This window comes from Vipera berus (genome assembly GCF_964194415.1).
Source record: "Vipera berus genome assembly, chromosome: 3".
Classification (NCBI taxonomy): domain Eukaryota; kingdom Metazoa; phylum Chordata; class Lepidosauria; order Squamata; family Viperidae; genus Vipera; species Vipera berus.
Window position 1 is genome coordinate 110,905,209 of NC_138204.1, and position 116,899 is coordinate 111,022,107.

The following is a 116,899-nucleotide window of genomic DNA, read 5'->3' on the forward strand; positions in this document are numbered from 1 at the left end:
TTAAAGTGATCGGGCTCTCCTGGATAGATCAGGCTTGGAGGTTTATCTGCAAGGCTGCTCAGATAAATATGATGGACATCAGTCAGACAGAATTGCTTACATCTGCTCCCAGTTGAATACCAGTTGTGGGGCAGGACCTATAGGATAACTAGAGTATAGTCTTGCTTAGTTATTTGGGAGAAGTTTGAACCGGTTGAATCTGATGAAGTGGCCAGTTCTCACAATTGTGAACTTGGTTATCTGTGTACTAGATCAATGCCTTCTGGCCGACTAAGGCCTCCAGGGAGGTGATATGTGGTTGAGTTTTTGCAGAGGTACATTTTTTTTGAGAGAGGGCCATCCCACCATCCCTTAAAGAGGTGGTGGTTCACCCTCTCCTCAAGTAGCTATTGCTAGACTGAACCAGACTGAACAGCTTTTACCTTTTTACGGAATGTAGTTAAAAAGATTCCAGAATATCTAGAAGAAACAGATTATCTAGACTCTTTCGGCCTGGTTTCAGGCTTTGATATGGGACCAAAACAATATTAGTTGTAGGAGGCCTTTCTGCAACTACTTCTTGTGCACCAGTTGTACCTGTCACTGGACCAAGAGACTCAGCTCATAGCCACTGATACCCTCGTCGCCTCCCATATGGATTATTGTCATGCACTCTACATAGGGCTGCTCTTAAAACAGCACCCAGAAGTTAAGCTGGTTTCAGAATGGTGGCTGTGCAGGCACGTTCTAGTGCTCCTTCTATCAACACACATTCCATCTCTACTCTGTGAGTTGCATTGGCTACCAGAACATTTCCAGGTTCACTTCAAGGTAGTAGTGATTCCCTATAGAACCTTTCATAGCACGGGACTGGGTTATTTGAACGATTGCCCCTCCTCAGTTGCATTTATCCAGCAGGAGAGGCGTAATCTAGGTCCTGTCTACTAGGAAATACTTTCTGCTAGGTTCAGGAAAAAAAGCCTTTTCTGTTGTGGCACCTGTCCTTTGGAATATCCTTTTCTCAAGAGAGCAGATGGGCCCCAACACTATTGGCCTTTTGCAAGGCCTTAAACGTGTGGCTTTGTGACTGGGCTTGGAAAACCGGGTGTGCAGTAGAGCCTTCTGCAGTGCTTATGTTGACTGTTGTTTGATTTTATAACTTGGCTGGGGATTGTGTTATATTGTTTTCTTATGTGGTTTTCTATGCTTTTTATATTATATTAATATTACTTTTAATGGTTGTAAGTAGCCCAGGGCCATGTACAGATAGTCCTTACAGCCATTCATTTAATGGTTACAACAGCGCTGAAAAAGCTGACCTACAACCTGTCCTCACGCTTATGACAATTGCAGCATCCCCATGGTCATAAGATCAAAATTTGGGCACTTTGCGACCAGCATGTATTTACAACAGTTGCAGTGTCCCAGGATCACATAATCACCGTTCACATCCTTCCCAAGGGACTTCCGACAAGGAAAGCCAGTGTGGGAAAGGCAGATTTGCTTAACAACGGCAAAGAGTCTCAGCAAAAAGTTGTAAAATTAGGTGCAACTCACTTAGTGACTACATCATTTAGCGAGGGATGTTCCATTTGTAAGTCAAGGACTTTGAGGTGGCTTTGAGATAAGCAGTGATATCAATTGAAATAATATACAAACACTGGTTTAAAAATCTACTGAAATGTATCTATTAACACTAAAAATACATTTATTTAATTCTCTGTAAATAAATGCCAATATACTTATTTTTGCTTGTTTGCTCCACAATTTTCCTGCATGGGATCAGGACGTCCTGCAGTGAGTATCTCTCTCCTAATCAGTATAGAGGCTAACTGGAGAAAGTTTTGACAGTGCTTCCGGTTGGGGAAAAGAAACATTTCCTTTCAGAGTTTTGGCCCTGCCTTGCTGCAGAGTACACACTTACTCTACCTAGAATTAACAGCCAATATTCTCCCTTCTGTTTTTCTCCCCAGTCCTTTCTTTTTACTGTCCATTTCATGATTCAGTCTTGCCATGGCCACCAAGCAAATAAGGAGCATTTTGCTGTTCAGTGGTATATCAGAAGACCACTCCAATATCTGGGGCTGAGGACTAGCTCTGTTGGTGCTCTAGTGTGCTTTTTTGTTTACTTGACATGTTAACCTCAAAATAGACAATACTGTGGCTACGCAAGCTGCACAATTCTTAGAACTACTAGAACTCCTATTGCTACTCCCTTAGGGACCTAGATGGCCAAGCATCACAAAGGATCGGTTTAGTAGTTCCAGGTCCCCTGTTTTCCTTTCCACCCTGTGCCAACTTCTGATCTCCTCAGTTCAGGAGGAGCTAATTTCTCCGATCAGCTCACATTTTTCCTGCAAGAGGAGCATGGAAATCTTTATAGATTTACCCAATGGAATAGGACAGAGTTCCTCTCTTATTATCAATTGTGACATTTTAATTCACACTGCCCTAGGTTATCTCAACCACCTGTAGTGGGTGGCCTACCTCGATAGCACTGGTTTTGGAGAGCATAATAAAAATAAATCGGAGAAGAACAGTTTAGTATGGGACTCACGTGTCCATAGCTTTGACATAAAGTATGAGGCTGAAGAAGTGGATCATATCGTCAACCTGGAGAATCCAGCAGGCATTCAGATAGCTGAGGCAGTTCCTAATGACTACCTGAGAAGGTGGGGGCTGTTAAACACTCCCCCCCCCCGAATTCTAATAGAACATGACAGCAATTATAAATAGCAGAATAGAATTGGTCACTTCTCAAGAGATGATGGTGGCAGTTCACCTGATTAAGCCACATCAGTAACTGGGTCACATAAGAGTATATTCCAGGCTCTTTCTCCTTTATTCAAAACAACTCTTAAAGCTTTGGATTGTGACATCCTGTTTCAGGTCCTTGCCGCTCATTGCCCTGCATTCAGACCACCACCTTGACTCATGGAAATATGTTAGGAACTCTCTTGTTTTAGCCTTTTTGATTGCTTGGGCCTCTAAATGATTCCTGCTGGCAGATTTATTTTATTTTATTTATTTTAATTCCATTTATATCCCGCCCTTCTCCGAAGACTCAGGGCGGCTTACAAGCTTAGCAGTAGCCTTCATTCTATGTATATGCCTGCAAACTACTCAAGTAAAAGATAGCTAAAAAAATTTCTAACTCCAAGTTTTAATTACCCTCTATTAAAATATTTGTCTTATCGCCACTGGTTATCTTTTCAAGATGGCAATAAAGACTCTTTGAGTTATTGTTCTGTTTTCTCTCTTACCTACCTTGCATAGGACAAATTGTTTCCAAGCCACAAAAATCTTAGAATGTACAATTTCAGTGCCATGAGGTTTTGTTATTAATCTGGTAACTGGCCCAGTAATGAAATGGGCTGCTCCGTTGCCTCTGCTACAAAACTCTTGGCTGGCTCATTTGGATGAATTCATAAGCTATAGTTAAAAATAGTGTTTGAGGATCCTACCAAATTAGCAACCAACAACCCTTGCACCTGACAGTTAGAGCAGGGGTGCCACCTCCAGCTGTGTATGGGAACGACTTCAGGGTGTTGCTCAAGATTCAGAGTGGAATGGAGCCATATCGGTAGGCTTAATTTCAGGAAGGCTTAATTCATGTGAAATACCAGATGATTTGCCTACAGCTATTGTCCGTCTGTGCTGCAAGATCTGATCCAACTTTGCTTGCGGGTTGATAGGAGCCTGGAATGGTGATAAAGTCCTGCTTTGTTCCATCAAGAAACTTTTAGGCCAGAAATGTTGCCTTTGTGAGCCCCTGGAAGAGAAACATTATTGTCTTACGAAGAACCCATGCAGATTCGGAGAGCCTGATTTCATTTGTCTCTGAAGAAAGCTGAACCACAGACAGGTTGTCTATGCCTCTACCTCAGAGGCTAGGTCTCTTGCCTCCACATATTTATTGAAGCAATATTGCCATTCCTCTTGCCTGGGAAGCAGCACTACCCAGTCTAGATGAATTTCCCATGCTAGAAAAGGACATAGTGTCCGGCAAGCCCAAGCTATAGATTAGTTTCCAAGCCAAGACCTTGTAGTAAGTATGACTGCAGGTTTGTGGCCAGAGGAACATTGATTTAGGAGCAATCATCAGTTTCAATGACTTAATTGTACTAGAGCAGACATGTCAAAAACAAGGCCCGGGGTGTGTGTGTGGATCCGGCCCGCAAAGTGGTTTCATGTGGCCCGTGAAGCCATCCTGGAAACAGTGAGGGAACGGCCCCTGCCGCGTCGGCATTGCCCCCTGGGCACACGCTGGGGAAGTATCACCCTTTGTGCGGAATGAAGAAATGCACCATCGCCTGGAAGTGGCCAGCACATGGCCCTGCCTACTTTGGGCAGGTTAGGGGCTGGGCAGCGTTGCACTTCTCTTCAGATTCGTGCCACCTGGCTCAGCATCTCAGCACTGTGAGGAAAGTGCCCTGCTGCCTGCCAAAACCAGGCAGGCTGGGGGCTGGGCAGCATTGCGCAGGTAACATCGACTCTCATGCTGCTCATGGCATCCCCTCCCCCAGAGCCCACCAAGCCGCATATGTGAAGTAGGTGAGGGCCATGTGCTAGCCACTTTCAGGCGATGGTGCATTTCTTCATTCCTCACTAATGATGACAGTTCCCTAGCTTCATTTCTTGCCTCTTTTTCTTCCTCCGTCACCTCAAATATTTTCCCACCATTCTGTACTAAGGAAGGAAAGGAAGGAAGGAGAGGGAGGGTCTGAGGGAACTCCTGCCTTAGTCCTGCCCTGCTGCCCTTTAACCATCCCCTTGCCCCCTCCTGGCCTATCCTGGGGGGGTCTCCCATCCTATTGCTTTGGATACAAAGCCAGGTCTCCTCACATGGAGAGGGATCTTCCCTCTTGACTTTGCCCTCATACCCATCATGAGCAACCTGGCTAAAGAGAACAAGCACAACAGCAGCAGCCTTGAGGAGGAGGTAACTGCAGCTGGGCGCCCCCTTGGGAAAGGGGCTGGGCTTAGTGCTGCGGGTGCTTGATGGTTGGGCTGGGCATTTGACCTCCACGCCACCGTCCGTCTCCCCCCCTCCCGCATGACCTGAGAGGAACAATGAGGCTCCTCCAGTGGACCATGCCTTGGCACTTGCCCTGGTCCATCTCCTTGTGTCAGAGACCCTCAGATCTGTCCCACTCCTGCCCAGGCTCCCATAGGCACCCTTGACACGAACAATGTAAAGCTGGCCATGCCCACCCAGTAGGCCACATGTACTCCAGCCACGCCCACCCAGTAGACCATGCCCACCCTGGCCACCCCCCCCAGGGGCAACCACAATGCTGATGCGGCCCTCAATGAAATTGAGTTTGACACCCCTGGCGTAAAGGCTGGGTGGCAGAATTAATGGGACCCGATAAAAGCTCCTGCCCATCAATGGTCTCTACCCTCAACGGAGGGTCCACCGGAGTCAAGGGAATGCCAAAATGAGCCGCAAAGGCCTGGTCCATAAAATTGGTCGTGGCCCCCGAATCCACCAGCGCATGCGCCTGGATCCTCCCTGGTCAGTCAGACAAAAAGACCCAAGTGTCCAAAATCAGATGGCGAGGGGGTCCAGAGTCCATGTCTGCTGTTCCTGGCGGGGGTGTAGTGCGTACCCGGCCTAGGCCGCTTTCCTTGCCGGAGGTCTTTGATGCATCTGGCTACAGTCTGAGTGCGGATGGGGTCCTCATACATGAGCCTCATGTGTTGCCAGAAGCCCTGGTAATCAGTCAACAAGGGGCTGTTCTGAGTCAATAACGGTGTGGCCCATCGGGCGGCAGAGCCAGAAAGAAAGCTGATTACAACCCCCCCCCCCAGCTCGGTCATCAGGGAAACCCTCCGGCCTCATAGACATAAACAATTGGCACTGTCCCATGAAGGTCGAGAACATCTCAGGCTGTCCAGAAAACTTCTCCGGCACTGCTACCGGGCATTTCCGACGGAGAGGAGGGAGTGCAGGAGCATTCAGCAGAGCAAGTTGTGCAGACAATTGGCCTACCTGCTGTTGTAGGAGTTGATTGCCTGCAGCTGCTGCTGCTGCTGCTGCTGCTGCTGCTGTTGTTGATCCATCTTAGGTAAAAGATGGTTTGTCTGTTGGGGTGACAAACAAGTTGTTCTGTTCCCCCCCTCCCAGAGCACAGACAGACAAGCAGGCATGACTCGCAAGAGTTAATACAGGCTTTAATTAATTGCCTACTGATAAGGTCTTGGCAGCAACATAAGCTTGTTACCTCAAACTTCAGCTGAAATGAGATAACGTCCAAGCAAAGAGTTCATTAGCAGATGTACAGAAGCGTTGCCAAGAATGCAGACCAAGGTTTCAAACAAGAAGCAGAGTTCCCAAAGACGTGACCCAAAGTTGTTGAAACTATTGTTTGTCACAAAGTTCTGAGCGTAGCCACACCCTCTATATACCTTACGGGGTGTGGCTCAGTGGGTGTGGCTCAATGACTCAGCTACTCCCTGAACCCTCCTTCCCAACCTACGTTGCTGCAGACGCTTGGCCCTGCGTCTTTCTTGAGGGTCTAGCCATGACTCATCTTCGCTAGACTGCTGCAGCTGTTCAAGCACCAGCTGCTCCTCTCGGCCTCCCGATGGAGACGGAGGCCTTGCCAGTTCCTCCCCATCATCCTCAGAGTCCTCATCCTCAGTTAAAACAGGCGCAGGTGTCGGGGCCACAACAAACACACAACACTATGTGTGGAGAAAAAAAGGCACAGCACACCAACATCAAAACCTTATCCCCACTGTAAAACATGGCGGAGGGAGCATCATGGTTTGCGGCTGCTTTGCTGCCTCAGGGCTTGGACGGATTGTTGTCATTGATGGGAAAATGAATTCCCATAAAGAGCCTTGGTGGAGCAGTGGGCTAATGCCTCCTTAAGTAACACCAGCTGCCTGCAATTAGTGCAGGTTCGCATCCCACCAGGCTCAAGGTTGACTCAGCCTTCCATCCTTCCGAGGTAGGTAAAATGAGGACCCAGATTGTTGGGGGCAATTAAGCTGACTTTGTAATAATGCCACTTCGGGTGTGTGTGTGAAAGCCCTAATAAGCAGGCATATACATAGAATGAAGGCTACTGCTAAGCTTGTAAGCCGCCCTGAGTCTTCGGAGAAGGGCGGGATATAAATAGAATTAAAAAAAATAAATTCCAGAGTTTATCAGGACATTTTGCAGGAAAACGTACGACCATCTGTCCGCCAACTGAAGCTCCGCAGAGGATGGGTGATGCAACAGGACAATGACCCAAAGCATACAAGTAATTCAACAAAACAATGGCTTCAACAGAACAGAATACGCCTTCTGGAGTGGCCCAGTCAGAGTCCTGACCTCCACCCGATTGAAATGCTGTGGCATGACCTTAAGAGCGATTCACACCAGACATCCCAAGAATATTGCTACACTGAAACAGTTTTGTGAAGAGAAGTGGTCCAAAATTACTCCAGATCGTTGTGCAGGTCTGATCTGCAACTACAGGAAACGTTTGGTTGAGGTTATTGCTGCCAAAGGAGGGTCAACCAGTTATTAAGTCCAAAGGTTCACATACTTTTTCCACCCTGCACTGTGAATGTTTCCATCTTATGTTCAATTAAAACATGACAACAGCTAATGTTTGTGTAGTATTATTTTAAGCAGACTGTGTTTTTCTATTGTTGTGACTTACATGACGTTTAGAGTGCGTTTTATGGCCAATTCATGCAAAACTCCACGTAATCCCAAAGGGTTCACATACTTTTTCTTGCAACTGTAAAAGGCTGAGCACCAAAGAATTGAGGCCTTTGAACTATGGTGCTGGAGAAGACTCCTGTGAGTCCCTTGGACTGCAAGGCGATCAAACCGGTCAACCTAGAGGAGATCAATCCTGACTGCTCTTTAGAAGGCCACATCCTGAAGCTAAAACTCAAATATTTTGGCCACCTAATGAGAAGGAAGGACTCACTGGAGAAGAGCCTAATGCTGGGAAAGATTGAGGGCAATAGAAGAAGGGGACGTCAGAGAATGAGGTGGCTGGATGGAGTCACTGAAGCAGTAGGCATGAGCTTAAATGGACTCCAGAAGATGGTAGAGGACAGGAAGGCATGGAGGAACCTTGTCCATAGGGCCGCGATGGGTCGGACACGACTTCGCAGCTAACAACAAAGCTTCCGTTAGTGGTTCACAAATATATTACTATTTTTTACTAGTTTCATTTTTAACTAAGGTTTTAAAAACCAAAAAAAATTAAAACAAATTTAATTTTTAATATAAAGATTATAAATAACGTTCAGTCCTGGGGCTCTTTCAGTTACCACGCTAATTAAACTGGGCCAGCGTAAAAATCTTTTACCAAGACATTAATGTGGCTAGGAAATTTCTCTGTTGCTCCCAATTCTGTCTAAGTGAACTTATCCCAAACTTGTCATGTTTTTAAAACCCAGAAATGTTATAAATTTGAGAGAAAATCATAAGACTAGAAGTTTTCTACTGGAACCCTCTTCAGAAGAATTTATAATTATCTACCATGATTAACAAAGCTACTCTATCACAGCAAAATTCATTGCAAATAAAAATTAAAAATAGAAAACCACATTCAAGCCTCAGTTGAAAGTGACTAGGTCTCTTAAGTATTTGGTTCAGATGTTTCCTACCATTGTTTCAAAAACTTTAATTGTAGCTGGAAATAAATGAAATTCCACTAGACCCCCCCAACTTCTTTCATCTTTGAAATTTTATTTTTAGCTATTATAATATTGCTAGCACTGATTTGTGTTTGTATGTGTTTCGTTGATGCATTATTAAAAATAAACAGGAAGAAGGAATAGCGTCATACTTTGTCATTACAGGTAGTTCTCATTTAATGAACATAATTGAGATTGACAGCTACAGTGCTAAGCAAAGTGATCACTAAGTGTGCTTTCCAGCTAGAAAGAGACAAAATTTTTGATGTTTAGAAAAACGAACAACTTACTCTCTTGTCTGACAAAGAAGAGATTACCTATAGCAGTGATGGTGAACCTTTTAGAGACCATGTGCCCAAACTGCAACCCAAAACCCACTTACGGTATATGTCGTCGGGTGCCTGATGGGCGTGGCTGGGTGTGGCCCATTGGCTGGGCGTGGCTGCGGTGGTAAGGGCAGACTGGGTGGGACTAAAAAGTTTAATCAATCAATTCCAACTTTGTGCGATCTTTTTTTTCCGGTGAGAAGTTGAAATTGATTGATTGAACCTCTTTTTTTTTTGCACACGGCAGTGGAGGCCGAAATCAAAAAGGTTTTATAAAACTTAGCTGAAGGCCTAGTACTGGGGCGATGGCATGTGTGCCCACAGAGAGGGCTCTGTGTGCCACCTGTGGCATGTGTGGCATAAGTTCGCCACGGGCCTATAGAAATAACTTTTCTCCCTACACTCGCACACACAGCAGACAGAGTACTTGCGCAAATGGAGCCATGCGCACCAGCTGTTTGCGTGAAACCATCCCCTCTCCCCCTCGCCCACCGTTGCCGATGGTCTGCAAAGCCAGAAAGGTTGAAGACCACTGCTCCAGTCCTGAGCTCCTGCATGATTGCATTGGTTTTGATATGTAGAAGAGCAAACATATCTCTTGCAATCTCTTCCTCTCCAATCACTGTAGAAGGGGGGGAAAAACATAAGTCAACCATAGGCACAGGACAATATGTACTGACTATAATAGAGATCATCATGTGACTGAAGTTGAAAATGGTTGTAAATTAGTTGTAAAGTTATTTTTTCAGAAACATCAGAACTTTGAATAGTTGCTAACTAAGTGGTAAGTAAGAAAGCACTACCTGTCCTTTGATTATCGTGTTTCATTGCGATGAGGTAAGAGTATGGAAGTGCAAAACAATTGAAACTGAGTAGAGTCCAAACTTCTGGACAAATGTAGAGTAAAGCATAGAGCAGCATTTTAAATTTAAATATGTCTTTTAAGTTCCAGACACTGCTAAATTTGAAAGCAGTGTTTTGCACACTGGAAACAGTGTTCCCGCTACCACAAACTTCTAGTAGTCACAATATATATAGCATAATAACTTATCTTTTATTGTGTAACTGTCTTGTTTGTAATTTCATGAAAAGTCTCAAATTTGTGCGTGTATTTGTGTATAATTAATGCAGCTCTTTTATCTATTACTTTTCAGTGGGTATTTGCAAGCTTGAAATTATATTGAAAGTCTATCTAATGTTAATTTTTACCATAGTTCTTGACTTCCTATTGAATCCTTAGAGATGCATGAAAGACGTCTTGATTTTTGTTGCAGAGTGCAGGTCTTCCAGTCAAAACAAGGAAAGTTGTTTCTGCAAGCCTCTTCGTGTTACCGCTTTGGATAGCAATGTGAGTCCGAATGGACATGTGGAATTTCGTCAGCCCCTGGCTTCTTTCAGGTGAGTTTGATTAGCTTTGTCATTTTACTATTGCAGGGATTATAGAAGTAAACTGTAAGCATAATTATATACTGTTTTTGAAGAACTTAACACACATTGATAACGATTTCTGTTTCACCTTAATGAGATTTCATGAAGTAGAGCTCTTGCTTGTGTTATTGCTTGCAATTTAGGAGGGAAGACAATGTTTTTACCAAGTTACCATGATACTAGCTGCATTGTAAAGACAGTAATCACCTCCATTCTAAGAGTGAGGGAAAGGCGTTAATGGTTCTTGGGAGAGGAAAAATATACTAAGTGAGGAAATTATCCTACTTGAACCTTTTGATGCTATTTTATCCGGGAGAACAACACAGTTCATGAAATAAGGTTTTTTTTCCTGTATCATATCCCCTGCCTTTCTATAGCAAAGACTAGGGTGCTTTCCCCTCCCCTCTGGTTTGGTGGAAGCAAGTACCATGTATCACATTCCCTCTATGTTCTTATGGGAAAGTGAGGGAGCATTCTTGTTTTAGCTCATTATTTGGGAAAAGAGATGTGCTTAGTAGGTCTACATGAACTGCAATATCATGACTATTAAGGAAGTTACTACGCTGTTTCATACTGTTGACCTAGAAAGGTTACTGAAGGGGACTTTTTGGTTTGGCTTTTTATAGCCAAGATCCTTTGGATATCTGATAGTGAAAATGCCAATCCATGTTTCTGTGTTCGTGAAATCTTGGAACTGGAGAGGAAAAAGGAATTATTATCTTGCTTAGAATTATAGTTTCAAAATGAAAAGGCCTGGATGACAGGACATTCTCAATGACAGGAGAAAAAAAGATTTTCAAATTGCTTATTTCTTTCTCTCAAGTTCAAAGTTGTTTTTTTTTATGACTAACATAGGTTTGTTAGAGTTCTTGTTTTCATTTTAATGTTTAATGTGCTTCTGTTAGAGATTCTCGGTGGTCACCATCTTACAAAACTTCTTGCCAATTGGCCAGACGTCTGAAGTATAAAGAAGCAGGGAATAAAACAGAAGGAATTGGTATGATCTATGATAAAGGAGAACCAGATTTGCATGGCAGAGATTTGAAAAGCTCATCTTCTACAGATGAAACTGTTGTTCGCTATTTGAATGACCATCCAGCAATTAACGCTTTGCAAAGTTCAGATGTGGTGAATCCTACAAAATTAGAAGAAAAACGTGAGGAATCCAAAGGCGATGAGTATACAAAAATATCTCCAAGTTCATTAATCCAAAATGAACTAAAAGAATTACAATTGGTAGAATCTTCTTCTTCTGCCAGTACCTCAAGAGCCCGTAGATTAGATATTTTAAAGCAGCATCAGCATGATGATAAACTGGAAAAACTGAAAGAACGAATTAGAAAGCAATGGAAGTGTCCAGAAGAACTGACTACCAGAGGACATGATCCTGAGTATTCTGATCATCCTATAACTGTTGCAGCTCCTGAAAATATAGTGACTCCTAAAGTCAGAAAAGTGGCAACAGCACCAATGGCTCCCTCCTATAAAGGTGCATAGTTTCTAAAGAAAATGTATATATGGGAAAAAAATCTCTGGGTTGTGTAATAAGATTTCCACTGTTCCCTTCTCGGGATCAATTAAAAACCCAACTAAGATTATTTCAAAATTAAAGTTTTTAATTTTTTTTCTACCTTCCAAACTTTAATCTGTTGTCTAACATCATATATTTTCTCCTCTTTTTTGTCAATAATATATTGTGACAAACTCTTTGTGAATAGTATTTGTTGTTGAATTATATGCAGGTTTTTTTTTAATGTGTACTACTACTTCACCTAGAAAACTTTTTCCGGAATTGGTAGCCGAACATGGAACTGGTAACAAATAATTGGCTACAAATGGACCACAGAGGTATAATATAGTGGTTGTATTCTAATGGTTTTGTAAAGATTTGTTAATTGTGTGCATAAAGATTGGGAATTTATACTTCATTTTGTTTTTTATCTTTGTTTTTAATATTGAATGTTTTTAGACAGAAACTTCTCAGCTACTTTCAGGTAGTAGAGACTTGAAATCTAAATAGCTCTGTATTTGATAACCAATATATCAGATGCGCAAGATAAAACTAACTTCCTCAATAGAACGTCATGAGTATTTTAATCTGCTAAAGTTAAGTGTATTGATCTTTTAGGTTTCAATCCATCAGAAGCCAAAATTCGTACTCCTGATGGAAAGGTATGGTGTGAAGAGGAATTTCTGAACCTCAGTAGAGAGTTATGTCGAGATTTAGAATTCCAGTTGGCAGGTAAATAGCCAGAGTAATTTTGTGAGTATTTACATGAAAAGCAGTGCTTAACCCATGAGCCTGTAATTAATACTTTGAAGCCCTGTTTCTCAGAATTCCTATACATATAAAGAAAAAAAAATCTTTAACTTAATTCATACCTTGTTTCAATGAGTTCTGATTTGAAAATTAATAATAGTTGCTATAATATCCTCCTGTAGTTTTGATGGGAGTTTCCTTGATGCACTAATGGTTCTTCAACACATTTTTCAGAAGAGGATTTGCCTGCAATAAAGATACCTACTGAAAGAAAAGAGAAAAAAGGACACAAACCAGTGCGGAAAACCCAGAAGATTGCCCAACTCTCAAGTCCTGATTTTAAATCAGGTGCATTTTATTGTAATTTTTGGTTTAAATATTGTGAGCTACCAAGAGTCATTGACAGTCAGGTGGCATACAAGTTTTATCATTCATTCATTCATTCATTCATGACTGACTGACAATCATCAGCGTTGGCTTGTTATACTTTTCAAATAATGTACATGAGAGCTGCTTCCACGTGTCTGAGGACTACAGTCATATTCTCTCACTATCCTCATGCTTGCTTACTGTTTCCTCAAATATGACATATTAATAGCATGTGTCATGTTAACCAAGCATTGCAGATACATGACCCTATGCTAAGGTGAAGATCTTAAGTTTCACTGCAAGAGTTCTGTAGATTTTCTACTCTCTGTAGAACACATTGAAGGATATAAAGAGAGACTAAGCAAAGTAAGCAAAGATTAAAGGCAAGGATAGCTTTAATTTAAGAATGCAAGAAATTATTATTGTTATTATTAAATTTAAAATACAAAGATAAAAAAAATAAAGCTAACAAAAAAAATGCCGTGACCTGAAGACCTGGTTGTTCCAACAAGCGGGTCTGGACTGACTACGATTTTTAATTAGGCTTTTTACTGGGTTAAATTGTCTCGTAATTATTGTATCTATTGTTTAATTCTTTTTTAAATTTTTTACTCTATGTTTTTTAATTTTTATTGTTGTGAGGCGCCCTGAGTCCTCAGGGAGAAGGGCGGCATATAAATTTAATCAAATAAAATAAAAACAAAAAAAGGGAGAAGGGGGGAAAAAAGTTACACAAGAAAATATTTCTCCCGATCACTTCTGGTAGCGCTGCCGCGCCGAATGGCGGCGTTTTGAAGCCGCCCGATCCTGGGAAGCGTCACAGCGCTCGGAGGCAGCGAAAATCAGCTGTCCCGCGGCGCTGGAGCTTCTCCCTCAGGAGAAGAGGGAGAGGCGAGCCTGCCTGGGTAGAGGTAGAGCTCCCCTGTGATTCTCCCAAGTAGTTTGGGGGATAACAGGATGAGCCCCCTCGGAGCCCAGGCTTTCTCCGCTCTCAGGACGTTTTCGCTCCAAAAGGAGTCGAACCAGACGCGACAACTGCACCTGCTGCTTAGATGGGACTGTGAGTATTTTGTTTCTTTGAGAAGCAGGCAGAGCAAAGCAGGAAGATCTGAATTTTCAAGTTGGATTTTAACTTTAACTCAGATTCATTATCTTCTTCAAGTTTTAAGTTTGAAATGGAGTAAAAATGGCGCTGGAATGTTTCTTTCCTGTGTGAAGTGACTGCGTTGGAAAACTGTTATATTTTGCTACATAGCAAGAGATACAATTTGCAAATGACTTTACCCAGTACCGGATTTGGTTTATTGATCTTTGGGAGAAATTTTATTTTTTCTTTCCTTTCCCTTCTTTTTTTTTTCTTTTTTTCTCTCCTTTTTTATGAATTTTGATTCTGCTGGGTGAAAGAGGAAATCGAAACCTAAGAGATGGCTGTGAGACGTGGGGGAGGGCCTCCAATTTCTAAGAATGTTATTTCTTCACCTTTACCACAAGCTGTAGGGCAGACTTCGATGAAACCTACAGTACAACCACCGTCCCCCCACCTCCTGCATTTACACTGACAGACATTCAGCGAGTTGTGATGCAGTCAACACAAGTTTTGCAGCAGGAAATAAAGGAAACAAGGGAAGAATTTGTTAACCAAAACAACCAGATGAGGGAAGATATAGTGCTTGCACTCCAGGGTTTGGCTGCACATATAGAACGCCTGGATGTTCGTGTGGACTCAGTTATGGAGTATGTGGAGAATTTGGAAAACAAAATCTTGGATGCTGAACAGAAGATTGACAGAGCAGAGGCTAAGATTGACAGAACAGAGGACGAAGTTACTATATCACAATATAAGAACATGGAGTTTGCTTTGCATATCACAGGCCTTAAAGAGAACCCTAAAGAAGATTTGGAATGGGAAGTAGCACGAGCAGTGGCTCCTGTTTTGAAATGTGAACCTGAAGAACTACTTAAAGAAATGAATAAGACATTTAGGGTTAACTCCTGGATTGCTAGGCAAAAAAAATTTACCTAAAGATGTAGTGATTTATTTTTCCAGGAGATCAACCAGAAATTCTATTATCCAGGCTTTTTATCGGGAAAAATTTCAAATTGCAGGCCAAGACATTATGATTTTAAAGGAGATCCCTCCAAAAATTCTTAGAAAAAGGAAAGATTTTGCCTTTCTGTCTGATGATCTTAAGAAGCGACAAATCCAGTTCAGATGGGAAATACCTAATGGAATTGTGGTAAATTACGCAGGGACCAGATACAGATTGGATACAATTTTAAAAGCAAAAGATTTCTACACTAAGGTCCTGAAAGCAGGCTCACCACCATCTCCTTGTATCAAAAGAACAGAAGCAAGACAAGAAGATAAACAATTGAGTGAAGGGGCAATGTCATTGCCTCTTGAGGAGATGCGGCAGGCGGAGGTTACGGAGCAGAGTTTGGCATTAAAGGAAGACCCAAAAGAACAGAGGATGACAAGAGCTGCATATAAGCGTATGGAAAAAGAGCAAAAACAAAAGCCTGTACCTGGTCCAACTACACAAGATGCGGCTGTCTCAGAGCCTGTGGGAGGAGCACGTCCGAAGAGAGCAACAGCTGATCTTCAGGCCATGTTCCAAAGGCTCATGGTCACCAGAGATGGTGAAGTTTCTGACATGGAATGTTAATGGCTTAAATTCACCACAGAAAAGAAAGAATTTTTTTATCTGAAACAACATAAAAATGTCATTGTTTGCTTGCAAGAGACACATATTGCATTAAAAGACCAAAAGTATCTGATTAATTCCCGATTGGGAACACATTTTGCATCCTTTGCTCCGGACAAGAAGGCTGGAGTGGCCATTTATTTAAGAAGACACTTTTCGGCAAGATTGATTGAATCGGATAAATAAGGGAGATATGTTAGTATTGAATTAATACTACAAGGAAAGAAAGTTCTTCTTATTGGATTATATGCTCCAAATCAACAACAGCAAAAATTCTTCAAATTTTTACATCAGAGACTAATCGAATTGGATTATAAATCTGTTATTATGATGGGGGACTGGAATGGAGTTTTGGTGCCATCTGAAGACAAGAAGGGATCCTCCAAAAACTTTTTTAATTCGAAATTGCCTAAAGCTTTTTTTGATTTGAAGGAAGATCTGGAATTAAGAGATGTATGGCGGGAAAGGAATATGAGAGACAGAGATTTTACTTTTTTTTCAGATAGACATAAATCTTTCTCCAGGATTGACTTTATTTTGATTACTACTGATCTTTTTTCTTTGGTTAAGAACGTTAAGATTTTTCCTAGGACAATGTCTGATCATAGTCCTGTTTGGTTGGAGTTTTTTGCTGAAGATGGTAGTAGAAGATCCTGGAGGCTGAATGAGAATTTATTTACAAATGACTTGTTCTTGCAGAAATGTAGAGAACATATGAAAGAATTTTTTGTTACAAATATGCATAAAGGTACATCGATGGAAATGGTTTGGGATGCTAGTAAAGCTTATATTATTATTATTATTATTATTATTATTATTATTATTATTATTATTATTATTATTATTATTATTAATTTAATTTGTATACCGCCCTTCTCCCTAGGGACTCAGGGCGGTGAACAGGGCAATACATAAAAACTAGATACAAAAATTAAAATTATTAAAACATGATTAAACAATGCCCATAAATTAATACAAATTTAAAATTAAAGTCATTTATAAAAATCCCACCCCGTCCCATCAGGCCAGGCCAGCTTGTTTAAAGAGATAAGTTTTAAGATCGCGCCGGAAGGAGCGGAGATCGGGCGCCATCCGGAGCTCAACCGGAAGATGGTTCCATAAATCCGGTGCACCCACAGAGAACGCTCTCCCCCTGGGGGCCACCAGTCGGCATTCTTTGACCGGTGGCACCCTGAGGAGGCCCTCTCTGTGGGAGCGTACTGGGCGGAGGGAAGTTGACGCCGGCTGCAGGTGCTCCCCAAGGTATTCTGGACCCATGCCATGAAGGGCTTTGTAGGTCATTACCAACACCTTGAACCTCACCCGGAAGACAACTGGTATGAGAGGGGTTTTGATTTATATCAGGGGTGTCAAGCTCAATTTCATCGAGGGCCGCATCAACATTGCGGTAGCCCTTAGGGGGCCGGGTGGGTATGGCCTGGGTGGGCGTGGCCTACTGGGTGGGCGTGGCTAGAGTGCATATGGCCTACTGGATGGGCGTGGCCAGCTCTACATTGTTCTCATCAAGGTTGCCTATGGGGGCCCGGGCAGGAGTGGGACAGATCTGAGGGTCTCTGGCAGAAGGAGGGTCTCTGGGCCAGGGCCAAGGCAGTGCGGGCCGTTCCCTCACTGTTTCCAGGATGGTTTCGCGGGCCGCATGAAACCATTTCGCGGGCCGGATCCGGCCCCCGGGCCTTGTGTTTGACATGTCTGATTTATATGAACAATGCTTATTTATTTTTTATTTATTTTTTATTTTTATTACATTTATATCCCGCCCTTCTCCGAAGACTCAGGGCGGCTTACAAGCTTAGCAGTAGCCTTCATTCTATGTATATGCCTGCTTGTTAGGGCTTTCACACACACCCTAAGCGGCATTATTACACAGTCAGCTTATTGCCCCCAACAATCTGGGTCCTCATTTTACCTACTTCGGAAGGCTGAGTCAGCCTTGAGCCTGGTGGGATGCGAACCTGCACTAATTGCAGGCAGCTGGTGTTACTTAAGGAGGCATCAGCCCACTGCTCCACCAAGGCATAAACAAATGCAAAAACGTTTAGATCTTGAGGAAGAGATTAAATCTAAGGAGAAAAAGCTTATTTTGAATCCATTGGATAATAATTTAAGGATTTCAATACATTTACTGAAAGAACAATTTAATATGCTACTGGCTGATCAAGTAGCAACTAATTTGCGCTATGCTAAACATAATACTTTTTGTAACGCTAATAAGCCTGGTAGATGGTTGGCTTATCAATTAAGGAAGAAACAGAAATCACGTACTATAGATAAAATAGAATATAAAGGAAAAGTAGTCTACCAACAAAATTTGATTAAGAGGAGTTTTTTAGATTTTTATTCGAAATTATATTCTAAAGAAAATATACAAGCTTTAGATATAGACAAGTATTTATAGGGAGCTCATTTTCCGAGACTCTCAAAAGAACAACAACTTGAGATGAATTGCCCAATTACATCAGAAGAAATTTCTTTAGCTATTAAACAGTTGAAATTTGGCAAGGCTCCGGGAACAGATGGATTAACAGCAATTTACTATAAAAAGTTGTTGCTCGAAATGATTGAACCCTTAAAGATTTTGTTTAATGAAATTCAGACTGGAGGTGCAGTTCTTCCATCATGGAGGACAGCTTTTGTATCATTGATTCCAAAGGAGGATCAAGACCTTACTCAACCTAAAAAATATAGACCTATATCGCTTTTGAATACAGATTATAAGATTTTTGCTAAAGTATTGGCTAATAGATTAATGCAAGTTTTGAAACAAATAATTCATAGTGATCAATCGGGATTTATATCTGGAAAAAGTGTCTGGAAAAAGTATTATTATAAGTTAAATTATAAAATACCGATTTGGGGAATTCCTGGACACGCGATAGAGGGCGTATCTATGGGAGTGAGTATGGATATGGTTTCTTATAAGGAACTACTTAGATTGCAAGGGAATGATTGGCAACTTAAATCATTAGAGGAGTTAAGACAAGAAAACATAAGTTACTCTTGGTTTCAATATACCCAATTGAAAGCTAGGTGGAAGTCAGATCAAAAGGTTGGCATCACAATTACAGATCAAAATTTAGTAAAATAAATTAGAGATTTAAATTGTGCACATATAAAGAGGATATATAATGCTTTAATTGAATTGGATTCGGAAATGGAACTGGTTAAAGACTGTATGATAAAGTGGGCACAAAATATTCAGGAACCAATTTCGTTGGACACCTGGGAGATAATTTGAGTCAGAAATGTTAAATTTACTCAAGCTCAAAACTTAAGAGAAAATTTTTATAAAATGTTTTATAGATGGCATCTGGATCCCAAGAGGTTGTCCAACATGTATCCTAATGTACAGTCTAAATGTTGGAGATGTGGTAGTTTAGAAGTTACCTATTTTCACATGTGGTGGACTTGTAGAAATATAAAAGCTTTTTGGATCAAAATTTGGTGGAACATTCAAAAGATTTTTAAGAGAAAGATAAAGTTCTCTCCGCAATTGTTTTTATTGGGTGTTGTTGTAGATTGTGATGTTAAAGAAACTAACTTGATGTTGAACATGATAACAGCAGCACGGTTACTGGTGGGACAATATTGGAAGAAGGATAGTTTGCCCACTATAGAAGAATGGGTGTTTAAAGTTTCGAATCTTGCAGAAATGTCTAAGATTTCTGCTTATTTGAAAGATCATTCACAGGAAAGATATATTTCAGTTTGGAGGAGATGGATAAATTATATTCAGAACAAATATGGGACTAAAAAGTTCCATTTAGCTTATGAGTAGATTTTAGTGGGATTGTTATTGGTACTTTGTTTGTAGTTATGTTAAAGGGGAGTTAAAGCACATTATGAATTTGGTTAATTGTATATTATGCATAATTTTTATTTAGAATATGATTATTGTAACTATAATCCTGTATTTAGCTGTGGGAAGTGGGGGGGGAAGTGGGCGGGTTTGGGGTGGGGGGGATTTGGGGATATATTGTAAAATCATGTTGTAAAACTCTTTAATAAAAAAAAATATTTCTCCCTTCATCAAGACAAGTACAACAATTTCAGCAAGTTATCACCTTTCAGCCAAAGGTTTGCAAACAATTTCAGCCAAAAATCTGTTCATCTCATATCTCCTCTTTTATCATTTGCTAATAAAGCCTTGTTCTGTGGTCTCCTCATGGGGCCCACTGTAAGGAGCTCTTGTTCTAGAGGGGGGTTTGAGGAGCTGATCCATTCACTGGCTTCTCTTTCTGCCACGGTCATCAGCTCTGCTCTCTGTGGAGACGCATTCCGTCCACCACTGCTTCCCCGGAAGTCGGTAACGTTAGTTCAATAGAAACCCATGAAGAAGGAACTCTGGGAGACTAGTAAAAGAGTGCTACTAGCCAAGTAATTTCAGGTGGTGATGTCATTCTGTGAAAGGGTGAGACAGCAGTGCATTTCCTTTTCTTGCCACTTCTATCCATGTATTTGCCTTGAAAGATAGAGTAGTGGTGTGTTTTTCAATAAGAAATGTTAAATGTTTTTTTTTCTTGGTTTAGGTGGTGCCAACACAATAAGTACAACATCCTGGCGAGATGGACAAAGACTAGCAAAGAAAATACTGGGTCCAGTGCCTAAACTAGAGCAGCCAAACACTCAGATATTGTCTAGTGACAGGAGTGAAAAAGATAAATCTATTAAATCTGGTAAGTTAAATCCTCTCTCTCTCTCTCTCTCTCTCTCTCTCTCTCTCTCTCTCTCTCTCTCTCTCTCTCTCTCTCTCTCTCTCTCTCTGTGTGTGTGTGTGTGTGAGAGAGAGAGAGAGAGAGAGAATTTTTCATGCCAATGAATACAGTGAACAAAATGGAACTAATTCTGAACAATTATTCTTTAGATCATATTGCACACAGAATTCTTTAAATCACAAAATAAAAAAGTGGTAGCTTCACTTTAAAGGCTGAATGAATACCGTACGGCAGGGGTCCCCAACCCCCAGAGTGAGGCCCAGTACTGAGCCACAGCCTGTTGGGAACTGGGCCAGACAAATGGAACGCAAGTGCACGCAGCTGCATTTGCGCAAGCAGTGCATGCGAAACCATCCCCTCTCCCTGGAGCAAAAAAGATTGGGGACTATTGTTGTACAGCACAGAATTACTAATTCATTCCTTTTTTAAAAGACACAAAATGGTAAATGTAAATAAAACTTAAGATTTACCATGCTTGAGCACCCAGCAATATTTCGTGAAATATTTTGCTACCAATAAAAGAATCTTCAAGGAAAAAAATGTTAAGATTTTTTATCATTTTTAGACGAAGGCAGTTGTCAAGTATTTTTTCTATTCCTAAAATAAATGATTCCATTGCTGATCACACCCAGTTTTGCAAAATTGTAATTTTGTAAGAGAAGCTGTATTGTAGAGCCTATATACAGTCTGATTATGCTATAAATAATTTCTGTAATATAGCAAAATCTCATGGATGTTCCAGTTGAAAATCTGAGAACATGAAAATTATAGCTATAACTAATTCTCTCATTACCAGTTTCCAAAGTTCTATATATTCTTTTTCAGATAATGGTTAAAAAAATTACATTGCAGTTGCATATTATTTTATTAAAGGTAAAAAGGTAAAGGTAAAGGTTCCCCCGCACATGCGTGCTAGTCGTTTCCGACTCTAGGGGCCGGTGCTCATCTCCATTTCAAAGCCGAAGAGCCAGCGCTTGTCCGAGGACATCTCCGTGGTCATGTGGCCGGCATGACTAGATGCCAAAGGCGCACAGAACGCTGTTACCTTCCCACGGGAGTGGTCCCTATTTTTCTACTTGCATTTTTACGTGCTTTCGAACTGCTAGGTTGGCAGAAGCTGGGACGAGTAACAGGCGCTCACTGTTACGCGGCACTCGGGATTCGACCCGCCAAACTGCCGACCTTCCGATCGACAAGCTCAGCGTCCTAACCCACTGAGCCACCGCGTCCCTTCTATTATTTTATTACCCAACATTAATTCCAACCTTTTAAAAGCAATTTTTCCTTCTGTATTAAAGAATGTAGTTTCTGGATAAAGTGTTCAAATCTCGTAAAATAAGATAGATTAAAAAATAATGCCCATCAAATAATGTCCCACATAGTGGATATTGAGATGAATGTGCTAATTTGAATCTTAGTTACTTGCTAATGTTAAATTCTGATCTTCTCCCTCCGCTTCCCTCTACTATCCTCAGCTCAAGTAAAAGAAACCGACTGCAATGTGCCCGTGGATGTAACACTCCTCACAAAATGTCCTGAGCGTTCATGGAGCAAAATAAGAGCAAAGAACCTGAAGAAAAAAGATGTTGCTCCTCACAATGGGGGACTAGGAAATGATTGTGTAAATAAGGATTTCTTGCCAGTAGAAATCCGTGGGATTCTTGATGATCTGCAACTGGATTCTGTAGTTCAGGATTCAGAGAAGAGGAATGAAGAATGTCAGAATCAGGAATCAGAAGCATCTCCCTTTTCTAGAAGTCACAGTCCAAGCAAAAAAAAATCAGACAAAGTTCCCATCAGTGAAGACACTCAGTTTATCTTAAAGAAACGCCACTATGATGCAGATGAAGTGCGCCAGTATATTGCCAGACAGCGAGAGGCTAGGAAGAGGAGACAAAGTGAAGAAAAGAAAGCACAAAAAGAGGCAACAGAGCAAAAAAATAAAAGACTCAAGGAACTTTACAAGAAACAAAAAGAAGCTGTTGCCAGTAAAACAAAGACAACGTCAACATCTGAAACGGTCACTAAACAGTTACAAGAAACGTATTCTAAATTGTTCTTGGAACAAACATTGCTGGAGAATCCAGCACTCTCTGTGCAAGAAGTTCAGGTATCTTGATAAGAGTTGGAATAGTTTCTGTATGTTTTCCATGTTACTTTTAAAAAAATGCATACAATAAGCAGAAATAGCTGTTATTTATTCATTTGTTGCATTTGTTCATTTGTTGCGTTCATTTGTTGCCCTTTCCTTGATATTAATGCCTGGGTACTTTTTTTGAGATCTGAAGGTGAGTTATATCACATTAGGTAGGGTTTAGGTTTTATCCCCTTAATACTATTAAACTTGTTGAGGTAATTCAAGCTAAAAGAGACTAGTCAGAGTTATCTATTAAATTCCACGGTTGCCTAAAGACGGAATCAGGAACAGGGTAAGTAAGAATAGAATTAGCAAGATGTGTAAGAATTGGCAACAGCTCTTGTAGTCTGCAACTGTAGTATAATATACATTTTTTAGCATAGCGTAAGATGTGAATAGACATTAGCCAGATTAAAGCATTTTTAAAAACGCAGACAGGCACAAAATAGATAAGGGCCCTGTATTCTTCCCTGGTCGTCAACATGTGTTAATCCTAGCTGCTCCTGCTCCTTCCACATTAAGGAAGTGTCTGAAGATTCATTCTAGATATGTTTAGTTGAACACATTTAGAAACCATCATGTCGCTGGAAGCCTTGATTATACAACTGTAATACTCATGGAGTATAAGCCTTGGCTATTTATTCGAGTCATTATATAGTTGTTACTTTATTTAATTATATTGAAAAGATTCATGTTCAAATCCTCAGTCATGAAAGTCATGGGATAGTATAGTTCATAGTCCAATACATTATTGATTCAGTTTGCCCTTATTGTATAAAACATGTCAATTTTTCTTCCCAGTCCAAACCTGGATATCAACCATCTGGAGAATCTGATATTGAGAACAAAGCTCAGGAGCGTCCTGTTAGTGCATCATCCAGTAGCGATATGTCTCTCTCTGAGCCTCCTCATCCTCTTGTAAGGTAAGAAAGTAAGAAGGCATTCAGGGCTAGGAAAGTGGTACACACTAGACATATGATTTTACATATGATTTAGCTGTACAGCTTTTGTAGCAGCTGAGAATTTTGAAATATTTTTCCAAAGCTTTTGAAAATATATTTATTAAAATTCAGTGCTCGTAAAATTCTTAAATATGTCATGAAAAGCAAATGCTTCTTCATGGATCATTACAAGACAAGGATAATTTCTTCTGTATATTCAAGGCTATATCTGTACCAAGATTCTGCAGGAATGAAAAAGGAATAGTACAAGATTATATTGTATGAAGAATTCAGATTCACTTTAAAACATTCAAATTTGGGGCTGGTAATATGTTTGATGTTTATCTATACTGGGTTTTTTCAGATTTTAGTTAACTATTTTTATGTATCTTTTATTAATTTTTACAGTAACAATCTTTAGTATTTAGTAAGCAACACATCTGGGTTTGTATGTTTGACATTAAAAGTAATACAATATCCATTCCTACCCTTTATTCCATTTTTCTAACCATTTATAAATTTTTTCCCATGTTTGAAAGTATTCTGAATCTTGCTTCCCCTTCATTTTCAATGTGAGCCTATCCATTTCTGCACAGTCCAAAATTTTCTTTATTATGCCTTCTACAGATGGTACTTCTCCTTTTTTCCAGTATTGAGCAAATATAATTCTCGCTGCTGTTAATATATGTAATATTAAGTATACACATTTTTCATCATAATTTTCTGAGATTATATCTAAAAGAAATAATTCCGGTTTATGGTTTACATGCTCCTATTGTCTTTTCTAGCCACCTATGTATTTTCGACCAATAGGGGTGTCAAACTGCTGGCCCGCGGGCCGGACACGTCATCCCAAAACCGCTCCCACCCCATTGCTGGCAAAGGAGAAAAAGCTCCAATACATTGCGCAACGTCATGTGACGTCGCAAGTTTGACATGTCTGCTTTAGGGCATGTCCACCAAGATTTTGTCTGCATTTCCAAATATTGCTAGACATATTTTTAAACATTTTTGCTAGTCTTGTAGGTGGTGAATGCCATCTATACAACATTTTATATAAATTTTCTTTATAAGTAGCTGCCCTTGTTATTTTGTAGTTTCTTTCTCAAAGTTTTGTCTTTTTTATAACTTTACATTGTGCCCCAAGCTTTTTGCCCAAGTTATCATTGTTTCTTTAGCTTATTCATCATCCATCTTTAAATTTAACAGGAAGCTGTACAGTTTCATAATCAATTTGTCATCTGATGACAATAGTATCTGGTCTAACGCTTTCTGGTCTTTGTTAAAACCATATATTTTTGCATCTTTCTCATATCTCATTTGCATTTGCAGATGTGGCCACCATGCTAGCTCAATTCTTTTAACCATGTTAGTGTGGTTGCAAGACCCAGTCTGGTAGCCCAAACCGTCCATTTTCTTTTGCTTCTTGTAACATTTTCAGTCTGATTCTAGCTTTTTTCCCTTGCCAGATAAATTTCAATATCGATGTATTTAATTCATTGAAATTTTTTTTTGTCAATTTTTATCGGTATTGTTTGAAATAAAGTAGTTTTGGTAAATGTTCATTTTCACAGTCGCTATTCTTCCCAAGATTGATAGTTGTAGATTTTTCCGTTTTTCCAAGTCTAGTTTTATTTGTTTTAATAATTTTACATAATTATCTTCTTTTATTGTTGCACACCCTGCTGTTAAATATATTTCCAGGTATTTAACTTTCTTAAGTACTTGAAGGTCTGTTTTTTTCTGATAATTTTTTTTTGTTTATCTGTGAGGTTTTAAACTATAACTTTAGTCTTTTCTCTATTGATTTTCAGTCCTGCTAATTCTCCAAATTCTTCAATCTTTGCTAATATTAGGACTTGTCTCTAACAGATCCTCCGATAGTGGGGATAATGGACACCCTTGTCTTGTGCCTTTTTAAATGTTGAAACACTCTCTGTGAAATTCCCATTCACAATTATTTTGGCCATTTGTCTGTGATAAATTGTTTGGATTATACTCATAAAATTTTCTCCAAAGTCCATATAGTTGTTAAACCATAATTGCCAATTGACATTATCAAAGGCTATCTGTCTAAAAAACTCAAAGCCATTTGTTTTCCTGGGTGCATTTCATAATACTCCAATGTGTCTAAAATCATTCTTAAATTATTTGTCTCTGGTAAAATTCATTTTGGTCTGAATGTATAAATTCAATCAAGAATCTCTTTAGTCTTTCTGCTATTATTGAAGCAAAGATTTTATAATCCAGATTTAGTAGAGATATTGGTCTGTAGTTCTTTATCAGGGTCAAGTCTGAGTCTTCTTTGGGTATTAGCATAATATTGGCATCTATCCACATATTTGGTAATTTGGCTTTTAGTAATACCCCGTTACACACTTTTTGCATTGGTAAAATTAATGTATCTTGTAAATATTTGTAGAATTCTGCTGGTAGCCTGTCTGGGCCTGGTGCCTTATCATTTTTTGGTCTTTTTATACTCTACTGTTGTTAAACCTTATTTAAATGTTAAATTCATGTATGGGCTGTTAGTGGTCTTGATGGTGGATGGAGTATTTAGTTACTTGGACAGGAATGCTGAAGAGAATTGGAGGAAAACAAGAACCCAATAATCCACAAATCTATCTGAGAGTCTTTACACGTGGGGGTGGGCTATTTGTGTGTATCAAAACTCTTTTCCAAAGACACCTTAAACTATAGTGCCAAATTTCAGTTTCCCATCATTTTTAGATAAGTGAAAAATAGAGTGTCAATAAAAACCAAATCCAGTTTTAAAAAATCAAGGAACTTCCTGCCCAAAAGAACAACTGATCAACAATCCACATAATTTTCATTGCCCTCTTCACTGAAGCCATTTCTCCAAAATACTTAAACCTTTGGCCACCATCAATTCTTACTACAGGTGATTATTTTATAATTAAATGTCTAAACTTTATTTCTGTAAACTGATGACAATTCAATGGGTTATTTACAGGGATAATACACTGGAGCTTTTAAGGATTCATCCAGAGAAGCTGAATTCAGTAGCACAGGTTCCTTGCTCAAAATCTGTTTTGAATGGAGCTCTTTTCTCTCAGCTTTTATCTTTGGATAACATGGGTATCTTGCAAAAGGATTTTGAATCTGTAACATCAAGCAGGAGGAGCCATAACACAGCTATGGGATCCATGTCTTTGACTCCTCAGCCATTTATGTCATCTACTGTACAAGCCACCATTAATCATTATAAACATAAATTGGACCGTATTGAAGCCCTAAAGGCAACTGCAGCCTCTCTTTCAAACAGAATTGATGTCTTTTCAGCTTGGCTTCAGAAAGTGTTGGCAACCTGCAATTCACACACAACTTTTGATGATAACCTTCCTGGAATGGGAAATCTCAATGAGTTTAAAAAGCTCCCAGAGACTATTAGTTCTCACACAGGTGCTCTCGGTCTTCCAGGCAATAATACATCTGAAGGAATATTGGGAAACCTGTCTCAAAAGCAAACATGCCCTGCTGGGCCTGAAAACAAACCTGCGGTTCTGAATGATAGTGGGAGTTCCTTAAGTGAAGGTCTACTCAGCACTGGCTTTCTCTCTGAGGAAGAAGGTGAAAAATCTAATAATCCATCCTTGAAGATTGCCGAGGCATTAAATGAAAAAGAGTTCCGTGTTGCAGATAAAACTGCTTATGAACCCATAAAAGAATTTCAGAAGGAGGCAGAAAATTATTTACCTATTTTCACACAGATTAGGAATGGTCCAAAACCATGGGAAGAACTTGTCAAGGGAAGTCCACATAGTGTCATCAACATCTTTACAAAATCTTATCAGTTGTGTGGGAAAGGTGAGCAAATGCATATCTTTTGATATTTCTGATTTTTTTGTTAGGTAAACAATTAAATGAATATGTGTTGAAGTCCTGTGTTCTATATGCAATACCTGAGCCTAGTTTTGCTGATATCAGTACCTGCCGATATGTACATTTTTAATTTGTTTTGTAAATGTTGGCTGCTATACTTTTTTGGAATGAAGTCAATCATTTGTTAAAATGTTCCACCTCTTTGCATTGCCAGAGAAAGAATCTTTTTTAGTTCTTTGTGTAGGCGTTTAGAATTTTCCGAGTTGTTTTGTATGATTGGTCTTTCGGTCATGATCATTTTACCTATTTGCATACTCTATGTTAATCTTTTTGTTGAAATGGAAATTCTTCTGAAATATTGGTTGTATTTCATTTTTCACTTTCCTCCTTCTGCCAGAATCTGAAGAACATGCAGGGCAGGGATCATCAACACATCGACCTTTACTTCCTGCCATGAGCCCTCCAGATAATATTGCTTCTTATGAGGATGGGTTCATCTCATCACAAGGATGTGGTACATCGATGGACAAAAAGTCTACCCCTGAGCACAGGTATATATTTTTCAAACGGGTAATGAAGTTATAAAATAAGAGGGGAAAAGTTATTTTCATTGGACAATATGTGGTTTTATATATATATATAAGTGCACAATAGCTAATGTCTCAATACCCTTAGTCTAGTATTCTTTAATGATACAAATTGCTGTCTGAAAATTCTGAATTCTCAGGTTTAAAATTTTGGTATTTCAACATTTTTGTTAGGATGTTTTAAATTGGGACTGCGACAGGTAGACCTTGACTTACAGCCAGCTTTTTAACGACCATTCCACAATAATGACTGCCTTGGAATGGATGCCTTATGACTCATAAAGCACTTCTGGCCATCGAAAAACATTGCACTCCCCCCCCCCGGCCCTTGGTCACATGTTCACATTTTGGGCTGTTGGCAATAAGTTGCCAAGGGCCTGGCAATCCTGTGATCAGCATTTGCAATCTTCTCTTGTCGGTTTCCCGAGAAAGCCAGGGGAGAAGCAGGCTGGGGAGACTTCAGGCGGAGGGGACGTAGGATTTGAGGTCAGTTCCCCGAGTGCACCAAGGGATTTCTCCTCTTTTCTGTGCAAGGAGAGGAAATCTTCCTGCACGCTGGAGGAATGGAGCTCAAATCCAGTGGGAATGGTAGGGAACACAGCGAACGCCTGTGGAGATTCTCAGTCAGCCAGGTGATAGTTGTCTCGAAGGTGCTTTTATCAAAAGGCCATTGGACTGTGTTTTTCTTTCTCCTTGAGGAAGAAGAAGAAAACATTTCACTTCTCATCCAAGAAGCTTCATCAGTTGTGACGATGGAGGGATAGAAGGATAGGTAGTGAACACAGTGGTCTCATGATTGTTCTTGCTGATGGAGTGAGGAGAGGGCCCAGACCTCCTGCATAAGGTGGGAGGCCTGTGCCGTCTCACTGCCTTATCGTGCCCTGGAGGCTGCAGCCCTCTCCCTGATGCTCTGCTTAACAACCGAAATCATCCTTTAATGACCACAACTGAGAAAGCTGAAATTGCAGTCGCTGAGCAAAGCGGTCATATTTAATAACCATTTCACCCAACAACCGAGATTCCAGGCCCAATTCTGGTGGTTAAACGGAAGCCTGTTTGTATACTATTTATATAAATATGGCATTATGAAATTCCAGCATAAAGCCCTTTTTGAGGATTCTGGAGCATGAGAACTCACACTTAAAGAAATAGAAACTAGTGCATGCTTTCTACCAGATTAAAGTATTCAGTATTTTTTTTTATCTTGAAGAGTTCCTGAAATGGTATAAAATTCAGAATTTTTATATTTTAAAAGCAGTTAAAATATTTGGCATGATATAAGAGATTATTAATATAAATTTATAAAAACCTGGAGGCCACAAAGTAATGAATGGCAGATCACCAGAGAGCACTTTTCTCTGAAGTCCGTAAATGGCATCTGCCAGGACTCTCTGTAGAACTGGGGCACAGAATTCTTCCCTCAATGTGACTGTGGGGCTCCCACGTCAAATTGTAGATCAATCGTGACCGCCTGCAAGCTGAGGGCATATACCAATCCATTATCTGATTTTTTAAATATAAACGATGCTGCGCCTCAGTGGTTAGATGGCCTAGACATTGGTATTTGAACATAGATCTTTTTGACATTTATATTTTATTGTGTTTTACTAATCTAGGTGACGTATTAATATATATTGTTAGTCCGTATATGATATGTCATATGCTACATAAATAAATCGAAAGTGCTTTCTAAGCAGGCTTATTAGTTTGAAAATTATACTGAGGGCAAAGCAACTTCTAGGTTCCAGACCCCTGAGTATTCTTTGTTTTTTATCATATTGGGTTTGCTTTTCAAAAAAGGAACGATCATGTTCGGAGAACACAAAGCTTCTCTACAAAATAGATCATCTGACCTGACCCTTACTCTAATAAATATGCAGAGACGAAATGCAGGACTGTGAGGCTATGGTTAGGAGAATATTGTAAGGAAGGGTTTTTATAAACAAAGCAACAGGCTAGAAGGAAAAGAGACGATGGACTGTGATTGCTATTCCAATATAGCCAGGCTAGGAGAAGGAGCTCCAAAAGCAGTTTACAGACTGCTAGTGTTTTGTAAGATGTCACGAAAAGTCAGCAAGGTCATTTTCCTTATTGAAATACTGCTTTTAAATTTTATTGTAAATTTCCATTGTATACAATTAATTCTTTTTTATACACTTTATTGTAAAGTTCATTTGATATATAAGTTAAATTTAACAGATAAAAGTAACTGGTACATTTATTTCTTATTAAACTCTTAACTCCAATTAAGTCATTAGTTTTATTCATGGTGGGGGTTCCATAATACGTTTCCATTTCAAGGGAGCTATGATATCAAAGGGTTTGAAAATCCCTGTGTAAAGGAATTAATTAGCCATAATTATACTTATTCACAAAAATCTAGATGGATTTCACCATGAAAATAAAAATATTAACGATGTGTAATTCTGTGCTTGAATTGGCAGCGGCACAAGTAGTACCAGCCTGAAAGGAGAGCTTGCCAGTAAAAAATTGCCTTATGAACACCAAACTATGGAATTAACCCATCATTCCTCAAGATCGCCATCTTCAGGTTCTTCTCGTGCATCCGCATCTTCTAAAAGAAGAGGAAGAAAAGAAAGTAAGAGCTCTTCAGCTGTTTGTTTATTACAAAGATAAGTTTGCTGACCAGTTCATCACAATATACATACATCAAAAAGGCTTTCAGGCCAGTACCAATTACAAAGATTAATTAATCTAAGTCAAATATTAAGGGACCCGTAAGGTAATTTTAAAGGGATGCGGTGGCTCAGTGGGTTAGGACGCTGAGCTTGTCGATCAGAAGATCGGCAGTTTGGCGGGTCGAATCCCGAGTGCCGCGTAACAGAGTGAGCGCCTGTTACTCGTTCCAGCTTCTGCCAACCTAGCAGTTCGAAAGCAGGTAAAAATGCAAGTAGAAAAACAGGGACCACTACAGTGGGAAGGTAACAGCGTTTCGTGCGCCTTTGGCGTCTAGTCATGCCAGCCTCATGACCACGGAGACGTCCTCGGACAAGCGCTGGCTCTTCGGCTTTGAAACGGAGGTGAGCACTGGCCCCTAGAGTCGGAAACGACTAGCACGCATGTGCGGGGGAACCTTTACCTTTACCTTTAAGGTAATTTTAGTATTTGTGGAGAATCCTACCACATTCCAAACATCCAACTTCACAGATTTTGGGAAAAAATTGGAACGATTACTAAAATCACCACGAGCAATCAGAGGAACACTATCCAGTTACTATTTTTTGTTTCTAATGTTACTACCATTATATAATATCGGGTTTGGTAAAATGTATTGTTAAATTTCACTTTTTGTTTGTTGTTGTATGAAGAGTTTTATCATGATTTGAACCATAATCCAGTACAAATACAGGTAGGCTTCAACGTAGGACAACTTGTTCAGCAATCTTTCAAACGATTATGGTGCTGAACCAAGGGTCCTATGATCCATGCCCAAAGTTATGGCTGTTGTAGCAGCCACATGATCAAAATTCAGCCACTTGACGGCCCACCTGCACTTAGAACTGCAAGGGTGCTGCAATTCCCCCCACTCACCTATCTCCCCCCACTTATGCTTTTTTGGTCCCCTGCCATCCTGCACTTCACAACCCCAGCTGACCTTTTCTGCCATCTTCTTGTCTCTGCTTCTAACAAAGCATGCCTGGTCTGGTTGCTACGCCATATGAGGCTGACTTTGCGCTGTAAAAAAGAGGAGAAAGCACAGAACAGCCCCGCCATGAGGCAGTCACTCCTTTGTGCCTCTTCCTGCACCTTATGGGACTGGCTTTATGATGGGGAAAAAATATGAAAAAACAAAAAGCCATCCCATATGGCTCAGGAGCATGGTGCCAAAAGGATATTTTGGCATGCTCTGGCTTCTTAAAGCTGCTTTGTGGGGGTTTTTTCCCATTGCACAAATCGGCCCCATATTGTGGCTAGGCTGGCACACCTCGCCAGCAGCAAGAGCAAGAAGATGGTAGCAGAGCACAAGGCAGCAGTGGTCTTGGAGTGCAGGGTGGCAAGAGCAACTGGGTCTGTTACGGTTGCAGTTTCCCAGGGCATGGCAAGAAGCCCCAGACCCACGTGGTTCTGAGGCTGTTCGGGACTCTGTAAGGCAGGGTGCAAGATGGCCAGAAGGGCAGAGATTGGAGGAGGTAGGTGGGGGGAGTCCCTTACCTGACTGAGGCTCAGAGTTGGGAGGGATCAAGCCCAGAATGGCTTGGATTGGGGTGGATCTTTGGCTAATGATTGGTAAAGTTTGCTTAATGATGGCCACAGGGATTGCTGTAATAGTGGCCACTAAGCAATATGGTCTTGTGGTATCTTGCTTTACGACTGCACTGCTTAGCAGCTAAAATTCCAGGGTCAATTGTCGTAAGTCAAGGACTACCTGTTAATGTAGACTGTGACATTATTTCTTTCAGACTTTCTCTTTCTTGCCAAATATTGCTTTTCTTTAGCTATTATTAAAATCTAATCTCCTCTTCCTCTCTCTGCTTAATTTTTGTTCTCACACTGAATAAAATAGGTTAGACAGAGAATGATTAGTTCAAGATATTTATTTATTTTATTTTATTTATTTTATTACATTTCTATACTGCCCTTTCCCGAAGGACTCAGGGCGGTTTACATGGTAATTAAAAAACCCAAATACAAAAGTTAAAACAGATTTGAAAAGAAAAAAAAAGTCAAGGAAGTTTTATGAATGGGATTTAATGGGAGAGTGGCATAACTCTCAGATACAAATATATACTGCACCTCTCTAGTTCTGGCTTAGAATCTCGTATTTTTAAAATCTAAAAACATTCACTGTGTTTATCAGTTGGTGGTGGAATTCTTATTTTTTGTATTCACTTTTAAACATGCTTTTCTCAAATACATTACAGAGACAGAATCATTAAATGGATTTCCAAATGCCTCTCTCTGGGAAGAAAGCAAAGTGTCTCCAAAGTGTCCCCAAAGTGACTATGGTTTGGAACAAGCAAAGCACTTACTGTCTAGTAACACAGTGACCAGCAGAGAACAAGAAGCGAACCCAGATTCTGACAATAGTTTAGAGGAACTATCTGGTCACTCATTAATGAGGTAAAATACTATCACCAAACTTTGACTTTAAATCGTATAGCATAGTTTATAATTCAGGTAAGTACTGTAGTAGTACAACAGCATATTATATGGATATATTTAGGGAGTAGGAACCAGTGTTTTTGGAACATTAGACATAATTTATATTTCCTTTGCTTATGCAAGTTTTCAAAATAGTCACGTAAGTTTAATACAGCTTTCACTGATATTTGTGAAAGCAGTGAGTGGCTTAAGGGGCCAAGCTCTGAGTGCAGAATTTTGCATTTATTTGGTTGATTGATCTGGATCTGATTTGATCTGTAATCAAAAACTTTTTGCAGTTTACAACATCCATCAATACAAACGATAAAACATCCACTATAAAATCATAAAATAATAAAAGAGATCTAACATACCCAGTGCTTAAAAGAGAATGTCAGCTCATATATCAAAGACTTTATGAAAATGGTTTAGTTTTAATAGCTTACAGAAACGCATAAGATATGGCAGACTGAATTTCGAAGAGAATAAAGCTATCTCAAATATCCCAAAATTCTGAATTTTGAGTTAGTTTGATTTCTTTGGAATCATTACTTGAAATAAACCCTCATCCTAACTTCCGTTGAGTGATATGACAGACAAAATAATTGTCAATATCAAATCATAACTATTCCCTCCCTTTTTTTATTGAAAAGTTTTACAATACATTTTTGAATACAAAAAACTCCCTCCTCCCCCTCCCCTCTCCCCAACCCTCCCCTCCCCTCCCCCCTGCCCGACTTCCCAGAGCTGAATACAGGGTATAATGATACAAACATAAGCTAAAATATGCTAACAACAAAAATAAAACATTAAATTCTATCGCACTTTAACTCTCCATAATCATAATATTAATGAAATAACAACTAACTAATTATACATCATAAAAATCCACTACTTATTCAAATGCTAAATGAAACTTTTTAGTCCCATATTTATTCTGAATATATTCAATCCATCTTCTCCATTCCACAATATATCTCTGTCGCAATTGGTCTTTCAAATATGCTGAAATCTTTGCCATTTCCGCCAGGTTAGAAACTTTCAAAGTCCACTCTTCTATAGTCCGCAGTTCCTCCTTCTTCCAATATTGCGCTACTAAAAGTCTCGCTGCCGTAATTAGATTCAACATCAACTTAATGTCTATAACAGTAGTATCTGTAATAATACCCAATAAAAACAATTGTGGAGAAAACTTTATTCTTTTCTTAAATATCTTTTGCATATTCCACCAAATTTTAATCCAAAAAGCTTTAACCTTTTTACAAGTCCACCATATATGAAAATACGTTGCATCCTCACAACCACACCTCCAGCATTTGGGCTGGCAGTTCGGATACATACTTGCTAATTTTTTAGGGTCTAAATGCCACCTATAAAACATTTTATAAAAATTCTCTCTTAAATTTTGGGCCTGTGTAAATTTTACATTTCTAACCCAGATCTTTTCCCAAGTATCCATTGTTATAACTTCTTGGAAATTCTGGACCCACTTTATCATACAATCTTTAACAAGTTCCGTTTCTGAGTCAATTTCTATCAATGCATTATATACCCTTTTAATATGTCCTTGACCTTGATCTCTAATTTGTTTTACCAAATTTTCATCAGTCGTCGAAAAGCCAGCTTTCTGATCCTCTTTCCATCTTGCCTGTAATTGCCCATACTGGAACCAAGTTTGTACAATCTTTTCTTCTTTTAAAATATTATATGGCTTTAATTGCCATACATTCCTTTCTAGACTTAAAATTTCCTTATATGTAGTCTCATCCTGTTTGAATCCCACATTTATATTTTCTATTGCATGTTTAGGTATTGTCCAAATTGGTATCTTAGAATTTAACTTATGTCTATACTTTTTCCAAACTCGCAACAGAGCATACCTTAAAATATGTATCTTAAACACATTATCCACCTTCTTATCATACAATAAATATGCATGCCAACCAAATAACAAATCATGACCCTCAAGATTTAATAATCTCCCTTGTGTTAAATTAAACCAGTCACTTATCGATGACAAAGCAGCAGCCTCATAATATAATTTAAAATTAGGCATTTTAAGACCACCTCTTTCACGCGTATCTTGCATTATCTTAAATTTAACTCGTGGCTTTTTCCCTGCGCAGACAAATTTATTAATTCCTTTTTGCCATTCCTCCAAATTTAAATCCTTTTTAAGTATAGGTATAGGTATACTGCTAAGCTTGTAAGCCGCCCTGAGTCTTCGGAGAAGGGCGGGATATAAATGGAATTAAAATAAAATAAATAAATAAATAAATAAATTTGAAATAAAAATAAAAATTTTGGCAAAACATTCATTTTCACTGCTGCAATTCTTCCCAATAAAGATAATTGTAGTTTTTTCCAACTATCTAATTCTTTTTGTATTTTTCCCCATAACATTTCGTAGTTATTTTTATATAACTTCACATTTGAGGCTGACAGATATACCGGTATCCCCAAATATTTAATCTTTTTAACTATTTCAAATCCTGTTAGCTCTTCTAAAACAGCCTTTTGTTCTATGGTCATATTCTTAGACAATATTTTAGTTTTTTGTGTGTTTATCTTAAATCCAGAAACTTTCCCATATAACATTATTATCTCCATCGCTTACCCAGTTGGATTATAAATCTTTTATTTTTATGGGTGACTGGAATGGTGTTTTGGATGTACAGATGGACAAGGCTGGAGCTTTTAAGCGCGTCCCAAGTCATGCTAGACTGCCTAAATCCTTTTTTGAAATGAAGGATGACTTGGAACTGCGAGATATTTGGCGCGAGAGACATTTGCAGGAGAAGGATTATACTTTTTATTCTGACAGACATCAATCTTTTTCTAGGATTGATTTTATTTTGTTGACTAATGATTTTTTTTAAGGACTAAAAAGGTGAAGATTTGTGCAAGAACTATCTCTGATCATAGTCCAGTTTGGCTAGAGATTGATAAGGAGAATAGAGACAGGCGCTCGTGGCGCGTAAATGAGAATTTGTTTAGAAATCAGAGAAATGTGGAAGAATGCAAACAGCGGATGAAGGATTTTTTCGAAATTAATATGAATAAGGGTACCTCTATGGATATGGTTTGGGATGCTAGCAAGGCCTACATGAGAGGGGTGTTGATATATATGAATAATAAACATAGACGTGCTGTGGAAGCTAGGAGGAAAGATCTGGAGAATGAAATAAAGGAAAAAGAAAAGGCTTTGATTTTGAATTCAGAGGATGTGAAGACTAAGGAGGCTATTAAACTGTTAAGAGGACAATTTGATAAATTAATGGCTGACCAAGTGGCAACCAATTTGCGGTTTGCCAGGCATAATACTTTTTGCAACGCTAACAAACCAGGTAGATGGTTAGCTTATAGATTGAGGAAAAAACAAAGGGCTTCTAATATAGACAAAATTGAGTATAAAGGAAGGGTTGTGTTTCAACAGGACCTTATCAAGGGTGCTTTTGTGGATTTTTATTCTAAATTATATGCTAAGGAGAAGATTAATGAAAAAGACATTGATATATATTTGGAGAATACTAGCATCCTGGTTCTTACGCAAGTACAAAAAGAGGAGATTAATCAATTAATTACAGAAGAAGAAATTTTTACAGCAATTAAGGAATTGAAGGTGGATAAAGCACCAGGAACGGATGGTTTGTCTGCGGCTTACTACAAAAATTTACAACTAGAGATGATGAAACCGTTAAAGGAACTGTTCCAGACAATCCAGAGGGGGGGAAAGGTGCCACCGTCTTGGAGAACAGCTTTTATTTCTTTGATTCCGAAGGAAGACCAAGATGCTACTCAAGTTAAAAATTACAGACCAATATCGCTTTTAAATACAGATTACAAGATATTTGCTAAGGTTTTGGCTAATAGATTGATGAGGGTTCTGCAACAGGTGATTCATGGGGACCAAACAGGGTTTATTAGTGGTAGGCAAATGAAAAATAATGTGAGGCATATAGTTGATGTGTTAGAGTTTTTGGAAAGGAACAACCAGATCCCTGCGGCGCTAATTTTTCTAGATGCTGAAAAAGCTTTTGATCAATTGAATTGGCAATTTTTGATGAAAGTTTTAGATAAAATGGATTTTGGGGAAAATTTTCTACAACCGATTAGGGCATTATATCAAAAACAAACTGCCCGAATCATAGTTAATAATAGTCTGACAGAAGTATGTAATATTGAGAAGGGCACAAGGCAAGGGTGTCCGTTATCGCCCTTGTTATTTGTGTTAACATTAGAGATATTATTGGTTAAAATACGGAATTCGGGAAAAATTAAGGGGATACAAATTAGAGATCTGGATTATAGATTGAGAGCATTTGCAGATGATCTGGTTGTTACAGTGACCCAGCCAGAGAACTCTGTTGTGGACCTGATGGAGATAATAACACAATATGGGAAGGTTTCTGGATTTAAAGTTAATATACAGAAAACTAAAATTTTGGCCAAAAATATGACAGTTTCGCAAAAGGCTCTCTTAGAAGGATTAACTGGATTTGAGATTGTTAAAAGGGTTAAATATTTGGGGGTGCTTTTGTCGCCCTCTAATACAAAGTTATATAAAAATAATTATGAAAAATTGTGGGGGAAAATTCAAAAAGAATTGGAGAGTTGGGGAAAATTGCAATTGTCTTTGTTGGGACGGATTGCAGCAGTGAAAATGAATGTCCTGCCTAAATTTTTATTTTTATTTCAAATGATACCGATTCTTAAGAAAGATTCTAATCTGGAGGAATGGCAGCGAGGTATCAATAAATTTGTTTGGGCAGGGAAAAGGCCACGAGTTAAACGTAAGATTATGCAGGATACTCGTGAGAGAGGTGGTCTCAAAATGCCTAATTTTAAACTATATTATGAAGCTGCTGCATTAGTAGGAATAAGTGATTGGATTAATTTGTCACAAGAGAGATTATTAAATCTTGAGGGCCACGATTTGTTGTTTGGCTGGCATGCATATTTGTTGTATGACAAGAAGGTAGACAATGTGTTTAGAGTGCATATTTTAAGACAGGCATTGTTGAGAGTTTGGAAGAAGTATAGACATAAGTTAGACTGCAAGATACCATTGTGGGCAATTCCAAAACACGCAATAGAAAATATACATGCTGGCTTTAAACATGATGTGACTACGTACAAGGAGATCCTAAGCTTGGAAAGAAATGTTTGGTGTTTGAAATCATATAGCCTCTTGCGAGAAGAGAAGGTTGTTCAAAATTGGTTTCAATATACTCAGTTACGGGCCAGGTGGAAAGAAGACCAGAAAAATGGATTTACAATGACTGATGAAAACTTGATAAAGCAAATCAGAAATCAGGGACCAGCACATATTAAACGGATATATCTTGCGTTGATAGAGATTGATTCAGAAACAGAACTTGTTAAGGATTGTATGATAAAATGGGCCCAAAACATCCAGGAAGTTATTACAATGGACACATGGGAAAAGATTTGGGTGAGGAATGTAAAATTTACACAAGCTGAAAATCTAAGAGAGAATTTTTACAAAATGTTTTATAGATGGCATTTAGATCCTAAAAAGCTTGCAAGTATGTATCCGAATTATCAGCCTAAATGTTGGAGGTGCGGTGATGAAGACGCAACATATTTTCACATATGGTGGACTTGTAAAAAGGTTAAGGCCTTTTGGATAAAAGTCTGGTGGAACATGCAGAAGATTTTTAAACAGAGGATAAAGTTTTGTCCGCAACTTTTTTTGTTGGGAATAATTGCAGATGCTACAGTTGTGGACACTAAGTTGATGTTGAATTTAATTACGGCAGCAAGACTTTTGATAGGTCAGTACTGGAAGAAAGAGGAACTGCCGACCATAGAAGAGTGGACTTTAAAGGTTTCCGACCTGGCTGAGATGGCGAAGATTTCGGCCTATTTGAAAGATCACTCGCAAGAACGCTATATTATGGAATGGAGAAAATGGATTGAGTTTATCCAGAACAAGTATAGGGTTAAGAAGTTTCATGTAGCATTTGAATAAGTCTTCTTTCTTTTCTTCTTTTTCTATTTTTGTTTTTCTATATATATTTAATATATATATATATTATCCTATATAAGCTAGAGAGTGATGGATTTTAGAGTTTATGGATGTTAGTATATGGTTGTTTATGATTGTTTTTTTATATACCTTGTATTTAGCTCTGGGAAGTCGGGGGGGAGGGGGGGAGGGGGGAGAGGTAGGGGGGAGGGAGAAGGGAGGGGGAGGGGGGATTTTTAAAGGAAAAATTGTATGTTAAAACTTTTTAATAAAAAAAAACACATTATTATCTCCATCAATTCTACAACTGAATAATCCGGCTGAGTTACTGTAATAACCAGGTCGTCCGCAAACGCCCTCAATCTATAATCCTGATCTCTTATTTGAATTCCCCTAATTTTATTTGAATCTCGTATTTTAATCAGTAATATTTCCAATGTTAAAACAAACAATAAAGGTGACAGCGGACACCCCTGTCTTGTATCCTCTTGTACGCTCTTGTACGCTCTTTCCTCTTGAGGCAGCATTGCTCCCCGGCTCCTAAGGAGTCCTCGGGGATGCTGCCTCAAGAGGGAAGAGCGTCGGGTGGGAGCCGGCAGGGCAGTCCTGCACACGCGCGTACTCCCCGGCTGCTAAGGAGCGCTCCTTAGCAGCCGGGGAGTGCGCGCGTGTGCAGGACTGCCCTGCTGGCTCCTGCCCGACGCTCTTCCCTCTTGAGGCAGCATCGCTCCCCGGCTCCTAAGGAGTCCTCGGGGTTGCTGCCTCAAGAGGGAAGAGCATCGGGCGGGAGCCGGCAGGGCAGTCCTGCACACGCGCGCACTCCCCGGCTGCTAAGGAGTGCTCCTTAATAGCCGGGGAGCGCTCGCGTGCGCAGGACTGACCTGCCGGCTCCCGCCAGACGCCAGCCTGCCCTGCTTCCTCCACAGTGAGAGGGGAGGGCGTGCCTTCCCGGGCTCGCTGATTTTCCGGCATATAAGACAACTGGGCGTATAAGACGACCCCCCAAATTTTGAGATGATTTTCATGGGTTAAAAAGTCGTCTTATGCGCCGGAAAATACGGTAATAGAAAAGCAGATTCAATCACTACCCCACCAGGTAAAGAGGAGACAAATGACTCAAAACATAATTATTTGCATACATTTGATAGCTATTCAGAATCATCAAGATCAAAGGCACATTATCAGAGGTGAGACACAAAATTTATAATCACTATATTAAGTATAAATTCAACCAAGTAAGATTATTTGGTTTACTTAATTCAGGTATTGATAGCTATTATTTATCGCGAATAGTATTTTCAGTAACCTATATCTCTTTTTGTGTATTAAAACTAGCTCAAAGTATTCTTAAACCAATTGCTATATTTATAAATTTATTATTTATAAATATAGCAATTGATTTAATGCTTTGAGTTAGTAAACAATTCATTAAATTTATGGGGTTGTCAAATCAAAAGATTCGAGGTAGTATACAGAGTTTTTAAAAAATAATACATAACTAGAAATGCTAGCTAATTGGGGAATAAGTTTCTAAAAAGTAGTTTGCAGAAATTTTTTTTTTATTTAAAAAGTTTTACAATACATTTTGACTTTAATCCCCCCCTCCCCCACCCCCACCCAACCCTCCCTATCCCTTCCCCCCATTCCCTCCTCCCCCCCCGACTTCCCAGAGCTAAATACAGGGTATAAAATCAAAAAACAAACATAAGCACCCCTATGTTATCAGCAATAAACTATTAGTTCTATCTCCCTCTAGCTCATGTAAAATGAATACAAACAATATTAATATTACAAATAAAGTAAAAAAGAAAAAGAGAAAAACAGAAAGGAGCTTTACTCAGAATAGATTTTCTTAATCCCAGTCCTTATTCATATTAATTTCAAAGAAAAAAAAATAAACAAATTCTCAGTTACGCGCCAAAAGCGCCTATCTATTAGCCTTAATAATCTCCAACCAAACTAAACCATAATCAAAAATAATTATTGCATGTATCGCACCAAATGTCTCGCAGTTCCAAGTCATCCTTGAGTTCAAATAAAAAGAGTAAAAAAAAAAAAGTTTAAGCAGTCTGTAAGACAACTTGTTGTTAATTAGGAGCTTGCATACCCATTCTTAGTTCAACACATACTTTTAGTCCATAACCCTAATATACTTTTCTAACAAGCAAATAACATCCCATCTTAAATTGTGTTAAATATTAAAAAAAAAACTTTCTTTCTCCTCTATGATAAATTTAATCCATTAAGATACTAATTTAAAAATTTAATCAGCAATCTTAACGCCCCAAAACTTTTGGAGCACGTCTGTCATGACCCCCAAAACTTCTTTGGACCGCGCCCCTCCCACATCTTCACTGTAAATACACTTTGGAGATTCCATAACTATCTGCTGGTCTTGCTCTTGCTCTCGTCTCGCTCTTCTTAGGGCGGCACGCGTCTTCTTCTGGCCTCCTGCAACATCCAATGAAACTGTATCTTGATCCCCTCCAACACCATTGTCCTCTATCTGTCTGTCTGCAACATCTTGAAGCTTTCCCTCGCCGTATCCCTTAACAGCTTCCAAAAATGATAGGGGGGTTGCTTTTAACACATTGCTATAAAAATCACGTGCCTGGGCCACAGTAACCAGACGATGTCTTTTACCTTCATGCGTCACCACCAGTCCAACTGGAATCTCCCATCTAAACTTAATATCACATTTCTTAAGTTCCTGTACTAAAAATGCAAAATCTTTCCTTCTCCTTAAAATCTTCGGAGGAATCTCTTTTAAAACCAAGACTTCTTGCTCAGCCACTACCAGTTTAGTATCATAAGCAGCTTGAATAACTTCATCTCTAATTACTCTCTTTGTAAAATAGACCACCACATCTCTGGGTAACTTCCTTTGTCTTGCAATCCATGAATTTACACGAAAAATTTTGTCCATATTTCCCTCAATTTCAGATGCTGGCTGGCCCAATACCCCTTCCAGAGCCTCAGAAATCAGCTGCTTTAAATCTTCTTTACAGTTCTCCTTTAAACCCCTGATTCTAATAGCATACTGCATCTGATGATACTGAGCAAGGCTCAATTCTCCGTCCATTTTATCCCTTATATTTTCATTTTCTAATACCTTTGCTTCTAATATAGAGTTCTTTTGACTGAGATCCTTCACTTTTTCATCCAGCTGTTGCACACATTCAGCTACAGATTCAATCATAGACAACATGTCCACCCTCATTGCTCTAAACTTCTCTTCCATCTTCTTCTCCAGTTTCTCCTCCAACTTTTTCAGCTTTTCATCCATCATGTCAGACATCAATTGTGAATGCTTTCCAAGAGCGTCTTGTAAATCCTTAAGCGTCAATGCCGGAGGAGGTGCAGGAGGAAGCAAAGCTTGCAATGAGGTCTGTTGCACCAGGGAAGACCCCGCACTCCGAAGAGCTTTAGAAGTTTTAGCCGCCATCTTCCCCCACTTTCACTTATTGCGCACTTTCACTTTAAAGCTATAAAATCCATTGAGCTAGAGAGTAAAGATAAGAGTCCACATCACCTTGACCTCCTGTACCGCTCTGCCTGCATCTTGATAATCAAAAGTATTTCCTTTTGGCAGGGGTGGTTGCTAACGCCTGGCTCTGCTCCATAAATCCCGGAGCAGGGGCGCTGCGCAGCTCGGAGCAACCCAGGCTTCGGGGGGGCTCAATCCTTCAGCCGCCCAAACTCTCAGCTCAGGTGGCCCCGGAGAGCTCAACCCCTACCTGGGGCCTCACCCCCTCCTCTTCTCCCGAGGAGGGGGCTTCAAATCTATCTAAACAGCTGATCGGCGCTGTTTACGATGGAAAAACACAGCTGCGGAGCGGGCAGCCCGAAAACGGCTGTCTTCGGCGTCGCGTCGCCACCAGAAGCCGTTTGCAGAAATTTTTGAATATGTAATATTTTGGACTTGAAATACCCCAATTCGGTCTTGAATGGAACAGTTACAAACTGTTGACATCTGTTTGGAGTTAAAATGAGTTTGTTTGAATTTTGAATGGTGAGATTTACAAATGATGTAATTTGAGGAGGATGATCTTGAAAATGAACGAGAGTTCTGGATTCCTAGTACATCTCTGACTCTTCATGTTCTCTCCAGCTGAAATTAATCAGTTTGGACAAATACTTTTAAGAAAGACAAATATCAGTTTTCACTTCTGGGAGATGATTATTTTTGCTGCTTGCACCCCTTACAGGAGCAGTTTTGCAAATGGGCTCCCTTGATAACAGATATTGACATTTTTTTCAAAATTCCTAATACACTTACAAGCCCTAAAATTATGGAAACTCCAGATCCTGAATTTTCAGGCATGAAGTATCAAGAGCAAATGGAAATTATGCAAAAGCAAAACTATGTGCTTGAGGAACTTGTTTCTCAATGGACTTTACAGTTCTTCTTAAAATAGTTTGAGCCACCGGTGTGTACATATTCTACCAGTTGTATTGTTGTTGTATACGTTAGCCTTTATAGCTAGCTCTCCAGGACTGAAAACATTTGCCGTCACTAGGTTATCAAAGACCTTGATTCCGCTTCTTGTAAAAATTTTGGGACCCTGGATTTTAAAAGATTTAATTTTAATGTTATACTCTGTGATGTGAAAGTGAATTCCTAGGGGGAAAGAGTGTAAAGAGTACACAACGCAAGCACATATTTTAGAGTTCATTATTTTATCATATTTATATATAACACTGAATTAGAAATCAATAAGCATACATAAAACAATGACAATTTAAAAATACTACACTAAAAATACAGAGCAGGCGAGGATGATATTAATCACAGTAAGGGAGCCATCACAAAATTTCCCCCGTCCTCTGGAACCCGCAGTCCTGATAACATAGTGAAAGACTTGCAAAATGTTGAAAAAAATGAAGCTGATGTCATTTCCAGAGGGAATAGATTCCATAATGAGCGTACCATAGCAGAGAAGATCTTTTTCTTGGGACCTGCCAAATATAATTCCGTAGCAGTTGGGTTCATAGCATGCCTTCTCTGCAGATCCTATGGGATGGGCAGATATAATTGTGGACAGATGTCCCCTCAGATAACCTGGTCCCATGCCATGAAGAATGTTAAAGGTAAAAAACAGTACCTTGAATTGGAGCCAGAAGCAAACTGGCAACCAGTACAACTTGTGGAGCACAGATGTAATGCATACCACTCTAGGGACACGCACAAAACTGCCCATGCTGCTGCATTCTCCACCAGTTGAAGTTTCTAGTTACTTTTCAAGGACAGACCCATATAGAATACATTGCAGCAGCCCAAAGCAGAGGTAACTAACACCTGAGGGACTGTGAGTAGAGCCCGTGGGTCCAGGAATGGGTACAACTGGCACACAACACCAAGTTGCCCAAATTCATTTTGTGCATTACATCAGTATTCATTCAGAACACCTGTATGTCTTTTTATAATGCAGTAGTAGCAGCAGTCGGCAGGAAAGTCCATCTTCAAAGGAAGCCAAGAAACTTTCTCATCATGAAAAACGAAGCAGCTCCATTGAGAAGGAAGCTCCTACAGCAATGAATGATTCATTGCAGAATAACAGTATCCCATCCGTTCCTGATGAGAGAGGTTAGTTTTCAGATCAGTATTTAATTAAAATAATGCTCATTCAGTTTTTGTTTCATAATGATCTGTATTCTTTCCATTGCTGTGTCAGTGGTTTTGCTGATGGGTTACGTGGTAATAATATAAAAATAATTCCCTACCCCTTCTCACCATTCTGCTTTCTTTATGTTTATTTCTGAGTAACCATCTGTTGGACTCTGGGGAACTTGCAGTCTGACAGTATCCACTGCCAGATTGTCCCTGGCTTGCTGTTGCTTTCGTCCTCTTTATTCTTGAAACTACTGGCTGGATAACTCTTTCTCTTCTTGTTGCGCTAGTTATCATTTTTAAGGAAAAAAATGGTAAACTTAATCTCTACAGGCACGCATACATGTATGAATGCTGCGAAATGAATGTTCAGAATTATTTCGGTTGCTTTCTCTGGTATTTCCAAGAAATGGAATTCTTGGAAATGAGGTGGGGTAGGGAAAGATGTACATTTCAATCACTGTAGCCTTAGTTTTCAGTAGATTCCAGGAAGAGCTATTGTTAGAGAATAGTAACGTTTATTTCTTTATCCCAAGATATACAAGCTGACAGAAGGCAAGGTTAGTTCTCAGCCTAATTTTTTTTTCTGCCATCCCTTCAAAGAAGAAAAAAAAGTATTTTGGAAATAGCTTTCCTAACATTGAATGTTCTGACTCCTTTTGGCAGGACATTTATATATTTATGTACTAGAATTGAATGAATCCTTTAGGAGAAAATGTTTCAAAACATAAATGTGTGTACACAATGTCTTTTTAAAAAGCTACAACTTTTTTCTGGTCTGTTCAGCTGCTATGAAAGTTGTTCCAATATCTGCAAAGGCTTCTGTAGACACAAGCAGTGTATGTGCAGAGTAGCTGCTAGAGAGCCAGGAAACATTTCAGTAGCTTTGATGGTTCGAAAAGAGCTACTATGGGTAGTCCTTGCGTTACAACCACTTGTTCATTGAGCATTCAAAGTTATGAGGGTTTCTGAACAAGAGGGACTTAGAATTGGTTATTGGAGTTCCAGCCATGTCCCTACAATTGTGTCATTGCAATCTGGGTACTCGGGCTGGCGACTTGCTGAAAGTTGTGGTCACGTGATCAACAAGCGAAGTCAGTGGGGAGGCCAGCAGAAAGGTTGCAAGTTGCTCCCAAAATGTTTTTCTCCCCACTTTTTTTCCTGAGGTGCCCCACTACAGAGTAAAAGATCCCAAGGACCACTTCTCATTGCCCTTCCTGACCTACCTGCCCATTTATAACCCCTGTGGCACCCTGTGGCTCCCACTGGCCAGTAGCACCCATCTACAGCACCCACACACCTTCTCACCCATCAGCTTGCTTGCCTAGGGCTCAGGATATATGAGGTCCTCTCTCAATAACTCAGGTGGTCTCTGGGTTACAACAACCTGGTCTGTTGCTAAGCAATGAGGTTAACTGATGTCACGCTTTACGACCCTTATCGCTTAGGGATGGAAAGTCTGATTCCAGTTAAGGTTGTAATCCAAAGACTACTTGTACATATATGCTCTTGCATCTTCCCAAAACATGTCTCTCAAAGGGTTTACCCAGCTCTATTATGTAATAGTTATCCAAAGAGTCCATGTATATATTTATTGTTTTCATAATAAGGTCGGGAATTTTGATAGTTAGACATATCTATATTTCTATCCATTCAGTCAATATTTACTCATTCTATGTTTGCAACATCATCTTATTTTGTAGTGTTTTCTGTTCTGTAATGAATTCTATGTATTTTTTTCTCCTTTTTGTATTGTATCTTTTCAGATTCTACCTCTATTGCCACGGAATATTCCCTAAAATTTGATGAGTCAATGGCAGAAGATGAGATTGAAGAGCAATCATTTCGGTCTTTGTTGCCTTCCGAGAGCCACCGCCGGATCAATCTGAAGAAACGAAGTCACCAAGTTTATTCTGATGAGGAAGCTTCTCCTGAAAAGCCTACACTGTCACCTGTTAAGGCAAGATTTCAATAGGCTGTTCCTGTTCATTTTTTGGAGTCTCAGAATTTTTATTGGCCTGTTTTCCAATTTCCAATTGATTATGTGGGAATTTTATTCCTGCATATGTTCTAGTTATTTTAGCTTTTTAAAATTGTTTATAGATTATGCAGTATATGTGTAACTGCTCTTAGAAGAACATCCATCATAATCAGCAGAAATAAATATGTTGCTCACTGAAGGTGACATTATCTGACATTCTTTGCACTAATCTGACTGCTGGATAAATATCTGCAGAGGTTCATCATTATGTTGACTACTAAAAATTCAACATTTTGCATAAGTTGTGGTTTTCTTCCCATAAGTCTTTTCATGGAGAATAAAAAGAATCATCTAATTCAATGTAGTGTGAATAATTCAGCAAATAATAGGCGTAATTCATGAAGACAGTTTTAAAAATATGAAAATCGGTGGGTGAGGTGGATTTATAGAGATCTCTGGAAGTGGTAATACATGTATTAAAACCTGTTTTAGATGCATCATTTTGCCAAATATCGTTTGCTGAATTAATAATTTTAGTAACATATTTTTTAAGGACAGAAGTACAAGAGGCCAGTTTCTACTTGTGGCCTTCCTAGAAAGCATGTTTCAGATATTATTGTAAATAGGCAACGCATATGAGTTAATAACGGGATTCTTCTCGGGTGCACTGGGAAGGATAATAGATGCCGGAATAATACCTTTGTACCTAGAAAAACATATATTTCCCTGTCCTCTTCTGCCTCAACTGTAACTCTGTTAATGCTCTTATTGTCTGTTATTCTGTTGCTGCTTGTCTCAAGTTACTGATTTTCATATTCTCACAGATAAATTTATTAAATGAATAAATGAACATACTTTATACATAAAATGTCCATGTATCTTCACTGCAGAAAACAGTATTTCTACATAACAACAATGGAAATCTAGTAACAATTAATGTAAAAGTACATCAATAGTTTGCAAACATTTTGACCAGTAAAGAGATTGTGAATTCTGGGGAAACTTTTTTTTTCCATCAGGAGCTAAACCTGCCATTTTCAGGAAGACAAGACAGTTTTTCTAAATTTACAATGGAAATGGTACGGCAGTACATGAGAGAAGAAGAAATGCGAGCAGCTCACCAGTCTTCACTGCTCCGATTACGTGAAAAGGCACTTAAAGAGAAGACTAAGGCTGAACTAGCTTGGCTAGAACACCAGAAAAGGTAAAAGTTGGAAACCACACGATGTATAACATAGCCAAGAGTTTTCCCATCCTAAGGATTTCAGACTTTTTTGATTTATGTTACATTCTTATTGCAAATGTTTCGTGAATATCATGAAAGAGATAGCAAGAAAAGGAGAGTTCTTTGCAATTTTAATATGATCACAAAGTCTTTAATATAATTTTGTTTTGTTTGTATTAGCACCCAGCCACTCCATTTTTGTATTTATGACCTTATACATTACATCATAATGTTATTTTCTCAAATGAAGTCTTTTTTAAAAAAAAGATTCAAATGCAGTTTTGCTTCTTTGATTTGTGATACTTTCCCTACAATTATATATAATATCATATATTTAATTATCTCACCTACTTCACATCTAAGGTTTTTAAATAAATGTTGAATAGCTTCCAAATTTCCTTTATGCATTTGCTGACATTGAAATAAAACTCATATGTTTTATCAAGTGTAAAAAAAGAATAAAAAGCAACACCAGCACCCCCAAAGAAAAGAAAATAGAGGGCAAAGTAATTCAGTTCCAAAGTGGAAGAGATTTAATTTTCCTGCTACTTATTTTTAGACATTTACGAGATAAAGGAGAAGATGATGAAATGCCACCTATCCGGAAAAAACAACGTGGCCTGCTTCTTAAACTTCAGCAGGAGAAGGTAAACACTACTTTTACATTTGACTGCTTTGAGCTGCCGCATATGTAGGGGTATCTGGCTAATCTTGGCTATTCTCAGAAGGTAAAGAAGACTGGCCAGAATTTGGACAGAGGATCTCCCAAGTATTCCAGGGATGTAGACTGGATTGGGTAGGAAACAAACAAACCTCCTCAAAGCACTTCTTTTATCCTGTCAAGTAATTAAAATGGATGCTCTCACCAAGAGCTGGAGTAGTTTGAGGTAGTTCTGACTCAGTTAATTCTCAAACGGGTTATTAATTGGCTATAGACATATTCTGAAAATCATATTAAATATTCAAATATTTAAAGTCATAATTAGTGCAACTATCAGTACAAATAATAGATTTATTAAGATTTACAATAGATTTATTGGGTGAGGGGTTAATTAATGTTGATCCAAAATACTACCTTATCTTGCGTTTTATTTAGTGTGTCCACATACATAACGATCATTGCCAAGAGGCTGGTTCTGGGATGCTGGAGAAGCTAGATCTTGTAATAATTTGTACTAATGTCATATGTATTTATTTAAATAAATATAAATTTTAATAGACTGTAGTGTATTAATAATTTGAATTGACATTTATATAAATACATATTTTCTCAATTAAATTGACTGTGTAGGATGGTATACAGTACTGGCCATGTCTAAGTAGGGCATTTATTGTAAAATAAATGGTGAGAAATTATCAATTTTGACCTGTAAAGTGACAATTTTGATACAGTACAGCACTTATTATTCTAAAAGTGAAGACTGTGCACTGTGGCAACCCAAAATTAACAACTGTAAATTATTATGTGCACAATCATGTGAAATCACAGCTGTCCATTCTTTAGCTGGTATTGACCTTCATGTGCGCTGAATTCTTCCCAAGAACCTAGGATATCATAATGTATCAGCGTAGAGTATGTGCAGATTCAACTAGTGTGGCCTTTTGTAACTGCAGATGGAAATGTTGTCAATGCACAGATTTTCTAAGTGACATCTAGCACTTAGCAACCATTGGGACCATTGGGTGGTTTTTGCCATAATCTTTCAACTTCAAGATTCAATTTTGGATGCTTTGTGATCTTCTCCAGTTCTTTGTCTTCTGTTCTATATCCCCTGGTATTGCCACGTCAATTATCCAGTTAAATTTGGTGTCTTGTGCATCAAGACTTTTATCAGTTTGTATTTGGAAATCCCACAATATTTTAACCTACTCGTTTTCAACTACTGTTTCAACTATATATTCCAACCAGTTTTTCATTTTTACAGATGATCCAGTGAATCTTTTTAGCGACTGTGTTATGTCTTGGATTATAATCAGTTTACGTGATCTTGCACATAAACTGAATATATGATCTACTCTTTTTTAACAGAATAACAGAATAACGGAAAAGACCTTGGAGGTCTTTTAGTCCAAGCACTGCTCAGGCAGGAAACTCTATACCATTTCAGACAAATATTTTCTGCCTCTTTGCACCATTTGCACTTTGAATCATTTGATGATCTTTCGTTTGTGCCTTTGATTCCATTAGCTTACTCTTGAGCATCCAAAATCAAGACTTCAGTTTCATTTTTTAATGTTCCAGTTATAGGCCATTGCCAGGTTTTATCTTTATCCACTTTGCCCTCAAATCTTTGTAGAAATTGACCATGTAATGCTTTCCCCTTCCAGCATTCAGTTTGTGTTTTTTATTACATTATTTCAACATTCATATTTTGTTTCCTGTCCTTTCAGTAAGTTCTAATTTTTACTTGCATCAATCCTTGTTCTTGGCTGTGTTTTACTTAATCAGCCAATGCAAGCTTTTCTTCTTTGACAGTTTATTTGACTTGAAGTGAACCTCTGCCTCCATTTCTATAAGGCAGGTATAATCTATCAATATCACTAGAGGGATGTCATGCATAGTGACTAGTCATGTATTTTTTTCTCAATCCAAACTGTTCAGATGAGCTTATATCCAATTAATAATTCCAACAGGTATCATGTCACAGGTATTGATGGCTTTGGTGATGTTTGAACCATTCATATTTAGCAATTTTCTCACTCTTTGGATGTATTCTTTACTAATCACATTTTTAACTTATCCATACTTCAGGTTATCCAACTTTAAAATGCCCAGATGCTTGTAGGCTGCTTATATTACTATTATTATGATTAGCTCCAAAGTCAGTCTGATGTTTAGATTGGCTTTGGGATTTTTATCCACTTACTGAGTCCTTTCCAAGGACCTGAGTTAAGCAGATTTTGTTCTTTTATGATGTTAAAAGTACGGTCACAGGATGTTAGCTATTTTCAGTAATAGTGCCTTTTGCAATTGACTGATGGTGATTTTATCAATGGTGTTCAAATGGTGCTCCAGATGTCCTGGGATTGCACCTAAGGCACTTATTGGTACTATCTTTGCTTTCTGTTGCCACAGTTCTTCTACTTCTATTTGCAGGTTTTATACTTTGTGATTTTCTCCAGTTCTTTCTCTTCTCTTCTGCTGTCTCCAGGTACTCATTATCCACCATCCAGACTTTTTTGTCTGTCTTACTGAAATTGTTAAGCCTGGGTGTTATGTGGTAGGTGCTTGTCCGTTTGAATTCTGAAATCCCAGAGTACTTTAGCTTCTTCATTTTCTATTACTTAATCTATTTTGCGGTCCCACCAGTTCTTGCTTGTAGGCAAATTGTATTTCTTGCAGATATTTCAGTGCATCTTCCATTCTTTCTGCTTCATCATGCTATTGTTTGTAGTCAGTCTCTGTGATCTTCTTGCAGTAGTTAATTAGTGCTGAAAAGCAGAAAGCCAAGCACAGAGGAGGCCTTGGGAAGCCCAGGGCAGGCAGGCCTAGCCCTGCGCTAGGCCTTTAAGGGCTTCTCCCTTATATGAGGCACCCTGTGCTCTGCTTAATGGCCCATGCAGTTGCTTAACAACCACACCAGGGAGAGAGGAAAGATGAGGGTTGTTAAGCAAGGCAATCATGTGGGCTTAACAACCATCATGACTTGCGACTGTAATGGACAGGCTCCATAATAGTCATAAGTTGATGACTATCTGTACTACTTAAAGTTAACTGTATCCTTAAAGTTACAGTTGTTGCAGCACCCTCACGACCATGTGATCAAAATGTTTGGAGCTTGGCAATCCACCTGCATTTATGACATAGCGTGCACTTCAGTTCTCCCCATGCTCCGATGTCCCAGCTCTCTCTTCTTTCCTTTTGGCTGCCCTGCCCTTTGGTACGTACCCCTGCTGTTCCCAGCTGATTTTTTCCCCCATCTTCTTCCTCCGGTTGCTGATGAAGTGCTGCTGCTCATTTTTCATGTACGGCCTTCGTGTAACCTCCAAGGGCCAGCAGCTGCCTCGAGCAAGTAAGTCTCAGCAGCAGCGAGAGGGGGAAGATGACAAAGGTCAGCTGTGGGGAGTGGGAGGACAGCACTGGTAAGTGGCTACAGAGTGCAAGAAGACCCAAAGGGCAGAGATGGGAGAGAGAGAGGTGGGAACTGAAGTAGAGGTAAAGTGGCTGTGCAGGGGAAGTATGAGGTACTCACCTAATGACTGTGTGGTCCTGATCGCAACCAGGACTATTGATACTGCCATTCCTAAGTGGTGCAAATACATGATCTTCCACCTCATGATGGCTTTGCTTAGCGATGGAAATTCCCAATTAGAGTCATTTGTGGCTAAAAGAAAAGTCACTTGTCGAAGAATCCTAGTGCAAAGGTTAGGAAGATTTCAGTCTTTGTGCCAAATCACACATTTGCACCCACAAAGCAGGACAAATTATTTTGGAAAAAGCAAACAGATAATAAACTCAAATACAGGGAATACTATTCCCCGCCCAACATTAATCATAACTATCACAGGGATATGAAGGAAAGTTCTTAATTAACCTTTAAAAAAAGTCATAGACTAGGAAAATTGCCTTTTGCAATGGGAATTTCCTGAAGCAAACTGCTACCTATAAGCGCTATTTGGGGGCAAACAGACTTCAGTAGATGTTGTCCTTGCTCACAAGCTTTGGATCTGAAGTAACCAAACAAGAAGGAAATTGAAGAGCAGAGAGTAAAATTGAAAGCTGGGGATTCTACATTTTAATTTTAGTTTTAAGAAATTTATTATAAATTTCTATTGCTAGAAGTTTTCTTAGGAAAATTGTTTTAAAAATAACAAAAAAAGATAGCAATACACGAAATTCAGAAAAAGATACAATAAAAAGGGAGAAGCCAAATTCATAGTAACTTCTAACTAGTAACTAACTAGAGAAAATTGGTATGGGAAAGAAGAGAGAACATTTATATTTTTAGAAAGAAGATTAGATACAGTAGTAAAAGATAATAATAAAATGACAGTATAAAATTAGAAGAAGGAAACAGTGGAGAGTTCTTTAGGGATTGGGATAAACTTCTAATAAACTTTGGATGAAAGCAACAAGCAGGAAATTGTCAGTTGTGGCAGAGCATAAAATAAAAATGAAAAGTTAAGGTTATTTAATAGGTAAGCTAATGAGGAAATAACGGTTCTTTTTTTTGTTTTGTTTTATCCTATTTACCCATAAAGGCAGAAATTATGCGCCTTCAGGAAGGTAATAAGGCAGCTCGGAAAAAAAGACAACTGATTCTTAAACAGCAGGAAGAAATTGAGCGGATACGCCAAACCACTATGAAATTACAGGAAAAACTCAAATCTCCTGGTGAAAACAAGGTGATAAGTTACAATGCAACTAATCTGCTTATTTTATTTATCCGGTTGATATTGTCAAATGAAACAGCATTTCATTTGAACAATAAAATTTGTGACATTCTTAAGATACAAAGAAGAAATGAACTTTAATTTCCTTAGTGTAGTAATTGTAGCTGCAATAATCTTAGATTTGGGGCTAACCTTAACCTTATATTGTGTGTATAATTGATACAAGAAACATAACTCAGAAAGTGATATGACATCATCCTTCTCAATCCACATATGTATTTTGGTTACCAGCAAATTTTGGTTAAAAAAAAAGCCATTCCCTCCTAAGATCTAAGCAGTTAAATTTACTGGTTTTTAAAAAATAAAATATAAAATACTGGTGGTCCTCTATTAATGGCCACTCTTTCAGTGACTGTTAAAATTTGCAATACTGCTGAAGGAGTAATATTTATGACTGGTGTCTGAAGTTTCAACTGTCACAGTGTCTCTGTCATCACATGATTGCAGTGAACTCGCCCAGATTTCCGACCATTGCATGTCCCTGTGCTCATATGATCAGGACATTTCCTGCCAGCTTCCCACTGGCAAAATTAGTGGGGAAACTGGCAGGTAGTCAGAGCTTGCAGTTATACGAGGTTCTCATTTAATGACGCACATGGTCCTTAAACAATGATAAAAGAGACTTCCAGAAATGTTGTTGCTAAGCAGCCTGATCATGTGATATTGTAAATTATGATCACGTTGCCTGCCTAAAAAACCTCAGTCCCAGTTACTGTGGTTAATTGAAGGCTATCTATATAGAAGGTTGGAAAACTGTCAGACTTTGTTCCACGGCGTCTGGATTGAAAACATTTAATCTAGGGAACAAGAATCAAAAACCTCTGGTTTAATAATATTTATAAAAAAATATACTGCAACATTTCCAGCTTTAATTACAAATTAGAAATCTATAAATAGACAATTTTAGATAGGCAGAACTCTTGTCCATTTCCTTCTAGCCTTTCTGTCCAGAGGGCTTGTAAATTCACAGAGAGTTCTCGGTTCCCTGTCTTGATAACGCTCAACCTTTTTATTAGCATTAGGAATAACTCTTCTGCAGAAATCTGAAAAAAAATTCATTGACTCATTTGAGCAAATCTAAAACCTAATATTGTATTCATCTGATTTCTTAAGTGATTTCTGTTTGTTTATCTGTTTTAGGAACACCGCAGTGAAGATGATAAAAAACAAACACATTCCTCAAGCCCTCAGCCAACTGATGCAGAGGCCTATAGCCCTTCCTCCATTTCCAGCTCTGACACAAGTAGCATCATGCAGAAATTAAAGAAAATGAGGAGACGTATGGATGAGAAGTAATTTGTACTTTGTTTTATTCCTAATAGAAATGGCTTCCAATAGCTATTGTGGAATTTCAGTTTAGTTTTGATGGTGGTTTGGTAGCTTGAATATATTAATAAATATTTTTATTTATTTATTTATTTATTTATTTATTTATTTATTTATTTATTTATTTATTAAATTTGTATACCGCCCTTCTCCCGAAGGACTCAGGGCGGTGAACAGGGCAATACATATAAAAAACAAGATACAAAAATTAAAAACGATTAAACAAAATGCCCACGAATAAGTTAAAACACATTAAAAGTAGGTTAAAACACATTAATAAAACCCAACCCCATCCCATCAGGCCAGGGCAGCTTGTTCGAAAAGGTAGGTTTTGAGATCGCGCCGGAAGGAGCGGAGGTCAGGCGCCATCCGGAGCTCGACCGGAAGATGGTTGCATAAATCCAGCGCGCCCACAGAGAACGCCCTCCCCCTGGGGGCCACCGGTCGGCATTCTTTGACCGGTGGCACCCTGAGGAGGCCCTCTCTGTGGGAGCGTACTGGGCAGAGGGAAGTTGACGCCGGTCGCAGGTGCTCCCCAAGGTATTCCGGACCCATGCCATGTAGGGCTTTGTAGGTCATTACCAACACCTTGAATCTCACCTGGAAGACAACTGGAAGCCAATGCAGCTCACGGAGCAGAAGTGTAACATGGGAGTGTTGGGAAACTCCCAACACAACTCTCGCGACTGCATTCTGTACCAGCTGGAGCCTCCGAGTGGTCTTCAAGGGTAGCCCCATGTAGAGAGCATTGCAGTAGTCCAGATGAGAGGTCACGAGCACGTGAGTGACCGTACGTAAGGCATCCCGGTCTAGATAGGGCCGCAACTGGCGCACCAGGCGAACCTGGGCGAAGGCCCCCCTAGTCACAGCTACTATATGGTCTTCTAGAGAAAGCTGTGAATCTAGGAGGACTCCCAAGTTCCGAGCCCTATCTACGGGGGGTAATAACTCACCCCCCATAGAGAGAGATGGGATATCCTGAATATCCTGAGATGCCGGTTCGCACAGCCACTCGGTCTTGTCAGGGTTGAGTCGAAGCCTGTTCCTCCCCATCCAGACCCGAACCGCCTCCAGGCAGCGGGACATCACGTCGAGGGCATCACTGGGGTGGTTTGGGGTTGAAATGAAAAGCTGGGTATCATCAGCATATTGATGATACCCAACTCCAAAACCACGAATGATCTCACCCAGCGGTTTCATGTAGATGTTGAACAGGAGAGGCGAGAGGACCGACCCCTGAGGGACTCCACAAGCGAGAGGCCTCGCGGTCGACCTTTGCCCCCCTGCCCCTATTCATGATGGGCTGCCTTTCCATCATGAATAGGCATGAAAAGCTAATGTTCCTGATACCTGTCATGTTTAACTGGTAAATGAACCTGGGGCTTTCTGCAGGCAAAGCATATGATCTATCATTGCATCTATGTAGGAACCCCTTCTTGTAATTGGTACAGCAATTACAGACCAGAGTTTTATATACACAAGTATATATTACTTTAATGCAGAATGCTTGCTGTAATACAGTGTTTGTATATAGCTTTTTACAAAGTTGGTTTTCTTTTTGAATTATCTTCAGTCAAAATGTATTCTCATGCCTGAAAATTTGACTTCATCAGGAGAAAAATGGATTCCTAGTATAGAATATTGGAATTTGAAACTGTATACTGAGCTAAATTTTCACAATTTTTCTGGGGGGGAAAGTTGGGTTTTGTAATATTATGCATCTCTATAGTAGTAAAATGTGTACCATTATGTGACATAGCTACTAATTGTAGTAGTGAAAAATTCAGTTGTAAAAATGTTTTTATTTATTGCGTGGCATTTCAGAATGCATATAGGACATTGGTATATGTTCCTGGGTTTCAGTAGTAGAACTGCATCTTTGTCAATTTTTCACAGCCCTTCGAGAAACTGAAAATGTGAAAATTCTGTGACTTTCGGAATATCTTAAGAGCCTGGGACTTCTAGTCACATTTTTTTAAGGAACTCAGTATATAATAGAAGAAAAATAATATGGTGGTAAAAAAACAATCTCTCTCTCTAGTTTTTAAGATTATGGAGGAACAGCAGTTACCCTCTGCTTTGTTAAAAGAAATGTATTACCAATATTTCAATTTAGTAAAGCTTTTGAACATGTATTTAGAGTGAGGATAGAAAGCAAGATGCAGATATAAATGCTGAATAATGCAGAATCAGGTGGGATATTGTATTAGTTTGGGAAGAATATATAAAAAATTAGCATAGTTTTAAAAAAAAATTAAATAGTGATGAATTGGATAATGATGCCTCCAGTAAGATTTTGTTTAAATACAGATTCTCGGGAGTACCATAATTGATCTTTGGATAATGAAGATAAAAAAGGCTATTGAATGGTTTGCATGTGAATAGGAGCATGCTCTGTCAAAGAATTAATCTCTTTTGATATTAATTTTAATGTTAAGTTTGTACATTCTTAACTATCTTTCACTAGTAGTGGCTTCTATGTTCTAAAAGCTTTCTCACCTATTTTCCCCCCTTAATTTCCCCTTAAAATGAGAGCCTATAAACTCTTGAGTTTACATAAATATTTGAGCCATTTTTAAACTAAGCGAACTTATGAACTAAAACTGCTTTTGTTTGATTTTTAGAGCTTATTCATTTAGCTTACAATAGTTGAACATCAATATAAATACAGTTGAAATACAATAAATACAACATAACTTGAAACCTTGGAGTAATTAATTAAAATAGTGTAATGAGCTTTTTAAAAATGCAATATTGAATGAATAATTGGAATTGCCCTTAAATGTAGTTCTTTAAACAACTGGAGAATTATCTATAGCGTTATACCGTAATAAGGTAAAGTTGCTAGTGTAAGAAACGGGGAGCAATTAACAAGGAATAAAGAATTTTAAGTAATGCTTATCTTCTGTTGCATTTGAAAAATTCTACTTGTTGATGGATGATACTGTTTGACACTTGAGCTTCATTTAAAACTCTGCTAGACCTTTTCCTGCTCTTGCTTTCTGTCTGTTTCTTGCTATCGGCTTAAAACTCTTCCTCCTTATTTTGTAGACACTGCTCTCCTGTTCACTACTTCTTCTCTGTCTTTACATCTCACCACTGGGCTTCTCTCAGTGTCTGTTTTCCCAAACTCCATCCCAAATCCCAGCTGTATATCTACAACCAATTGGTCAGGTAACTTTCTACCTTTTTCAGTGGTAGATTCTTTGATTGAGCATGCCTGTTCAATTTTAAGTGATTAGGAGTTCTTTTAGAACTCTTTCTCCCCCTGTATAAAGTCAGGCATTCCAGCATAGATAGCTGACAATTTCTAACCAGTTAACCAGAGCAACAAAGATAATATTGGGTTCGGAGGCTAAATCACATGATGAACAGCTAAAAGAACTAGGTATGTTTAGCCTAATGAAGAGAAGGCTCCAGGGAGACATGATAGCAGTCTTCTAATACTTGAAGTGCTATCACATGTGAGAGGGCATCAATTTATTCTCCATAGTACCTGAAAGAACTTGGGAGTGTTTTCATGAGTTCGTATGATGTAAGAAATAGAGAAGAGAACAGAGAGAAAATTGTAAGCTAACATGGAAGAAAAGGCTAGAATTACATAGATTTTGAACTTATTTCCTTTGTTCTTGATAGCTAATTGGCCATTACTTCAGCAGTTTTTGAGACTTTATAACATACATCGCTGGCATTCAGGCATTCAATTTTTAGTGAATATGGAGAATCTGAGGCACTGGTTTCATTTTTCTTTAAAAACTAGTGGTAAACTGCACCAACTACTGGAATGCTTTAAGCATTTTTCTATAAGAACTTGCAGAAATATGTCTTGTATTTGTAATGGAAATATACTGTATATTGTAGTGGCTAACCAGTAGTAAAGGTTTTTGGTTTTTATTTGTATTTGGAAAGGAGAGGAAGGAAGTTTGGGGTACTTCATAATAACTAAATGAAGAGAGTAAAGATTGGGATCACCTCTTTTTTGGGAATTATTACTATAAAATAATAAAATATAGCTCTATATTTAATAAGCTGTTTTAGGTCTCAAATCCTAAATGTGCCAAGATGAAGTGTCCATGTGCTAATAGATATCTTGTTGCTGCCTGCCCCAACTCTAAACAGACTTATTGCAATAAAAATATTACAAAGAAAAGCATCTGACATTATGTACATTGTTGGAGAGGTTGTTTTGTTTTTTGCAAGAATATTTCTGGTCCCATAGTAGACCCCATAAATTTGGTCAGTGACTTCAGCCTCATAGTTTATTTGTAGAAAAATTCTTATATAGAAAAAAAGAGTTCTAAGTAGCCAAGAAAAGCATGCTTGTATTCACCTTGCTACACATAACTAGCCCCTTCATGGATTACTGCCTTGTCGTGGCGAAGGGGCTTGCGTAATACAATGAAGCTATGAGCTATGCCGTGCAGGGCCACCCAAGACGGAAAGGTCATAGCAGAGAGTTCTGACAAAACGTGATCCACTGGAGAAGGAAATGGCAAACCACTCCAGTATCTTTGCCATGAAAACCCTATGGACAGTACCAAAAGGCAAAATGATATGACGCTGGAAGATGAGCCCCTCAGGTCGGAAGGCGTTCAATATGCTACTGGGGAAGAGCAGCAGGCTAGTACTAGTAGCGCCAGAAAGAATGAAGCGACTGGGCCAAAGCCGAAAGGACGCTCAGCTGTGGATGTGTCTGGTGCTGAAAGGAAAGTCCGATGCTGTAAAGATTTTTTCTCCATAGGAACCTGGAATGTAAGATCCATGAATCAAGGAAAGCTGGATGTGGTCAAACGAGATGACAAGACTGAACATCGACATCTTAGCTATCAGCGAACTAAAATGGACAGGAATGGGTGAATTTAATTCAGATGACCGTCAGGTATACTACTGCGGGCAAGAATCCCTCAGAAGAAATGGAGTAGCCTTCATAGTCAATAAAAGAATAGGAAAAGCAATACTGGGATACAATCCTCAAAATGACAGAATGATCTCAGTTCAAATCCAAGGCAAACCATTTAATATCACAGTAGTCCAAGTCTATGCCCCAATCACCAGTGCTGAAGAGGATGAAATTGACCAGTTCTATGAAGCCCTACAGCACCTTATAGAACTAACACCAAAAAGTGATGTTCTTATCATCATGGGGGATTGGAATGCTAAAGTAGGAAGCCAAAAGATAACTGGAATAACAGGCAAGTTTGGCCTTGGAGTGCAAAATGAAGCAGGGCACAGGCTGATAGAATTCTGTCAAGAGAATACGATGGTCATAGCAAACACTCTTTTCCAACAACCCAAGAGACGGCTCTACACATGGACATCACCAGACAGTCAATACAGAAATCAGATTGACTATGTGCTCTGCAGCCAAAGATGGAGAAGCTCTATACAGTCAGTAAAAACAAGACCAGGAGCTGACTGTGGCTCAGACCATGAGCTTCTCATTGCAAAGTTTAGGCTTAAACTGAAGAAAGTAAGGAAAAGCACTAGGCCAGTCAGGTATGAATTAAATCATATCCCTGTTGAATACACAGTAGAGGTGACAAATAGATTTAAGGAATTAGATCTGATAGACAGAGTGTGTGAAGAACTATGGACAGAGGTTCGCAACATTGTACAAGAGGTAGCAACCAAAACCATCCCAAAGAAAAAGAAATGCAAGAAAGCAAAATGGCTTTCTGAGGAAGCTTTGCAAATAGCTGAGGAAAGGAGGGAAGCGAAAGGCAAGGGAGAAAAAGAAAGATACGCCCAATTGAATGCAGAATTCCAGAGAATAGCTAGAAGAGATAAGAATGCCTTCTTAAATGAACAGTGCAAAGAAATAGAAGAAAACAATATAGAATAGGGAGGACCAGATATCTTTTCAAGAAAATTGGAGAGATGAAGGGAATGTTTAATGGAAAAATGGGCATGATAAAGGACCAAAATGGCAGGGACCTAACAGAGGCAGAAGAGATTAAGAAGAGGTGGCAAAATTACACAGAGGAACTATACAAGAATGAGCTTAACCTCCCTGATAACCACGATGAGGTGGTCATTGACCTCGAGCCAGACATCCTAGAATGTGAAGTGAAGTGGGCCTTAGAAAAGCTGAGCAACAACAAAGCTAGTGGAGGTGACAGTATTCCAGCTGAGCTATTCAAAATCTTAAAAGACAATGCAGTAAAAGTGCTACACTCAATTTGCCAGCAAATTTGGAGAACTCAACAGTAGCCACAGGATTGGAAAAGATCAGTTTACATTCCAATTCCAAAGAAAGGCAGTGCCAAAGAATGTTCAAACTATCACACCATTGCACTCATTTCTCATGCTAGTAAAGTCATGCTTAAAATCCTACAAGCTAGACTTCAGCAGTATGTGGATCGAGAACTACCAGAAGTACAGGTAGGATTTCGAAGAGGCAGAGGAACTAGAGATCAAATTGCCAACATACGCTGGATCATGGAGAAAGCTAGGGAGTTCCAGAAAAACATCTACTTCTGTTTCATTGACTATGCTAAAGCCTTTGATTGTGTGGATCATAACAAACTGTGGCAAGTTCTTAAAGAGATGGGAGTGCCAGACCATCTTATTTGTCTCTTGAGAAACCTATATAACTTATATGCCTATTTAACTTATATGCAGAGCACATCATGAGAAAGGCAGGGCTAGATGAATCAAAAGTTGGAATTAAGATTGCCGGAAGAAATATCAACAACCTAAGATATGCAGATGATACCACTCTAATGGCAGAAAGTGAAGAAGAACTAAAGAACCTCTTGTTGCGGGTGAAGAAGGAGAGTGCAAAACTTGGTTTGAAACTTAACATTAAGAAAACCAAGATCATGGCATCCGGCCCTCTCAATTCCTGGCAAATAGATGGGGAAGAAATGGAGGTAGTGACAGATTTTATTTTCCTGGGCTCCAAGATCACTGCAGATGGGGACTGTAGCCAAGAAATTAAAAGACGCTTGCTCCTCGGGAGGAAAGCCATGGCAAATCTAGACAGCACACTAAAAAGCAGAGATATCACCCTGTCAACAAAAGTGTGTATAGTCAAGGCTATGGTCTTCCCAGTTGCAATGTATGGCAGTGAAAGTTGGCGCATAAGAAAGGCTGAGTGCCAAAGAATTGAGGCCTTTGAACTCTGGTGCTGGAGAAGACTCCTGCGAGTCCCTTGGACTGCAAGGCGATCCAACCGGTCAATCCTAGAGGAGATCAACCCTGACTGCTCTTTAGAAGGCCAGATCCTGAAGCTAAAACTCAAATACTTTGGCCACCTAATGAGAAGGAAGGACTCACTGGAGAAGAGCCTAATGCTGGGAAAGATTGAGGGCAATAGAAGAAGGGGACGACAGAGAATGAGGTGGCTGGATGGAGTCACTGAAGCAGTAGGCGTGAGCTTAAATGGACTCCAGAAGATGGTAGAGGACAGGAAGGCCTGGAGGAACGTTGTCCATAGGGTCGCGATGGGTCGGACACGACTTCGCAGCTAACAACAACAACACATAACTAGATGAAGTCTTAAATCAGTATCATCAGACAAAATTGGCAAAGAATTGTATCTCTTTGAAAAAGTGTATGTATATGTGTGTGTGTGTGTGTGTGTGTGTGTGTATATATATATATATATATATATATATATATATATATATATATATATATATATATATATATATATATATATATATATAATATATTAGAATGTTTGCATGTGAAAATTATCACATATAAAACATACTTGTCTCTGTCTTGTCTATGTTATCTGTGTACTTGAAGCTTTAGAGTTGGAAATATTGGTTTCCAGTTATCTGACCACACTGAAGCATCCAAATCTAGCCAGCAAAATAGCAGAAGTGTACACTTACATTTTGTAGTATAATTTGACACTAAATTGTATCTTCAATTGTCTGTTGTCTTTCACTGGTTGTAAGTTATGTGAGTTTTTAAAAAGCATTGGAGATGAGGTTGATTTCAGATTGTGCTATGGTTCATTAGAATATTTCAGTATTTATTAGTCTCAAACCAGTCCCTTCAATTATGAGAGCTCCTGATGGAGAGCTTTCTGTTTTAGGCAGAAACCCTGGTGTTTAGAACCAGCGTGTGAATAGTGTTTTACACATAGCCCTCAAATTACAACCAGTCACCTAGCAACTGACTGAAGTTAAAATGGACCATGCAGAAGGTACTTAAGATCTGGTTCCAAAGTCCCAACAGCCCCCATACCACAGCCATATGAATACATTTCAGGCAGCCAGCAACCAGCCTGTAATTTTGACTGTTTGTAGCATCCTATGTGATGGTGATGTGCGATATTTTTGCTAAACTTGGCATTTACTTCCAGTTTTCATCAAAAACACTTCATAGCAAACAATGGGCTTGCTCAATGAGCACAGCATTCACTTTACAACTGAAAAAGGATATAAAATGAATCCAGTCATATGATGATCTGTTTTACAACCATCACAGCTTATGACCATAATGGGCAGCTTGTTAGATATACTAAATAAGGTAGCAGATAGTGACTTTAACAGGGAGAACAAGGCCTAGTACACTCGACTATATCTTAATCTCATATAACCTGATTATACTGGTAGTTTCATTTAAAGTTGGATATAGATGGATAGTGACCATTCATCGCTTTTACTTCATAAGGGTCTTAGCCCCCAACTGACTTCTTTGGACAGTCCTTTGAAGGTTAAGGATAATGATGTAGGGTTAGTCAGTCCTAGGATCAGGTGATCCAGAAAGTTTGTTAGAAAATCTCAGTATTCATTACTTTACACGTATGTATTTAAATTCATTTAATTCTCGTTTTGCAATCTCTGTTTGTTACAGTTGTCAGAGACCATAGCATTCCATAATGTGCCTTTCTTTGATGGCAAGTTATAGGATACTGTTTCAAATTAATTAAAATTCCAAAGGGAGATACTTTTGGGTTTTTTTCACTTCACTCTTAAAGACTATTTATTTATTATAAATGTGTTGTATTCGTTTGTAATATATTAACTTACTATGTTTTGCCAGTAGGTTTTGATTATATAGTCATTAACTTGCATTTTTAATAACTTGCTCATAATTTACTATTTTAGAATAATTATTTTATTGCTTAAGTCACATGGAACAGTGGAAGGCATTGTATTGCAGTAGGTGGATGAAAATCAGTTCAGTACAGCTTAGGAGAAGGAAAACCACTTTATAGGGTTTAATGGAGATGGTACCTAGAAAGAGAGCCTGACATGCAGTTTATAATGTACAGTTTTTAATGAGAAGTATGTCCTGATTTTTACAGTGGTTTAAAAAGCATTCAGTCTTGAGGATGAATAACTCTCCATGGCTAAATGATAACCCCCGAAGCTTTCTTTCTAAATTGACCTAGAACTATTTTTCAGAATTCTGCTCTTCTTAATGCTGCTATCTGTTGATGCTGCTTAAATGTTAGTCTAAATAGAACAAAAATCTTTTTTTTCTTGAAGAGGAGAGGCAGTTTAAGAACTTTGTTTACGGTTATAGCGTGTGTGTGTTACTTCAGAGTTGGGGTTTTTAACAAAAAAAATCAGGGGTTTTTAACAAAAAAAATCACATTCACAGCACGAGTAAAATACGAGTAAATACTTTTACCGAATAGGATAATGGAAGTTCAAATATTTATATCTCGGGACAATAGTGAACAGTTTCCCCTGTTTCTTCATCAGGTTCTTGACCAAGCGAGAGCAAAAACTGATGCAGCGGCGTCAGCACGCAGAGGAGCTGCTGCAGTGGAAGCAACGTTTAGATGCAGAAGAAGCAGAGATACGTCAGATAGAAAAACAAGCGCTAGCTGCTTGGGAAAAAGAGCTGCATAAAACCAAAGCAAATAAAAAAACAGGAGATCAGAAATCTGATCAAAAAGGTAGAAACTATGACACTTACCTTGTTGGGGCTCTAATTAAAACTTGGCAAACTTTTTCTTTAAAGGGCCAGATTCCCTTCCCCTACCTCTGCCTTCATGGGCAGAGCAGCCATTGGATAGCATGGTCCAATGATAGGCTGCTGCCACTGCCTGGGACACTCCATCTCCGTTCCCAGCCCTCATCATGGGAGTTCAGCTGAGACTTAGTTCCAGCAATCTGCTACCCATCTGTCCGTCTGTTCTTAGCCTGTAGGCTGTACAAAAAGAAATTGCAGACCAGATTTGGCCCTCAGACCATGGTTTGTTGACCCTTGCTCTAAATCTTGCTATTATAAATGTGCTGATTATGTGGAAAGGCTTTGGCTTATCCAAGTTATTTTGTTCAACAAAAGTCCAAGTGCAAGGTTAGATTACATTTCAGAAAATGGCTTTCATGTATTCAGAACCTGATTATGTCCAAAAGCTGCATTCAAACATACATATTCCAAATTTTTAACTGATTGGTTTTGGCTTAGTATTTGTGTAAAACAATTCTACTTAAAGAGAGATAATTTTTCAATATTAAAAGGAGATGAATAATAGGTAAAATAATAATATAGAAATGTATTTCTCTAAAATTTTTAATATATTTTGCTACATGATTGTGTGAAAAAGTATACCCGTTGTAAAGTCTTTTTCTTCTTTTTTAACATCTTCTCAGGTGATAGATGATCTTTTGGAATGATTAATGTCCAGTTGTTTGGAGATATTTTTAAATCCTTATCTAATAACAGCAAATCAAACTAAATATCTAAGGTTTAAATGAGACAGATTCTTCCCAATTCTTCTGTAACAATGTTCTAATTATTTGCACATCTCTAATTTAGGTATTTGAAATAGTGATAAATGTAGGGGTATATCAATTTTTTCCAGATGTGAAATTTCCTTTAGTGTTTGTTTATAGTATGGACTACAGCTGTAAACAGTGGATTATATTTGTTATATCCCCTTTATCAGTATTGTGGAAATTAAGATTAAATACTGTGTATTTTGGACCTCCGGTTTGCCATTGCAGCAGCACGGATGCTGGAAGACGAGCTCCGTCTTTCGTGTCTGATTTCGTCCTGGAAAGGGTCGAAAGTTGCCCTGTAGGGGGGGCAAGCAAGGAGGGGACCCCTTCTTGATCATGGGAGGGTGATGGCCCTTCCATTTGATCCAGGGAAGCCCTCCGGTGGGGGAAAGACTGGCCATAGCAATGTGGCTTGTCACTAAGCTGCTGACAGCCAAAGTCAGAATCACCACCAAGCACTTTTAAAGCAACACGGATGAAACTGGGTGAGATCTGATCTTCTCTTTAAGACTTTTAAGTATTTTTTCCTGTAAAAGCTTCACAAAGTATTTTCCCCCCTGTGAGGAGAGAGGGAAGGGAATTTCTATCCTACCCTCTAAGACAGACATGTCAAACACAAGGCCCCGGGGCTGGATCTGGCCCGCAAAGTGGTTCCATGTGGCCAACGAACCCATCCTGGAAACAGTGAGGGAATGGCTCCCACTGCCTTGGCCCTGGCCCAGGCCGGCCGGGGGCCAATGTACAATTTTGTGGTGGCCACCTATGCTGAAATACATTCAATCTTAGCTCCACAAGTCCATCTGGAAACAGTGAGGGACCAGCCCCTGCCACATCGGCACTGCCCCCTGGGTGCACGCTGGGGAGGTATCACCCTTTGTGAGGAATGAAGAAGTGCACCATTGCCTGGAAGTGGTCAGCACATGGCCCTGCCTACTTCGGGCAGGCTAGGGCCTGGGTAGCATTGCTCTTCTCTTCAGATTCATGCCACCCAGCTCAGCCTCTTGGCACTGTGTGGAGAGCGCCCTGCTGCCTGCCAAAATCGGGCAGGCTGGGGGCTGGGCAGCATTGCACAGGTAACATCGACTCTCATGCTGTTCATGGCATCCCCTCCCCAAGAGCCCACCAAGCCGGATATGTGAAGTAGGCGAGGGCCATGTGCTGGCTACTTCCAGGTGATGGTGCATTTCTTCATTCCTCACAAAGGATGACCCTTCCCCAGCTGCGTTTCTTGCCTGTTTTTCTCCCTCCCTCATCTCAAATATTTTCCAACCACTCAAGGAAGGAAGGAAGGAAGGAAGGAAGGAAGGAAGGAAGGAAGGAAGGAAGGAAGGAGAGGGAGGGTCTGAGAGAAGTCCTGCCTTAGACCTTCCCTGCTGCCCTTTCACCATCCCCTTGCCACCTCCTCCTGGCATATCCTGGGGGGGGGTCTCCCATCCAATTGCTAAGGAAGCTTTGGATACAAAGCCAGGTCTCCTCACAAGGAGAGGGCGTGGGCTTCCCTCTTGACTTTGCCCTTGTACCCATCATGAGCAACCTGGCTAAGGAGAGCAAGCACAGCAGCAGCTGCCTTGAGGAAGAGGTAAGTGCTGCTGGGCACCCCCCCTTGGGAAAGTGGGGCTGGGCTTAGTGCTGTGGGTGCTTGAGGGCTGGGCTAGGCATTTGACCTCTGTGCCACCATTGAGCCTCCACCAGCACCACCATGGCCTGAGAGGAACAGTGAGGCTTCTCCAGTGGACCATGCCTTGGCACTTGCCCCAGTCCCATCTCCTTCTGCCAGAGACCCTCAGATCTGTCCCACTCCTCCCCAGGCCCCCACAGGCACCCTTGACACAAACGATGTAGAGCTGGCCATTCCCACCCAGTAGGCCACACCCACTCCAGCCATGCCCACCCAGTAGGCCGTGCCCACCCTGGCCACACCCAGCCGGCCTCCCAGGGGCAACCGCAATGTTGATGTGGCCCTCAATGAAATTGAGTTTGACACCCCTGCTCTAAGAAAAGCGGCGACTACTCACCCAGGGGAAACAGAGCAACTATAAGAACATTGGATGTATATGCTTTTGAAATTTGGGGACTAAAAGTGTTCCTATTCTTACTGGAGATGTTTGTTTTTATGTAAAAAAAGAAATAAGACTTGAAAAACTATCATAAAAATTTTGGACTTAAAAAGCTTTAAACAGGATCAGTGACATCTGGTGGCGAAGTATGGTATTACAACTTGTTATTGCTTAAAAGAGACTTGGCTTGAAAGCCAGACTCCAGAAAATACTTCTTTAACCTTGACAACTACCACCTGTGAAAAACTCAGCTACAAAGAAGTAACTTCTGGGCAGCATATCCGGCCTGTTTGAACTATGAATGTAAACTTTTACTGACTTTCAGAGGTATATGTGGAGACTTGCTTTCCTATTTCTTTACATGAGAAGCATAAGTTATTATACGAGATGATGAAATACCTTGGATTATATACTCTTACTTGACAAACAATTTCTACTATAAAGACCACCTATAACATGTGGAATAGATGTCCCATACCTAGCTATAAAAAACAAAAAAACTATTTTTAACGTTTGATTCTAAAGTCTTCATACTATCAAGAGAATATGGGTCCTTTCCATGTTGAAATCAATATACAAAACCATTCTTTCAGCTTGTGCCAAAATAAGCTGCAACATAAAGGAACAAGATGCCAGCTTAAATATGCAAACCCAGATTTTGACTATAACCAAAGAACTAACAATGCAGAAAATAACAGGAGAAGTGGAACAACTAAACACTAAGACAGAGGACTCAATTGACCAACAGATCCAGCCAACGGAAAAATAAAAAAAGGGAATGACAATTCTGAAAATGGAAAAGACTTTTTATAAAAATCAGAAGAAATTTGAGAGAAAGGAAGAACAGATTGAAGGGAAGATAAACCTATCAGGATAATTGTGGGAAATTGGAGTAATCGGGAGGCAATCTAATAAATTCAAATGGGCTTGTTCAGGGGTAGACAACCTTGGCTCTTTTATGACTTGTGGACTTCAACTCCCAGAATTCCTGAGCCAGCTATACTGGCTCAGGAATTCTGGCAGTTGAAGTACACGAGTCATAAAAGAGCCAGGTTTGTCTACCCCTGGGCTAGTTATTCCAAAAAACCTGCAACCAAATGGTCTTTCTTATTCCAAATAATAGATAGATAGATAGATAGATAGATAGATAGATAGATAGATAGATAGATAGATAGATAGATGATATTATAATAGAGGATTATTTGATGACTCAAAAGAACTGACATGGAAGTTTAGTTGGCAAAGGAAGAAAGCCAGAATAAGGCAGAAGAAAATAAGGGTTTTGATTTATTAGAGGGGATTTCATATTACTAATTAGAGGATTAAATATGGTGGAAAATAGATATTTTTTAGAAAATAAAGTTACATTATAATTGAATAATAAGGGAAATTTTGGTCACCTAATATAAAATATTTGGAAATCAGTTGAAAATAAGAATTCTGCTTGCCCATCATGCAATAATAAATATTACCAGAAAAAGAGAGGGAGTATTTGAGCTTTTAAAAATTAGACATAAATGAAAAAATTATGTATATTACTGATTTATTGGTTAACCCAGACAGTACATATAATGGTTTTGATTTATTAGGGGAGATACTGTATTATTAATTAGATTGTTTAATATGGTGGAAATAGATGGCTTTTAGAAAACAGAAGACTATATTTAAATAGATAAGATGTGTACTGTAGATTCCGGCATATAAGACTACTTTTTAACCCATGAAAATCTTCTCAAAAGTCAGGGGTCGTCTTATAGGGGTCGTGCTGAAACTTTAGGGACAGGGCTGGCTGGAAAACCTGGAGCGGATCTTCCATTTAGTCTGTGCAGGGAAAGCGGGACCAATTGGAGTAGAAGCTGCAGTCTGTGATTTTTTACAGGCTGAGGTCTGGGCTTTTTTCCTTCTAAAGTTGAAGAGCAGCTGTAGGCAGGTGGGGAATGCAAGAGCAATTTGAAAGGCAGGTGGGGAATGCGTAGCAGAGCAGCAGCTTAGCTCTAAGGACACATTTGACTCAGGAACTGGGCGGGCTGGCTGGAAAACCTGGAGCGGATCTCCCATTTGGTCTTTTTTTTTAATCCCATTTATATCCCACCCTTCTCCGAAGACTCAGGGCGGCTTACAATTTAAAGCACAAATCAATGTGCTTAGCAATAGCCTTCATTCTATGTATATGCCTGCCTATTAGAGCTTTTACCCCCCCCCCCCACAAGCAGCATTATTACAAAGTCAGCTTATTGCTCCCAACAATCTGAGTCCTCATTTTACCTACCTCGGAATGATGGAAGGCTGACTCAACCTTGAGCCTGATGGGATGTGAACCTGCACTAATTGCAGGCAGCTGGGGTTACTTAAGGCTCTGCGCAGGGAAAGCTTTAGAGTGAATTAGGAAAAGTGAAAAAGTGAATTAGGAAAATAGGAAAAGGGTTGCTGGAATTGGGTATGTGTAGTTTAATGAAGAGAAGGGTGAGGGGTGACACGATAGCAGTGATCCAATATCTCAGGGGCTGCCACAAAGAAGAGGGAGCCAAGCTATTCTCCAAAGCACCTGAAAGCAGGACAAGGAGCAATGGATGGAAACTAGTCAAGGAGAGAAGCAACCTAGAACTAAGGAGAAACTTCCTGACAGTTAGAACAATTAACCAGTGGAACAACCTGCCTCCAGAAGTGGTGAATGCTCCAACACTGGAAGTTTTTAAGAAGAGACTGGACAGCCATTTGTCTGAAATGGTATAGGGTTTCCTGCCTTAGCAGGGGGTTGGACTAGATGACCTCCAAGGTCCCTTCCAACTTCTTCTTCTTCTTCTTCTTCTTCTTCTTCTTCTTCTTCTTCTTCTTCTTCTTCTTCTTCTTCTTCTTCTTCTTCTTCTTATTATTATTATTATTATTATTATTATTATTATTATTATTATTATTATTATTATTATTATTATTATTATTATTATTATTATTATGTTTAATCCACTTGCACTGTTTTATGTTTACATGTTTGATGACAAACAGCCTTGTTTATAAGTGACAGTTTTCCTACTAAGTACCTGCATGTCATAAGCATTTGAATTAAAATTACCATATTAAAATCAAATTGATGTTTTTTAATTTTTATTTGGTGTGCATTGGAAGAGGGGTAGTCTTATACAGCGAGTATAGCCCAAACCCTATAATTTAACAGGAAATGTAGGGGGTCGTCTTATACGCCCAGTCGTCTTATACGCCGGAAAATACGGTACTTAGAATATTAGATTTTGTTATGAAAAGGGAAAAAGGAAGTTGAGATAAGAGAAACTTTGGTTACCTAAAGCATGGAAATTATAAATACCAAATGTTAATTTGAATATTGATTAGAAATTAAAGCTTGGGAAAAAAGCAATAACAGGACATTGATTGTATTTAAGGATTGAATGCAAACACAATATATGTATAAGCTAAAAATTATAAATATAACAAAGATGTTTTTACTTAGTTAATAATAACTGTATTTGCCTAATATGAGATAATACTTAATTGTAATTAGAAAACTAATAAAATATTATAAAAAAATACTGTATGTTGAAATACGTTTAAAAAGCCAAAAACTTCAGTGGGGTGTATTTAATTTTAAATATGACTGTAAGCATGAATCAAAATATTTTTAAAAGCCTGTCAGTGAAATACTGGGAATTGAGGAATTGATCCTTTTCCATTTTTTTTCTCTCAGAGACAGCCAGTGAAGAAGACTCTTCAATGCCACCTTGTTCTCGTCTAAATAGCGAAAGCTCTGTCCCAGAGGAATTGAGCAATCTAGTTGTTGAGTCTGCTCCATCAAAGGTTTCTGAGATTCAAGGCGAGCCTGGAAGCCTAGATCACACACTAACTGAAGAAATAGTTTATACACAAGAACTGGAATCTGCTGTTTCTCCTGGAAAACCGGTAAGTGAATTTGAGGATCCATTTGCCATTCTTTGAAAGTAAATTAAAGGCTTAATTTAAATATGTTAACATTACTAATAAGTCAGATAAAATATCCAGTGTGTATTTATTGTAATACAACATGTTAATTTTGTTAAAAATGTAAAAAAAATACTATTAAAAGGTGGAAGAGATGCACTCCCAGTTCACACTTTTTATAGTTTACTTCTCAGCTTCATTGAATGAGGGCTAAACTGTAGTTTTCTCTGTTGAATTGTTTATTAGGAAAGGTCCTAATCTCCAAATACCATGGTGACATAATCTGGGTTATTGAAAGACTGGATGGATAAAGGAGATGAAGTGATTTTTTTTAATGCAATACTAAACCTGACTATGGAACTAACACGAAAAAATGATGTCTTTATCATCATGGGGGATTGGAATGCTAAAGTAGGAAGCCAAAAGATAACTGGAATAACAGGCACGTTTGGCCTTGGAGTACAAAATGAACCAGGGCACAGGCTGATAGACTTTTGTCAAGAACATATGATGGTCATAGCAAACACTCTATTCCAACAACCCAAGAGACGGCTCTACACATGGACATCACCAGACGGTCAACACAGAAATCAGATTGACTATGTGTTTTGCAGCCAAAGATGGAGAAGCTCTATACAGTCAGTAAAAACAAGACCAGGAGCTGACTGTGGCTCAGACCATGAGCTTCTCGTTGCAAAGTTTAGGCTTAAACTGAAGAAAGTAGGGAAAAGCACTAGGCCACTCAGGTATGAATTAAATCATATCCCTGTTGAATATACAGTAGAGGTGACAAATAGATTTAAGGAATTAGATCTGATAGACAGAGTGCCTGAAGAACTATGGACAGAGGTTCGCAACATTGTACAAGAGGTAGCAACCAAAACCATCCCAAAGAAAAAGAAAGCAAAATGGCTTTCTGAGGAAGCTTTGCAAATAGCTGAGGAAAGGAGGGAAGCAAAAGGCAAGGGAGAAAAAGAAAGATACGTCCAGTTGAATGCAGAATTCCAGAGAATAGCTAAAAGAGATAAGAATGCCTTCTTAAATGAACAGTGGAAAGAAATAGAAGAAAACAATAGAATAGGGAGGACCAGAGATCTCTTCAAGAAAATTGGAGAGATGAAGGGAACGTTTAATGCAAAAATGGGCATGATAAAGGACCCAAATGGCAGGGACCTAACAGAGGCTGAAGAGATTAAGAAGAGGTGGCAAAATTACTTGGTCTATATGGTTGCGTACCTCAGGAGCTCTCCTAGAAAAGGCCATTAGACTTTCTCTATATCTCACTTTCTTGCACTCTAAGAACAAAAAAGAGTTTTAACAACCGAAAATATGATTATATGTTATTAAATATTAAAGCATTCATGGATAACACATATCAAAATCAGGAACATAGTGCAGGGAATATTTAAGGTTCTAAGTAATAATTGCTTTCTTATTGTTTAGGAAAGTCCTGTATTTGGTGCGAGTGGACAGGAAGAACTTGCCAAGAGGCTAGCAGAACTTGAACTTAGCCAGGAGTTTCTGAATGTGTTAGGAGATGACCAGGATTGGTTTGATGAGGATTTTGGCTTGAGTTCACACAAGCTCCCTCAAAACCAAGCTGAAGAATCAGCAGTGTTGCCTAAGATAAAACTGCCAGAAGTATCCCCAAAGCCATGTGAAGAACCTTTGGCTATACCTTACGTTGCAGAATAGGTGGAGGAGTTGGTGCACGCAGCAGGTGAGAAGCTATGGAAATGCCAAAAGTTGGGGCATGATCTTCAGGCCCTCAGCAACCCCAGAGACATGAATGAATCCCCCCAAAATGATGACATTGAAACCATTAGTAAAGAAATCTACAAACAGGTAGGGAAGTTATCTCAGATTATTGTGAAATGTATGAAAATAAAGGAAATTTACCCAACCTTTTTTAAAAAAAGGAATGCTATTTTGGACTCTGGCATGATTAATGATAGAATGCAGTATAAAACAAGGTATGGTGTGCTTGTGGAAGACAGATACAATGAAGTGTGAAAGAGAAAGGAGGGTATGGAAGCATTTTTCGAAAGGGTTAAAAATTATTGGTCCAAAGAATGCAATAGTGAAACAAAATTACATTCCACTTGCTGCAAAGCTAGTACTCAGTATAAATACTTTCATAAATATTTTGTTTAGTTCTTTGAAAAATGATATAGTATTATAATAATATATAATGGTAATACAATGTTTCTTTTATTTTTATGAAGGTTGTGTTTGATTTAACAAGAGAGATTTTTGAAGAAATCTTTGCAGAAGATCCAAATTTGAATCAGCCAGATTTGCTTTCAGCCCTCCTAAGCAGAAGGATTGTAGATATGGGAAGAACTCCATTCCCCTATTGGGCAAACCATATTTTTCCTTATGTGTACTCATCCATATAAACTATGGATAAATGTCGGCCACAGGCTCTTTCTAGCTTTGTTAGCTGAGAGGCAAGGGAGATATGTGTTAAGTATTTGTTAAGTATTTTAGAATACCTTGCCAGGCCTAAATACAGGCCAAACCTTATTGCCTGTATCAGCCTAACCTAAGGCCATCCACAAGCTGTAGTCGCAACTGTGACAACTCATTATTTGTGTAAATTTTTTGGATTGCTAACAAAGAATTAAAGGGAGAATGATATGGCCATTTCAAACTCATTTGTTCTCATCAGTCAGCCATACCCTTCTGAGATTCGAACCTGGGCCGATTGCACCTGCCTGATGTGCAATCTCTTCTCATTGGCATCTGTCAGTCTCAAGAGACTATGGTATTGTGCTCTGGAAAGAGGTCCTAAAGCAGCATCTGGTGTGGCTAAAAGGGCCAATTCGAGAGTGGCAGTCCCTTCCGCACTGAGGGCAGGTACAATCTGTCCCCTGTCCAGAGGGATCTAAAGGCCTTGGGAATGGACATTAACAGCTGGGAAACCTCGACCTCTGATCACTCAGCTTGGAGGCTAAAGACACAGCATGGCCTTCTCCAATTCGAAGAGACACTTCTGCGGCAGGCTGAGGCCAAGAGGCAGTCCCGGAACCAGCGAAATCTGGGGGCTGGACAGGGGACAGATTGTATAATGTTGACTTAGTGACCTCATAAATAGTGATAAAGTCCTATTTTTACATTTGTGTTTAACTGTATTATATCTAGGAATTATTATTCATTTTCTTTTCTTTTCTTTCCTGTGAGATTGAAAAACTAAACGACCCCTGTAGCTTTTATATAATGATGGTTATATGGATTTACAATAATAATTTTTATTATATTTGTTTACAGAGTAGTATATTAATAGTGGTGACTTTTCTTTCTCCCCTTTCTAATTCTAAGGTTCAAGAATTACATGAAGAAGAGGCTCAATGGGTGAACTATGATGAAGATGAGTTGTATGTGAAGATGCAACTAGCAGATGGCATTTTTGAGGCCTTAATTAGAGAGACTATTGATCTCCTCAATCAGATCACTGAAAAAAAGAAATTGTTGCTTGTCTAACATCAAATCATATTTTTTTTCCAAAATGATTTTCCCGGAGTACAGTATGATCCTGAGATTGGCTGAGAAGTGACACAACGTCTCCTCTTCCTGTGCTGCCTTTGGATCTCCTACGCTGGATTTGTTCCAAAAAGGCTCCCCCTTCCCCAACATGCTTTTGCCAATTTTATACTAGTAAACATTCGTTTTAATAACTGCTCTACTTTGTTTTATATGTAATTTATAACTCTGTTTTCCGACTTAACAGTGTATATGTCAGTCCAACCAAGTATCTATTCCTCGCTCTGATGTAATTTAAATCTTTTTGTCTCATTATGGATCTACTGTCATTGGATTAATGCATGCAGATCTGAGGAGTCATGCTCCCTTTTTTCAGCTACGTTTTTATTTCCATTTCTTAAATGATTAATCTAGGATACTTTTTCTACTTTTCCACTATATTTGTTTTTCCTCAGTAAACCACCAGCTGCTCCTAAGTAAATGGTACTCAGGATTCTCTCAGGATTTTAATATGTGAGAGATAGGAAAAAATGCTTACATAATGTGGGCCATTGATCCCTTTGATTCCTCCCTTGCTTACCACCTTACTGTAATGTACTGGTGAAACCATTACTTGAACTAGCTAGGGTTAGGAGTGTATGTACCAAAGAGAGTGATACTCAGTGCTTGACTCTGGACCTGATTTTTTTATGCTTGTGACATTTCTTATAACTTATTTTATAACTCATAAAAAATAATTGTTGAGTGCTCTTTGAATGCACTGTTACGGGATTTAAAACGTCGGAACATCTGTACATTAAGAATGCATCTCATAAAAATGAGGTATCATACTATGTGCAAGAAATGCATCAGAGACGAGAATCTACAAAGATCCAAATGTATGGGGTTTTTTTTCTATTATGGGGTAGAAACGGATTGTGAAGAGGCACATGTTACGTCAAACTAATGTACTTGGAAAGGGAAATAGGATGTCAAAAGCCCTTTTGCCAAGATTTACATGACTGTTAGAATAGGCCACTGTCAAACACAGTGTGGCTCATACTGCCTCCATTTTTCCTCCCCCACCCCCTCAGTTTTCTCCAGGGAACAGAAAATAATCTAGGCTTGACTACTGATGCCTTAATTTGAAATCTGGATTACTTGAGGAACCATTGAATCAGAGTGGATTCAAAATCTGTTAATCTATCCCAGCAGAAACAGCGTTCCAAAGCATAGAAGGAGGCATTCCAAAGACTTTATTTATGCCCTTTTTCCTTTCATCTTTAGTTTCTTGGTCTTCCAGTTAGTATGTGTCTGCCAGTACTGTCTTTTGATACTTTTATTGATTTATTTGCTGTTTGCACAGTGTAACACAACCAAGATAGCTCCTTTTAACCAGAAAATATACAAAAAATAGTTATTGGCATACAATCAGAAATGCTCATGGGTAGATTGACAGAACCATATTTGTAAACTTGGCTGATTAATTATACCTAAATGGGCTAAAGGAACAAAAGACAGAATAACTAGCACATAGACTTTACTAGTATGCAAATGCCAACTTTAAACAAATCTGGTGGAGCAAGCTGCTATGAGTTAAGTACTTTTCATACTGAACCTCAGAATGTTTTTAATACATATATAATACATACAACTTTAATACACTTTAATACAAAGTTGCTGTTTTTCTCTCTCTTTGTTTTGGAACAAATGAGGCCATTTTCTGTCACATACAGCTAAATTATGAGAATCTAGGGAATATCCAAGCAAAGAGGATTGGGGAAGTCACCAGCCAAATTGGTAGCTATATTGATCAAACAGAATATTGACATGCCCAAGGTCAGGGGTAGGCAACCTAAAACACTCAAAGAGCCATTTGGACCCGTTTCCCACTGAAAGGAAAACACTGGGAGCTGCAAAACCCTTTTGACATCTAAAATGAAGATAACACTGCATATATTGTTTTTTTACCTTTATGCTATGTATAAAAAACCAATACTGTGCTGCATTTATGAAATCAATGAACTGCTACAAAGAAAACAAATTTTTATTTCTGCATGCAACAAAAGCATTTTGAACTCCCCAAAAAAAAGACGCTGGGTTGAAGGTTAATTTCAAATAAAATACTCAAATGTCTGAGTCCTGCTCTTATTCATGAAATAAAAAGCCGGTGCAAACTATAAAAACCAGAAACAGAAATACAGAAAAGAAAAAAAAATGCTGAGGGAAAAAAAGAAAAGGACAGGAGAAAGAGGGGAAAAACCCCCAACAGGTAAAAACAATTTTAGTAGCTTATCTACCATCTTTAAATAAAGCATAATTATCCCCATACCTCACCTCTTAATTAAAAAACCCATCAAAATATTTCATTAAACATTCTTTACTAAAAGTACAGTAAGGACAACCACATACATTCATATTTTCTCGCTCCCTCCCTTTCTCTCTCCCTCTCTCTCCCTTCCTCTCTCTTTCTGCCCTTGGTCTGCCAGTCCTCTTCCCCCACCCAGTTTCTTTGTATGTGTATGTGTGTGTGTGTGTGTGTGTGTGTGTGTGTGTGTGAGAAAGAGAGAGGGGCACTTGTGCTTCCCTTCTCTCTCCCTCTCCCTCTCCCTCTCTCTTTCTCTCCTTCTGTCTCTCCCTCTCTCCGATCTTCTGCTCACCTGGCAAGCTGGCTTCACACTGTTCTCGGACAAGCTGACACACATTCTTATTGGGCTGGCTGTCCTGCCTTGCTTTCTGCTGCTTCCTGTGGAGACACAGCAAAGGCAAGAGCCCTGCCCAATAAGCTTGTCAGCTTCTCGGAGAACAGTGTGAGTTACACACACACACAGGCACGCACACACACACAGACACAAAACGACACAGAGAGAGAGAGGTGCAAGTGCCTCTATCTGTGTCTCTGCAAACTGGGAGCCGCAGGAGAAGGCTGAAAGACTCGCATGCGGCTCCAGAACCGCGGGTTGCCGTGGTCTACGTTATTAAAGAGACTGTAAAACAAATCAACTCTTTACCTTTAATTATAGTTTTTGAGCGGTCCATATGCTCTCTGTTCCCCCTCTATTAAGCTTTATAAGGGACACTTTATTAGTGGGAACTGAGAGGAAAGATGGGAATTGCCTGCAGTGATTATGCACAACTTACAGAGGTTCTTAGGTTTAGACTGATTCTAAGTTTGCCCAAACTCATAATGCTTAGGTATGAATACAAAAGTGGTCCCTTGAGTAATCATGCTGCAATGTGCCACTTCTGACATTTGAAGACGGGAGATAGGCTATGGTTATACATGTTAAGAACTATTGCTAAGGTAAGTAAACACTTCTGTAAACAGAATAGATTAATAAAGGAGAATATTTATAGCTCAGAGCTGAAATGTGGGGTACTTGGTGCTCTCTGAGCTTGGTTGTTTTCTTGCAGATGTTTCATTCCTCAGTGATGATGTTACCTAGTTTGGGTAATGAAATATCTGCAAGAAAACAAGCAAGCTCAGAGAGCACCAACGTCCTCTCATAGAATGGATTGGTGGAATTGGAATAGGTCATGCTATTGTGTGATAAAATTCTTTGTTCCATTTCAACTGTTCAGCGAAAAACAGAAAATGAGCAGCATTAGTTGTTTTCTGTTCTTACTTTCTATCCAAAATGTGTCATAAATTGAAGCCGCTTTTGCCCCTGAACTATGTTGACATTAGAAAGAAGCTGCACGGTATTGTAGTTATCTTGCCATTTGAGTTCATCATTAGCTTCATACTGTGTTAACCATAGTTCCTAATATTTATCCTTAATTAGAACTTTAATCTTTGGTTTCTTAAAGCAATGTATTATATTTCATGATTTATAATTAATTACGTACTGGATTGTCTGCCTGCAGCTGCTGCAGCTGCTGCTGCTGCTGTTGTTGGTCCATCTTAGGTAAAAGATGGTCTGTCTGTTGGGGTGACGAACAAGTTGTTCTGTTCCCCCCTCCCGGAGCACAGACAGACAACCAGGCACGACTCGCAAGAGTTAATACAGGCTTTAATTAATTGCCTACTGATAAGGTCTTGGCAGCAACATAAGCTCGTTACCTCAAACTTCAGCTGAAATGAGATAACGTCCAAGCAAAGAGTTCATTAGCAGATGTACAGAAGCGTTGCCAAGAATGCAGACCAAGGTTTCAAACAAGAAGCAGAGTTCCCAAAGATGTGACCCGAAGTTGTTGAAACTATTGTTTGTCATAAAGTTCTGAGCGCAGCCACACCCCCTATATACCTTATGGAGTGTGGCTCAATGGGTGTGGCTCAATGACTCAGCTACTCCCTGAACCCTCCTTCCCAACCTACGTTGCTGCAGACGCTTGGCCCTGCGTCTTTCTCGAGGGTCTAGCCATGACTCATCTTTGCTAGACTGCTGCAGCTGTTCAAGCACCGGCTGCTCCTCTCGGCCTCCTGATGGAGACGGAGGCCTTGCCAGAGAGGAGGGCCCCGGAGAGGGAGGCCTTGCCAGTTCCTCCCCATCATCCTCAGAGTCCTCATCCTCAGTTAAGACAGGCGCAGGGGTCGGGGCCACAACAAACACACAACACTATGTGTGGAGAAAAAAAGGCACAGCACACCAACATCAAAACCTCATCCCCACTGTAAAACATGGCGGAGGGAGCATCATGGTTTGGGGCTGCTTTGCTGCCTCAGGGCCTGGACGGATTGTTGTCATTGATGGGAAAATGAATTCCAGAGTTTATCAGGACATTTTGCAGGAAAACGTACGACCATCTGTCCGCCAACTGAAGCTCCGCAGAGGATGGGTGATGCAACAGGACAATGACCCAAAGTATACAAGTAATTCAACAAAACAATGGCTTCAACAGAACAGAATACGCCTTCTGGAGTGGCCCAGTCTGTTAGATGATTAGTGCCAGCCATTGGCAGTTCCCCAAAAGGATCATCAGATGGAGGCAAAGAGGCTTCTTTGCTTCCACTGATGAGCCAAGGGTCTCGGACCCACAGCCCCATTGGCGAGAGAGTTTTATGGTCAAGGAGGGGCCAAGACCCCCCATAAATACCTCTGCACGAGGGGCTGCTCTTTGTTCTAGTTCTAATTCTAACCTTCTAGCTTCTTGTTCTGCTTCTACTTCTAGTTAGTTTAGTCATGTAATGCTAGCTTGTTTTCTTTTATTTTATTTCTCTCTCACATGCAGGCATGAATGCTTTCATGCCAAGTATTTCTTTCTCTTTGATCTATCATGAATAAAACTAATATGATTGCATCTCTGCGTGATGCTTTTTGCTTGGAAGCTCCTTTAACGATTCACTCACGAGAACACCTCACAAGTTGGTAGCCAGAGGATGGTTAAAGGAAAGCTTCCAAGCTTGCAGAAGATTTGAAACTGAAATGGATGGCCGGAGATCCCAGATCGTGACCAGGAGTCTTCAATCAAGATCAACAGCCCCAGCCCCTGAGGCAGTCTCGGCTGCAGATGAAAGCGCGGATGGCCTTCATCCCGTCAGAGGATCCAGCAGAGCGTCTAGGACCCCTTCACATGCCTCTCTACAACTGAACGCCACAGAGGAGAGCATACAAGGTTTGCAGACTGTCCAAGACTGCTCAGATGCTGCAGAAACGGACCTGGCTGAAACCAAACGCCGCGTGAGTAAGCTGACTGCACAGGAACGTGAAGAGCTGCTTAAAGAGATCTTTGCAATGCAGGAGAAGGAGGGGGCAGCCCAGGAGACCGCACAGGAAGCCTCCGAACACGCGGTGAGTCTTTCCCTAGCCGCCACAAGGCCTCCAAATATGGCGCCCGCCACCCTTAGTGACCCCGGGACCCCAGGACTTTTGGCACGAACCCGCCCCCCCAGCTGTGAGCTACAGCTTCCTGGGGCAAGCGGAAACAAGATGGCTCTGCCCACATGGTCTGGAACAGGAAACAAGATGGCGGCCCCCTATAACCCCACACGGTCTAACAGAGACAAAGACTTTTTAAGCCTGGAAAGCCAGCAGTCCCTGGCATCCAACCAGAATAGCCAGCAGTCCCTGGCATACAGCAAAAATGACATGCAATTCCTGACATCCGACCAAGGCAGCATGCATATTCCTGATTTCTCCCCCCCACAAAGCCTAAAGTGCTATGATGACAATGAGGTCTGTCCAGCCAAAACTGTTACAACGGCTCTCCAGACAGCCATGCAAGCCCTAGCCACTGCCTTAGAGGCCAGCAAGACAGCGGCGCCAGCATCAGGGGTGCCCAGCCCCCCCCAAGGCCTCCCATCCTCTCCCCAGGGCCCAACTGCCAGGGGGGGTCCAGCCTGAAGCCTCCCAACGATCAACCCCCGCAGCTTCCTACCTTCTCTTCAGGTCTTCATGACCAGCGAGGACAAAGAAAATCAGGCAACGATGAAAATCCATGTGCTTGCAGCAACAAGAACCAGATGCCGGCCGGCAAATCTGGGCTCCGCCCCCCCAATGCCTCATGGGAAGAAGGGAGAAATCCTGAACAACGCCCTCCCCCGGATCACATGGTTTCCGGGCACGCCCATCTGGAATTAATAAATAGTCAAGAAAGGATTCCCTCCTCGACCACTAGAGGGACCCCTTTCACTGTGGAAACCACTTTCCCTTTCCCATTCATGTCAATGGACACTTTAAAATTTTTTGAAAGTGGGTCTGATAAGGACTATATTCCGGCAGCCAATCTGCCAAATGATTTTAAAAAACTACAACTAGGAGGGGAGAATTATAGCAGTTGGAGTAAAGATATACAGCTATATCTCTTAAAGAATGGGACTCTACAAATGGTCCAGAAACCACCCCCTCCTCCATGGGGACGTCAAGAAGAGTGGCGACATTTGCAGGCTTATTCGACTCTGCTCAGTTCTCTGGATAATAACCTGTTCTCCAGCATACCAGCGGGGCTCAGAGCTGATGAAGTGTGGCGGCTATTATACAATTTATTCAACAGCGATACCATTGGTTCCATCACCAGACTTACAACTGAGCTTTATTCAACCAGACTGAGGTTTGGTGCCAGCATGCCTGAACATCTTGCAAAATTAAAGGCACTCAGGTCAGAATTAATATCCAGAGGCTTTCCTGTAAATGATGTGAGCATGGTTGCGGTCATTTTCGCTTCCCTAGACAGGAGTTGGAGCAATTTCATTGTTTCACTCGAAGCGGTCAAGAGGGAAAACATAAATCTGTCCTACCTCACAGGAAGACTGATTGAAGAGGATAGAAGGAGAAGAGATGCCGGAGAATACGCCAGAGTCACCACTCAGCAAGCCAGAAAGGGGCGCCACAACTCAGAGCAAATTAATGCTCTGCTTAAGTGTTTCATCTGTGGCTCTGAGGAGCACCTCAAGAAAGACTGCCCCCATCAACATCAAGCCCCTAAACGTGGTCCCAATCAAGTAAGGGGCAAGGGGCAAGGAAGGGGGCATGGCAGGGGCAAGGGAAATTCTCTGCATACTTGTTCCCTCACCCCCACAACAAAGGCTAATAGCTCCACTGACTTATGGTTACTGGACTCTGGAGCTTCTTCTCACATTACTAATATGAGTCAAGGTTTTAAAAGGTTAAAGAAAATTAACTCATCTGTCAAGGTTGCAAATGGAGATACTGCTTCAATTGTTGGGGAGGGGTTTGTTTCTGTACCTGGTCTTGGGAAAGTTGAAGGTGTCTTGCACGCTCCCTCCATAGCCAACAACCTATTAAGCATTACCAAATTGTGTGACGATGACAAAGTGGAAGTTTTATTTCGCAAGGGGGGAGGTCATGTCACCAGGGACCAGAGGGTCATTGGAAATATTACAATCATAAGCGGCTTACCATATTTTTCTCCCAAGCCACCACAGCCTGCCCCAAGGCTTTCCAAGGGCAGTGTGGGCAAGGAGCCTGAATCTCAGCAGGCACCTACAGCACCACTCAAAGCAACTAGAGCCAAGAGGGTGTCGATGGGGAAGCCGATTCACAATAAGTGCGTCCACCTCATGCACAGAAGGCTAGGACATGCAAGCTTCCCTGTAGTTAAAAAGATGGGAGAATTTGCTGAGGGAGTCCAGCTCAAGGACTGTGATGTGTTTCTGGACTGTGCCATTTGCAAGAAAACAAAGAGGAAGGCTGCCCCGACCTCAAAGGTGTCATTACGTAAGTCTCTATATCCGTACCAACTAGTACATGTTGATTTGGTTGGGCCTTTCACACCATCCCTAGGAAAGAAAAAGTATTTCCTCACTGCCGTTGATGATTTTTCAAGATACGGCCACGTGTATACTCTCACAGAAAAATCTGAAGCCTTTGACACCATAAAGTCACTGTACAACTTCGTAGAGACCCAGTACAAGACCAAGATCGCACAATTGCAGAGCGATCGCGGGGCTGAGTTCATGTCTCAGAAGTTCCAGGACTGGGTAAGGCGTAAGGGCATCCGCCATTTCCTAACTGCACCATTCACGCCTTCGCAAAATGGTGTAGCTGAGAAAAGGAATGGAATCCTGCAAACCATGATGCGTAGTCTGATCGCAGACGCAAATGTCGCAGAGTCATACTGGGGAGAGGCGGTCCATTATGCCAATTACACCTTAAACCGCACCTGGAGCAGTGTTGTGAACCAGACCCCATATTTCCTGGTTCACGGTAGGAAACCAAATCTGGCACATTTGTGTGTTTTTGGTACCTATGCATGGGTGCACATCCCCAAGCAGCTGCGGAAGAAGGGGAGATCTGTTTCCCAGAGACTAAGGTTCTTGGGCTATGCTCCTGGCTCCAAGGCCTATCGTTTCCTGGGAGAAGGGGGCAGACCTGTGACTTCCCAATCTGCCTCTTTTGAAGAGGATTCCAATTGGACCCAGATCCACTCAAATGATCTGAGCCCATATGCCAACCGACCCAACAGAGGCACACCGACCACGACATCACCTGAGACGACCACATACCCTGCCACCGACGAAAGTGAGGAACAAGACGAAGATGCGTCCAGTCCCATGGAAGAAGACACGCCGTCTTCACCCCCAGCGACACCTCAGAGACCCGCGGAAGAAAAGAGCGGTGAGTGGCAGAAGGTAAGGAGGTCAAAGCAGTCCAACAAAGGGGTCCCGCCAAAGAGAATTGACATTGGCCACATCGCGTCTGTCAACAGCGTTGTGGTCACCCCAAAATCCTTCTCTGACATCCAGGAGCTGCCCATCGAGGAGCAGGAGAGATGGCAGCTCGCGATGGAGAAGGAAATGCAGAGCTTAAAACAACTCAAGGTCTTCACCCCCCAGCAACCTCCAAAGGAGAGGAAAGTCATTGGCACAAGGTGGGTTTACAAAGCCAAACCACTTGCCAATGGCCTCTACCTATACAAGGCCCGTTTGGTAGCCCAGGGCTTCGCTCAACGTTATATGGAGGACTACTCGGAGACTTACTCTCCAACCATCCGGGCAGAGAGCGTCAAGGCCGCCCTCGTGACTGCAGCTGCTCTGGGAGAAGAAGTCTTCCAATTCGACATCCAGACGGCTTACCTCCACGCCAACTTGGACCGGCAGATCTACGTGAGAGCTCCTCCTGGCTACCAGCAAGAAGGGGGAAATACATGGTTGCTTCACAAAGGGTCATATGGTCTTAAGCAGTCAGGGAAATTATGGTATGACTGTCTTAGAAACAGTTTAGAACGAGTTGGTTTCTCAGAATCTCATGCAGATCAATGTGTTTTCACACGCAATTCCAAGGGAACCACAGAACGGGTGTTAGTTTATGTGGACGACCTATTATATGTAGGGCCTAACAAGGAAAGGTGTGATGAATTTGCCAAGGCCCTGGAAGAAAAGTTTACTCTGAAGTCTTTGGGGCGGGTTGACAAGTACTTGGGTGTGCATATTTTGGCCACTAAGGGGGGGTTCGCTCTATCTCAAAAAGAAAAGATAGAGGAATTACTGGCCAAATGCAAAATGACAGAATCTAATCCTACGCATAGCCCAATGCAAAGCGACTTTTACAACCACACCCATAAGGACGGTCCTGAGTTCACAGATAACACGCTTTACAGATCTGTGATTGGCTCCTTGCTATACATCAGCAATTGGAGCAGACCTGACATAGCTTTAGCTGTGAATCTATTGTCCAGGCACGTGGAACACCCAAAGGAATTCCACTGGACTGCTGTTAAAAGGGTGCTTAGATACCTAAAGGGCACAGCTGATGCTCTCCTTATACTAGAACCAGAGAAGGGGAAGACGGCCCAGCTCTCCGCTTACTCAGACGCAGACTGGGCTGGCAACACCCAAACTAGACGGAGCACTTCTGGTTTCCTCATATTGCTAAATGGCTGCCCAATACATTGGCATGTTAGGCAGCAAAAATTTATTTCTTGCTCCACGGCCGAGGCTGAATTTGCCAGCCTGTCAGACACGGCCAATGATTTGACTTGGTTCAATGAGCTGATAACAAGCATCTGGGCATCTCCCCCTCTGCCCATCCAAATTCTAGAGGACAACACTGCCGCAATTGCAATCTCGGAGGCTTATGCAGTAGGCTCCAGATCTCGCCACATAGACATACGCTATAAAAATGTCAGGCAGCTTGCGAAAGAGGGTTTTATACATGTTGAGCACTGTAACACAGCTGACCAGATAGCTGATCTGTTTACCAAGCCTGTTCCCATTGACCGGCACAACCTTCTGTGTAAGCGTTTGTGTTTGGCCTTCTGAATGTTTTCATGCATGTCCATGACACCTGCTCGCCCCTTACATACATTCACTGGTCCCTGCCATTGGCTGGCAAGAAGGGAAATTGTTAGATGATTAGTGCCAGCCATTGGCAGTTCCCCAAAAGGATCATCAGATGGAGGCAAAGAGGCTTCTTTGCTTCCACTGATGAGCCAAGGGTCTCGGACCCACAGCCCCATTGGCGAGAGAGTTTTATGGTCAAGGAGGGGCCAAGACCCCCCATAAATACCTCTGCACGAGGGGCTGCTCTTTGTTCTAGTTCTAATTCTAACCTTCTAGCTTCTTGTTCTGCTTCTACTTCTAGTTAGTTTAGTCATGTAATGCTAGCTTGTTTTCTTTTATTTTATTTCTCTCTCACATGCAGGCATGAATGCTTTCATGCCAAGTATTTCTTTCTCTTTGATCTATCATGAATAAAACTAATATGATTGCATCTCTGCGTGATGCTTTTTGCTTGGAAGCTCCTTTAACGATTCACTCGTGAGAACACCTCACACAGTCAGAGTCCTGACCTCAACCCGATTGAAATGCTGTGGCATGACCTTAAGAGAGCGATTCACACCAGACATCCCAAGAATATTGCTACACTGAAACAGTTTTGTGCAGAGGAGTGGTCCAAAATTACTCCAGATCTGTTCTGTACCAGCCTACTACCGGCCCTGCAGATAAGGCAGGGACAACCCCTTTACAAGAAGGCAAGAGGCTGGAACTAAGCCTGCCAAATTTATGGACACAAAAGCAAACAGAGCAAAAACAAGACACGAACCATGAAACAGGAGCTATTCAAACGGTTGCCTTCAGCAAACCAGCCCTCCCACGCATTCCCCTTTTAAACAGTTCAGGGCGTGGCTTCTCTCTGCCTCCTTCCGAGGTGCCCCATTGCTTTCCTCTGTTTACTCCTGATTGACTGCCTCCTGCGTTGGGCGTCCTTGAACAGGGCCAGCTGTGGGTCATCTTCATCCACGCTGTCAGGCTCACACAGCTGGGTCTGCGTCGTAACCAGGTGGGAGGGGCCTGGCTGAGGGCTCTCATCAGCAAGCTCTCCAACACCCTCCACAACATCTCCAACACCACCCTCCTCCTCCTCTGAATCGTCCGACCCAACTGCCGAACCCACAGGCTGACCCTGAATCACAACAAGATCGTTGTGCAGGTCTGATCTGCAACTACAGGAAACGTTCGGTTGAGGTTATTGCTGCCAAAGGAGGGTCAACCAGTTATTAAGTCCAAAGGTTCACATACTTTTTCCACCCTGCACTGTGAATGTTTCCATCTTATGTTCAATTAAAACATGACAACAGCTAATGTTTGTGTAGTATTATTTTAAGCAGACTGTGTTTTTCTATTGTTGTGACTTACATGACGTTTAGAGCGCATTTTATGGCCAATTCATGCAAAACTCCACGTAAACCCAAAGGGTTCACATACTTTTTCTTGCAACTGTAAAAGGCTGAGCACCAAAGAATTGAGGCCTTTGAACTATGGTGCTGGAGAAGACTCCTGTGAGTCCCTTGGACTGCAAGGCAATCAAACCGGTCAACCTAGAGGAGATCAATCCTGACTGCTCTTTAGAAGGCCACATCCTGAAGCTAAAACTCAAATATTTTGGCCACCTAATGAGAAGGAAGGACTCGCTGGAGAAGAGCCTAATGCTGGGAAAGATTGAGGGCAATAGAAGAAGGGGACGACAGAGAATGAGGTGGCTGGATGGAGTCACTGAAGCAGTAGGCGTGAGCTTAAATGGACTCCAGAAGATGGTAGAGGACAGGAAGGCCTGGAGGAACGTTGTCCATAGGGTCGCGATGGGTCGGACACGACTTCGCAGCTAACAACAAAGCTTCCGTTAGTGGTTCACAAATATATTACTATTTTTTACTAGTTTCATTTTTAACTCTAAGGTTTTAAAAACCAAAACAATTAAAACAAATTTAATTTTTTAATATAAAGATTATAAATAACGTTCAGTCCTGAGGCTCTTTCAGTTACCACGCTAATTAAACTGGACCAGCGTAAAAATCTTTAACCAAGACATTAATGTGGCTAGGAAATTTCTCTATTGCTCCCAATTCTGTATAAGTGAACTTATCCCAAACTTGTCATGTTGTTTTTTAAACCCAGAAATGTTATAAATTGGAGAGAAAATCATAAGACTAGAAGTTTTCTACTGGAGAAGGTTGAAGACCACTGCTCCAGTCCTGAGCTCCTGCATGATTGCATTGGTTTTGATATGTAGAAGAGCAAACATATCTCTTGCAATCTCTTCCTCTCCAATCACTGTAGAAGGGGAAAAAACATAAGTCAACCATAGGCACAGGACAATATGTACTGACTATAATAGAGATCATCATGTGACTGAAGTTGTAAATGGTTGTAAATTAGTTTTAAAGTTATTTTTTCAGAAACATCAGAACTTTGAATAGTTGCTAACTAAGTGGTAAGTAAGAAAGCACTACCTGTCCTTTGATTATCGTGTTTCATTGCGATGAAGTAAGAGTATGGAAGTGCAAAACAATTGAAACTGAGTAGAGTCCAAACTTCTGGACAAATGTAGAGTAAAGCATAGAGCAGCATTTTAAATTTAAATATGTCTTTTAAGTTCCAGACACTGCTAAATTTGAAAGCAGTGTTTTGCACACTGGAAACAGTGTTCCCGCTACCACAAACTTCTAGTAGTCACAATATATATAGCATAATAACTTATCCTTTATTGTGTAACTGTCTTGTTTGTAATTTCATGAAAAGTCTCAAATTTGTGCGTGTAGTTGTGTATAATTAATGCAGCTCTTTTATCAATTACTTTTCAGTGGGTATTCGCAAGCTTGAAATTATATTGAAAGTCTATCTAATGTTAATTTTTACCATAGTTCTTGACTTCCTATTGAATCCTTAGAGATGCATGAAAGACGTCTTGATTTTTGTTGCAGAGTGCAGGTCTTCCAGTCAAAACAAGGAAAGTTGTTTCCGCAAGCCTCTTCGTGTTACCGCTTTGGATAGCAATGTGAGTCCGAATGGACATGTGGAATTTCCTCAGCCCCTGGCTTCTTTCAGGTGAGTTTGATTAGCTTTGTCATTTTACTATTGCAGGGATTATAGAAGTAAACTGTAAGCATAATTATTTACTGTTTTTGAAGAACTTAACACACATTGATAACGATTTCTGTTTCACCTTAATGAGATTTCATGAAGTAGAGCTCTTGCTTGTGTTATTGCTTGCAATTTAGGAGGGAAGACAATGTTTTTACCAAGTTACCATGATACTAGCTGCATTGTAAAGTCAGTAATCACCTCTATTCTAAGAGTGAGGGAAAGGCGTTAATGGTTCTTGGAAGAGGAAAAATATACTAAGTGAGGAAATTATCCTACTTGAACCTTTTGATGCTATTTTATGCGGGAGAACAATACAGTTCATGAAATAAGGTTTTTTTCCCCCTGTATCATATCCCCTGCCTTTCTATAGCAAAGACTAGGGTGCTTTCCCCTCCTCCCTGGTTTGGTGGAAGCAAGTACCATGTATCACATTCCCTCTATGTTCTTATGGGAAAGTGAGGGAGCATTCTTGTTTTAGCTCATTATATGGGAAAAGAGATGTGCTTAGTAGGTCTACATGAACTGCAATATCATGACTATTAAGGAAGTTACTATGCTGTTTCATACTGTTGACCTAGAAAGGTTACTGAAGGGGACTTTTTGGTTTGGCTTTTTATAGCCAAGATCCTTTGGATATCTGATAGTGAAAATGCCAATCCATGTTTCTGTGTTCGTGAAATCTTGGAACTGGAGAGGAAAAAGGAATTATTATCTTGCTTAGAATTATAGTTTCAAAATGAAAAGGCCTGGATGACAGGACATTCTCAATGACAGGAGAAAAAAAGATTTTCAAATTGCTTATTTCTTTCTCTCAAGTTCAAAGTTGTTTTTGTTTTATGACTAACATAGGTTTGTTAGAGTTCTTGTTTTCATTTTAATGTTTAATGTGCTTCTGTTAGAGATTCTCGGTGGTCACCATCTTACAAAACCTCTTGCCAATTGGCCAGACGTCTGAAGTATAAAGAAGCAGGGAATAAAGCAGAAGGAATTGGTATGATCTATGATAAAGGAGAACCAGATTTGCATGGCAGAGATTTGAAAAGCTCATCTTCTACAGATGAAACTGTTGTTCGCTATTTGAATGACCATCCAGCAATTAACGCTTTGCAAAGTTCAGATGTGGTGAATCCTACAAAATTAGAAGAAGAAAAACGTGAGGAATCCAAAGGCGATGAGTACACAAAAATATCTCCAAGTTCATTAATCCAAAATGAACTAAAATTACAATTGGTAGAATCTTCTGCTTCTTCAGCCAGTACCTCAAGTGCCCATAGATTAGATATTTTAAAGCAGCATCAGCATGATGATAAACTGGAAAAACTGAAAGAACGAATTAGAAAGCAATGGGAGTGTCCAGAAGAACTGACTACCAGAGGACATGATCCTGCGTATTCTGATCATCCTATAACTGTTGCAGCTCCTGAAAATATAGTGACTCCTAAAGTCAGAAAAGTGGCAACAGCACCAATGGTTCCCTCCTATAAAGGTACATAGTTTCTAAAGAAAATGTATATATGGGGAAAAATCTCTGGGTTGTGTATTAAAGGCTAAGATTTCCACTGTTCCCTTCTTGGGATTGATTAAAAACCCACCTAACATTATTTCAAAATTAAAGTTTTTAATTTTTTTCCACCTTCCAAACTTTAATCTGTTGTCTAACATCATATATTTTCTCCTCTTTTTTGTCAATAATATATTGTGACAAACTCTTTGTGAATAGTATTTGTTGTTGAATTATATGCAAGGTTTTTTTAATGTGTACTACTACTTCACCTAGAAAACTTTTTCCGGAATTGGTAGCTGAACATGGAACTGGTAACAAATAATTGGCTACAAGTGGACCACAGATGTATAATATAGTGGTTGTATTCTAATGGTTTTGTAAAGATTTGTTAATTGTGTGCATAAGGATTGGGAATTTATACTTCATTTTGTTTTTTATCTTTGTTTTTAATATTGAATGTTTTTAGACAGAAACTTCTCAGCTACTTTCAGGTAGTAGAGACTTGAAATCTAAATAGCTTTGTATTTGATAACCAATATATCAGATGCGCAAGATAAAACTAACTTCCTCAATAGAACGTCATGAGTATTTTAATCTGATAAAGTTAAATGTATTGTTCTTTTAGGTTTCAATCCATCAGAAGCCAAAATTCGTACTCCTGATGGAAAGGTATGGTGTGAAGAGGAATTTCTGAACCTCAGTAGAGAGTTATGTCGAGATTTAGAATTCCAATTGGCAGGTAAATAGCCAGAGTAATTTTGTGAGTATTTACATGAAAAGCAGTGCTTAACCCATGAGCCTGTAATTAATACTTTGAAGCCCTGTTTCTCAGAATTCCTATATATATAAAGAAAAAAATTCTTTAACTTAATTCATACCTTGTTTCAATGAGTTCTGATTTGAAAATTAATAATAGTTGCTATAATATCCTCCTGTAGTTTTGATGGGAGTTTCCTTGATGCACTAATGGTTCTTCAACACATTTTTCAGAAGAGGATTTGCCTGCAATAAAGATACCTACTGAAAGAAAAGAGAAAAAAGGACACAAACCAGTGCGGAAAACCCAGAAGATTGCCCAACTCTCAAGTCCTGAATTTAAATCAGGTGCATTTTATTGTAATTTTTTGTTTAAATATTGTGAGCTACCAAGAGTCATTGACAGTCAGGTGGCATACAAGTTTTATCATTCATTCATTCATTCATTCATTCATGACTGACTGACAATCATCAGCGTTGGTGTCAGGACCCGCCCCAAACCACGTCTTAGGAAGACATAACTCTTGGAGCCAAATCTTAGTCCAAAAGGAATCTTTACTATGACATGCTTGGTTGTAGGAGGCGAGACAGGACTTAATATTTCCACGAAGTAAACCCTTATAAAGAGTTCCCGGTTTAACCCCCCTTAATCCCCATTTGGTCAGTCCCCCATCCTTCCTCTCGTATCATCCATCTCATGGGAAAAAGGAAGTTAGGACCCTTTTGTTTATTGCTGTCTTCCGTGACAAAAGCCAGATGCTAGCCCCCCCTTTTGTTTCCCCAGTTCAAAAATGCCTATTGCCGGTTCAATACACATCTATCCTCTTCTCTTCGGGAGATGGCAGAATCCATGGGATAATGTTTGAAACATTCCATTTATGAATATGATATAAATGGATTCTAACAGTCCGCTCTCCTTAGAAAAAAGATGTGTCCATCTGTAGGGGGAGAAAAGAAAAGAGAAGAAAAAAAACATGTGTAAATGTTAACTCGGTTTGTTTGGATATTCTGTATGAAATCTCTTAAGCAGCTTTGGTGCTTTAACGTGGTGTTTGCTGACCCATTCATTTTCTGAGGATGGGAGGTGTTTCCAAGCCACTAGATATTGAGTTGTTCCATGATGTTTCCTGGAATCCAGAATTTCCTTCACCTCGAAATGTTGTTCTCCTTCCACCATGATGGGAGGTGGTGGTGGTGGAATTTTTGTTCGTAGGGGAGGTTGTTGTTCTCTCTTTATTAGACTGCAGTGAAAGATTGGGTGTATTTGTCTAAGATTTTTAGGTAGTTCTAATTCAACTGTTACTGGGTTTATGATTCTTTTAATTGGAAAAGGTCCAATGTATTTTGGTCCTAGTTTTTTACAGGGTTGGAGAGACTTAAGGTATTTTGTAGACAGATATACCATCTCTCCCACCTTGAACGGTGTGGGATCGGCTCTTTTCTTGTCTGCCTGTGTCTTGTGTGCTAATCTAGCCTCTGTTAATGCTTTTCTGACAATAGGCCAGGTGTATTGTAACTGAGCAATCCATTCCTTTAGTTCTGGAATTACCGGTTCTTTTGGAGTTAGATCAGGTATGGGGTTGAAGCTCTGGCCTGTGGCTACTTGAAAAGGAGTGTAACCTGTGCTGGAGTGAATTGCGTTGTTATATGCCACTTCTGCGAAAGGCAGCAGGTCTGTCCAATTGTTCTGCTGAAAATGTACATAACATCTTAAATATTGCTCAAGTACAGAGTTAGCCATTTCCGCTTGCCCGTTACCCTGAGGATGATGACTAGATGTCAGTCCTTGGGTAGTTCCTAACAGAGATAAAAATTCCTTCCAGAATGCTGAGGTAAATTGCACCCCCCCTGTCAGATATGATGCGTTGTGGTGCCCCATGCAATCTGTAAATATGTTGTACAAAAAGTTTTGCTAATGCTTTTGCAGTTGGAATTTTTGGGCAAGGTATGAAATGGACTTGCTTAGAGAACAGATCAGTAACAGTCCAGATAACGGTGTTTCCGTTGCTTTCTGGTAGTTCCACAATAAAATCCATGGCTATTTCTTTCCATGGGGCTGAGGGATTCGCCACTGGTTGTAACAGTCCTGGCGATTTCCCTTGTAACCTCTTGGCCATTGCGCAAATTTGACAACTACCCACATAGCTTTCTATGTACTTTTTCATAGATGGCCACCAAAATTGCCTTTTAGTTAAGTGTAAGGTTTTTACAAAGCCAAAGTGTCCTGCTGATTTTGTATCATGGCACAGTTGCATGAAATTGATTCTGTGTGTGGCCGGTATATATAGCTTCTCCCCCACCCATGGCAGTCCATCTTTAATTGTGCACACATGTTTATTTTTCTGGAACCATTCATCACTTTCCAAAGATTTCCTGAATTCTATTCCAGTTTGGCTATCTACCTTCGGCTTCATTTTTTCTTGTGCCCTGGTGGTGACTGGTGCTGCCAGTTGTTGTTCCGGTACAAGTGGTTTAAAGTCAGTAACTCTTGTGCTGTTATATTGGGGCATGCGGGATAATGCATCTGCCAGGAAGTTCTTTCCCCCCGGTAAGTGTTTGAGAGTGAAATTGAATCGGTGAAAGTGTTGGGACCAGCGGGCTTGCTTAGGAGTGAGCTTCCTGGGCGTTTTTAGTGCTTCTAAATTTTTGTGGTCAGTCCAGACCTGGAAAGGTATTTTATTTCCTTCCAAAAATTGACGCCAAGTTAATAATGACCACCTTAATGAGAATGCTTCCTTCTCCCATATTGGCCATCGTTGTTCAGTTTCTGTAAGTTTCCTGGATGTATATGCACAAGGTTGCAACGGCCCCTCATCATTTTCCTGTAGTAATACGGCTCCGACTGCTACGTCGCTCGCATCTGCCTGTATTACAAAAGGTTTGTTGGGATCTGGGTGTTTAAGTACAGGTTCCGCAGAAAAGAGTCTCTTTAGCCTCTCAAATGCTGCTTGACATTCCATTGACCATTTTAGAGGCTGGCTGGGTTTCACGGGTGACCCCCCCTTCGTTTTCAACAAATTTGTGAGGGGCATGGCTATTTGTCCAAATGCGGGGATGAATTGGCGGTAGAAATTTGCAAACCCCAGGAAACTTTGTAATTGCTTTCGTGTGCGGGGGGGTGCCCACTCTAGTACTGCCCTGACCTTCTCTGGGTCCATTTCGATGCCCTCTGGGTATATGCGATATCCCAGGTAGTCGATTTTTTCCTGATGGAATTCACACTTCGATAATTTAGCATATAAATGGGCAGCTCGCAATTTCTTCAGGACTGCTCTGACTAGTTTGATATGTTCCTCTTTGGTTTCTGTGAAGATAAGGATGTCATCGAGGTAAACCAGGACCCCCTTATATAGGTGCTCTCTCAGTACATCATTAATTAATTGCATAAAGACTGCGGGGGCCCCTTGCAGTCCGAATGGCAATACTTTAAATTGATACCCCATTGGGCAGTTGAATGCAGTTTTCCATTCGTCTCCTTCCTTAATCCTAATACGGTAGTATGCTTCCCTCAGGTCTAGTTTGGTAAAAATCTTTCCTTTCGATAGGTGGGATAGCATATCCTTCATTAGGGGAAGGGGGTACAGATTACATTCACTAATTGTATTAGGTTTCGGTAATCTACGCACAAGCGAAAAGACCCATCCTTCTTCTCCCTGAACAGAACCGGGGCGGCTACTTTGGGTTTGGCGGGCTCAATAAATCCTCTTTCTAAGTTTTTCTTTATGAATCTTTCCATTTCTGCCATTTCCCTTGGGCTCATGGCATACATCCTGGGTTTTGGGAGTTTTGCCCCAGGTTTGAATTCTATGGTGCAGTCTGTGGGGCGGTGGGGGGGAGCTCATCTGCTCTTTCCTCACTGAAAACCTCAGCCAGGTCCCTGTATTCCTCCGGTATCTGTGTTAGCCCCTTCTCTTTCCCCACTGCTGCTGTTTCCTCCCTCTGGGTTGGGGGGGGGTGTTTGGGGGTTTTACGTTTTCCTGTTCCCCTTTTGGGAAGTTGAGTTCTGCAGTCCTCCAGTTTATCCTGGGGTTCCATTTCTTCAGCCATTCCAGTCCTAAAATCATTGGGCATTCCATGCCTGGGGCCACTATAAACGTTATGTCTTCCTCATGGGACCCCAGGGACATGTGGAGTGGTAGAGTGGCTAGGTTAGCTGGTCCCCCCCCCGCTATAGACCCGTCTAATTGACTGAAGGAGATTGGTTGTTTTAGCCTCCTCACTGGGATGCTCAGTTCCTCCACCAGCATTCGGCTGATGAGGCAGCGGATGCAACCAGAGTCTATCAGAGCTTTTATTTCATTGGCTTTTGGTGCAGAGGAAGCTAATATAGTCACTGTCTTAAGTATGGGTGGAAGAGGTCCACTTACCAAAGGTTCTCCCTCTGAGCTGTCTTCCGAGGTGTCCACCGCCCCTGCAGTGTAGGCCGGAGTCCAATCCCAGGTTTTGGCAGGAATTGTGGACTCTACAGCCTCTGTCCCCTTCATGGAAGATTCTTTTGGGTTGCCTTGAGACTTCCCCAGCTTTTTGGAAGATGGTGCCTCTGTTTTGTGTGGAGGGGCTTTTGAACGACATTCTGCAGCACGGTGGCCCTCTCTCCCTCAATTGAAACATCCCTTTGATTTTTTAGCCGTGGCCTGTGGGTTTTCCCCCTCACGTGTTTGCTCGAGTGGCGGGCGGCCCCATGGTTTTCCTCTGCGTTGTCTCTTCAATAGGTCTATTTCCACTTCCTCTGCCAGGACATACCAGTCATCGAGATGGTAGGGGTCTCCCCGAGGCAGGCAAGCGTCATACAGGTCGTAGTTTAGACCGTCTTTGAAATGGCTGAGGAGGATGTCTTCTGGCCAGTTCAGCTTGCTGGCGATGGCTCGGAATTCTTGGGTATATTCGGCCACTGTTCTCCTGCCCTGCCTCACCGTCTTGATTCTCTCCCGGGCCTTCTGGTCAGCCAAAGGGTCCTCGAATCGTCGCCTCAAGGATGACATGAATCGGTTGAAGTCATTGAGTTCTGGGGCGTTGGAGTCATGCAGGTTCACCACCCAGTCTGCAGCCGTCCCGTCCAGGGCAGATTGCACAATTCGGATGCGTGTTTTGTCACTGGGGATGTCCTGTCCGTACTCTTCCATGTAGCTGAGGACTTGGGTTAGGAAAAATCCCAGTCGTTATGGCTCCCCCTTGAATTTTGCTTCCAGGGGTGGGAATCTTTGGCTGGATCGTTGTCTGCGCCGCAGAGTGTATCGCTCCTCATCTCGATCCCTGTCTGTGGGTCTGGGGGGGGTACCGCTGAGTCAGCGGCTCCTGTTCCATTGGACGGCCCTGGGGTTTCAGGTGTTGGATCCCTTCCGTTACCCCTCCAGTTGCGATCCCAGGTGTTGTGTCGGTTGCGGTTTCCAGCTCTCTCCTCCCTTAGTGAGCTCAGGGTTGTTTTCATCAAGTCAATAGCTTTTTCCAGAATCCACTCTTCCTCACTGGCGTGCAGGGAGTTCTCCATCTCTTGTTTCCATTCCGGTTGGTGGTCGCTCTGTCTCAGGGTCACTTCTCTCGAAGCCTTTTCCCACTCACTTTTCCTTCCAACGCCCATCGACCACCGGGGTTTTCGTTCGTGCTGCTCCGCCGTTTCCTCCCAGGAGGAATATGACACTTCAGCTTCCCAATGTTTCTGGGAATTCGGTTGGGAGGAAGGCTCCTTCTCCGTGGGGCTTCCCTCCCTTCTTGCTTCATTGTCAGACATCCTATTTATTTGCAAAGTCCCCCGGTAAGGTTCCTCTTCCCAGGTTGACTTTCAGTGGAAGTCCTGTCTAATGTCAGGACCCACCCCAAACCATGTCTTAGGAAGACAAAACTCTTGGAGCCAAATCTTAGTCCAAAAGGAATCTTTACTATGACATGCTTGGTTGTAGGAGGCGAGACAGGACTTAATATTTCCACGAAGTAAACCCTTATAAAGAGTTCCCGGTTTAACCCCCGTTAATCCCCATTTGGTCAGTCCCCCATCCTTCCTCTCGTATCATCCATCTCGTGGGAAAAAGGAAGTTAGGACCCTTTTGTTTATTGCTGTCTTCTGTGACAAAAGCCAGATGCTAGCCCCCCCTTTTGTTTCCCCAGTTCAAAAGGCTTCTCCTTTCCTTTGAAATGCCTATTGCCGGTTCAATACACATCTATCCTCTTCTCTTCGGGAGATGGCAGAATCCATGGGATAATGTTTGAAACATTCCATTTATGAATATGATATAAATGGATTCTGACAGTTGGCTTGTTATACTTTTCAAATAATGTACATGAGAGCTGCTTCCACGTGTCTGAGGACTACAGTCATATTCTCTCACTATCCTCATGCTTGCTTACTGTTTCCTCAAATATGACATATTAATAGCATGTGTCATGTTAACCAAGCATTGCAGATACATGACCCTATGCTAAGGTGAAGATCTTAAGTTTCACTGCAAGAGTTCTGTAGATTTTCTCAGTATTACTCTCTGTAGAACACATTGAAGGATATAAAGAGAGACTAAGCAAAGTAAGCAAAGATTAAAGGCAAGGATAGCTTTAATTTAAGAATGCAAGAAATTATTATTGTTATTATTAAATTTAAAATACAAAGATAAAAAAATAATGCTAACAAAAAAAATGCCGTGACCTGAAGACCTGGTTGTTCCAACAAGCGGGTCTGGACTGACTACGATTTTTAATTAGGCTTTTTACTGGGTTAAATTGTCTCGTAATTATTGTATCTATTGTTTAATTCTTTTTTAAATTTTTTACTCTATGTTTTTTAATTTTTATTGTTGTGAGGCGCCCTGAGTCCTCAGGGAGAAGGGCGGCATATAAATTTAATCAAATAAAATAAAATCAAAAAAAGGGAGAAGGGGGAAAAAAGTTACAGAAGAAAATATTTCTCCCTTCATCAAGACAAGTACAAACAATTTCAGCAGGTTATTACCTTTCAGCCAAAGGTTTGCAAACAATTTCAGCCAAAAATCTGTTCATCTCATATCTCCTCTTTTATCATTTGCTAATAAAGCCTTGTTCTGTGGTCTCCTCATGGGGCCCACTGTAAGGAGCTCTTGTTCTAGAGGGGGGTTTGAGGAGCTGATCCATTCACTGGCTTCTCTTTCTGCCACGGTCATCAGCTCTGCTCTCTGTGGAGACGCATTCCGTCCACCACTGCTTCCCCGGAAGTCGGTAACGTTAGTTCAATAGAAACCCATGAAGAAGGAACTCTGGGAGACTAGTAAAAGAGTGCTACTAGCCAAGTAATTTCAGGTGGTGATGTCATTCTGTGCATTTCCTTTTCTTGCCACTTCTATCCATGTATTTGCCTTGAAAGATAGAGTAGTGGTGTGTTTTTCAATAAGAAATGTTAAATGTTTTTTTTTCTTGGTTTAGATGGTGCCAACACAATAAGTACAATTACTAATTCATTCCTTTTTAAAAAGACACAAAATGGTAAATGTAAATAAAACTTAAGATTTACCATGCTTGAACACCCAGCAATATTTCATGAAATATTTTGCTACCAATAAAAGAATCTTCAAGGAAAAAAATGTAAGAATTTTTATCATTTTTAGACGAAGGCAGTTGTCAAGTATTTTTTCTATTCCTAAAATAAATGATTCCATTGCTGATCACACCCAGTTTTGCAAAATTGTAATTTTGTAAGAGAAGCTGTATTGTAGAGCCTATATACAGTCTGATTATGCTATAAATAATTTCTGTAATATAGCAAACTCTCGTGGATGTTCCAGTTGAAAATCTGAGAACATGAAAATTATAGCTATAACTAATTCTCTCATTACCAGTTTCCAAAGTTCTATATATTCTTTTTCAGATAATGGTTAAAAAAATTACATTGCAGTTGCATATTATTTTATTACCCAACATTAATTCCAACCTTTTAAAAGCAATTTTTCCTTCTGTATTAAAGAATGTAGTTTCTGGATAAAGTGTTCAAATCTCGTAAAATAAGATAGATTAAAAAATAATGCCCATCAAATAATGTCCCACATAGTGGATATTGAGATGAATGTGCTAATTTGAATCTTAGTTACTTGCCAATGTTAAATTCTGATCTTCTCCCTCCGCTTCCCTCTACTATCCTCAGCTCAAGTAAAAGAAACCGACTGCAATGTGCCCGTGGATGTAAAACCCCTCACAAAATGTCCTGAGCTTTCATGGAGCAAAATAAGAGCAAAGAACCTGAAGATAAAAGATGTTGCTCCTCACAATGGGGGACTAGGAAATGATTGTGTAAATAAGGATTTCTTGCCAGTAGAAATCCGTGGGATTCTTGATGATCTGCAACTGGATTCTGTAGTTCAGGATTCAGAGAAGAGGAATGAAGAATGTCAGAATCAGGAATCAGAAGCATCTCCCTTTTCTAGAAGTCACAGTCCAAGCAAAAAAAAATCAGACAAAGTTCCCATCAGTGAAGACACTCAGTTTATCTTAAAGAAACGCCACTATGATGCAGATGAAGTGCGCCAGTATATTGCCAGACAGCGAGAGGCTAGGAAGAGGAGACAAAGTGAAGAAAAGAAAGCACAAAAAGAGGCAACAGAGCAAAAAAATAAAAGACTCAAGGAACTTTACAAGAAACAAAAAGAAGCTGTTGCCAGTAAAACAAAGACAACGTCAACATCTGAAACGGTCACTAAACAGTTACAAGAAACTTATTCTAAATTGTTCTTGGAACAAACATTGCTGGAGAATCCAGCACTCTCTGTGCAAGAAGTTCAGGTATCTTGATAAGAGTTGGAATAGTTTCGGTATGTTTTCCATGTTACTTTTAAAAAAATGCATACAATAAGCAGAAATAGCTGTTATTTATTCATTTGTTGCGTTCATTTGTTGCCCTTTCCTTGATATTAATGCCTGGGTACTTTTTTTGAGATCTGAAGGCGAGTTATATCACATTAGGTAGGGTTTAGGTTTTATCCCCTTAAAACTATTAAACTTGTTGAGGTAATTCAAGCTAAAAGAGACTAGTCAGAGTTATCTATTAAATTCCACGGTTGCCTAAAGACGGAATCAGGAACAGGGTAAGTAAGAATAGAATTAGCAAGATGTATAAGAATTGGCAACAGCTCTTGTAGTCTGCAACTGTAGTATGATATACAATTTTTAGCATAGCGTAAGATGTGAATAGACATTAGCCAGATTAAAGCATTTTTAAAAACGCAGACAGGCACAAAATAGATAAGGGCCCTGTATTCTTTCCTGGTCGTCAACATGTGTTAATCCTAGCTGCTCCTGCTCCTTCCACATTAAGGAAGTGTCTGAAGATTCATTCTAGATATGTTTAGTTGAACACATTTAGAAACCATCGTGTCGCTGGAAGCCTTGATTATACAACTGTAATACTCATGGAGTATAAGCCTTGGCTATTTATTCGAGTCATTATATAGTTGTTATTTTATTTAATTATATTGAAAAGATTCATGTTCAAATCCTCAGTCATGAAAGTCATGGGATAATATACCGGTAGTTCATAGTCCAATACATTATTGATTCAGTTTGCCCTTATTGTATAAAACATGTCAATTTTTCTTCCCAGTCCAAACCTGGATATCAACCATCTGGAGAATCTGATAAAGAGAACAAAGCTCAGGAGCGTCCTGTTAGTGCATCATCCAGTAGCGATATGTCTCTCTCTGAGCCTCCTCATCCTCTTGTAAGGTAAGAAAGTAAGAAGGCATTCAGGGCTAGGAAAGTGGTACACACTAGACATATGATTTTACATATGATTTAGCTGTACAGCTTTTGTAGCAGCTGAGAATTTTGAAATATTTTTCCAAAGCTTTTGAAAATATATTTATTAAAATTCAGTGCTCATAAAATTCTTAAATATGTCATGAAAAGCAAATGCTTCTTCATGGATCATTACAAGACAAGGATAATTTCTTCTGTATATTCAAGGCTATATCTGTACCAAGATTCTGCAGGAATGCAAATGAATAGTACAAGATTATATTGTATGAAGAATTCAGATTCACTTTAAAACATTCAAATTTGGGGCTGGTAATATGTTTGATGTTTATCTATACTGGGTTTTTTCAGATTTTAGTTAACTATTTTTATGTATCTTTTATTAATTTTTACAGTAACAATCTTTAGTATTTAGTAAGCAACACATCTGGGTTTGTATGTTTGACATTAAAAGTAATACAATATCCATTCTTACCCTTTATTCCATTTTTCTAACCATTTATAAAAATTTTCCCATGTTTGAAAGCATTCTGAATCTTGCTTCCCCTTCATTTTCAATGTGAGCCTATCCATTTCTGCACAGTCCAAAATTCTCTTTATTATGCCTTCTACAGATGGTACTTCTCCTTTTTTCCAGTATTGAGCAAATGTAATTCTCGCTGCTGTTAATATATGTAATATTAGGGGTGTCAAACTGCCGGCCCGTGGGCCAGACGCGTCATCCCAAAACCGCTCCCACCCCATTGCTGGCAAAGGAGAAAAAGCTCCAATACATTGCGCAACGTCATGTGACGTCGCAAGTTTGACATGTCTGCTTTAGGGCATGTCCACCAAGATTTTGTCTGCATTTCCAAATATTGCTAGACATATTTTTAAACATTTTTGCTAGTCTTGTAGGTGGTGAATGCCATATATACAACATTTTATATAAATTTTCTTTATAAGTAGCTGCCCTTGTTATTTTGTAGCTTCTTAAAGTTTTGTCTTTTTTCCAACTCTACATTGTGCCCCAAGTTTTTTGCCCAAGTTATCATTGTTTCTTTAGCTTATTCATCACCCATCTTTAAATTTAACAGAAAGCTGTACAGTTTAATAATCAATTTGTCATCTGGTCTAACGCTTTCTGGTCTTTGTTAAAACCATATATTTTTGCATCTTTCTCATATCTCATTTGCATTTGCAGATGTGGCCACCATGCTAGCTCAATTCTTTTAACCATGTTAGTGTGGTTGCAAGACCCAGTCTGGTAGCCCAAACCGTCCATTTTCTTTTGCTTCTTGTAACATTTTCAGTCTGATTCTAGCTTTTTTCCCTTGCCAGATAAATTTCAATATCGATGTATTTAATTCATCGAAATTTTTTTTGACAATTTTTATCGGTAATGTTTGAAATAAAGTAGTTTTGGTAAATGTTCATTTTCACAGTCGCTATTCTTCCCAAGATTGATAGTTGTAGATTTTTCCATTTTTCCAAGTCTAGTTTTATTTGTTTTAATAATTTTACATAATTATCTTCTTTTATTGTTGCACACCCTGCTGTTAAATATATTTCCAGGTATTTAACTTTCTTAAGTACTTGAAGGTCTGTTTTTTTCTGATAGTTTTTTTTGGTTATCTGTGAGGTTTTAAACTATAACTTTAGTCTTTTCTCTATTGATTTTCAGTCCTGCTAATTCTCCAAATTCTTCAATCTTTGCTAATATTAGGACTTGTCTCTAACAGATCGTCCAATATAAAGACCAAGTCATCTGCAAATGCTTGTAGTTTGTACTTTTCATCTTTTATCTCCATTCCTTTGATTTCTGGATCCTGTCCAACATTCCTGTTCAACACTTCCAGATTTAAGATAAATAATAATGGGGATAATGGACACCCTTGTCTTGTGCCTTTTTAAATGTTGAAACACTCTCTGTGAAATTCCCATTCACAATTATTTTGGCCATTTGTCTGTGATAAATTGTTTGGATTATACTCATAAAATTTTCTCCAAAGTCCATATAGTTGTTAAACCATAATTGCCAATTGACATTATCAAAGGCTATCTGTCTAAAAAACTCAAAGCCATTTGTTTTCCTGGGTGCATTTCATAATACTCCAATGTGTCTAAAATCATTCTTAAATTATTTGTCTCTGGTAAAATTCATTTTGGTCTGAATGTATAAATTCAATCAAGAATCTCTTTAGTCTTTCTGCTATTATTGAAGCAAAGATTTTATAATCCAGATTTAGTAGAGATATTGGTCTGTAGTTCTTTATCAGGGTCAAGTCTGAGTCTTCTTTGGGTATTAGCATAATATTGGCATCTATCCACATATTTGGTAATTTGGCTTTTAGTAATACCCCGTTACACACTTTTTGCATTGGTAAAATTAATGTATCTTGTAAATATTTGTAGAATTCTGCTGGTAGCCTGTCTGGGCCTGGTGTCTTATCATTTTTTGGTCTTTTTATACTCTACTGTTGTTAAACCTTATTTAAATGTTAAATTCATGTATGGGCTGTTAGTGGTCTTGATGGTGGATGGAGTATTTAGTTACTTGTACAGGAATGCTGAAGAGAATTGGAGGAAAACAAGAACCCAATAATCCACAAATCTATCTGAGAGTCTTTACACGTGGGGGTGGGCTATTTGTGTGTATCAAAACTCTTTTCCAAAGACACCTTAAACTATAGTGCCAAATTTCAGTTTCCCATCATTTTTAGATAAGTGAGAAATAGTGTCAATAAAAACCAAATCCAGTTTTAAAAAATCAAGGAACTTCCTCCCCAAAAGAACAACTGATCAACAATCCACATAATTTTCATTGCCCTCTTCACTGAAGCCATTCCTCCAAAATACTTAAACCCTTGGCCACCATCAATTCTTAGTACAGGTGACTATTTTATAATTAAATGTCTAAACTTTATTTCTGTAAACTGATGACAATTCAATGGGTTATTTACAGGGATAATACACTGGAGCCTTTAAGGATTCATCCAGAGAAGCTGAATTCAGTAGCACAGGTTCCTTGCTCAAAATCTGTTTTGAATGGAGCTCTTTTCTCTCAGCTTTTATCTTTGGATAACATGGGTATCTTGCAAAAGGATTTTGAATCTGTAACATCAAGCAGGAGGAGCCATAACACAGCTATGGGATCCATGTCTTTGACTCCTCAGCCATTTATGTCATCTACTGTACAACCCTGTACTGTACAACAAGTGAAGAAGAACTAAAGAGCCTCTTGTTGCGGGTGAAGAAGGAGAGTGCAAAAGTTGGGTTGAAACTTAACATTAAGAAAACCAAGATCATGGCATCTGGCCCTCTCAATTCCTGGCAAATAGATGGGGAAGAAATGGAGGTAGTGACAGATTTTATTTTCCTGGGCTCCAAGATCACTGCAGATGGGGACTGTAGCCAAGAAATTAAAAGACGCTTGCTCCTGGGGAGGAAAGCCATGGCAAATCTAGACAGCACACTAAAAAGCAGAGACATCACCCTGTCAACAAAAGTGCGTATAGTCAAGGCTATGGTCTTCCCAGTTGCAATGTATGGCAGTGAAAGTTGGACCATAAGAAAGGCTGAGCGCCAAAGAATTGAGGCCTTTGAACTATGGTGCTGGAGAAGACTCCTGCGAGTCCCTTGGACTGCAAGGCGATCAAACCGGTCAGTCCTAGAGGAGATCAATCCTGACTGCTCTTTAGAAGGCCAGATCCTGAAGCTAAAACTCAAATACTTTGGCCACCTAATGAGAAGGAAGGACTCACTGGAGAAGAGCCTAATGCTGGGAAAGATCGAGGGCAATAGAAGAAGGGGACGACAGAGAATGAGGTGGCTGGATGGAGTCACTGAAGCAGTAGGCGTGAGCTTAAATGGACTCCAGAAGATGGTAGAGGACAGGAAGGCCTGGAGGAATGTTGTCCATAGGGTCGCGATGGGTCGGACACGACTTCGCAGCTAACAACAACAACAACTGTACAACCCACCATTAATCATTATAAACATAAATTAGACCGTACTGAAGCCCTAAAGGCAACTGCAGCCTCTCTTTCAAACAGAATTGAAAGTGAAGCCAAAAAATTAGCTGGGGCTGGCATTAACTATGAAGCAGCATGGGATACTGAACGTGACTTGTTGCAAAGAGATGAAGGTGAGACCTGCTGGGCAAAAGCCAGCAGCCCTCCTGTGAGAGAAGATGATGTCTTTTCAGCTAGGCTTCAGAAAATGTTGGCAACCTGCAATTCACACAAAACTTTTGATGATAACCTTCCTGGAATGGGAAATCTCAATGAGTTTAAAAAGCTCCCAGAGACTATTAGTTCTCACACAGGTGCTCTCGGTCTTCCAGGCAATAATACATCTGAAGGAATATTGGGAAACCTGTCTCAAAAGCAAACATGCCCTGCTGGGCCTGAAAACAAACCTGCGGTTCTGAATGATAGTGGGAGTTCCTTAAGTGAAGGTCTACTCAGCACTGGCTTTCTCTCTGAGGAAGAAGGTGAAAAATCTAATAATCCATCCTTGAAGATTGCCGAGGCATTAAATGAAAAAGAGTTCTGTGTTGCAGATAAAACTGCTTATGAACCCATAAAAGAATTTCAGAAGGAGGCAGAAAATTATTTACCTATTTTCACACAGATTAGGAATGGTCCAAAACCATGGGAAGAACTTCTCAAGGGATGTCCACATAGTGTCATCAACATCTTTATAAAAAATTATCAGTTGTGTGGAAAAGGTGAGCAAATGCATATCTTTTGATATTTCTGATTTTTTGTTAGGTAAACAATTAAATGAATATGTGTTGAAGTCCTGTGTTCTATATGCAATACCTGAGCCTAGTTTTGCTGATATCAGTACCTGCCGATATGTACAACATTTTTAATTTGTTTTGGAAATGTTGGCTGCTATACTTTTTTGGAATGAAGTCAATCATTTGTTAAAATGTTCCACCTCTTTGCATTGCCAGAGAAAGAATCTTTTTTAGTTCTTTGTGTAGGCGTTTAGAATTTTCCGAGTTGTTTTGTATGATTGGTCTTTCGGTCATGATCATTTTACCTATTTGCATACTCTATGTTAATCTTTTTGTTGAAATGGAAATTCTTCTGAAATATTGGTTGTATTTCATTTTTCACTTTCCTCCTTCTGCCAGAATCTGAAGAACATGCAGGGCAGGGATCATCAACACATCGACCTTTACTTCCTGCCATGAGCCCTCCAGATAGTATTGCTTCTTATGAGGATGGGTTCATCTCATCACAAGGATGTGGTACATCGATGGACAAAAAGTCTACCCCTGAGCACAGGTATATATTTTTCAAACGGGTAATGAAGTTATAAAATAAGAGGGGAAAAGTTATTTTCATTGGATAATATGTGGTTATATAGATATATATATAAGTGTATAATAGCTAATGTCTCAATACTCTTAGTCTAGTATTCTTTAATGATACAAATTGCTGTCTGAAAATTCTGAATTCTCAGGTTTAAAATTTTGGTATTTCAACATTTTTGTTAGGATGTTTTAAATTGGGACTGCGACAGGTAGACCTTGACTTACAGCCAGCTTTTTAACGACCATTCCACAATAATGACTGCCTTGGAATGGATGCCTTATGACTCATAAAGCACTTCTGGCCATCAAAAACATTGCACTCCCCCCCCCGGCCCTTGGTCACATGTTCACATTTTGGGCTGTTGGCAATAGGTTGCCAAGGGCCTGGCAATCCTGTGATCAGCATTTGCAATCTTCTCTTGTCGGTTTCCCGAGAAAGCCAGGGGAGAAGCAGGCTGGGGAGACTTCAGGCGGAGGGGACGTAGGATTTGCGGTCAGTTCCCCGAGTGCACCAAGGGATTTCTCCTCTTTTCTGTGCAAGGAGAGGAAATCTTCCTGCACGCTGGAGGAATGGAGCTCAAATCCAGTGGGAATGGTAGGGAACACAGCGAACGCCTGTGGAGATTCTCAGTCAGCCAGGTGATAGTTGGTTGGAAGGTTCTTTTATCAAAAGGCAATTGGACTGTGTTTTTCTTTCTCCTTGAGGAAGAAGAAGAAAACATTTCACTTCTCATCCAAGAAGCTTCATCAGTTGTGACGATGGAGGGATAGAAGGATAGGTAGTGAACACAGTGGTCTCATGATTGTTCTTGCTGATGGAGTGAGGAGAGGGCCCAGACCTCCTGCATAAGGTGGGAGGCCTGTGCCGTCTCACTGCCTTATCGTGCCCTGGAGGCTGCAGCCCTCTCCCTGATGCTCTGCTTAACAACCGAAATCATCCTTTAATGACCACAACTGAGAAAGCTGAAATTGCAGTCGCTGAGCAAAGCGGTCATATTTAATAACCATTTCACTCAACCACCGAGATTCCAGGCCCAATTGTGGTGGTTAAACGGAAGCCTGTTTGTATACTATTTATATAAATATGGCATTATGAAATTCCAGTATAAAGCCCTTTTTGAGGATTCTGGAGCATGAGAACTCACACTTAAAGAAATAGAAACTAGTGCATGCTTTCTACCAGATTAAAGTATTCAGTATTTTTTTTTATCTTGAAGAGTTCCTGAAATGGTATAAAATTCAGAATTTTTATATTTTAAAAGCAGTTAAAATATTTGGCATGATATTATAAGAGATTATTAATATAAATTTATAAAAACCTGGAGGCCACAAGGTAATGAATGGCGGATCACCAGAGAGCACTTTTCTCTGAAGTCCGTAAATGGCATCTGCCAGGACTCACTGTAGAACTGGGGCACAGAATTCTTCCCTCAATGTGACTGTGGGGCTCCCAGGGATAGGGCCTTCTCAGTGGGTGCGCCTGCCCTTTGGAACCAGCTGCCAGTGGAGCTTAGGACTGCCCCCGACCTCCGTTCATTCCGCCGGGACCTGAAGACCTGGCTCTTCGAGCTCTCTGGCCCAGGCTGAGAATTTTAATTTTAATTTTAACTGGGGTTTTATTTGTTCAGGGACGGATATAATTTTTTTAATTGTTTTTAACTTTTGCATTTTTTGTTTTAATCACCCTGTAAACCGCCCTGAGTCCTTCTGGAAAGGGCGGTATATAAATGTAATAAATAAAAATAAAATAAAAATAAATACCCCACCAGGTAAAGAGGAGACAAATGACTCAAAACATAATGATTTGCATACATTTGATAGCTATTCAGAATCATCAAGATCAAAGGCACATTATCAGAGGTGAGACACAAAATTTATAATCACTATATTAAGTATAAATTCAACCAGGTAAGATTATTTGGTTTACTTAATTCAGGTATTGATAGCTAGTATTTATCGCGAATAGTATTTTCAGTAACCTACCATATTTTCCGGCGTATAAGACGACTGGGCGTATAAGACGACCCCCTACATTTCCTGTTAAATTATAGGGTTTGGGCTATACTCGCCGTATAAGACTACCCCTCTTCCAACGCACACCAAATAAAAATTAAAAAACATCAGATTTGATTTTAATATGGTAATTTTAATTCAAATGCTTATGACATGCAGGTGCTTAGTAGGAAAACTGTCACTTATAAACTTATAAGGCTGTTTGTCATCAAACATGTAAACATAAAACTGCAAGTGGATTAAACTAGAAGAAGAAGAAGAAGAAGAAGAAGAAGAAGAAGAAGAAGAAGAAGAAGAAGAAGAAGAAGAAGAAGAAGAAGAAGAAGAAGAAGAAGAAGAAGAAGTTGGAGGGGACCTTGGAGGTCATCTAGTCCAACCCCCTGCTAAGGCAGGAAACCCTATACCATTTCAGACAAATGGCTGTCCAGTCTCTTCTTAAAAACTTCCAGTGTTGGAGCATTCACCACTTCTGGAGGCAGGTTGTTCCACTGGTTAATTGTTCTAACTGTCAGGAAGTTTCTCCTTAGTTCTAGGTTGCTTCTCTCCTTGACTAGTTTCCATCCATTGCTTCTTGTCCTGCTTTCAGGTGCTTTGGAGAATAGCTTGGCTCCCTCTGCTTTGTGGCAGCCCCTGAGATATTGGATCACTGCTATCATGTCACCCCTCACCCTTCTCTTCGTTAAACTACACATACCCAATTCCAGCAACGTTCCCTATTTTCCTAATTCACTTTTTCACTTTTCCTAATTCACTCTAAAGCTTTCCCTGCGCAGAGCCTTAAGTAACATCAGCTGCCTGCAATTAGTGCAGGTTTGCATCCCACCAGGCTCAAGGTTGACTCAGCTTTCCATCCTTCCAAGGTAGGTAAAATTTGGACCCAGATTATTGGGGGCAATAAGCTGACTTTGTAATAATGCTGCTTGGGGGGGGGGGTGAAAGCCCTAATAAACAGGCATATACACAGAATGAAGGCTATTGCTAAGCACATTGATTTGTCCTTTAAATTGTAAGCCACCCTGAGTCTTCGGAGAAGGGCAGGATATAAATGGGATTTTTTTAAAAAAAGACCAAATGGGAGATCCGCTCCAGGTTTTCCAGCCATCCCGCCCAGTTCCTGAGTCAAATGTGTCCTTAGAGCTAAGCCGCTGCTCTGGCTACTGCCTTCCCCACCTGCCTTTCAAGTTGGGATATACTACAGCTGCTCTTCAACTTTAGAAGGAAAGAACGCCCAGACCCCAGCCTGTAAAAAATCACAGACTGCAGCTTCTTCTCCAATTGGTCCCGCTTTCCCTACACAGACTAAATGGGAGATCCGCTCCAGGTTTTCCAGCCAGCCGTGTCCCTAAATTTTCAGCACCCGGCGTATAAGACGACCCCTGACTTTTGAGAAGATTTTCATGGGTTAAAAAGTAGTCTTATACGCCGGAAACTACGGTATATCTCTTTTTGTGTATTAAAACTAGCTCAAAGTATTCTTAAACCAATTGTTATATTTATAAATTTATTATTTATAAATATAGCAATTGGTTTAATGCTTTGAGTTAGTAAACAATTCATTAAATTTATGGGGTTGTCAAATCAAAAGATTCGAGGTAGTATACAGAGTTTTTAAAAAATAATACATAACTAGAAATGCTAGCTAATTGGGGAATAAGTTTCTAAAAAGTAGTTTGCAGAAATTTTTGAATATGTAATATTTTGGACTTGAAATACCCCAATTTGGTCTTGAATGGAACAGTTACAAACTGTTGACATCTGTTTGGAGTTAAAATGAGTTTGTTTGAATTTTGAATGGTGAGATTTACAAATGAAGTAATTTGAGGAGGATGATCTTGAAAATGAGCGAGAGTTCTGGATTCCTAGTACATCTCTGACTCTTCATGTTCTCCCCAGCTGAAATTAATCAGTTTGGACAAATACTTTTAAGAAAGACAAATATCAGTTTTCACTTCTGGGAGATGATTATTTTTGCTGCTTGCACCCCTTACAGGAGCAGTTTTGCAAATGGGCTCCCTTGATAACAGATATTGACATTTTTTTCAAAATTCCTAATACACTTACAAGCCCTAAAATTATGGAAACTCCAGATCCTGAATTTTCAGGCATGAAGTATCAAGAGCAAATGGAAATTATGCAAAAGCAAAACTATGTGCTTGAGGAAATTGTTTCTCAATGGACTTTACAGTTCTTCTTAAAATAGTTTGAGCCACCGGTGTGTACATATTCTACCAGTTGTATTGTTGTTAGTTGCGAAGTCGTGTCCGACCCATCGCGACCCTATGGACAACGTTCCTCCAGGCCTTCCTGTCCTCTACCATCTTCTGGAGTCCATTTAAGCTCACGCCTACTGCTTCAGTGACTGCATCCAGCCACCTCATTCTCTGTCGTCCCCTTCTTCTCTTGCCCTCAATCTTTCCCAGCAATAGGCTCTTCTCCAGTGAGTCCTTCCTTCTCATTAGGTGGCCAAAGTATTTGAGTTTTAGCTTCAGGATCTGGCCTTCTAAAGAGCAGTCAGGGTTGATCTCCTCTAGGACTGACCGGTTTGATCGCCTTGCAGTCCAAGGGACTCGCAGGAGTCTTCTCCAGCACCATAGTTCAAAGGCTTCAATTCTTTGGCGCTCAGCCTTTCTTATGGTCCAACTTTCACTGCCATACATTGCAACTGGGAAGACCATAGCCTTGACTATACGCACTTTTGTTGACAGGTTGATGTCTCTGCTTTTTAGTGTGCTGTCTAGATTTGCCATTGCTTTCCTCCCGAGGAGCAAGCATCTTTTAATTTCTTGGCTACAGTCCCCATCTGCAGTGATCTTGGAGCCCAGGAAAATAAAATCTGTCACTACCTCCATTTCTTCCCCATCTATTTGCCAGGAATTGAGAGGGCCAGATGCCATGATCTTGGTTTTCTTAATGTTTAGTTTCAACCCACGTTTTGCACTCTCCTTCTTCACTCGCAACAAGAGGCTCTTTAGTTCCTCTTCACTTTCTGCCATTAGAGTGGTATCATCTGCATATCTTAGGTTGTTGATGTTTCTTCTGGCAATCTTAATTCCAACTTTTGATTCCTCTAGCCCTGCCTTTCTCATGATGTGCTCTGCATATAAGTTAAATAGGCAAGGCGACAGTATACAGCCTTGCCGGACTCCTTTCCCAATTTTGAACCAATCAGTGGTTCCGTGTCCAGTTCTCACTGTTGCTTCTTGGTCCGCATATAGGTTTCTCAAGAGACAAATAAGATGGTCTGGTACGCCCATCTCTTTAAGGACTTGCCACAGTTTGTTATGATCCACACAATCAAAGGCTTTAGCATAGTCAATGAAGCAGAAGTAGATGTTTTTCTGGAACTCTCTAGCTTTCTCCATGATCCAGCGTATGTTAGCAATTTGATCTCTAGTTCCTCTGCCTCTTCGAAATCCTGCCTGTACTTCTGGTAGTTCTCGATCCACATACTGCTGGAGTCTAGCTTGTAGAATTTTAAGCATAACTTTACTAGCATGTGAAATGAGCGCAATGGTGCGATAGTTTGAACATTCTTTGGCACTGCCTTTCTTTGGAATTGGAATGTAAACTGATCTTTTCCAATCCTGTGGCCACTGTTGAGTTTTCCAAATTTGCTGGCAAATTGAGTGTAGCACTTTTACTGCATCGTCTTTTAAGATTTTGAATAGCTCAGCTGGAATACTGTCACCTCCACTAGCTTTGTTGTTGCTCAGCTTTTCTAAGGCCCACTTCACTTCACATTCTAGGATGTCTGGCTCGAGGTCAGTGACCACCTCATTGTGATTATCAGGGATGTTAAGCTCATTCTTGTATAGTTCTTCTGTGTAATTTTTCCACCTCTTCTTAATCTCTTCTGCCTCTGTTAGGTCCCTGCCATTTTGGTCCTTTATCATGCCCATTTTTGCATGAAACGTTCCTTTCATCTCTCCAATTTTCTTGAAAAGATCTCTGGTCCTCCCTATTCTATTGTTTTCTTCTATTTCTTTGCATTGTTCATTTAAGAAGGCATTCTTATCTCTTCTAGCTATTCTTTGGAATTCTGCATTTAATTGGGTATATCTTTCTTTTTCTCCCTTGTCGTTCACTTCCCTCCTTTCCTCAGCTATTTGCAAAGCTTCCTCAGACAGCCATTTTGCTTTCTTGCATTTCTTTTTCTTTGGGATGATTTTGGTTGCTACCTTTTGTACAATGTTGCGAACCTCTGTCCATAGTTCTTCAGGCACTCTGTCTATCAGATCTAATTCCTTAAATCTATTTGTCACCTCTACTGTATATTGAACAGGGATATGATTTAATTCATACCTGACTGGCCTAGCACTTTTCCCTACTTTCTTTAATTTAAGCCTAAACTTTGCAACAAGAAGCTCATGGTCTGAGCCACAGTCAGCTCCTGGTCTTGTTTTTACTGACTGTATAGAGCTTCTCCATCTTTGGCTGCAGAGCATATAGTCAATCTGATTTCTTTTTTTTCTTTTTTTTTATTGAAAAGTTTTTCAATACATTTTATCTTTAACAAAACAACCCCCCCACCTCCCCTTCCCAACCCAACCCAGCCCTCCCCCCTCCCCTTCCCCCTCCCCGACTTCCCAGAGCTGAATACAAGGTATAAAAGTAAAAAAGAATCATAAACTACCATATGCTAACAACAATAAACTATTAGGTCTATCGCACTTTAGCTCTTAAAAAATGACTACAAGCAATATAAATGTCACATCGATACTTATTCAAATGCTAAATGAAACTTTTTAGTCCCATATTTATTCTGGATGTAATCAATCCATTTTTTCCACTCCAGGATATATCGTTGTTGCGAATGGTCTTTCAAATACGCCGAGATCTTTGCCATTTCCGCCAGGTTAGAAACTTTTAAAGTCCATTCCTCTATAGTCGGCAGTTCTTCCTTCTTCCAATATTGCCCTACTAAAAGTCTTGCTGCCGTAATTAAGTTCAACATCAAGTTAGTGTCCACAACAGTAATATCAGTAATAATACCCAGTAAAAACAATTGCGGACAAAACTTTATCCTTTTCTTAAATATCTTCTGCATATTCCACCAGATTTTAATCCAAAATGCTTTAACCTTTTTACAGGTCCACCATATGTGAAAATACGTTGCGTCTTCGCCACCACACCTCCAACATTTAGGCTGGTAGTTCGGATACATACTTGCTAGCTTTTTGGGATCTAAATGCCACCTATAAAACATTTTATAAAAATTCTCTCTTAGATTTTGGGCTTGCGTAAATTTTACATTTCTCACCCAGATCTTTTCCCAAGTATCCATTGTAATAACTTCTTGAATATTCTGAGCCCACTTTATCATGCAATCTTTAACAAGTTCTGTTTCTGAATCAATTCCTATCAATGCAAGATATATCCTTTTAATATGTGCTGGACCTTGATTTCTAATTTGCTTTACCAAATTTTCATCAGTCATTGAAAAACCAATTTTCTGGTCTTCTTTCCACCTGGCCTGTAGTTGCCCATGCTGAAACCAGGTTTGAACAATCTTTTCTCCTCGCAAAAAGTTATACGGCTTCAAACGCCATACATTCCTCTCCAAACTTAAAATTTCCTTATATGTAGTCACATCATGTTTAAACCCAACATTTATGTTTTCTATTGCGTGTTTCGGTATTGCCCATAAAGGTATCTTATAATTTAACTTATATCTATACTTTTTCCAAACTCGCAACAAAGCATGTCTTAAAATATGCACCTTAAACACATTATCTACCTTCTTATCATACAATAAATATGCATGCCAACCAAATAACAAATCATAACCTTCAAGATTTAATAATCTCCCTTGTGTTAAGTTAGTCCAATCACTTATCGCTGACAATGCAGCAGCTTCATAGTATAATTTAAGGTTGGGCATTTTAAGACCACCTCTTTCACGCATATCCTGCATAATCTTAAATTTAACTCGTGGCCTTTTCCCTGCCCAAACAAATTTATTAATACCCTTTTGCTATTCCTCCAAATTTGAATCCTTTTTAAGAATAGGTATCATTTGAAATAAAAATAGAAATTTCGGCAAAACATTCATTTTCACTGCTGCAATTCTTCCCAATAATGACAATTGTATTTTTTTCCAGCTGTCCAATTCTTTTTGAACTTTACCCCATAGCTTTTCATAATTATTTTTATATAACTTTGCATTTGAGGGTGACAAATATACCCCCAAATATTTAACCCTTTTGACAATTTCAAATCCAGTTAACCCTTCTAAAACAGCCTTTTGTGATACTGTCATGTTCTTAGACAGCATTTTAGTTTTTTGTATATTAACCTTGAATCCAGAAACTTTCCCATATTGCATTATTATCTCCATCAATTCTACAACAGAATTTTCTGGCTGGGTCACCGTAACAACCAGATCGTCTGCAAACGCCCTCAATCTATAATCCTGATCTCTTATTTGAATTCCCTTGATTTTTTCCGAATTCCGTATTTTAAGCAATAATATCTCCAATGTTAAAACAAATAATAAAGGTGATAACGGACACCCCTGCCTTGTGCCCTTTTCAATATTGCATACTTTGGTCAGACTGTTATTTACTATTATACGGGCTGTTTGCTTTTGATATAATGCCCTAATTGGTTGTAAAAATTTATCCCCAAAATTCATTTTATCTAATACTTTCATCAAGAATTGCCAATCCAATTGATCAAAGGCTTTTTCAGCGTCCAAAAAAATCAGCGCTGCAGGGATCTGGTTGTTTCTTTCCAGAAATTCCAACAAATCAACTATATGCCTCACGTTATTTTTCATTTGTCTACCACTTATAAACCCAGTTTGGTCACCATGAATTACCTGTTGCAGTACCCTCATTAGTCTGTTAGCTAAAACCTTAGCAAATATCTTGTAGTCTGTATTCAAAAGTGATATTGGTCTATAGTTTCTTGCTTGGGTGACATCCTGATCTTCCTTCGGAATCAAAGAAATGAAAGCAGTTTTCCAAGACGGAGGCACCCCTCCTCCCCTTTGAATTATCTGAAACAATTCCCTTAATGGCTTTATCATCTCAGACTGTAAATTTTTATAATACACAGCAGTCAATCCATCCGTGCCTGGCGCTTTGCCCACTTTCAATTGTTTAATTGCCAAAAGAATTTCTTCCTCAGTTATCAGTTGATTCATATCTTCCTTTTGTTCTTGTGTAAGGACCAGAATACTAGCGTTCCTCAAATATACATCAATATCTGCTTCATTAATCTTATCTCTAGCATATAATTTAGAATAAAAATCAACAAAGGTTTTCTTAATAAGGTTCTGTTGATACACAACCTTACCCTTATGTTCTATTTTGTCTATATTAGAAGCTCTTTGCTTCTTCCTTAACATATAAGCTAACCATCTACCTGGTTTATTGGCATTACAAAAAGTATTATGTCTAGCAAACCATAAATTAGTTGCTACCTGATCAGCCATTAACTTATCAAACTGTCCCCTTAATAAATTAATAACCTCTTTAATCTTCACATCCGATGGATTCAAAATTAGGGCCTTTTCTTTTTCCCTAATTTCATTCTCTAATTCTTTCCTCCTAAATTCCAAATTACGTCTGTACTTATTATTCATATATATTAACACACCTCTCATATAAGCCTTACTAGCATCCCAAACCATTTCCATAGAAGTACCCTTATTCATATTAATTTCAAAAAAGACCTTCATCTGTTTTTTACATTCTTCCACATTTTCCTGATTTCTAAACAGGTTCTCATTTAGACGCCAGGAGCGCCTATCTCTGTTATCCTTATCAATCTCTAGCCAGACTGGACTATGGTCAGACATAGTTCTTGGACAAATCTTTATCTTCTTAATCCTAGAAAAGAAATCATTAGTAATTAATATAAAGTCAATCCTAGAAAAAGATTGATGTCTGTCAGAAAAAAAAGTATAACCCTTTTCTTGTAAGTTTCTTTCTCTCCAAATATCTCGCAGCTCCAAATCATCCATCATCTCAAAAAAGGATTTAGGCAATTTAGCATGACTTGGAGTACTTCTAAAAGAACCACTCTTGTCCATTTGTACATTCAAGACACCATTCCAGTCTCCCATAAAAATAAAAGATTTGTAATCCAATTGAGTGATCTTGCTGTGTAATAAACTATAAAAGTCTGCTTGTTGTTGATTAGGAGCATATAATCCAACCAAAAGCGTTTTTTTGCCTTCTATTAACAAATCTATTATAACATATCTTCCTTGTTTATCTGCTTCAATTAACTCTGCTGTAATAGTATTCTTGACATAAATAACCACTCCATTTTTCTTATTCATTGCAGAAGCAATACATTGTGTGCCCAATCTTGAATTTAATAAGTACTTTTGGTCCATAACTCTAATATGTGTTTCTTGTAAGCAAATAACATCAGTCTTAAATTGTTTTAAATATTGAAAGATTTTCTTTCTCTTCTGTGGTGAATTTAAGCCATTGACATTCCAAGTTAGAAGCTTAGTCGCCATCCTTAGCGACCCGAAGCTTTTGGAGCGCGTCTTCCAGGATCCTCTTAACATTCTTAGGCCGCACCCCTCCCACAGCTTCGCAATAGGTACACTTTGGAGGTTCCATAACTTTCTGCTGGTCTTGTTCTTGCTCTCGTCTCATTCGTCTCAAAGCAGCACGCGTCATCCTCTGGTCTCTTGCTTCTTCCGATGATACTGAAATTTGATCCACTCCTGTAGCTTTCTCATCTGTCTGCATTGTTCCTTCCGCACCTTGAGGCTTTCCCTCGCCATTCTTCTTTGTAGATTCCAAAGGTGGTATGGGGGTTGCTTTTAAAACATTACTATAAAAATCACATGCTTGCATCACTGTAATAAGACGATGTCTCGTGCCTTCATACATCACCAATCTGATTTCTGTGTTGACCGTCTGGTGATGTCCATGTGTAGAGCCGTCTCTTGGGTTGTTGGAAAAGAGTTTGCTATGACCATCGTATTCTCTTGACAAAATTCTATCAGCCTGTGCCCTGCTTCATTTTGTACTCCAAGGCCAAACTTGCCTGTTATTCCGGTTATCTTTTGGATTCCTACTTTAGCATTCCAATCCCCCATGATGATAAGGACATCATTTTTTGGTGTTAGTTCTATAAGGTGCTGTAGG

At 39.8% G+C, this 116,899-nt stretch overlaps 2 protein-coding genes across 2 annotated transcripts; both read left to right on the plus strand.

Annotated features, from left to right (window-relative positions):
- Nucleotides 1–9,792: 9,792 nt before the first annotated feature.
- Nucleotides 9,793–74,756, plus strand: LOC308666634 (centrosome-associated protein 350-like; the record flags this gene model as incomplete). The annotated part of the gene is given in 24 exon segments (XM_081325527.1): nt 9,793–9,797; nt 10,305–10,358; nt 11,294–11,877; nt 12,517–12,630; nt 12,883–12,996; nt 20,270–20,416; nt 21,931–22,565; nt 23,394–23,515; nt 26,508–27,361; nt 27,774–27,927; nt 30,408–30,562; nt 32,847–33,045; nt 44,491–44,645; nt 46,436–46,629; nt 47,670–47,854; nt 48,435–48,522; nt 53,078–53,221; nt 54,410–54,561; nt 64,267–64,463; nt 71,044–71,255; nt 72,717–72,965; nt 72,969–73,118; nt 73,499–73,600; nt 74,595–74,756. Coding segments are annotated over 24 exon segments (5,127 nt in total).
- Nucleotides 74,757–90,776: 16,020 nt separating this feature from the next.
- Nucleotides 90,777–105,682, plus strand: LOC308666635 (centrosome-associated protein 350-like; the record flags this gene model as incomplete). Its single annotated transcript, XM_081325528.1, has 5 exons — nt 90,777–90,786; nt 90,995–91,108; nt 98,859–99,493; nt 100,311–100,432; nt 105,588–105,682. 5 exons carry the CDS (start codon nt 90,777–90,779, stop codon nt 105,592–105,594), a joined length of 888 nt encoding a protein of 295 aa, XP_081181654.1. The 3' UTR covers nt 105,595–105,682.
- Nucleotides 105,683–116,899: the final 11,217 nt, after the last annotated feature.